Raw genomic sequence first — 137,238 nt, forward strand, 5'->3', positions numbered from 1 at the left:
AACCCTAGGTCCACAGAAAGACTGGCACATAGATGCATAACTACTTTGTTTGTAATAGTCAAAACTTACAAACAACCCAAATGTTCATCAATAAGTAATTGGATGTGGTACCTCCATATAAGGCAATACTACTCAGCAATAATCACTGTGGATGAATCTCAAAATAATTGGGCAGGGTAAAATAAGTCAGACAAAAATTTCTGTATGATTCCATTTATATAAATTTATTTAAAAAAACACAGATTAATCTTTAGTGGCAGAAAGTAAATAGATCCAGGACAGGGTAGGAGGGTCATGGGAAAGAGAAAAGGAGAACTTACAAAAGGGTACAAGTGTATACATGTGTCAATATTTATCAAATTGGTACCTTTTATGTGTATTTAATAATAAAAAAGAACAATTATTAAATTGTAAAATATAAATATGTACAGTTTATTTTATGCTGTTTTAAAACTTTATAAAGCTGTTTTACTTTATAAAGCTGTTTTAAAATGATGTTTTTAAATAAAATAATGCTATCCAAAATATCATTATGGCAGAAGTATTTTATCCCACAATTTTTTTCCCAAAGAATCCATTCACAGATTCTTTTTTTTTTTTTAACACTTATTCATTTTTTGATAGAGAGAGACAGAGCGTGATTGGGGGAGGGGCAGAAAGAGAGGGAGACACAGAATCCCAAGCAGGCTTCCGGCTCTGAACTGACAGCACAGAGCCCAACACGCGAGCCTCGAACTCACCTCCCACAATTATTTTTTTAAGAATAGATTCTTATAGGGACACCTGGGTGGCTCAGTTGGTTAAGTCCAACTTAGGCTCAGGTCATGATCTCACAGCTTGTGAGATCAAGCCCTGCGTTGGGTTCTGCACTGACAGCTCAGAGCCTGGAGCCTGCTTCGGATTATGTGTCTCCCTCTCTCTCTGTCCCTCCCTGCTCACATTCTCTCTCTCTCTCTCTCTCTCTCTCTCTCTCTCTCTCTCTCTCTCTCAAATATAAATAAACACTTAAAAATTTTCAAAAAAGAATAGATTTTTATAAGTAAATTTACTAGATCAAATAGTAATGATATTTTTAATGTTCTTGAGACACAAATTACTTTCAAGAAAGGTCGAACAAATTGTTACTGTTAAATATCACATCTCACCCTCCCCAAGCTGAGAACTATTTTTTTTTTAATGTTTATTTTTGAGAGAGAGAGAGACTGAATGCAAGGAGGGATGGGACAGAGAGAAGGAGACACAGAATCTGAAGCAGGCTCCAGGCTCTGAGCTGTCTGCACAAAGCCCGTCACGGGGCTCGAACCTGTCAACTGTGAGATCAGAACCTGAGCCCAAGTCTGATGCTTAACTGACTGAACCACCCAAGCACCCCTCTGAGAACTAATTTTTTAAAACATTTGCAAATTTGATGATTTTAAATGGCTTCTTATTTTTATTTACATTTTTATTACTATGGAAGCCATATTTTAAACAGAAAATTGACAAACTCGAGAGGCTCGAAGGAAGGCATTTAGGGTGAGGGAGCTGTAGAACTCAGGTTCTGTGAGAGATGATGAATAGCACAGGAATATTTTCCTGAGGAAGCCCCAAAGGACGCAGAGAAAGTCCTGAACTCTCCCTTCTAGGAACCGTAGGGCTATCTTTCAGGGAAGGAACTAGACCTATGGTATAGGGCACTAGAGGGAAAGAAAAAGATCAGATTCTGTGTGGCCAGAGCTCTTACCAAAGGGAGATTGTAGGTCAGGATGAGAAAGGATCTGGTTTTGTTTTGTTTTATTTTGTTTTGCTTTGTTTTGTTTTGGTGGTAAGAAGATGAGTGACCCATAACAGCAGTGTCAACACTGTGAGCCTTAACACAATGAAATAGGCTGCCTTCCCAGCCCTGGCAATCATTAAGAAAAGCCTGGAACATATGTGGCAGACCCATTGCAAAGGGAGTTCCTGAGTCAAGGAGGAACTTGGATGAGACAGTCTTGAATCAGATGATCTTTATCCCCTCCCCCCTTCTATTGATATGTAAGTAGCATACATCACTGGATAAGTTTCAGCATAAAGATCTGGCTTAACACATGTTGTGAAATGATTACCACAATAAGTTTAGCTAACATCCATCATCTCAGTAAATAGAATACAGATACAATAAAAAGAAATGGGAAAATTTTTTTTCCTAATACAAGATTAGGATTTACTCCCTTAACTGCTTTCATATATATCACATAGCAGTGGTAACTATAATCATCATGTTGTGCATTACATGCCTAGAACTTATTTATCACATGATGTTTAAAAGTCATCTGATTTTGTTTTTCTCATTCCTCCTCCTCTATTTTTTTTCTATTTGCTTCTACACTTCCCTGGGAATAGTGACTTGTCATTATCTTACTATGTTTGCAAATTGAAGGGTGAGAAATAAAGCCACTTGTTTATAAGAACATAGTGAGAAGCCTTTAAACACATATTAACTAATCACAGATGATGGATGTATTTCAGAGATGAGAAGAGAAATTCCTGAGAAAGTACTTGGCTGGCTCCATAATCATGTTAAAATGGCTCATGACCAGCACACCATTATTATTACCCCTTAATGAATGACTAACCAGTGCCCATCCCAGACAGAATATCCAAACAAAAAGACACAATAGTCATTACAAAGGTTTCATCAGTTGCACTTATCTCTCCACCAAAACATTTGAAGGCAATTTATATACTGGCAATGAAACCATGTACTGTGAAGAAGGATGTATAACTCACAGAACACTGAGGAGGGAGGAAGTGAGAGGGAAGGAGGTAAGAAGAGTTTGAGACAATGTCTTCTTCATTAAACCCTGAAAGCAGCTAGATGGGGTGTTTGATGCCATGCTAGAAGGTTTTGATTTAATAATGAGGGGCAGGTCTTCAAGCTAGAGACTGACACAATCATGTGTTATTAAGAGTTATCTCTGAGGAAGTGATGTGTTGATTTTTGTATACTATCTGTCTTCTTCATAGGGATATGAGTGCCTGAAAGACAGGTGTTTTATCTGTTTTGTTCATTGGTGTAGCCCAGCACAGCTCAGGCAGTCAAAATATTTTTGTTTAATGAACAAATAAATCCTAGCAATTAGTAGGCAAATGAGAGACTGAGCGATCAGGAGCCAAGGCAAGGTGTGAGTATGTTCTGGAGTCTAAGCCACTCAACAGCTGCTGGGCACACAAGGCTGCATAGGCTGGGGGAAAGAGAACAGGTAAGATAGAGGGGTTTCACAGTTACTGTTGTTTTTTGTTTGGTTGGTTGTTTACTGAGATAAGATTGACATATAACACTATGTTAGATTCAAGTGTGCAACATAATTATTCAATATGTGTATATATTGGTAAATGATCGCCATAGTAAGTCCTCTTAATTAACATCCATCATCACACATACTTACGATTTTTTTTCTTGTGATAAGAACTTTTAAGATCTACTCTTTAGCCGCTTTCAAATATGCAATACAATGTTGCTGACTATAGTAACCATGCTGTGCATATGTCTCCATGATTTACATATTCTGTAACTGGAAGTTTGTACCTTTTGACCACCTTCACCCATTTTGCCCACCCTCCCATCCCACACCTCTGGCAACCACCAGCCTGGTCTCTGTATGTACTAGTTTGGGGGCTTTACATTTTTTGTTTTCGTTTTTTTAAGATTCCATATACAAATGAGATCATATGGTTTTTGTCTTTCTCTCTCTGATTTATTTCATGTAGCATAACCCCCTCAAGATCCACTCATGTTGTCACAAAGGCAAGATATCCTTCTTGTTATGGCTAAATAATACTCCATTATATAATACACACACACACACACACACACACACACACACACACCCCACATCTTTTTTATCCATTCATCCATTAATGGACACAAGTTGCTTCTATATCTTGGCTATTATAAAGAATGTTTCAATAAACATAGGAGTGCAGGTACCTTTTCCAGTTAGTGTTTTTATTTCCTCTAGATAAATACCCAGAAGTGGAGCTGCTGGATCATATGGTAGTTTTATTTTTAATTTTTTGAGTAATCTCCATACTGTTTTCCATAGTGACCACACCAATTTACATTCCCACCAATAATGCACAAGCGTTCCCATTCACTATTGTTTTTTTCCTCATATGTGCAGATGGGGCAGAACTGTGCTCATCCAATTAATGTGATAACTGGGTGCAAAACTATAGCAGAAATTTGGCTAAAACATAAATATATAATCCAAGGTTAGAATAGGATGTTTAAAATTCCAAAGATGGAGAAAAATTGAATTTATAGTCCACCTCTTCCCTAGTTTAAAATTTACCATTGTTCCAAATGCAAATCATCTGTACAGTATTTTAAGCCCTCTTTTTCCTTTTGTGCCTCATGGATATAACCAGTTTGTCACCTTCCTTCAGGTACATTTACCTTTAAATGTATTATAAATCATGAAAATTACCCACTATTTATTTGAGAGTTTTGATAAGAAATGCTACATTTCTTTCTATTTGAAAGTAAGGGTAGTGGTTTTGTCATCCATCAAACACAGGCTTCTCAATGTCCAGCATTACTTGTCCAAATGTCAGCTCAAGTCTGCCCCCTAGAGCAGAGTAAACCAGTGTCCTGACAGTGTTGCTGAACTGTATTAAGTTCATAGTTCTGACCCTGGGCTTTTCCAGAGGACTGCCATTTTTCCATTTTATATGCTCCTGCATTATTTGAAAGTTCATCAGATACTACTTTTATAAGTATAAAAGTTTCCAGTTTAGGAGATACATATTAGCTATAAGAGGGTAGTACATGACAGTGTCTTGACTAAAACAGGCGTCCAACTTCGGTTCAGGTCATGATCTCGCAGTCTGTGGGTTCAAGCCCCATGTCAGGCTCCGTGCTGACAGCTCAGAGCCTGGAGCCTGCTTTGGATTCTCTCTCTCTCTCTCTCTCTCTCTCTCTCTCTCTGCTCCTCCCCTGCTTGTACTCTGTGTGTGTGTCTCTCTCTCAAAAATAAATAAACATTAAAAAAATTTTAAAGATGAGTTTGAAATGCTTGTGAAATCTGCAGCTAGTCGTACATCCAAGGGCCAGTTGTATGTGTGCATGCATTGCTCTGGACAGAGGTCTGCACCCCAGGATATATTTGGAGATCTTCCACATGTATGTAGCTGATGCCATGGGAATGTTTGAAATTCTCCAGAGAGAATGAGGAGTGAGACAAGTGCCTAGGCGGAGCCCAGAAGAAAAGCAGTATTCAAACGATAAGGATCCCTCACCAAAGACCAACCAGGAGTGATCAGAGGTACAAGGTAACCCAAAAGAATAGTAGGTCACAAGAACCAAAGAAAAAGTTTCAAAAGGGGCAGAGTGGACAGCAGTAGCATATGCTGACAGAAAGTAAGTAGAGTGTATTTTCATAGAATGTGACAGTAAGGAGATAATAGGGTGACTTTCATGGAAACATTTTCTATAGAGGGTAGACTGCCTCTACCTTGTGCCACAGATTGAAGATTGCCACAGACTGAAAACTGAGAAAGAAATGTAGATATCTCTTTAAGTTTTCTTTGAAAGGGAAGATAGTTAAAATTGGTAGCTATTAAACATCATGGATGATACCTAGTGGTATATTATGAGAGAAGGTTTTTAAGATAGAAGGATCTTGAGCATGTTTCAAAGCTATTGGAGGGGCCCCTGGGTGGCTCAGTTGGTTAACCGTCCCATTCTTGATTTCAGCTCAGGTCATGATCTCACAATTCGTGAGATAGAGCCCCGTGTCAGGCTCTGCGCTGACAGCAGGAAGCCTGCTTGGGATTCCCTCTCTCCTTCTCTCTCTGCCCCTCCCTCACTCATGCTCTCTCCTTCTCTCACAATCAATAAATAAACCTTAAACATTTTTTTAAATAAATAAAAGCTATTGGAAAGGAACCATTAAAATTATGCACTAGACTTACTGATTTGAAAAGGTGTTAATGTTATATTGCTAAATGAAATAAGTTCACGTCTCAAAAAAAAATTTTATGTATGTGTGTATGCATACACACAGACAGTATTCTAGAAGGACATATGGCAAAGTATTAACCATGTTTATCCTTGAGTAGGTAGAACAAAAGATTTTAATTGTTATTATTTTCCTTTATCTGTATTTTTATTATGAGAAGTATTGTTTTGTGATATTTTTAAAAAGGCAATAAGCTAGCAACTTCCTTTTCAGAGTACTCTCTCCTCCATGTGCTATGGTCCTGAAAGTATATTGAAGACAGACGTCATTCCAGTTTGATGAAATATATTGTAAAATTCTTAACCATGATTTTTACAAGGACGGCTACCCTTGAGTTTGGGGAGGCGAAGGTAACCCAGGTAACCTGGCTCAAGTAGGAGTCAGCTACTGTGTCAGCCAGCCCACCACTCTATCCAGGGGTCTTCTCATCCTGAGGGTGGGCTACCTCTCCCCACACCTTTCTGTATTCTATGAGCAGACCATCACCAAATCTGAAACTTGGTTGGCAAGACTGAAAAGTATGTGAAGCAAGGATAGGGAAACAAATGTTTCCTTCACAACTACAGCATAATGCGGACCTCGATGGTGGGCCAGGCTCCATCCTCCTCCTCAGTGGTGGCAAATAACAGTCAAAACTCACCATGTAATAGCTTGAAGTCATCTTTTCATGTGTGAAAAGCATCATACTGCAGTCTAAGACCATATGAAAGTGCCAATCCAAAATGGATGAAAGTATCTACAAAGAACTTTTCACACTAAACACCCCAAAAATAAATAATCCAGTTAAGAAATGGACAGAAGACATGAAGACATCTTTCCAGAGAAGACATCCAGATGGCTAACAGACATATAACAAGATTCTCTACATCACTCATCATCAGTAAAATGCAAATCAAAACCACAGTGACATACCACCTAATACCTGTCAGAATGAGTACAATTAACAACACAGGAAACAAACAGATGTTGGTCAGGATGCAGAGAAAGCAGAACCCTCTTACACTGTTGGCATGAATGCAAACTGGTGCAGCCACTCTGGAAAATAGTATAAAGGTTCCTCAAACAGTTAAAAATAGTACTACCCTACAACCCAGCAATTTTACTACTAGGTATTTACCTGAAGGATACAAAAATACAGATTCAAAGGGACACATGCACCCTGATATTTATAGCAGCATTATCAACAATAGCCAAAGTATGGAAAGAGCCAAAATGTCTATCAACTGATGAATGGATAAAGAAGATACGGTGTATATGCATATACAATGAAATATTACTCGACCATCAAAAAAGAATGAAATTTTGCCATTTGCACTGACATGGATGGAACTAGAGGGTATTATACTAAGCAAAATAAGTCAGAGAAAGACAAATACCATATGATTTTACTCATATGTGGAATTTAAGAAACAAAACAGATGAACATAGGTGAAGGGGAGAAAAAAAGAGAGAAGCAAACCATAAGAGACTCGTAACTATAGAGAACAAACTGAGGGCTGATGGGGGGAGGGGGGTGGGGTATGGGCTAAAATGTTGATGGGTATTAAGGAGGGCACTTGTTGTGATGCACTAGGTGTTATATGTAAGTGATGAAATCACTAAATTCTAAACCTGAAACCAATTTTACCATATATGTTAACTAGAATTTAAATAAAAACTTGAAATTAAAAAAAATGGATTAAGGTATAAGTTGTATGAAAATTGAAAAAATTCAACATCACTCACTTTCAGGGAAATACAAATCAAAACCACTGTGAAAGTGGTCCACTTTCATACACCATACACATAAAGAAATTCAAAATGGATGAAAGACCTAAATGTGAGACAGGAAACCATCAAAATCCTAGAGAATAACATAGGCAGCAACCTCTTTGACCTCGGCTGCAGTACCTTCTTATTTGACATGTCTCCAGAGGCAAGAGAAACTAAAGCAAAAATGAACTATTAGGACTCCATCAAGATAAAAAGCTTATGCGCAGTGAAGGAAACAACCAACAAAACTAAAAGGCAACCAACAGAATGGGAGAAGATATTTACAAATGACACATCTGATAAAGGGTTAGTATCCAAAATCTAAAAAGAACCTATCAAACTCAAAACCCCCAAAACAAATAAACCAGTTACTAAATGGGCATAAGACATGAATAGACATTGGAGAAGACATCCAGGTGGCCAACAGACACAAGAGGCTCCTCATCACTCATCATCAGGGAAACACAAATCAAAATCATAATGAGGTATCACCTTCCACATGTCAGAACGTCTCAAATTAACAACACAGGAAACAACAGGTATTGGCAAGGATGTGGAGAAAGGGGAACCCTCTTACACTGTTGGTAAGAATGCAAACTGCTGCAGCCACTCTGGAGAACAGTATGGAGATTCCTCAAAAAGTTAAAAATGGAGCTACCCTACAATCCAGCAATTGCACTAGGTATTTACCAAAGGGTATAAAAATATAGATTCAAAGGGAGACATGCACCCCAATGTTTATAGCACCATTACCAACAATAGCCAAATTATGAAAAGAACCCACATGTCCATCAACTGATGAATGGGTAAAGAAGATGTGAGATACACACACACACGTGCACACACACACACACACACACACACACTAGAATATTAGTCAACTGTAAACAAGAATGAAATCTTGTCATTTGCAACAACGTGGATGGAGCTAGAGTGTATTATGCTAAGCAAAGTAAGTCAGTCAGAGAAAGACAAATATCATATGATTTCACTTATATGTGGAATTTAAGAAACAAAAGAGATGAACATGGGTGGAGGGAAGGAGTGAGGGAAACCATAAAACAGACTCCTAACTATAGACAACAAACAGGTTTGATGGAAGGAAGTGAGTGGGGGTCAGGTTAAATGGGTTATGGATATTAAGGAGGGCACTTGTGATGAGCCCTGGGTATTATATGTAAGTGATAAATCACTAAATTGTACTCCTGAAACTAATATTACATTATATGTTAACTAACTGGAATTTAAATAAAAACTTGAAATTAAAAAAAAAACACAATGAGGTATCACCTTACACCTGTCAGAATGGCTAAAAGCAAACACAAGAAACAATTGTTAGTAAGGATGTGGAAAAAAAGGAACCCTCATGCCCTGTTGGTGAGAATACAAACTGGTGCAGCCATGTAGAAAACATAGAAAACAGTATGGATGTTCCTCAAAAAATTACAAAAAGAACTATCATATGATCCAGTAATCTCACTACTGGGTATTTACCAAAGAATACGAAAACACTAATTTGAAAGGATATATGCACCCCATGTTCATTTCAGCATTACTTACAATAGCCAAAGTATGGAAGCAGCCCAAATGTCCATCGATAGATGAATGAATGAAGAAGATGTAGTATATATATCCAATGGAATATTATTCAGCCATAAACAAACAAATAAACAAACAAACAAACAGAATCTTGCCATTTGCAATAACATGGATGGAGCTAGAGAGTATAATGCTAAGCAAAATAAGCCAGTCAGAGAAAGTCAAATGCCATATGATTTCACTTATATGCAGAATTTTTTTTAATTTATTTTAAGAGAGAGAGAGCACATGCACAGGTGAGGAAGTGGCAGAGAGAGAGGGAGAAAATCTCAAGCAGGTTCTGCACTGCCAGCACAGAGCCTGACCCAGGACTCGATCTCATGAACCTTGAGATCGTGACCTGAGCTAGAATCAAGAGTGAGATTCTTAACTGACTGAGCCACCCAGGCACTCTCATAGGTGGAATTTAAGAAACAAAACAAACAAAGGAAAAAAAGAAACAAACCAAAAAACAGACTCTTAACTAAAGAGAACAAACTAATGGTTACCAGAGGGAAGGTGGGTGGGGGGATGGGTAACATACTATAGAGAAGATTAAGAGTACATTTATCATGATGAGCACTGAGTAATGTACAGAATTATTGAATCACTATATTGTATACCTGAAAGTAATTTAACACTGAATATTAATGATACTGGAATTAAGATAAAATTTTTAAAAAGAAAACTAAAAAAAAATACAAACCATAGATTGCTATTTTACTTTTCTCTCAGTTTTCCTCCCCTTTTTTTTCTTTTTCTTTTTCCTTCTTTTTACTATCCATGACAAAGTTATGTGTATCTTACATAAGGAACCAACTATAGTATTGATTATAACTAGTAGTTTTGGAGATATTCTTTACAGAATGGAGACTCTGGCTGCCCTTGGACATTTGAAGAGCCAAGATAGAAACAAAGAACAAATAGGGGAAATGGGCAGAGGACCTGAAGAGACATTTTCCAAAGAAGACATACATACATACATACAGACAGACAACAGACATATGAAAATATATTTAACATCACGAATCACCAGGGAAATAGAAATCAAAATCACAATCAGATATCACCTCATACCTGTCAGAATAGCCATGATCAAAAGGACAAGAAATAACAAGTACTGGTGAGGATGTGGAAAAAAGAGAACCATTGTGCACTGTTGGTGGGAATGTAAATTATACAGCCACTACAGAAGATCATATACAGTTACCTCAAAAAATTAAAAATAGAACTACCACATGATCCAGAAATGCTGGCATTTATTTGAAGAAAAGAAAAACACAAATTCCAAGAGAAATACACTCCTGTGTTCACTGAAGCATTATTTACAATAGCCAAGATATAGAACAAACTAAGTGTCCATCAGTGGCTAAATGGATACTGAAGATGTGGTATATATATACAATGGAATGTTATTCAGCCATTAAAAGAAAAAAATGAAATCTTCTCATTTCCAACAATATGAACAGACCCTGAGGACATTATGCTAAGTGAATAATAAGTGACACAGAGAAAGACACTGTATGATTTCACTTATATGTGAAATCTAAAAAACAAAACAAAGAAACAAGTAAAACAAAACTCATAGATACAGGGAACAGACTGGTCATTGCCTGAGAGGAGGGGGATAAGGAAGTTGGATCAAGAGGTACAAACTCCTTGGGGCATCTGGGTGGCCCAGTCAGCTAAGCATCTGACTTCAGCTCAGGTCATGATCTCGAGGTTCGTGAGATCGAGCCCCATGTCGGGCTCTGTGCTGACAGCTCAGAGCCTGGAGCCTGCTTCGGATTCTGTCTCCCTCTCTCTCTGCCTCTCCCCCATTCATGCTTTGTCTCTCTCTCTCTGTCCAAAATAAATAAACATTAAAAAAAAAGAGGTACAAACTCCCAATGATAAAATAAATAAGTCATAGGGATGTAAGTGAAGAATAGTGACTATAGTCAATAATATTGTGTTTCATATTTGAAAGTTGCTAAAGGAGTAGATATTAAAAAGTTCTTGTAGGAAAAAAAAGATTTTGTAACTATGTGTGGTGATGAATGTTAATGAGCATTATTGTGGTGATCATCTCACAATGTACTCAAAAATAAAATCATGATGTCATTCACCTACAACTAATATAATATTAAATGTCAATTATACTTCAATATAAAAAAAACTAAATAGAGAGAATTCTAGTATCTTTTCTCCTAAAGAAGAAAAATTGTGATACCATATGGCCTCAATGTGTTAATTAACCCAATTGTTGTAATCACTTCACAAAGCATACACATGTCAAATCATCATGTTGTACTATTTAAAATACACAATTTTAGGGGCATCCGGGTGGCTCAGTCGGTTGAGTGTCTGACTCTTGGGTTTGGCTCAGGTCATAATCTCAGGGTTCGTGAGTTCAAGCCCCACGTCGGTCTCTGCACTGACAGCGCAGAGCCTGCTTGGGATTCTCTCTCTCCCTCTCTGTCTCTCTCTGCCCCTCTCCTGTTCATGCTCTTTCTGAAAATAAATAAACTTTAAAAAATTATAAATAAATAAAATATACAATTTTATTTGTCAATCATACGTCAATAAAGCTGAAAATTAAGAAAAAAAAAAAAAGAAGTTCTCACTCCAGCAACACATATACTAAAATTGGAATGCATGGCCCCTGAACAAGGCTGACATGTAAATTAATGGAGCGTTCAATATCTTTTCAGTAAGTCATGGGATATAATGTAAGTATGGTGACTACAGTTAATAATAATGTATTGTATGTTTGCAGGTTGCTAAGAAAGGAGATCTTAAAAGTTCTTATCACAAGAAAAAATATTTTGTAACTTTGTGTGATAATGGATGTTAATTAGACTTATTGTGGTGATAATTTCACAAAAGGTTAAAAATATCAAATCATATTGTAGACTTGAAACTAATGTTATATGTCAGTTATGTCTCAATATAAAATTAAAAAAATAAGTAAGAATATGGTCTCATAAAGTTAAAACCCAGAGCATAATGCTGACCTCAGTAAATCAATCTCCACCCATGTGATCAAAATCATAAGCTATTGCCAGGTCCTGCTTTTCTCACATCCACTCATTTCCATGCACATCACACACACACACACACACACACACACACACACACACACACACCAAGTCAGGAGCCAGTACTAAAAGGAAATTAAGGTGCAAGGGGCATCTGGGTGGCTCAGTTGGTTAAACGTCTAACTTCGGCTCAGGTTATGATTTCGCGGTCTGGGAGTTCAAGTCCCATGTCAGGCTCTGTGCTGACAGCTCGGAACCTGGAGCCTGCTTCGGATTCTGTCTCTCTCTCTCTCTCTCTCTCTCTCTCTCTGCTCCTCCCTTGCTTGCTCTCTCTCTCTCTCTCTCAAAAATAAACATTAAAAAACTTTTTAAATAAAAAGGAAATTAAGGTCCTGCCTCAGGTTAGAAGCATGAGTCAGAATGAACTGGTCTCTGGCCCTAACCCTGCCACCTACCTCATCAATGAGTTCCTGAACTTGTCTAAACTTCAGTTCCCTCAGCCAGCAAGTGAAAAGAATAGTTCCAATCCCACTGTAGTGAGGATTATTTTAGGTGAGCCATTGAAGAACCTGGCACAGTACTTGGCATGTTAATTACCAGTTCTCATTAAATGGTAGCCATTAGACGTACTTACATAATTACTTCTAATAAAGAAGTAAACCTAGAGTCACACCAATGTCTTTTATTTGAAATTATTTGCAAGGTTGATGTGGAAGAAGAAGAGTTTGTGAAGATGGGTGGGTGGTTCTTTAAATATCTCTCTTTACATTTTTTTAAAAATTTTTTTTTCAACGTTTTTAATTTATTTTTGGGACAGAGAGAGACAGAGCATGAACGGGGGAGGGGCAGAGAGAGAGGGAGACACAGAGTCGGAAACAGGCTCCAGGCTCCGAGCCATCAGCCCAGAGCCTGACGCGGGGCTCGAACTCACGGACCGCGAGATCGTGACCTGGCTGAAGTCAGACGCTTAACCGACTGCGCCACCCAGGCGCCCCTCTCTTTACATTTTTAAGAATTACTTATTCTATTAAGATACCTTTGATTCTCCTTGTGCCCATAAAAGGACAACAACTCTCAACTAAGAGGCCAGAAGCAGCTGGAGCAGGTGCCCAGTCACCTTGGGGGACTGCCACACCCACTGCCGGCTGCAGTCACTCAGCACCCGCAGACACTCTCTTACAGCTACCTCCACCTGGCCTGGCATTCGGGGACCCGAAAAACACAGTGGCATCTGTAGTCATGATGTGGAGACAAAATACTATTTGGGCTCTTTTTCAAACAAGGAGGGCATGTATTCTTCTCTGTGTTCTTCCTTCCTAGATTTCCTTCTTTCCTCCATTTTCTTTTGAGATTTTATCTCCATCCTCAGACATTCTCTTTCATTTCTCTCCTTTCTGCTCTCAGGTCCCTGAAAGAGAAAGGTCAGAAAAGGGTAGGAATGTACTAACAGCTAACGTGGAACATTTCTCCTATCAGAGATGAAGAAAGCCCTGCTCATGTAGTAGACTTGCCCATCTTAATTTCTCATAATAAGTTAGCATAAGCCTAAGTGTGTTGCTAAAGGTTTTAGTCATAAATAAAGGGAATGAGCCTTGGGTGTCAGCAGAGAGACTGTGGAGGAAACTCAGCCTGTACACAACCCTGCGTCTGCCTCTGACATGTAGAGAGATGTGTTCTCACAGTACGATATAATTAATAGCCTCCTGGTGCTTTTCTGAAGAGGAATATGGCAAGTGAATCATACATGGACTGATTCTAACTTCCCAGGGCCCACTTCTTTTAAATTACATTAATAGTAGGGTTTGCATTAGTTTTAATGTGTGAAGAATGGAGTGTTGAGGAATGACATCCAACCACATTGTCATTCCCCAACAGGTTGCCCAGGGGTCCACATTCACTGATTCATTGAACACACACTACTGCTCTAAGATCAGGAGATACAGCACTAACTAAAGAAACCCTACTTCTTCAATATTACACCTAGGTGGACAGTGACAGGCAATCAATAAGCCTAAAAGGCAACAAACCATATAACAGATAGTGATAAGTACAACGATGATGAGCAAACAGGGTGATATGATAGGGAAGTGTGGAGGGGGGAGGGGAATGTTTCTTCAGTTTCCATGGTCAAGAAGCATCTTTCAAAGGAATTACTGACTAAAGAATGGCACTGATAAATGTGCTGATGGTGTCTACTTACACTTCTGTTTTTAAGAAAAAAACCAAATAACATCATTACTGTCCCCCCGCCTCCATATGAACTGGAAACGAGGGGGAACGCCTGAATGTCAGTGTGATGAGAGGCAGTCAGATGAGCAAGATCGTGACTCAGTCCTGCAGGCTGAGTTATGAGGGTGTCCGGTTCCTGCAGTGGTGTCAGCTACTCTTCAGTGCTGAGTTGTTTTCATACCTACATTGCTTCATTTCTAACTACAGTGGTCCAGGGGTCAAAGTCACAAAGCCAAACAAACGATGAAGCTGAGATACAGCTTAAAAAATTGTACCAGGTCTGTAAATGTGCCTCCAGATTGTGTTCATCAGACCCAGCAGCTGTATTAGATCCATCAGGCTGATAAAAGTTCATATTAAGCAGTCATGAATGTCTCTAATACTTATAAAAACAGTACAAAAAAAGGAGGAAATACAGTGATGATTACTTTCAGTCTGGCTTTTCCCTTATTGAGAATAAAGATTATCTGAGCAACACTCATTAATAATGAACTGAAATCAGGGTGCCTGGGTGGCTCAGTCGGTTGAGCGTCCTAATTCTGTGCTGACCACTTGCTCAGAGCCTGGAGCTTGCTTCAGATTCTGTGTCTCCTTCTCTCCCTGCCCCTCCTCCCTCCACTCACGCTTTGTCTCACTCTGTTTCTCAAAAATAAATAAATGTAAAAAAAAAATGAACTGAAATCTGTTTTCTTATTTCATTTAAAAACAAAATGTAAAAATTTTCGAAATAAGCCAGTTGAGTTTTTCAATATCAAAATGAAAGAATTTAATTTTGTTACAAAATTAGTTTGTGGCTCTTTTTGATGCTGAAGGATAAAAAATTTTAATTTACATGTTACTATACATTTGGCTCCCAACCAAAATACATATCATTTTTAGATTTGCTAAAAAACCACACTTTTTAGTGTAGTTAGCTTTAGAAAAGTATGTCAATTGTTAAGTAGGAACAAGTTTTAAAGTATACGTATGTTCTAAATTTTTTATTTTACATTAGGATAAACTTTAAAGTATATACTCTTTAAAAATTGATATAACAGAGGGGCATCTGGGTGGCTCAGTTGGTTAAGCGTCCAACACTTGGTTTTGGCTCAGGTCATGATCTCACAGATCGTGGGTTCAAGCCCCGCATCAGACTCTGCACTGAAAGTGTACAGCCTGCTTGGGATTCTCTCTCTCTCTCTCTCTCTCTCTCTCTCTCTCTCTCTCCCCCTCTCTCTCTCTGCCCCTCCCCTGCTCACACACTCTCTCTCTTAAAATAAATAAAGAAACTTTTAAAAATTTATATAAAATAAAATATTCAATAAAATTATTTATCCTATATACATTTATATATATATATATTATATATATATATAAAATATGAAAAAATAACTGATTTTGTGAATCCCTAGGAGGTTTCTAGCTATCATACATAGCCGTGAAAAGAGTTCTTGAGTCAAAAAATTGAAAATGCTGTCTTGATTGCCTCAACACTCAAAAGGAAGAGCTTGGGAAATGAAATATTAGCAAATATTTTAGGGAGAATATGATGAGTATCTTTTTAAATAGGAGAACTGATTTCATGCTTGCACACTGTTAGGACTTATAATATTAGCAAATGATATCATATAAGCAGTTATATAAGATGTGGATCATGAGGACATCAGATCAACAAAGAACTGTTAAGATTAAGTTTTTTTTTTTTTTTTCAAAATATACCGTGACTTGCTCTGGAAAAAAAAAAAATTGAGGCTGATATGTCTCCTGAATTAATATAATGAATTACTTTAACATGTAATTTTAAAACAAGAATTCTTTCATTTCTGTTTTATTCCTGCCGAAAGCTCATAATCTAAATCTAACCATGAGGAAATATCAGATAAACCGAAATTAAGCATCATTCTAAAAAGGTGTCTAAAAAAGAAGCCTGTATTCTTCACATGTCAGGGTCATGAAAGACAAGGAAAGACTGAGGAACTGTTCCAGAATAAAATCAATTAGGGGGATGTGAAAATTGGTTGCAATACATGATCTGGAATTTCACTATAGAGAATATTAATGGGGCAACTGACGAAATATGAACAAGGTCAATTAATTAGATATAAAAGTATTGTGTTGGTGTTAATTTCCTGAGTTTAACTATTATACTGTGTCTTTCTAAGAGAATGTTCTGCCCTTGTTTGGGATTTAGGAAGGGGAGAAAGATACAAGTAAATATAACATAATAACATTTGGAGGGAATCTGAATGAAGAGTATATTTTTTATACTATTCTTGCAACACTGTTCTAAGTCTGAAACTGTAGTGTTTTGAAAAATGATATAAAGAGGGGCGCCTGGGTGGCTCAGTCGGTTAACTGTCCAACTTCGACTCAGGTCATGATCTCGCAGTTTGTGAGTTCGGGCCCCACGTCGGGCTCTGTGCTTTCATCTCAGAGCCTGGAGCCTGCTTCTGATTCTGTGTCTCCCCATCTCTCTGTCCCTCCCATGCTCATGCTCTGTCTGTCTCTGTCTCTCAATAATAAATAAACATTAAAAAAAATTTAAAAACGATATAAAGAAAAGACAAAACAGGAACTCTTAATAATATTTAGGTATGGTAAGTGACAGTTGCTCACTATTCTTCCTTCCTTACTCCTCTTATGATCAGGTGGAGAGAGCAGCCTACTGAAGGACAATCACACCCAGGGTCACTCTCTGGTAAAAGTGAGGTGCCAGCTGCAAGGCAAAGATGCATGGTGACAGTCCCAACAGCCATCACTGCTAACCAGAAGACATTGTGTTCACATGGACAATGAGGCAGGAAGCACCCGCAAGTCTTCCTCTGTACATTCATAGGACATAGCTCAAAAACTGGGTGGCAATATGCCTAGTTGCTTATTTTTCTGCCTGGTGCATGGCAGAGACATATTACTATTCCTGTTTTGCAAAATAAAACAAACAAAAAACAGAAAAAAGAAGTTACTTTTCTCAAGGCCACTCAGCAAACATGTTGCATAGTTCAAAAACTATCCCCAAATTAATAGGTCTCTAGTTTATTACTTTATATATCAAGCTTGGCATTTGGAGTTTCTACTCTTCGCCCATTTCATGCCTGTCTCTCCTTTGTGTTTTACGTAGACTCCCACAAGGCCCTCTGAATGCCTGGACAGCTCCTACTCCTGGACACTCACTAGACGGGGTTCAGAGATCTCCTTCTGTGTGCTTTTTACAAGTGCAGGGGAACACACTGCCGTCACACACTATCTGCTACAGAATTAAATACGAAAGGAACAGTTGGGGTAGTTTTTCCCTTCTTCAAATAGTGAAAGAAGAACAAGTCACGATTATTTATAAGAGTGACAAAAATAGTCTCAAAGAACCAGAGGACCTCAGTAACAAAAACATTCCACCTATAGTCCTCCAGGAAATCTTCTTACACTTATTGGAATCCCCAATAAAAATAATTTAAAAGATGAATATGCATCTGGGCTATCTAAAACTGAGTGTCATTTTTCATAGACCTCATCACTAAGCTGTCAATGAAGAAGTAAGAGTTGTTCTCAAACTTGGGGAGGATGAACCCCTTTGGGTTTCCTTTTCTAAAGTGGTTAAATATTCAATAACTCTGTTACATACCAAAGAGACAGAGCGTCTGGTTCTAAAGCACAGTTGTTGTTCAAAGGACTCTGAGAATGCTTGAATTTTGGAATGGGATCTTCCTTTTGATTCCAGTGGCTCCTTGAATGACTCATCTGCTGAACATTTTCTATAATCCCGCATGTGGGTATGGCATCGAAATCCCTGGTCCTCATGAGAATGCCTTCTGGGATGGCTATCAGATGATGTGATTCTGGGAAGCACAGGAAACTGGAAATACAGAATAAAAATTTTTATAATATAAAGAGACTGTACAATATTAGCACAGGGACAGATTATCCATAAATTACCAACTAAACAAATCTCATGTTGAACTGAAATTTTATCTTTTTGATTAGCAGGACATTCCTTCTACAATGAAGGAGAGTCAATTGATTAAAACATTAAGTAGAACACCCAAGACTAACTTTGTTCGTCCTCCACCATTAGGGCAATATAATGAAGCATTCCAAGCCCTAAATTGATACGTAAAAATAAATTCCAAAATTAAAAAAAAAACTTTAAAGAAGCTATAAATGTTTAAGAAATAATGCAAAGGTGAATAGTTATATGATTGCTATATTTAGAAAGAATTTCTAAGCAAAAGCAATGGAAAAAGCCAAAAGGAAAAAACTAATTTAACTGCATAAAAATAAAGCTAATGTGCAGCACAAGCAACATAACAAAATTCATGGTAGATTTAAAAACTTTAAAAATATTTGCTACATTTTAGTAATGTTTAATAATAATATCCTGAAAAGAACTATCTCACATACATATAAACATACAAGTCATATAATGTAATAGTATCAATGTTAAAGTCATAATCAGAAAACAATCAAAGGACAGACAGTTCAGGGAAGCCAATCTTGAAAGAACTATTCTCTTAGGTCGCCTGGGTGGTTCAGTCAGCTAAGGGTCTGACTTTAGCTCAGGTCATGATCTTGAGGTTTGTGAATTTGAGCCCCTCATTGGGCTCTCTGCTGTCAGCACAGGGCCCATTTTGGATCCTCTGTCTCCCTCTCTCTTTGCTCCTCCCCCACTCGCTCACTCTCTCTTAAAAATAAATAAATATTTAAAAAAAAAAAAAAAAAGAGGGGCGCCTGGGTGGCTCAGTTGTCCAGCTTCGGCTCAAGTCATGATCTCACAGTTTGTGGGTTTGGGCCCCGCATCAGGCTCTGTGCTGACAGCTCGGAGCCTGAAGCCTGCTTCAGATTCTGTGTCTCCCTCTCTCTCTGCCCCTCCCCGGCTCTCGTTCTCTCTCTCTCTCTCTCTCTCTCTCTCTCTCTCTCTCTCTCTCTCTCTTTCTCTCTCAAAAATAAATAAACATTAACAAATTAAAAAAAAAAAAAAAAAGAACTGTTCTCTCAATTTTTCTCACTTCCCAACCGACTCCAATTTAGCTTTTGCACGCAAGGCTGATTTTGGTCAGGATATTGGTCTCAATGTTGCCAAACTCTGTGCACTTTTGATCTTTAATCATTTTGTAGCATTCAATCCAGTAGCACACGAAACAATCTTTCTTTGTCTTCTACCACTGCAGCTCAAGGGTGATCTTTCTGCACTGTGTTTTAGACATTGCTACTCCCTTGTTCCTCTAGCAGCTTACAACTATTGGAGTTCCTCTGGGTTCTAAACTAGTCTTTCTTCCCTTCCTTTCCTTTCTCACTCTACACTGTCCCCGTAAATATCTCATCTTCAGGCTTCAGTTTCTAGCTATATTATGATTTCCTAATGTGTATTGTTAGAGCAGACATCTCCTTGGAGTTTCTGCACCCTCAAGTTTCCTCATGGTATCCCACTGGCACCCAATCTGACTTGTGCAAATCTGAACTCATGACCTCTCCTCCCCAAACCTGCTCCTCCTGTATCCCCTAACTTAGAAGATGGCACCACCATGCACTCACTCAGACCAGTAACTCAGGAGCCACTCTTCACATTCAATTGCCACGTCAGCAGATTCCACCTCTCAAATGTCTCTAAAAACTACCCATGCTTTTCTAGCACCACTGTTACTATTGTAATTCAAGGCACCCAGATCATCTTTCAGCCAGGTTACAGAAGCAGCCTCTTCATAGTGGATCTCCCATATCCACACTCTCATTTATTTTGTTGTTCCTGCAGCAGAAAGAGTGGGGAGGACAACCACCAAGTCACAACTGATCACTTTTCGTTTTGCACCTCATCTTGTATCCCCTGCCCTTTCGGTGACAGTCTCACTGGTTAGTCACTTCCTCCAACTCCCATGCTCCTACCCGGCACAGGCACCTTCACAGGTGGTCCTCTGTGCTCATGACCACTCACCACCCCACCACATTACCTCAAGTAATGGCGAATCATACTCAGTCATTCTGCATTTCCACAGAAACCCTTCCCTACTGCCCTGGTTGGTTCCGGTCCCAGTTAGATGCCTTCCTGGGATCTCGTACTTCTCCTGTATGATACTCATCACAACTATACTCAAAATTTGGGGTAATTTTGTTACACGTCTCTCTTCTCCATTAGACCATATGCTCCATCACATCAAGAGCCATGTTTCATCCTCTGCTAGAATCCCACTATGCAGCACTTTGCCTTATTCACAGCATGAGTTCATTAAATATATATTAGATGAGGGGCACCTGGCTGGCTCAGTTAGAAGAGCATGAGACTCTCAATCTTGGGGTTGTGAGTCTCAGCCCCACATTGGGTGTAGAGATTACCTTTTTAAAAATCTTAAACCTTTTAAAAATAAAACCTTAATATATATATGTATATGCATATACATATATATACACATATATATTCTTTCATTCTCTCTCTCTATATATATATGAATAAATATACAAAGAATGAAAGAAAAATAAATATCAAAATACCAACTGGTAAAAATTGTTTATGCTTATTAGTAGACAAAGATTATGGAAAATGAAATAATACACAATCTTACCTTTCAGTTTTAAAACAAAATGTTACTAATGGTACCAATACCAGCAAGAGTGCAGGGATCTAGGCTGGTAGGACCACAAATGTGGATAGCCTTCCCAGAAAGCTGTTGGCAATATGTGCCAGGGGGCTTACAATATCCCCCTCCTTGGATCCATCCATTGGACATTGTTGTTTGCTGTATTGTGTCCCCCTGCCCCAAATTCATATGTTGAAGCCTTATGTGAGTAGCTCAGAATATGACTACATTTGGAGACAGGGCCTTTAAAGATTAAGTCAAGGTAAGACCATTATGGTGGGTCTCATTCCAGTCTGACAAGTGCCATTATAAGAAAAAGAAATTTGGACACACATGGAGGGATGCCAGAGATAGGCTCACACAGAGGAAGGAATGTGAAGACACAGCAAGAAAGTGGCCATCTGCAAGCTGAGAAGAGAGACTTTGGAAGAAACCAAACCTGCTCACACCTTTATCTCAGACCACTAACCTCCAGAACTGTGAGAAAATAAATTCCTGCTGCTTCAGTCACCCAGTCTGTGGTATTTTGTTATGGCGGCCCGAAAAAACTAACACACATGTCTAGAAACTTTCTCTCAAAAAATAATCAAAAATGTGGTTAAAGATTCGTAAAGCTACTAAAAAGACATGAGGTAAATTTGTATATATTATTCCATTTATTATAGGTAATACAGAGTACTTGGTGCTTTGGATAAACTGGGGAGCTAAACAGGCACAGTGTCCTGCAGAGAGATGATGTCTGCATAGGAGAAGGACACTAAACAAAAAGGGCATATGCCTACAGCCTTGGCCAAATGCTGTAAAGGAAAAGTTCAAGGTGCCTTGAGAGGATATAATAGGGTAAAATAATGTATGTTTGTGTGGGTGCTGGAGTGGCTAAAAGGATCGGGGAGACTTTTGTGAAGGTGTGATGATTAAGATACAATCTGAAGGATGAGCAGGGTTAATTAGGGAACAGGGAACACTCTTCTGCCTGAGGATGAGCCCCATATGTGCCACAGAAGAGCTTCCAGGCTGGAAGGAAAAGAAGCTCGCTGAGCCGGAGCGCCTGGGAGGAGGGAGGTGGGAGGAGGGCTTGAAGCAGGATAACATTGTAAGATGGACAACCTTAAAACATACCTGAATGTTTTGAAAGGTTTTCTTTGTGCCATGGAACTTTTTTTTTTAGTATTTTCTAAATTTTCTGCAGTGATCATGTATTATATTATCGAGAAAAAAATGGTACTTTAAAAACTTGAGACTGAGACACAGAAGAACACATACTGAATGACTCCGCTTGCATGAGGTCTCTAAATTCCTCAAACCCATAGAAGCGAGGAATAGAGTGGTGGTCGCCAGGACTTGAGAGAAGGGGGAAACAGGAAGTGGCTAATCAATGGGTATAAAGTTCCAGTTATGCAAAGATGAATGAGTTCTAAAGGTCTACTGTACAGCCTTGGACCTATAGTTAACAATACTGTATTGCACACTTAAAAATCTGCTAAGATGGTAAATCTCGTGTTAAGTGTTCTTGCCACAATAAAATTTTATTTATTTATTTATTTATATTTTTTTTAACGTTTATTTATTCTTGAGACAGAAAGAGACAGAGCATGAACAGGGGAGGGTCAGAGAGAGGGAGACACAGAATCCGAAACAGGCTCCGGGCTCCGAGCTGTCAGCACAGAGCCCGATGCGGGGCTCGAACTCACGGACCGCGAACTCATGACGTGGGCCGAAGTCGGATGCTCAACCGACTGAGCCAGCCAGGCGCCCCCACAATAAAAATTTAAAAATAAAATTTTTAGGGGCGCCTGGGTGGCTCAGTCGGTTGAGCATCCGACTTCGGCTCAGGTCATGATCCCGCGGTCCGTGAGTTCGAGCCCCGCATCGGGCTCTGTGCTGACAGCTCGGAGCCCGGAGCCTGTTTCGGATTCTGTGTCTCCCTCTCTCTCTGCCTCCCCGCTCCCCACTAACGCTCTGTCTCCCTCTGCCTCAGAAATAAATAAACATTTAAAAAAATTAAAAATAAATAAATAAATATAATTTTTAAATTTGAGGTTGGATATGAAATGAGAATGTTTGCACAAAGGGCCTAAAAGAATGGCAAGAGTTATATACTTAATATTATATACTTAATATTTCCTATCAGATAGGTTTTTCCAGTTGTTTTTGTGTGTAACTTTGTAGGAAACAGGCTTAAAAGATGTCTCTAATCGATTACAGGGAGAAGTTCCCATTTTTAAATATGTTTGCTTACCATGCAAGCTCTACTTTTGGAATTTTATATGCCCTTCTAGTGTAATTTTCCTGGCAAAGACATGAAACAGTGCCCTAGCTTATTTTTATGTAGCTTATTTTTACCAAGTACGTACATATCACCTCCACAGCCATGGACTAGCCTTAGAGGTTTCTCTCCCACACTGTGAGTGTGGGCTCTTGCCCATGGGATGGGATCCTTCATTTTGAGCTCACCAGCTGGGGTCCCAGATGACAGAGTGACAAAGCATGTACAGACACTGCCTTCAGAGCAGTCACTGTCCAGTTCCCAGTTCTGACCCAAGGCATATGTTCTCACTTTAATTAATTAATAAGAAATCGGTGGGGTACCTGGCTGGCTCAGTCCATGGAGCGTGTAACTCTGGATCTCAGGATTGTGAGTTTGAGCCCCACGTTGGGTGGAGAGATTACTTAAAAATAAAATCTTTAAAAATTATAATAATAAATAAATAAAAAGACATTGGTTATGTAAAATTTTCCTCTGGAGAGCTTAACTACTTGATATTCTTTGTCTTGGCTTTAATTGCAATCACCCTTCACTTGTACCCCTCCTGCTCTCTGTGTAAATACAAGCCCCTGAGACACCCATTAACACCAAAATGAGAAACAATGAGGAGAAAGTTCCAGGCGCTGGGATAATAAGACCCATGTTAAGTCGTAGTGCACAGTACCAGAGTACCACACTCTCTGGGGACCATGTCCTTGACCTCTGACCTCAGAACAAATCCTGGGAGGGAATCATCCTTCCCTTTTACAGATGAGGAAAATGAATCTTAGGTCAGCTAAATGTCTCGCCTAAGACTTATGCATGCAGGTGGAGAGAAAGAGAAAGGGCAAGCTTTATGGTGTCTCTTCTTATAAGAGTACTAATCCCATCTCACCTCATGAGCTCATCTATACCTAATTACTTCCAAAGGCCTCATCTCCAAATACCATCACATTCGGGGTTAGGAGTTCAGCATATGAATTTTGGAGGGTTAGCAGGGGGAGGGGCGACATCGGTCCATGACAGAACATATGCCAAATGCCAACCACCAGTATAAAATTACCTACTGTCTTCCCATTGTGATATAAGAGAGAAAGAGAAACATTAGAGACAATGAGGGAAAGGCAAAATGAAAGACTCTAGAACTTTTTGCAGTACTTAACTAAAGCATCATCTGGAAAAAAATTCCCAATTTTCAACACTTCCAGCACATAATAATAAGAAGCATAGGTGCTCATTAGGTACCAGGCAATGTCCTAATTACATTATATAAATTACTTATTGAATCTTCCCTAGACCCTTATGAGGCATATGCTGTTCCCATCAGTCACCTTTACATATGGTCAGAGAGACGTAGGTAACTCAGTCAGTTACGCTGCTAGTGGCCGACCCTGGGTGGCTGCCTCTGGAGCCCTCCCTTCATCCTTCTCTACTCTGCTGCCCTTCCAGCGACTCCTCTACATCCAATAGAAAATAGAAAACAAATCCATAGAGCGTTATGCTAAAAGTGCTACCGTAGAGTTGTTACTGTTGCCTGAAACTCTATCACTAGTTTCATCTTTGGGATTAAGGCATTGTCTCCTGTTGAAATTAAATATAAATTTAACCTGAAAAACAAGAAACCACTGTTACTCACGTAACTTTAGGGCACTCCTTCTCCTCAGGTTTATGAAAAATCCTCTGAGGGGGCCATGCCCCGCCCGCTCCGTGTAGTGAACAAATGCGGGCAAACCACCCCTATGGTGAGATACTGTAATGGTGACAGTGTGTAGCCATACTCAGGTCAGTCAGGATAAAAATGAAAATTATAAGTGTCTTCTATTGCTTTAAATTGAGACCATGAAGAGAGAATATAAAAATGGTTAAAGGAGATTATTTATTTATTTATTTTGAGGGAGACAGTGTGCGTGGGGGAGGGACAGACAGAGAGAATCCCAAGCAGGCTCTGGGCTGTCAGCACAGAGCCCCACACAGGTTTTGAACTCAGAAACTGGGAGATCATGACCTGAGCTGAAACCAAGAGTCGGGTGCTTAACCAACTGAGCCACCCAGGTGCCCCAAAGGTGATTATTTTCAAAAAGAAAAAAATGGGTACACATAGGTGGCTCAGTCCGTTGAGCATCCAGCCTCTGCTCAGGTCATGATTTCTTGGTTCATGGGTTCAAGCCCTGCCTCGGATTCTGTACTGACAGCATGGAGCCGGCTTCAGAGTTTCTTTCTTTCTGCCCCTCCCCTGCTTGTGTTCTCTCGCTCTCTCTCTCTCTGTCTCTCTCTCTCTGTCTCTCTCTCTCTCAAAAATGAATAAACATGAAAAAAAAATTTTAATCCCTTGGGTGCAGACAGGTAGAGGCTTATTTTTATATACCCTCAAATGATATCATGTGGGCAAGCATATACTGTGCCTACCTTGGAGCATAGAGGAAGCACTGAGAAAGCATTTAGAATTAGCAAACCTTGGGGTGCCTGAGTGGCTCAGTTGGTTATGCACCCAACTTGAGCTCGGGTCATGATTTCAGAGCTCCTGGGTTCAAGCCCCCCACTGACCAGCTCTGTGCTGACAGCTCAGAGCCTGGGGCCTGATTGGGATTCTGTGTCTCCCTCTCTCTCTCTGCCTCTCCCCCACTCACACTCTGTCTCTTTCTCTCTCTCTCAAAAGTAAATAAACATTAAAAAATAAATAAATAAATAAATAGAATTAACAAAGCCCTCGGCCAGGGAATTTGGTTCTTCCTTGAAGACTCCTTTCATTTAGCATAATCTCCCCTTCCATAGGCCCAAACTGTGCCAAAGGATGGTAAGAGAACCATGGTAAGATACAGAAGATGCCTAGAAAGCTGAATAGACTAAAGTCTTTAAAATCCGCTTTCAAAGAGCAGAACAAATAAGGAATACAGAAACTTTTACTTGTGGCACTGGAGGTGCAAGGCACATCAGTTCAGTTAATGCAAGAGACTTCATATCACTTCATTTTTTTCCACCAAGAACATCAGGACAGTAAAGTTAGATTTTTAACTTCACTTTAAATCAGCAATCATAGATCATTAAACTGAGGCTTGTTAAAAAATAGTGTTCTCTAAAAAGGACCACGCTCTACCCCTTGTCTACCTTGTTCTTTCTGACAAATTGTATTTTCCACTAGACTGGAAGTTCCACAAGCTCAGAGATTTTGTTTGTCTTCTTGTGCCCTATAAGCCTATAGAGGCTTGCATAATGTCTGGCACATAATAGGTATTCAATAAATATGTCCAATGAATCAAGGCTCCATCGCTATGGTTTTGCGGGAATCATGAGGCTGAAAGCCATATTAGAAACCACATTCAAATGGGAAAGAAGGAGAAAACTCTTCTCTTCCAACACATGTAATATTTATGGATACAGGTTACTAATAGGTTGTGAGAGGGAAGAGCCTTAGGTTGGAGCAGTGGGGAGAGAAGAAAAGAGATAAGGCTAAGAGTAAGCTTTTCTTTTTAAGTTATTCGTTGAGCTCAAAGCAAAACACACACACAAAAAATGAAAACCTAATGGTTCTCATATCTCTAAGGTAAGAAAAACCTGAGTACATTTTAGAATTCGAACAGTTAAGTATCCAACTACAGGCTCTCTTCATAAATATGTGGCATAATGTGACCAGAGGTGGAGATTCAGACCCCTGACTATTTCCCAGGACTCTGCTCACCTCACTCTGGGTCCCCTGCTCTGTGTTCTGTGCTTATGCTCTTGCTGTTCTATTGAATAATGTGGTCATTTTTATTCCATGCTTTGCATCCTTAAATAAGCACATGCTTTCTGCATGTTAGTCTGATAATTATGGAAGTCACTGTTGACTAAGAGAATCTGAAGAGGTTAATTCGGGCAAATGCTCAAAGCTAGCATGGGCAGGAAAAGATATATGGACATCTTTTAGAAATGTCATACATAACAAATTCCACCCTGATAGTTTAAGGCAAACAGCACTGAAACCTAAAAATGGATTCTCTAAAAAGGGTGGATTATGTCAGTATTAAAAGTCTAATAAATGCTAAAATTTATTCAACAAAACTGTATTTTAAAAGCCATGTTTCTTCTTTTGTTTTCCTATTTTCAGTGGCTCCAAAGGGCTGTTGAGATAAATAGCAAATCAGAATTTTTCTCTTTGTTTCTCCCTGGTCCTCACTATCTGGAAACTGGAAACTAATTACACTTCTGGTTCACACATTGTGAATACCTCACTCGAAGTGGAACATAAGAGATTAAAATGAGAGTGTGATATGCAGGTGTTCATTTACAACAGAATCATGGACAGTTAGCACTAGAAGGGTTCCCAGGGATCATCCAGTCCAGCCTCTCTTCTTTTTTACTTAAGGTACCTGAAGCTCAAAGAGCTGTTGAAACTTGCCCTTAGTCCCTGAGTATGCATTTGGTAAGAAACCTATTTTCAAATATTTGTGTCTCAAAGACATTCCTCAAAACTTGCTGGTCAGTGGGAGTAAAAGAGATTTTGCCTTACACACTTTTATATCCCTTATAAGCATTAAGCATCTGAGAACTCTAGGGATAAAAATGAAATAAAATAACATTACCCCAAAACGTACTTGTTTCTGGGGTTGACAGAGGCAGAAGGTTGAGAATGTATTCTCTACAGCTGGAATTCTAAGTGACTCAATGAAAAAGAAAAGCTGTATTATTGTTGTGTAACTGGGAAGCAGAGGACATGTGTGTCTGCAGTGGAGTCTTCCAGCACCACAGCTGAACAAAGAGAACCACTGTCTGCACCTGCTGTGGAGTCCTCACCTGGTCAGGCCCACCCACTCCCCATCAGGGGCTTTCCTGCTTGCATCTTGTTCCCTAGACATTAGGTGTTTGCCTTGCTGAGGGCAGGACAATTGTGGCTCCTTCTACCCTCAGGAAACCAAAAGGGAACCAGAAGAAAAAGGATATCAAATTTATTCAAAGGTGGTGATTTATCATGAGGAATCACCAATTCTTCAGAGGTTATCAAATAGTGGAGCTTATTTTCAGTATTTTAAAAAGACTATAGGAAATCACACATTGACCCATGCTGATGCTGCACAAACTATAATATCAAGTGTCTTTCCTTTGGCTTGAATTACATTAACCCTCAGAAGGACTGTCTCAGGTTTATCAGTAGCTCCGAATCGTAGTTAAAGATATCTTAGACTACTAAAAATGAAGAAATTTTTACCTAATAGATGAACATCAGTTCCCCTGGAGAACAAGATAAAGTAATAAAAGGGATTTTTGTGGATATAAAAAGGTTTAGAAGTACTGCTTTTTAACCAAAGAAAATTTTATACCAAAGGCCTCTTCAAAAATTATCCAATAGAAACCCCCCTCCCCTAGTCCAACTCTCCCCTAGTTCTCTGATAATAACTCACTGGGCAGGGCAGGGAGGTTTTCCTGTAACTGGCAGCTTGTGATCCATGACGGTCTCGGAGTCCTCTCTCATTCTCTTCTATCCAGCTGTGACCCCAGAAGCTGCTCATCCATTTGGCAAAAGACACATCATCATCATCATCATCATCCTCTTTGTGCTCCATGTATAGGTGATTCAAGGTACTGAAGGCCTGTCCCTAGATCTGACAGAGAGCAATATCATCCAACAGGGCTGACTTGATGAAACCCAGGATCTCCCCCAAAAGACAAAATGAAACTGGTATTTTCAAATGCTCTCCGATAATGGGATTCTTAAGGGAGAAAGATTTACTAAACAACCACTTCACCATCAGGCAGCCTCAGGGAATGTCTATTTATAAATTGTGCAGCCCACATTCCCTCCCCTCCCCCTGTCTTTTTAAATTGAGGCTTTTTAATCCTTCCATTGCTGGGGCTTGTGCCTCCAAGCCTAAGGGTGGGAAGCACAGTCCACTGCCTGGTTTTCCCTGTGCTTTGCTGCCGATGGCATGTGATGGCATCTCCAGCTGTCAATGATGATGGAGCATGACCTTATAATATGCCTGTCAGCTCCAGGCTAGTTCTGAAATGGGGCCACTTACAAGGGACAGACTGACTACAGCCTGCTAGATGGCCAGCTTTTGGCATGTTATATTGTCTGCTAGATACACTCCTAGTAAATAAAACTGCTATTGATACAAAATCCTGGGATTAAGGGAGCATTTTTTTTACTGATGTATCATTTATATCTGCATAAATGTAAATAATATACATGTATGTATATAATGTACAAATATTAAGTGTTCAGTTTGATGAATTTTTTACATGCATATACCCATATATAATCACCACCATGCAGGTGAAGACAAAACATTTCCAGCATCTCAGCTGGCTCCCTTTGTCCTTCCTCCAATCCAACCTCCCTCCAAAAGGTTATGACTTCTGCCTGCTGACTCTATAATTTTGCCTGTTTTTGAACTTTGTTTCAATGGTATTATACAGAATGTATTATTTCATATCATTCAATGTTATATTGGTGAGATTTATCCATACTTTTGTAGTAATGGTAGTTCATGCTATATAGTACTGCATTGTATGAATATCCCACATTTAAAAAAATTCAATCTACTAACTGATGGTCATTTTGGGCTGTCATTTGGGTTGTGTTCAGGTAGGGCTATTATAAAAAGCTTCTATGAACACTATAACCTTGCCTTTTAGTGGGCATTTTTTTTTTGAGATAACAGGAATAATACATTTATTAAACCCCTGCTTTGTACCAGGTATGAAGTCAAATATCTTACATATTTGTAAATGTACATATTTTTAAATGTATCCTGGGAGATTTGTATCACATTTTATAGATAAGGACAGTGAGATTCAAACAGATCATCACTTGCTCAAGGTTAAATTACTACTAAGCAGCATAGCCAAGTTTGAAGCAAGGTGTAGAATAATGAAGTCCAGACTCCACCATTCCACCAGTATTCCAAGAAAACTTTGAGAAATCTTGCATTTGTAAACAGAGGTATTCTTGGCCATTTCCCATATGAAAACTCTTTGAGCTGCAAAAGGACATGCTTAATAATTGTGACCAGTGTTTCTAGAGCATGGTACCACAATTTCTAAGTTGCTAAGGGAAAAAAACCAAAGCATAAAATAGCTTGCAACATTTTTACTTCTTGTTTTAAATAGTGAGAGATACAGGCTTGTAACTTTGTATATTTTTATTACAGAATGCAGAAAGCCTGCTTCTCAATGGCCCAGATGAGAAAAGTTATAACTATAAATGTATGCAACCACTATTGGTTGTCTCTATTATTAAAGAAAGAAACATGGTAACTTCATTGGGGAAGCAGGATAGGTATGTCCACAAAACTTAACTATGGATAAACCTCGTCTTTTCTATTCCTCTTAAGACAGGAATGTCTTTTCTTCCAATTTTTGAAACAAAATAATAAATCTATGACCAGTGGATTGAAAACCCAGAACAGATCATACCTAATTATTGTTTAAAGGATTTTGAGGAAAAGAAATAGGACATTATTTTAAAAACCTCTTTGAGTGACATCTATCTCTTGGAGTTCTGAACCCTTCTTATATTGGGAAATGTGCAGATAAAGTTATAAATATGGAGATTTATTATGTGGAATTGGCTTATGCAATTATAGAGGTTGATAAGCCTCACAATTTACCATCTGCAAACTAGAGACCCAGAAAAGCCAGTGGTGTAATTCAGTCCAAGTCTAAAGACCTGATAACCAGGGGAGCCAATGGTGTAAATCCAAGCCCAAGGGCAGGAGAAGATGACATATCCCAATTTATGAAGTGAGGCGGGAAAAAAGGGCAAATTCCTCCTTCTGTCCTTTGTTCTAATCAGACCCTCAACTGATTGGATGAGGCCCACCACACTGGGGAGGACAATCAACTTTATTGAGCCCATCAATTTAAATGCTAATCTCATCTAAAAACACCCTTACAGACACATCCAGAAATAGTGTTTAATCTGGGCACCCCATAAAATTGACATAAAATTAACCATCACAGGCACTAATCCCATTCATGAGGGCTCCACCCTCTCATTTATCTCCCAAAGCCGTTATCTACAAACCATCATATTATATTTAGGCTTCAACATATGAATTTTGTAGGATTACAACATACAGCCCATAGCAGGGTCCCCACATAAACAGCACCCATTAAAAACCATGGGCACTAAGTCCCAAATGAGAATGTAGACACTTCACATGTGTTGCCAAAACTCATTACTGGAGAAATTAAATGCATCCAATAATAAGGCTTCAATGGAAAATATATATATATATATTTTGGAAGCTTGTGCTTGGCTTTCTTCAGACTTCACCCAACATGCCCTTTACCATTTTAGATTTTACTTTGTATCCTTTCAGTGTAACAAATCTTATCCATAAGTATAACTATATGCTGTGGATTTTTCTAGCAATCTTTAAACTGCGGTACCAGTTGGTGTCAGAAGTAGGATTTATTAAAAACAGCTCTGACTCACTGAAATATGGCTAAAACAGTGTTTGGAGAAAGGAGGTATGAAAGGGATACAATTGTGAACCTTCACCTCCCAATGGCTACCTAGTCACCTGTGGTATGAAACAGCAGCTGAGATGATGTCTCTTGTGAAAGGTGAAGGTTACCTATGGAATTAAAAATGATAGATCCAACCCTAGGAGAATTGGGTTTATTGGCTGCTTTCGGCCATGGTAGCTAAGGTGAAGGAATAAAAAAGTGCAGGCTGGGTGACACCTTTAGGTTTTGTTCTGTCCTTCAGGTGGGAGGAGAAAGGGTTCAAACATTCCTTTAAAACATTTTGTGTGAGCCAAAATGTTGTATGTTTGTATTGTTCACTCCTCCAAGTGGGAGGAAATAAGATTAAGTCAGTTCCAAGGCTGGAGAAAACTTTACACAAATTAGGAAAAAAAGACAGAGATGGGGGGGGGGGCGGGAGAAGAAGAGGGGAAAAATAACAATCTACCCACTGGTGCAGCAGCCTGTTGCATTCCAGCTGGGATTTCTCAGTAGTTGTAATGTTAATCCTAAAAGTGTTGAATTTACTGCTAAGGTTTGAGTAAACTTGCAACAACAAAAAAAAAAAAAAAAAAAGAAAGAAAGAAAGAAAAAAGAAAGAAAAGAAAAAGAAAAGAAAGAAAGAAAGAGCAAGAAAGAGACTTTCTAAAATGTGTTTATTTTTTGTTTTATGGGTATTGCATCTGGGTATATAATTTTTTTAATGATGTAAAAAATATATGCTTGTAATTTCATAAAGGCTAGAAGGATTATTCTAATCTGGTGAAGTCTCCCAATAAAAGTGTTAATATAACATAACTTTCTTGTTTGGATGGATTAAAAATTTAAACTCTTTGAACTTCTGAATATTGAAATCTTCATAACTAATTATTTTTGCTATGATTTTTGCCTGTTGGACCCTATGAGAAAAGGCAGACAACATAAAGAGAAATATTCTCCACAGGAAAATATAGTTTTTGAGGTTTAAAAAGTAGTTTTTTAGCTTGATAATAAGTTTCTGTAAAATCAGAGGTCTGACTCTTACAGGCTGGTGATTTTCTAGACTAAGTGTGTATATTTTTGAGTAGGTCAATTTGAGCTCTAAGTCCAACAAGATAAAGGGGGCTTAAAAAGCCTTGGAACACCACTGTCTAACCTGTAGTCTCTCACCTTTGCTGCTGTCAAAGAAAAGTCGTTGGCTTTTTGGAATCCTGAATTCAGAGATCCTAATTGCCTGGACTCGATGGTATGCTGAAACCTAACAACATCTGTAACAGACAGTTCCAATCTTGGAAAGTAGACATAGGCTAAATGAATCAAACAGACTCTAAGACGACTTTAGACTTAAGACACCCTTCTGTGGGGCCAGAAACATTGTGGATGCTGGCTGGAAAACATGGGTCACCTGTAGATACCCACTAGTAAGGGCTCATTCTTTGATGGGACCATCTGAAACCAAGCTGCTAGTGGCTGTATATTTCTAACACAGGGGCTAATTGCATTTGAGATGAATGATCACAAGGAACCTAATGTGTGATTCCCATTGAAAGCTGTTAAGTTGGAAGACAACACAGAATGTAGGGTAGACCTCTCCACTCCACTCCTGACAGAGGGGGGTCTCCTCTCACCCGCTGCTCAGGAATGTCTCACTGCTGTTGACTTATGTCTGACTTTCAAGATTATTTGAAATTTGCAACGACAGACTGATAGCCTGATTCTACTTTACTTACCTTTCTCCTTAGTTAGGCAATTTGATTATTAAATGCAGCAATTCCCAAACAAAGATTGTTCTTTTTCAGGCTGATTACTGAATAAATGATCAGGATGAAAAGGGTGAGGGTTATGTAAACATGTTCTGAAAACTTTTGAAAATTCAGGATTTTGTCCTAACCAGTTCCTGAAGATGATATGTCTTTCTGGTTAAGTTATATTAACAGTGTTTTTCTGTGTAAATTCTTCTATCCCTCTGTTATGAATTTGTTAAATTATCACTTATTAAGTGGAGCATGGGATGTCAGATGGTGAACTGTGGTTCAACAACAGACCACAAGCAGAATTAAAATAGAGAAGGTTTTTATTTACAGGTCCTGGAGGAAGTACCTGGCACACCTTGAGGGCTATTGTGGGGAGGTCATGGCAGAGTGCCGACAGAGTGAGGCAGAAGCTGGGACACAGGTTTTTATTAAAGTCTGCAGGTGGAGTGCTTTGGGATTCCCAGGTCTAAGGTTACATTGGTCAACTCAAGCTAAAAGGGCAGGGTCTGATAAGCCACACGGTAGTCTTATTTAAGGAGCTCCATAAGGGGAAGGCAGTGGGGGTCAGGGGAGATTGTTGATCACGAGGGCAGTTGGGGAAGTGATAGCAGGAACTTACATGTGCCTGTGACTCTGCAGACTGCTATCTAGGGCATGTGCTTGTATGAGGGGTCTAGTGTCAGTTTAAGGTCCCTGCTTGGTCAAACAAAATGATGTCAAGGTAGCAACACCATGGAGTAACAGCTAAATTCTCAATACCCTCTTTACACCCAACCCTTGTTGATGAAAAATGAGAATAAAAAATGACTGGGGAAGAAACATAAAGTAATGATTATTAAATGAGACACACTGATTTTGTAATAACAGAAAACACACACACACACACACACACACACACACACACACACACACCCAGCACCTGGGAAATGCCGGAAGGAGGACATTAATGATCCCTATTTCTCATAACTACTCTGTTTTTCAGAACTACTCCTGAATGCCAATGTTGCCTTCCCAGGATGCTGTGAGGTCCTGAATTCAAACCAACTACTGAACCTATGATCACACCTGACAGTGCTGACTGTGGGGCAGCTCCTATGTTCCCATGAAGAACACCTCTAGATGTCGTCCACACTCATGAGGCAAATGAACTGATGTCAAAAACAAGCAAAACTGGCTGAAACTGCCTTCTGGAAGTCCTTCTAAAACTAGGGACTCAACGGCATTGCTTGGACTGGACAGAGACCCTAGAGCAGAAGGACCCACAGTGGGAAGCCACACTGGGGGGCCCTGTTAACCTCTAATGCCTAACTAATGTATGCCTTCATTGGGTGACCTAACAATTGCAAACTTTTTGTTTCCAAGAGTACTCTCTGGGATTATACATCTTATACATGCACCTTGACTTTCATGAGTCACCTCAGTCCTGGAAGACATGCAGGACAGCTTCAGCTTTACTAGCCTTGTACTGCACTTGAACTGATGACTTAGGTCAAGTAAAAAAAGTTAATGCAAAAACTTTAGGAGAGGGCCACCTGACTTACTAAAATTGAAATTGTTAATTTTTTAAAAGGTTACTTATTTATTTTGAGAGAGAGAGTGCCTGTGGGCCCATGGGTGGGGGAGGGGCAGAGCTAGAAAGGGAGAGAATCCCAAGTAGGCTCCACAATGTCAGCACAAGATCATGTCATGAACCGCGAGATCATGACCTGAGCTGAAATCAAAAGTCAGACACTTAACTGCCTGAGCCACTTAGGAGCCCCTGACCTTTATTGTTAATGGGACTTGTTTAATTTTAATTTTTTAAATTTATTTTTAGAGAGAAAGCACGAGCAGAGGATAGGGGCAGAAGAGGAGACAGAGAGAGAGACAGAGAGAGAGAGAGAGGGAGAGAGAGAAAGAGAGAACCTTAAGCAGGCCCCATGCTCAGCACAGAACCCAACTCAGGTCTCAATCCCGTGACCCTGGGATCATGACCTGAGCCTAAATCTTAACCAACTGAGCTACCCAGGCGTCCTAGTGGGATTAGTTTTAATTGGCTAAATCCAGGACTGTGGAGGGCATAAGAGAGTCAGTACAGCAAGTTGCCTTCACCCTGCCGCATGGGGTTCTACTGATGATAATTTTGCTCTAAAAACGTCTTGGCCAAATGGGGTAGACTATGTGGAAAAGAGTTAGCATAGTAGCCTGAGACTACATATCCTTAGAAAAGCCTTCCTGCAAGGTTGGTCCTTGACTGGCATCTGGGAACCTGGCTGGTTAACTTTCCCTAGTATTATAAAATTTACCCTAATTAGGGTAAATTATGAGTAGTCTAAATAGCTTAACCAAACTTTGGTTTATGCTGAACAACTAGTTTTTTTTTTTTTTCTGAAAGTCTGGAATTTCTGTACATGCTAGACAGTGTGTGCCACATGACCATCATCCAATAAAAGGCCTGGGGTCTGAGTTCCCGGTGAGTTTCTCTGGTAAACAACACTTCTCATTAATGGAAGAATTAAGCATGTTCTATATTCCAAGGGCTCTTGGAAGCTTGAGACAGTTTTCCTCCAGACTTCACTTATGTGTCTTTTTACTTTGATGATTTTTCTTTGCATCATTTTATCAACTGCATGCTGAGCTCTGTGAGTCCTGTGAGTCACTGCACCTAAGGCTGGTCTCCAGGACTCCCCAATACAGGAAGGAAAAGGAACCCTTCACAACTTTGGCCAAAAATTCTCCCAAAGAAATAAGCTATGAAGTTACCCCCCAAATGAAAAAGAATTTGGTCTACATTATATAAAATCAGTCCACTTCCATTTTTTCTCCTACTTTAGCTCATTTACTTAAAGGTATGAGAAAGATGGCTCCCTGATTTGCCTGAACAAAGGTCCTTATAACAAACCCGGAGCAGCAAGGGGACAGCAGCAGCAGTTGTCAGGTCTTGGCAGCTGGCGGAGAACTGCTCTTCCAGTCTGTCTTAGAATCCCTCGCACAAGAGGAGGCCATATCCCAACCTGGGAGCCTGGCCACCAGCTTCCCCTGGCGGAGCCCTGGACACCTGCCTTGAGGAGACAGTGCCAGGGGCACTGGACCAAAGGGAGCTGCCCTTTGGCTCCTGCTCTAATGTTCTGCCTTGCCAGGCCCACGGTGTGTACTCAAAAGTGTCAAAGGGGCCAAGACAGCTGAAGTTTTCTAGAAAGCTTAAATGTGTGTTTTCTTATCATTCTTAATGTGAAACGAATTACCCTCCCTTCGAGGGTAGGAAGCTTGTGGTGTGTGTGTTCTCATAAAGCAGTCAGACATCATGGGTGCCCAGGAAATCAGTGAGAATAATCCTTGGGCTATGTGAAAATGAAGCAGCTTTTCGATGGATGCCCCCTCTCACATTCACTGCTTCAGGAGATTACTATCATGAAAAAATGATTTTCTCTTTATTTCATTCTCTCATTTATTTATTTCCCTTTATATACTGCAATGCCTTCCCTTTATTTATTTCATTCTCTATAGTCCCTATGGTTATAGTAATTTATTTTTTGGTTCATTTTCTTCCTTGGCAGTTAAAGGGAAGAATTATTCCTCATACTATTTTCAAGCTTTCCTGAGCCAGTCTCATTCGAGAAAGGAGGTGCTATGTATGGGAGAACTGAGCTGCTACATCCTTATATATTTATGTATAGTCAAAATACATCAGTGGTTTTTATACAGTTTCTACTTGCCAGAAAGCAGTGCTTGAATATTTGAAACTGTGTGCTGTTATATTTAGTGTCCTGGTTGTTAGAATGTTCTTTTGCAGGCAACATGTCATAATGTAGTCATCCATTTCCATGATTGTTATCAAGTTACACTGTGAAGTTTGCAGTGTATCAAGTTACACTGTTGAAGTGATCATCAAAGGCGCGACTGCTTGGTGTTTAACCAAGGGTCTGAAAGTATGTATTATTTGAGGGCAGATAATCATTGTTTATTATTCTAAAAAGTTATGTAGCTTATATCATGAAAACTATTTTTAAAATATACTATTGTTGATGTAAAAAATATATGAGGAGGATGGGCGCCTGGGTGGCTCAGTCCATTAAGCCTCCAATTCTCTCATTCTCTCAGGTCATGATCTAACAGTTGGTGAGTTTGAGCCCTACAATGGGCTCCGAGCTGGCAGCATGGAGACTGCTTGGAGAAGTCTCTCTCTTCCTCTCTTTCTGCCTCTCCATCACTCACAAACACACGTACTCTCTCTTTCTCAATATAAATAAATTTTAAAAATGTATGTATATGAGGGTGGAAAAGGTTTGCCTACAAAAATATTGGTTAGATAAATATCTAGTTACTTTGGCATTAAGCATCACTAAGTTCTGCAGGATTTGGGCTACTGGTGGGTTTCATAATAGTCAAAGTCATTAGATGCTGGAATAGGTTTTTATAAGACAATACATCATCTCTTCCACAGAGAACTTTAAGCATGGCATTCATTCTCATCTGCCAGAGATGGAACCTGTCTAGCTTTGCCTCCAGTAGTATTCTTAATTTTATGGCCTATCAAGGTCTTGTTGATCCCTGAGCAGCTATTATTCTAAAACAGATTGCACATCCTATTTGTTAAAATTTGCCATTATGTAAAAGAAAAAAAAAAACTTTATCAGTTTAGTTCATCAGTGTGTTATACTTCAGAAAAGGCTTCCTCCAAGTCATTAATTACAATTTCACCGAAACTAAGGGTGATGTCTCAGCACTTTCTTTTAATCTGAGTCTACAAGCCTCCCCATAAGAAATGCCTCAGAAAAGAACTGAAGGAATTAGATAATCTTTTGAGCTCACTTCTAAGAGGGGCAAAATTGTGCAATGTACAATAATGGTGTAGACCACCAAACATTTAAAGGAAACTGTGACAAAATATGACATTTAGGAAAAGAAATTTGAAAGTTTGAGTCTAAACAATGGGTGGTCTTCAGACTATTATAAATAAAAATTTTAATGAAGCTTCAGAACAATATTTTCTGAGGATCAAATGCCATATAATGTTAGTATGAATATAGTCTTTCTGGAAAGAAATATAGCAAGATGTATTAAGAAGATTTTTAAAAAATATTTATATTCGGGGCGCCTGGGTGGCGCAGTCGGTTAAGCGTCCGACTTCAGCCAGGTCACGATCTCGCGGTCCGTGAGTTCGAGCCCCGCGTCAGGCTCTGGGCTGATGGCTCGGAGCCTGGAGCCTGTTTCCGATTCTGTGTCTCCCTCTCTCTCTGCCCCTCCCCCGTTCATGCTCTGTCTCTCTCTGTCCCAAAAATAAATAAAAAACGTTGAAAAAAAAATTTTTTTAAAAATATTTATATTCTTTGATCCAGAAATTTCTCTTCTTAGTATTATGGGTATATAAACAGGTACAACAAAAGATATTTGCTCATCATAACATTATTTAAAATAGCAAAACTATGGAAACATCTTAAACGTATGACAATTGAAGACCATGCTAATAAATTATGATATATTCATATAACAGAATTCTGTGCAATCATAAAAAAGCAAGGGATTTAATGACACTGAAAACTTCTCAAAATATTTGTCAACTTGACTGGGCCATGTTACCCAGATGTTTGGTCAAACATTATCCTGGATATTTTTGTGAGGGTGTTTTTGGATGAGATTTACATTTTTTAAGTGTAAATTGTTATTTATTTGTTTATGGCAAATAAAATTTCAAAAAAATTTTGAGTATAGTTGACACACAATGGTACGTTAGTTTCAGGTGTACAACATAGTGATTCCACATCTCCATATGTTATATTATGCTCACCACAAGTGTAGCTATGTCTGCTACCATACAACATCATTATAATATCATCGACTATGTTCCCTATGCTGTGCCTTTTATTCCCATGCCTTCTTCACTCCATAACCAGAAGCCTGTATCTCCCATTTCTCTTCATCCATTTGCCCATCCCTCCGGCAACTATCACTCTGCTCTCTTTATTTATAGGTCTAATTCTTTTTTTTTTGTTTGTTTATTCATTTGTTTTATTTTGTAGATTCCACATATAATTGAAATCATATGTTAATTGTCTTTCTCAATCTGATTTATTTCACTTAACATAAGACCCCTAGATCCATCCATGTTTGTTGCAAATGGCAAGATCTCTGGATGAGATTTATATTTCAGCTGGTGGACTTTGAGTAAAGCAGATTGCCATCCATACTGCAGGTGAGCCTCATTTAATCAAAAAAGCCTAAATAGAAAATAAGGTTGACCTACCCCCAAAATAGGGAATTCTACCAACAGACTGCCTTTGTACTTCAACTGCAATATTGCTTACCCATGAGTCTCTAGCCTGCTGGCCCACTCTGCAAATTTTGGACTTGCCAGCCTCCATATCATGTGAGCCAATTCTTTAAATTAAATCTCTCCCTCAATCTCTCTCTCTCTCTCCATAACACACACACACACACACACACACACACACACACACACATCCTATTGGTTTTGTTTCTCTGGAGAACACTAATATATACAATTCATTAGTATGATCTCAAATATCAACTATGAATCATGGATTTCAGATAATTTTTATTTGTTCTTTATACTTATTTCTATTCTCTTCAAGTGATTATGCATCACTTTTGTAATCGTGATAAGATGTTATTTTAAAATTTGTTAATGTTTATTTTTGAGAGAGAGAGAGAGAGAGAGCACAAGCAGGGGAGGGGCACAGAGAGAGGGAGACACAGACTCTGAAGCAGGCTCCAGGCTCTGAGCTGTCAGCACAGAGCCTGATGCAGGGCTCTAACTCACGAACTGTGAAATCATGACCTGAGCCAAAGTCAGAGGCTTGACCAACTGAGCCACCCAGGTGCCCTGAAAGATGTTATTTTAAAACGACTCATGCATGTCATACTTCATGGGGAAAGACTGAAAGCTTCCCCCCTGAGATAAGGAAAAAGGCAAGAATGCCCACTCTCACCACTTTTTTCAACACAGTGCTAGAAGTTCTATCCAGTTCAATAAGGGAAGAAGAATGGAAGTGGGGTGAGGGAAGGCATACAGATTTTAAAGAAAGAAATTAAATTGTCTCTATTTGTGATAATGATTGTCGCTATATAAAATCCCAAGGGATATACAAAAAATACTCCTAGAACCTAGAAGTGAGTTTCAGCAATGTTACCAGATACAGACTCAATACAAAGAAAAATTAACTGCATTTTCTACATACTGAAAATGAACATACAGAAATAAAAATTAAAATTATAATACCATTTACAATTGCTCCAAAGAGAGTGAAATACCTAGATACAAATCTAACAAAACATGTACAGACACTGTATGCTGAAAAGGACAAAAAGCTGATAAAAAGAAATCAAAGAAGATGAAATAAATAGAAAGGCTTACTCATGAATTAGAAGAGTCAACAGAGTAAAGATGTCATTTCTCCCCATACTGACCTCTAGGTTTAATATAAATGCCTATCGAGGTGTTTGTAGACATAGAAAAGCTTACTCTAAAATTTATAGAAATTCAAAGGACATGAAATAGTTAAAAACAGTTCTGAAAATGAAGAATAAAGTAGAAAAATCATACTATACAATGTGAAGGCTTACTGTATGGCTACAATAATAAAGAATGTTCTATTGATAGAGAAAGACACACATGGACCAATGGAACAGAACAGAGAATCCAGGAACAGATATAAATATATATATTTAAACTAGATTTTGCAAAAGTGCAAAAGCACGTTTGGCAGGGTGGGGGTGGGGAATAAGGAACAATCTATTCAACAAATGGTGCTGGGACAATTGGACATTCACATTTTAAAAACTGAATCTTCCAGCAGCCATCTGGCAGTGCACACACATGTGTGTTTGCCCTGTTTAAAAAAAAAAAAAAAAAAAGTAAAAACAAAGTAAAAAATGAATCTCGACCTATGTTTCACACCTTATACAAAATTAACTCACAATGGATCACAGAATTAAAAATAAGTTGTGAAGTTATAAAGCTTCTAGGGAACAAAATGGAGACAATATCTGAGATCAAGAACTAGGTAAAGAGGGGTGCCTGGCTGGCTCAGTTGGTGGAACATGTAACTCCTGATCTCAGGGTTGTAGGTTTGGGTGTAGATATTACTTAAAAATAAAGTCTTGGGGCACCTGGGTGGATCAGTGGGTTGGGTGTCCAACTCTTGATTTTGGCTAGGGTTGTGATCTCACAGTTCATGGGATCAAGCCCTACATCAGGCTCTGCACTGACAGTACAGAGTCTACTTGGGATTCTCTCTTCTCTCTCTGCCTCTCTCCTATTCACACACACTCTCTCTCAAAATAAATAAATAAATTTTTAAAAAATCTTTAAAAATAAAATTTAAAAAAATAAAAAAATAACAAAGCAAAGAGTTCTTAGATTTGACACTAGACATATAATTCATAAAAGGAAAAACTGATTAGCTAGATCCCATCATATTAAGAATTTTGCTCTGTAAATCAATGAAAAGAAAAGCTAAAGACTGGGAGAAAATATTTGCAAACAATGTATCCAACAAGGCCTAGTTTCTAGAATATATGAATAACTGTCAAAATTCAACATTAAAAGAACAAAAGAGCAAAAGACATGAAAGACACTTCATTGAAAAATATATATAGATAGCAAATAAGCACAAGGAAAGGTGTCAACATCATTACCCATCAGGTAAATGCAAGTTAAAGACAAAATCAGTTATCACTCTAAACACCTATCAGAATGGATAAAATTTATTAAGACTAGTGTAAACACCAAATGCTGGAGATGCAGCAGAGAAGCTAACTCATTCTTGCCTTGCTGGTAGGACTTAAAAGTGGTACAGTCACTTTGGAAAACAGTTTGCTAGTTCATTTTAAAACTAAAAGTGTGGGGCTCCTGGGTGGCTCAGTTGTTTATGTGTCTGACTCTTGATTTCGGCTCAGGTCATGATCTTACAGTTTGTGAGATCGAGCCCCAAATTGGAATCTGTGCTGACAGTGAGGAGCCTGCTTGGGATTCTCTGTCTCCCTATCTCTGCCCGTCCCCGACTCATGGCATGCACATGCATGCTCTCTCTCTTTCTCTCTCTCAAAATAAATCAGTATTGGGTATAATGCACTATTGGGTATTTACCCTTGAGTAATTAAAACCTATGTTCATGCAAAAACCTACACGTGAATGAATGTACAGATTTGATATACACAATTTAGATTGCCCTCAAGAGAATTATGCTGAGTGAAAAGTCTTAAAAGAATTCATACTATATAATTTTATTTATACAACATTCTTGAAATAACACAATCATAGAGATGAAGAACAGATTAGTGATTGCCAAAGGTTAAGGATTGGGAGCAGGGGGTTGTGGCTATAAAAGTTTAGCATGAGAAAAACTTTGTGATGATGGAACAGTTCTGTATTTTGATTGCAATGGTAGTTACATGAAACATGTGTGAAAACTGCACAGAATTTTAATACACACATACGAGTGCATGTATGACTAATGAAATCTGAATAAATTTTGTAGATTGTATCAATGTCAGTTTCCTGGTTTGATATTGTCCTATAGTTATGCAAGTTGTCAATATTGGAAGAAGTGGCATGAAGGGTACATGGGACCTCCGTGTGCATTTATTTGCAACTTTCTGCGAATCCATAATTATTTCATAATAAAAGTAAAAAGAAAAATGACTACTAAGAAAAAGAAACTTCTCTAAATGGGTAGCTACAAGATCAAAATGCTGTTGAGCTAGAGGTATTCGGGGATGACAATAATGAAGACAGCATAGGTTTTCAATCTCTCTGAATCCCCACATAAAAAAGCCAGTAGAACAATTGTAGAGGAACATATCCATAGACAACTCTACAGCAAATATTGGTGACAAAATGGGCTCTGCCCCCAAGTGGACAGTGTGAGTCAAACCACCAAAAGCTAAGACCTGGGACAGTTGTCCAAGCAGGAGGAAAAAGAAGGAAGCAACAGGGCATCTGCCAGACCTGAGAACAGGAGAACCACAAAACAGCCAATAGTTTGGCAAACATAAGGGACCAGTTTAAGAACAGTGCTAATCTTTCATCCACCAGCATTGCTAAATTATTTTATTATTTCTAGTAAATTACACTTTTGGGGGGGTTCTATGGAGACAACCAGATTGTCTGTAGATAATGAAAAGTTACTTCTTCCTTTCCAATCTCCTTTTATTTCCTTTTTTGTCTTATTATTTTGTCTAACACCTTCAGTACTATGTAATAGAACCTGAAGTCCCTGACTGATTCTTGACTTAAAAAAGAGAAAAGTACTAACATTTCATTGTTAGGTATGATAATTTATTTAGACTTCCAGATGATCTTTATAAAGCTTCTATAATAAAAATGTTTTTATAATTGTGTCATGGGCAATTATGGCAAGATAGTAACATTGGTTAAATCTTAGTAGAAGATGGTGGTAGAGTAAAAACAATTGCAACTTTTTTGCTACTTCTCCTATGGAAAGTTGAAGTCTAATTCACCTCCCCATGAATCTGTGCTGGCCCTAGTAACATGTCTGACCCATAAAATGTGGCACAACAAGGCTTTACAAAGCCATGCAGCTTCTTCCTAGGGCTCTTGGGACATTCTCTCTAGGAACCCTGAGATGGCCCCGACTGCCATGCTGGAAAGGCCACAAGAAGGTGTCCCCCTGAGTAATCTGAAATGCATCCAGTCTTCAAGCCATTTTCACCAAGGTGTCAGGCACTGAGTGAAGCTTTCTGGAACCCTCCAGATCAGGCCGACTGCCAGGAGTATAAACCATTGACACCAACAGGAGAGTCAATCAAGCCTTGCCCAAACTCCTGAGCAATAAAACTTTAAGATATAATAAAATGGTTGTTCAAAGCCACTAAGTTGCTTTAAGCCACTGCTACTTGGGATAGGTTGTTAAGCGGCAATAGTTAACCAGAACATAGACACTATCTTTTATGGCTTTACATTTTTTCATAATTTAGCAAAATTGAGTCTCCTCCTCATTGCTGGATTTGAAGCTAGTTTCCACTGGCTTGGAAAAACAACAAAAGGTAAAGATAGGGGACGTATAGCCTAGAGGTCCTCAGGTTCAATGCTAGATCAAGGCTAAGATCAAGTTTGCATAACCAAGGTTCCTAGTCTAATAGGAATGAATTAGAAAATGGTACCCTTTTTTTGGTGGATATTCCACTCCAGGCTGATCACTTAGTGATGGACAGTATCTTCATGCAATTCAGAAAAAGGAGCACCTTTCTCCAGGCAGACACAGCCTGATACCAGACTATGAGGAACAGAATGCAGGCTGGACCTTAGCCCCCACTTGATCCAGCCTTCTTGTGTAGGGCACAATTCATGTAACCTGTATATAATATCTTTATAAGTATAAGCAAGGCAACATTTCCACATGCGCAAATGACACAAATTCTTGTGGGTGGTGATGAACTAAATTGATGAGGATAGAAAGATCTTAACAAATCTGTGAGTGGGCAGAAAGGTAGCAAATGCGTGCATCAAGTATATGCATGCACGATCAGTCACAGCTAAGGAGAGGGAGCTAGGGTTAAGGAAAAATGCAGAGGTTCCTTCTGACAGCAAAAAGAGCAGCTACTTGATTAAATCATAAAGTGACATTCCCCCTGAGAACAAAGAAGTACCACCCACTTAACTGATGCTTTGATGGAAGTTGAATAAGGCGGAATCCATCAGGAGAAAAATTAACAGCATGAGGGCTCAGAGGAAACATGGACTTCGATATATCATAAGTAGGGTATGAAGGACAAACCAGTCAGGTCCCAATGGAAGCAGCTTCAGTGGTGCCGATGGTAACAATGACTACAGCATGCTTGGACTGGAAACCAGTAGACAGGATGATGGTGGATGGTGGGGAAGCAGACTATTTCTGGTGATGGCAGCAGTGACAGCATGAGCTGGTCTCTTAGATGATACCTGTGGTTGGACAGCAATGGTGGCATTAGATTATTAATTTTGGCAACAGTAATGGAAATGAAGCAGCAGTCAGGGAATTGTTCAACAAACCCTTCATCAACTCTTTATTCAGCACTGACCACGTTTCAGGTATCATGTTGGGTGGATAAAATAAGTATGTTAACAAACAATTATTATGTGCTCAGCCACGTAATAGATGTAGGAGCACAAAATGACCAGAACATGATTTTCACCCCTCAAGGACTCAGAATTGAATATGGGTAGCACATGAGAACAAATAATTATGGCAATGTAGAAGTTGTGAGGGGGAAATATATATTGTTGTGCAGGTCCAATGCAGGAAGAGAAAGCATATCCCTTTGCTCTGACATATAGCATTACAGGAGACATTGTGTTATGCACTGTATAAGATAAAAGATGAATCAGATATACCTTCTGATCTAGGATGATTATAGTCTAATAGATGAGGCAGGACAAGTATAATTCTATAAAACAAGGTAAAAAGAGTTCTGTTTTAAGAAAGTTCCAGAGAAGTATTTTGGGAGGTTAAAGGAAGGCTCATATATAGTAGATATACTATATATACTATTAAAATAGACTATTTTAAGTAAATGAAAATTCTATTTATTCTATCCTAAATGTCATTTTTTTTCCTTTTTTGATACCCTTAAATATCATTTCCTTAAAACAGTATCTATTGAGTGCTGACTATATGCTTTGGCCTGAATGTTTGTGTCTCCCCTGCATACACCAAATTCTTAGGTTGAATTCTTAACCCTAATGTGATGGTATTTGGAGATGGAGCCTTTGGGAGGTAATTTGAATTAAATGGTATCATGAAGGTGGGTGGGGCCCTGGTCCTATGCAATTAGTGCCTTTCTAAGAAGAAGCACTAAAGAACTTGTGCACGTAAGTACTCACTCTCACACACACTCTCTCTCTCTCTCCCTTAGTTACCACACAAAAAAAGAGAGGTCATGTGAGGACATGCCAGGACTAGAGCTCTCACTAGAAACCAAATTGGCCAGAACCTTGATCTTGGACTTCCCCACTTCCACAACTGTGAAAAATAAATTTCTGCTGTCCAAGCCACCCAGTCTATGGTATTTGGTTATAGCAGCCCTAGGAGACTAATACAGATTTTGGCACAGTGAGTGAGGCACTATTCCCCCAAAACTCATGCCCTCACAGGTAAAATATATTCATTTCATCCCAATATCCCCCAACTACTCATTCCAGCATATACTCTAAAAGCTAAAGTCCAAAGTCTTGTTTCAACATCATCCGAATCAAACATGGATGACAAAAAAAACATTGAGTGAGACTTAAGATATGATTTATCCTGAGGCAAAATTCCCGTCCAGCTGTGAACCTGTGAAACCACACGTTATTTCCTTCTGAAATACAATGATGTGACAGAAAGATTATAGACATTTCCATTCCAAAAAGGAGAAATATGAAAGAAGGGTTGAGGGGTCCCAAAAAAGTTCAAAATTTAGTAAGGCAAATCCCATTAGATCTTAAGGCTCAAGAACAATTTTCTTTGTTTCCATACTCTGCCCTCCAGGCCCAATTGGGTGTCAGGGTCACCTCAGTGAGGGAGGGGAACAGCCCAGTCCATGCAGCTTTCTACAAGGGTGACTGCCTCTGAGGCACCTGGTGGGCCCACCCTTTGAAATAGAGGAGGAACCAGCCCTGCCCTCTGACTCTGTAGTGGGAATGGCAGTCCTCATTTTTTAACAGCCTCTGGGGTCATTGTTCCCTTTTGAAAGATAAGGCATGCTTATAGCAGAGTAGCTCTATGGTCCCATATGGTCTCATATATCAAAAAATTCCAATAGCCTTCCTTCATTCTGCTGTTCCCCCTTCATTTTGGTCCTCTTTAGTCCCACCTGGCAGTGTTTCTTCTGGTATTACTCCTGGCTCTGCTGAGATGGCTGATGAAGCTCATGAGTTGTACTCAAGATCTATCAAACAGTTGTTCAGCCATACCATTACTGTTTCTTTGAGAACAAGCTTTCTCATTTTGCAATATGGATAGGCTAAGAATTTTCCAACCTCCAGTTTTTAGTTCCTTTTTACTTAACAGTTTCTTCTTTGGTACATCTCTCTCCTCTTCCATTTTACTGAAAGCAATAGGAAGGACCCAGACCACAGCTTCCATATCCAATTTTATCACTCATAAGTCCTACCTTCTACAAAACACTAGGACACAATTCAGCCAAGTTCTTTGGCACTTTATAACAAAGATCATTTTCCTCCAGTATCTAGTAATCTGTTCCTCATTTACTCTGAGACCTCACTGAAAGAGCCTTTAACATCTATATTTCTACCAACATTCTGTTCATGATTATTTATGTATTTCGGTAAGAAAATGGATGCTTGGTCTCCATCTCTCACTTTTTTCTTTCTGAGCCCTCAACAGAATTGCCTTAAATGTCTTTGTCTACCAATAGTTCCTTCACAGAAATCTTGGCTTTTTCTAGCACATAACTGAAAACTCTCAGCCTCCACCCATCACAACTCCAAAGCCACATCCACATTTTTAGATATTTCTCACAGCAGCACTCCACTCCTAGTACCAAAATTTGTATCACTTAGCATGCTCCAGAGAAACAATCTATTGGATATATATGTTTATAAAGATATTTGTTATAAGGAAGGGACTCATGCAATTATGGAAGCTGAGAAGTCTCAAGATCTGTAGTTGAGAGACACCCAAGAAAGCTGATGGTACAAATTGCAGTCTGAAAGCTGGCAAATTCAAGACCCAAGAGCCAATGCTTCAGTTAATTCCAAAGGCAGGAAAAAAAGAAAAAGAAAAAGAAAAAAAACAAACAATGTCCCAGCTACAGGCAGTCAAGCAGTGGAACCTCCCTCTTACTGAGGGAAGATTAGCTTTTTTATTCCTTTCAAGCCTTCAACTGATTAGGGCCACTCACATTAGGAAGAGCAATCTGCTTTACCTAAATGTTAATCTCATCCAAAAACAGCCTCACAGACACACCCAGAATAATATATGGCCAAATATCTGGGCACCGTGTGGACTAGTTGACCAGATAAAATTAACCCTTACACTATCTTCTGGGCTCTGGAGTACAAGATGAACAAACTTTTTGTAGAGTTTATGTCCTTTGAGGGGTCACATAAATAATTTCAAATACTGCCAAGTGCTATGAGTGAGCTTCACTCATAGATGAGCTTCATCTATAAAATAGATGAAGTGTATGGAAGGAGGTGGGGGTGGGCAGGCATTTCCTTATAGGAAGTAGAGAAGGTCTAAAAGTTTCTGAGCTCAAGAATGAAATTGGAGTTATGCTTTGGGAAGAGTAATCTAGTCTCTAGGTGCAGAGTAACACATAGAAGAGAGGTTCTGGAAGCTGGGAACCTAATACAGCATTCAGAAAAGATAAAATAGAGAAAAGAGGGTCTGTGGACTCACTGGAAGGCTTGAACACCAATCAAGCAGCTATCTACCAATTCTACAAATAATAAAGTCTTTCAGGTAGCAATGACAATTAAGGGCATAGAATTATACAATTTTAAAGCTATGAGGAGCCTTAGAAATGATCTAATCTGGGGCACCTGCGTGGCTCAGTCAGTTAAGGGACCGACTCTTGATAATGGCTCAGGTTGTGCTCTCACTGTCTTGAGATCCAGCTGCTTAGAGCCCCAGATAGGGGTCCCCACGGGCTGAGTGTGGAACCGGCTTAGGATTCTCTCTCTTCCTCTCTCTCTGCCCCTCCCCCACTCATGCTTTCTCTCTCAAAAATAATAAACATTTAAAAAAAAGAAATCATCGAATCCACTGGTCACATTGGTGCTCACAGTCTCTCTCTCTCTCTCTCTCTCTCTCTCTCTCTCTCTCTCTCTCACACACACACACACAGCTCAGTAGTATTAAAATCTAGAATGAGAACTCGGGTCTTGCGACACCTGGCTGGCTCAGGCAGTAGAGGATGCAACTCTTGATGTCACAATCATAGGTTCAAGCCCCATGTTGGGTATAGACCCTACCTAAAACAAAACAAAACTCAGATCTTTTGCATTCCAGTCCATTAGATGTTCTACCTCATTCAGCTGACTCCTAAGATACAGACCAGAGAAGAGATAAAGAAATCTTCTATTGAGTTCCATGAATCTAGCAAGAGAAAGAAAATGTCTGTGTTCACATACACAAAACTTCAGTTTTCTTAGAAACAATTTTACTTCTCTCCTTTCAAATTTTAGAAATAGAAAATTAAGCAGTGAATGTCTGCTATTTTGCAACAAACAAGATGTGAAGAAGACCTTATATATTATCTAGTTAAATCTTTCATATAAAGGGGTGAGAGGTGTGTTTTCGCTATTTCACAGCTTAGAAATTTATGCATCAGGTCAATAAGGTCATAGAACTAGTGACATGCAGTTCTATATTATAATCAATTAGGAAATGATAGAGAAAATGGGAAAAAAGATGAATAGGCTAGGGAATGAAAATGTTATGTTTACCAAATCACAAAAGAAACAAGAACAAATTCATTTACTGATGACAACCTTAAAAATCAAACCAACAAAAGCAGCCCTTTAGATAAATATTAAAGTGTTTCAAGAAACTCTAACACTGATGTCTTTGGAAAGGGGACCTGGGTGGCTGGGGACAGGGAGATTTTTCACAGTAAAACTTTTATAACTTGTATTGCAACCATAACAATGTTACCTATTCTGATAAATAAGTAACAGCTAAAAATAAAAACCTTCAAATGACTTAGTTCCTGCCAATAGTAATTACTAGCATTCTACAATCCCCCGAGGCTGCTGAAAAATGGAAATTTCAAGAAAGAAAAATCCTAATTCTATTCTGAAGAGGCAAGGGTGAAATTACATTAAGGGTCAGAAGACTTTCCTTTGAGGTTTGGGAATCAAGAAGGAAGAGGACTACCTACCCCAACCACTATTTGATCAACTCAATTCTATTGCTATTATTTTTAAATTTTTTTTTAACGTTTATTTATTTTTGTGACAGAGACAGAGCATGAATGGGGAGGGTCAGAGAGAGAGGGAGACACAGAATTCAAAGCAGGCTCCAGGCTCTGAGCTGTCAGCACAGAGCCCCACGCCGGGCTCCAACTCAGGGACTGTGAGATCATGACCTAAGCTGAAGTCGGATACCCAACTGACTGAGCCACCCAGGCGCCCCAATTGCTATTATTTTTAGCTCATCTTTTAGTCTGTTACTAAGGAATCCCTTTACCTGAAAGCAATTTACTAACTGGAATCTACATGAAGCGGGAGAAAAGCAATGATCCTGAAACATTCAAATCAGCCCATTCTAATTTAATCCGTCTATTTTGGATATTTTGGATTGAAATACATTGTATTTCAATCTTTATGTAGCTCTACTGTGATATTGAAAATTCTGTTGTGCTCCAAAGCAAAATGATCATTTGTAAATTTTTAATATAAGGGTTTGCAGACCAGTGTATTTGAAATAGGGAGTCATAGCTCTGAATTGGTTCTCTAGTAATACCTGCCTTTTCCAATTGAAAATATTATGAATTCCGAAAAATTCCTTGCAAGGGAAATTCTTGTATTTTAAGATGTCTGGTCCAGAGCACGGGGAAAGGACTTGACAAAGCTATTCGATATATGAAAGCTATGGATTGACATTTCGGTTTAGGAATGAAGCAAGAAATCTGAGACAGCTAGTGCAAAACACCCAAGGCAGCGGGCGGATCAAAGCACTGCAGAGGGCGCGGGTGCTCCAGGGATCGCGATGTGGGCTGGTGTGTCAGGAGAAATCCAGCAAAAGGCACAAATATGTACTGGAAAGCCGCTAGTAGGTGGGAACTCTGGGTCTTCGCATTTCTACCCACTCAGTTCCCGTACATCATCATCGCTTTCGTAACTGGTGCAGACGGTGAACCATAGGGACTCAAGCCGTTTTGGCCGAAGCAAATTTAGATTTACCCGTTTCCCCCAAGTCTGATTTCTGCTATCTGCCCCCAATCTAAATGCCTCCAAACTAAAATCTGGCCATAGTAGACATAAAAGAATCAGTGACACAACAGGCTACCTATGGCTTTGAGCTCTTCTTTAACACACCTTTACAAGTCCTTCTAATCCACTGGCTTCACAGACATGAAGACAGAAAACCAAGCTACAGGACCTGAGAATCTAAGAAGCGCCTACGTGGCTGAAACGGGAAAACGAGGCCCAAATTCTACCAATAAATTGGGCTATTTGGGCTACGCCCCGCCCACCGCTCCTGCCAGCCAATAACATTCACAACTCTTCAGCCACTCCCGCCCATTCGTAGGGCTGCTGCAAATCCTCCACTGACTGCCTGCGCACTGTAGATCCGACTTATATGCGCCCCTCCTCCGCTTCTCAAGATAAGAGGACCCTCTGAAGACGGAGAGGACGACACTGGCTACCACTGGAGGCCGAAGACTCCAGAAGCTAGTGTCACAAACAGTGAGGGGGCTTAAAGAAAGAGAAGGAGCCACTTACGACGACTCTCTCCCGCCCTGTTCCCCCTAACCCGGAAGTAATTCTCCCCTATTTCCGTTCCCGCCTACGGTTAAGACGGGAGGAGAAGGACGGTAGGGTCTGGCCCGGCATGCCCTGGGCTTCCGGTGACCTCTGGCCCTTTTCTGTCGTCCGCTCTTGCTTCCCAGCGTGCTCTCTCGCTCATTGCCTCCCTTCCCTCCTTCTGGTCTTCCTTCGCACGCTACCTGGTGACTGAGGCGCCCGCGACGAGCAGTGAGGCGGTGGCGGAGGACACTCAGTCATGGCCGCCTCTAAGCCTGTGGAGGCGGCGGTGGTCGCAGCGGCTGCGCCCAGCTCCGGGAGTGGGGTGGGCGGCGGCGGTGCGACTGCAGGCCCCGGCACTGGGGGCCTGCCGCGATGGCAGCTGGCGCTGGCAGTCGGGGCTCCCCTGCTGCTAGGTGCAGGTGCCATGTACCTGTGGAGCAGGCAGCGGCGGCGCCGGGAGGCTGGGGGCCGAGGAGACGCTGGCGGTTTAAAGCGCAACAGCGAGCGGAAGACCCCGGAGGGTAGGGCCAGTCCGGCCCCGGGCAGCGGACATCCCGACGGCTCCGGTGCTCACCTGGAAATGGTGAGAAGTAGCCCTGGGCCGTGGAGGTGGAACCCAGCGGGTGCAGCCTTTTCTTGACGAATTGTGCAGGTCAGGGGGCTTCCCGTCAGACGAAAGCTGCCTGGAAGCACATGAGTTTAGGGACGCACATTTCTGGATGCTTTTGTAGGGATTGGAATAGCCCGAGGGCACAGGTTAGCGGCCTTCTTTGACAGTTTCCTTTTAGTTTCAGAAAAATACATATGTGGGGTTTTTTTGTTTTTTGTGTTTTTCTGAGTGACACAGCATTTATCTCTGGTGGTTTGGGTACGGGGGATATTTGCAAATGTGATGATTGTGTTTAACTAGTGAGGGAAGCCAAATTCCATGAACGATTAGTACATTGTGGTTGATAGGAATTGTGATTTCCAAGGCCTAGAATTTGATAGATAATAACCTTTAATAAAGAGCCACCCCGTTATTTGAAGTCTCAGGGTATGGGATGGGTAAATACAGTGACTGTTGGTTGGCAAAGCGAAATGGTGTTGAGTAGCATTTGCTTTTTTATCTATGGGAATGAGTTTTTAAACTTTCTGGGTAGAAGCATCTTAAATTCGTTTTTAAATTTTACCTGAAAAATTACCAGACCAAGCCTGGCCTGCGTGATAAAGGTTCTTTGATGTCAGGCCATGCATCAGAGTATCTGCTGAACTACTTTGTATGGTTTTGTTGAACAGACTGTTAAATCCTTTTGGTATCTGACAGCTGTGGGCAATTGACCTGGCTACATTTAACAATACTGGGATAGGGTGGGGTGGAGGATTTTATCTGCCTCTCGGATTGTACAGTGGTAATTCCAGAGTAACTCAGAGTTCATTGAAACCTTTGATCAAAAAACTCCCAGTTAAATACATTTGCAAGTCATTTCCACCTTACATTATTCAGGTTAAAGACATGGTTTTGCTAAGTAGTCAAATAAGCTTTAAAGGAAGTTTTATGTGGGACTGAACTACCATAACTTCATGCCTAATATATGTCAGACATTGTGCTAGGCCATGAAGAGAGCCAGAGACAGTCTTTGCAATGGCAGAGTAAAACATTGCCCCCTCACCCCAGCTTTTTTTTTTTTTTTTTTTTTTTTTTTTATGTAGAAAAAGGCAGTGTAGTAAGCTGGAAGAACCTATGGACTGTGAGAACTAGGAAATGTGCACTTTATGGTGGGCTCTCCAGCATAGTTACCTTGGGAAAGTCATTTGATCACTCTGATCTTAGTGTTATCCCATACAATAAGAGAATTAAAATGCTCTCTTTCAGTCTCATTTTTTCCAGCCCTGAAAATTGGTGATTCTGAATGCTAATGACAAATCTGAAATTCTCTGGTCATTTTTATTTCATTTGTTAGTTTAACTTTAATCACGGAAGAATAATGAATGAATGAGAAATATATAAAAGCTTTTAGTTCTATAATCACTAAAAAAAAATAATTCTTACACATGAAACTTTTTGACATTTTTTTGTAGTTTCAAAAACTTCCCTGTCTCACTCATTTGGTGTTTGAATTTAGTACACCATTGGTATAGAATTTAGCAAATTGTCTTAACAGATTTAGATTTTCTTGAGTCCATTTTTAGTTTTTCAGCATTGCCTGGGATAACAGGGTGATGATTTTTAAATTTTTGGAGTGTTTTGTCATTTTATCAGAATAATTTTTTATTAATTCACTGCTGCTAAAAATTAGATTTTAAGATTGACTTCTTTGTGTAACTTGAACTGCTCTAAAATGATTTATTATTTTTGACCTTAAATAAAACTGAGCAAAACACACATATGGTTGTTCACCTTGTGGAATTTGTGGGCTTATATTCTTGCTTTGAATTACTAAATGATTCTTCACTAAAGCAACAGTAGGAATGTCTTTTCCATTTTTGTAAAGGAAATTTGTGTTTTTACTGATGGACCAATAAATACTGGAAGACTATTTTTTGTCTTTTTTATAGTGTGGTCCTTAGAATTATTATTAGATTTATGTAAAATATAACTGACCACTAGTTACAATTTATTTATTATCTGTGGTTGGAGAAATTGCTTTATATTTGAATAGCACCTTTCAGTTGGCAACCTTAGTGGGTTTTGTAAATAAGGAAGTCATTTGTTTCAACTGAGGAAAAACTGGCAGAATCCTGATGCTCTGTTCTTTCTCCACCTGAGCAATAGCTATAATTTTTAAGGGAATGAAGGAATGGACAAATACTGTCTGTTCAAGGTTCAGTGAATAAAATAGAAAATCATTGCTTTTTGTCTGTTGGCCTATGTTTGCCTTAATGTAAAATGAACTAATAAAACTGGCTGGCTTGAGATTTTTGTGTACAATGTAAACTGTATCCAGTTATCTTTTTTTCTGGAATAAACACCGGAAAGTAAAAGCAGAAATTCATATTTCTGTTTAATTAATGGGGATTTTAGGATTTCACTAAAGAAAGGCATCTAATTACAGTTGATAGCATCTGACATTGAAATACTTCAAGTATTAAATCATGTTCCATTTGGGGGCACTGGAAAACCTACCACACGGTGCTATTTTGCTTCAGTAATGTTTTTAAAAAGACTTGAAGAATTACAGATTTCCAAAGTTGGAAAGATTCTTTGAAGATCATCTTATCCATATGGCTTCTCAATCTCTGAGTGTCTGAGGTATCACAAGGGACTACCACACCCACATATATACCAAGTATGGTATTCTGGCTGCACAGATGTCTTAGGTATTTCTTTTTTTCAAACAGGATTTTTTGAAAGGTGCATTTATTTAAAACTTTGATTGGCTATAGTAGCATTCTATCCTGTTGTTTTTTAATCTGATAAAAAAATACAGTTATTCTGGTGTTCAAGCTTTTTTAATGTTACACAGTAGTTATCCCACATGAAATGGTTAGAAACCACTAATCTAAGTCAGCCCTCTAGAATGGGAAAGGAGAAATGTACTTAAGCATTTTAATTAGGAGAGCAAAGACTGAGTGACCTGGTGTTTTCAGTCATCTTTGAAATGAAGTAATTCTCTCCCCTCAAATGATCTGTTTCTAGTCATTTTTTTTAAAAATCAGGGTCACTGGGGCACCTGGGTGGCTCAGTTAAGCATCTGACTCTTAGTATTGGCTCAGGTCGTCATCTCATGGTTTATAGGATCAAGCCCCACATCAGGCTCTGTGCTGACAGCACGGAGTCTGCTTGGGATTCTCTCTCTCCCTCTCTCTGCTCCTCCCCCACTTGTTCACTCTCAAAATAAATAAACTTTAAAGAAAAATCAGGGTCACCAGTGACATTTCTATGTAACTAAGTACAGTGAACACCTTTCAGTCTTTATCTTAACTTGATCCTTGGCAGTATTTTACATTGTCTTCTCTTAATTTCATAACTTTTCCTGTGGCTTCTGACACCTTGTATTCTGATTTCCTAAAATTCCTGATACCTCCCTTGCTGATTGTTCTTGGTCTCCTTTCCAGGCTCTTTTCTCTACCTCTTCCTTTTGGTGACCTTCATGGTTCTATCATAAGCATTCTCTTACTTTCCACACCTTCACTGGATACTTGCTTGCTGTGCAGGAACTTATCACGTATACTGATAGCTTCCTAATTTCTTGTGTATAGCCTACACCTCTCAAGAGGCCCAAATTTAAGGGGGAATTCTCACTTCATTACCTTACAGGTATTTCACATCCAGACTCCTTCCTGTTTTTCTTGAGAATACCAACTAATGTGCCTCATCAGACTACTTTCCTAAGCCAGAGACTTGGATATCATCCTTAACTTTTAACTATTGGCATATTCTCCACATCTAATCCAGAAAAACATCCAGAAGAGTTTTAAGCCTGACTGCTACATTCACACGGCCATTATTTCTCAACTGAATAACTGCTACTCTCATTGTCTTCCTTGAATCCATTTGTCACTACCAGAATAAAATCCTGACAGTTATGTGCTTAAAATCATTAAGTGGTGTTCTGTTCATTGCCCAACAGATAAAGTTCAAACTCATCGTCATTTAAGATCCTCCATGATCTTGATCCTGTTTACCTCTTCAACTTTATCTCTTGACATTTCCTCTTATTTCTTGGCTTTGGATATTCTGTGAACACTGCCCAATACTCTACCTTCTCATCCTTCAAGTCACAACATGTAGATCATTTAACCTTTTCTGAACCCTTTACCTGGGCATAGGTTATGTGATTACATAACACTGAACTTTTCCCTTCCATAGCACTTACCACATGGTACTAGAGTTGCTTATTTATATCTTTCCTACTATACTCTTGACTGTGTGAAGGCTGGGACTGGCTCTATCTCACTATTCTCAGAACCTAATAAATGCCTTGTACAAAGCAGGTGTTGAGTCAGTGTACCAATGAAGCTTCATTCTTTGACGTGTGTGTGTGTGTCCACATCTCCACAAGTTGAATATTTTTTCAGAATTCAGCTTTTCATTTTTATTCCACCAGTCAACCTAGAACTTGGTATAACAGTCTTAAACCTTACTTAGACATTCTTTTTATAAATCACTTGATTTTGTATGAACTACGACCATAATCCTGCAGAAGCTGCATTCTTACAAATGAATTCTTAGGTAAAGAGTGTTCTGTATTATGATTCAGTGGGTGGGGTTGGTTGTAGATTTTTGAAATATTGGGATACAATACGGGAAAGGACTTATCTCAGGTATTATTCATATAATAGGTTTTATTCATATAAAAGTAATATTTGGTTGATAAAAGTATTTTTAAAAGACTTTCTCATGCTATAAGTTTTCCACAGTTGATTGCTACTTCTGTTAAGCTGGGATTCGAATTTTTAAATATGCTTTTGGAATTTGGTAAATTTAAGAGAATGAAGCCATTGAAAAGAAACAGTGTTAAACCACTTTGTCTATATTTTGATATATGTAAATGTGTATTAGGGTGATACCCATTTTATTTTCTTACACATAGATTACCTGATTCCAGTTCATTTCCTTTCACAGTAACTATACGTGATTATCAGAATAATATTTTGTAAATATTTGCTGAGCATTTACAGTGACTCCTTATTGCCAAATGTCTATCATTGAAAGCTTTCTATAATGTAGTCAATGTTACCATTGCAGGACTTGTTTTAAAGGACCCTTTCTGGTCTGAATTGTGTGTGTGTGTGTGTGTGGTTTTTCCTCCTTGGAGTATTTGCCTGGCTGTTCTTTATTAGTCATTTTTGTTCCAGAGCACATTCCTGTAAGTAACCTTCACTGACTATCAAATCTCCGTTACTTTTTTTTCAACTTTGTATTCTACTAAATTTACTGGCATTATACCTTAATATCTGTTCCTTTGGTCTTTAAATGTTACTTGTTTTTTCCAGAGTAGATTAGCCTCTGCAAAAGGTACAGGGTAGATTTGTAGGTTTTGCCTCTTGTTTGACAAGTTCTAGCACAGTGCTTATGGAGAGGAGACCTACATATTTACTGTGTTTTTCATTGTTTCCTTTTAGATTTATTACCTGAGTTACTTGTTTTTAATTCTTGTGTCTTACCCAAATACTTTTGGATATATGTGTGTATATTTATATGTAGTTGCTACTTTGGTTCTAATAATTTTCTAGTTATTAGTTACACAGTTTACTAATTACCTAATCACATTTTCCCGATATGAATTGGGGTTTCCGGTTTTTTAATCAGTGGTGATTCTTTAGAGAAGCTGCCAGTCTACTTGTTTCTTGACCTGCCTCTAGTGTTCCTTCAGGGTAAAGACTATCCTGTTGATTGTGGAGTCACATCAAATGTGCTTTTTATTAAAATGAATTCAGTTATATTTCCTTGGCATAAAGAAAGAAAAAGATCTGATTGTGCTGATGACTCTCTTTGTCTTTTCATTTAAAGACCTTTTGCCCTAAAGTTAGTAGTTAGCAAGATAGGATATCTGAATCTGTTTTGTTTCAGTTCCAGAGTGTGAATCTGGATGTGATTGTAATAATAATCTTCATAAAATGTGGATGACAATCCATGCAGTACAGAAGTAAAGTTTAGGCAACCTGGAGTGGAGTTGCTAGTTTGAATCCTGCCTTGAGCAAGTTACTCTGACTGTCTGGCCTTCAGTTGCTCTTTATGTAAAATGAGGATAGTAATAGCACCTACCATGCATCTCCAGTGTGGTGCTCTGCTAAAGATTTGTCAAAAGTAATTTTGACAGTTGATTTTTTTAAATGTTTATTTATTTTTCAGAGAGACACAGTGAGCAGGGGAGGGGCAGAGAGAGGGAGACAGAGGATCTGAAGCAGGCTCTGTGCTGACAGCAGAGAGCCCAATGTGGGGCTCGAAGAACCACAAGATGGTGACCTGAGCCAAGTCCAGTGCTTAAGGGACTGAGCCACCCAGGTGCCCTTTTTGCTTAATGCATTAACTTCAGGATTCCTTGTGAGATTTAGCTTCAAATATTTATTGAATTCATTTAGCAGAATCACATGGAATCATGGAGTTAACTCTGCTGAACAGTTATTCATTATGAAAGAGATGGAACTTACCCAAATCATGCATGGGGGAAAAAACCTAAGTTTTCTAGTAGACCATTTTAAATCATACTTTATGTGACATACTAGGCAGATGTCAACATCTTTTTCATAGTTCTTCTGTATTCTAACCAGTATTGATGAAGTTTGAATTCACACTCATGTATGAAAATTGAGTATGTGGCTGAAGTGGAGTAACGAAAGTTTGGAGTCTTGTGTGTAGGTCTTGGTGGTGGGAAGTTACTGGAAGGTTTTGAGCAAGGAATGATACAATTTACTTGTTAAAAAGAATTTTCAGAGCAATTAGAAAATAATTTGTTGTAATAAATGCAGAGAGAGCTGCATTTTCACATAACTTCAGTGTAAAATATTATGGAATGTTCAGAACCTGAAAACGACTACCCAAACCAAAAGTGATTTCCAGTAACATAAATGGCTTTTAAATGTCTTTTAAACATAAATGGTTTTTAAATGACTTTTAATCCACTTGAGTACTTATAGATATGCAAACAAACCGTATGAAATAAACTGGCATTTCAGGATGTTCCCATTATGTTTTAGATCAGTATGTCTGCATCTCATTTATCAAATATGCTTTCAAAATTGTCTTTGAGCTTGTTTTCTAACTCCAATCTTTAATTATGAAAGTTCTTATTATAACTCAAGAATGTAGACTGGTGGCGGCAGGTGGGGATTACTGAAAAGCAGTGTGAAGGATTCTTGTAGGATGGAATTAAAATCCCTCATAAGGAATTATTAGTCATGTGTTCTCTAATACAAACTTTTTTGTCCAGTGCATTTATTTTAATTTCTGCCTGCTTTTGGCCTCAAAGCTTGTGAAAATAAGGTCTAGTTCCTGATGTAGGGGAAGGCTGGCATTGTGTTAACCAGCTTTTTGTCCTACATTTCATCAGTGGGCCAAAATGATTAGTTTTTCTGTACTGTCCTTGCTGTAATGCCATTCTTTCTCTGCATTTTTATTTTTTTTATTAAAAAAATATTTTAATGTTTATTTTTGAGAGAGAAAGAGAGCACAAGCGGGGGAGGAGCAGAGAGAGAGAGGGAGACTAAGAATCTGAAGCAGGTTCCAGGCCCTGAGCTGTCAGTACAGAGCCCCTGTGCAGGGCTTGAACTCAAGCTGCGAGATCATGACCTGAGCTGAAGTCAGACGTATAACCCACCCACGCCCTCCGTCTGTATTTTTATTAAGGAAGGGAAATAGTTGGACAGAAAGTAATGAGGCAGACAGTGGGCGTGGGGTGATAGGGATGTTAACCAAGGTTGTGCTCTCCAGAAATGTGGTTTGGTTTGCTTTCTGGAGTGGAAATGGAAGCAACTGAAGAAAATTTGCACTTGGTGATTTGCCTATGTAATTTGATCCTTTTCCACACAGTGTCATTCAAACCATTGTTTTTTTTTACAGTATAATAAGAAAAAGAAGTTAATCAGATTCTAATTTTGGCCTTAGGAGTTAAAAGACTTTTTTTTTTTTTTTTTTTTTTTTTTTTAAGACTTTTCAGGCCCAACATGAGGCTTGAACTCAACAACGCCAAGATCAAGAGTCTCATGCTCTACTAACTGAGCCAGCCAGGTGCCCTGGAGTTAAAGAATTTTTAATAACTTTTAAAAGGAGCTATTATATAAAACGACTAATGGAGGAAAATAGCTAATTGAAAGATTCACTTGGTTGGTTTTAAGTTGATTTAGACTTTGCTGGATAAAAATAAGTATCCATCCTCTAAGTAGAGAAAGGAAAGCCTTGTGTACTCATCTCTCCAGATATGTCTGTTCTTTTAACTTGTCAGCCCTTGCTATAACTGCCTCTTCTTGTATTCTGTATGATATTATTTGGCCTTAAATTTCTAGTAGACAGGAAGGAGTTCATTACCTGTTTCTGCGGAGACAAGGTCATTACTCTGTCCAGAAGATGTTTTTATCTAATCTGTAAATCTTTATTAAAAATACTGAATAAGGGCACCTGGGTGGCTTAGTCAGTTGAGTGTCCGACTTCTGATTTCAGCTCAGGTCATGATCCCAGGGTCGAACCAGGCTCCATGCATGGAGCCTGCGTAAGATTCTCCCTCTCTCTCTCTGCCCCTCTCCCCAGCTCATGCTCTCGCTTGCTCTCTCTCTCTCTAAAAAAATAAAAGAGTTAAAAAAAAAAAATACTGGGGCACCTGGGTGGCTCAGTCGGTTGAGCATCTGACTCTTGATTTCAGCTCAGGTCATGATCTCACAGTTGGTGGGATCATGGGATCTAGTCCCTCATTGGGCTTTGCACTGATAGTGCAGGGTCTGCTTGGAATTCTCTCTCTCCCTCTCTCTCTGCCCCTCCCCCCTTTCTCTCTCTCAAAATAAATAAATAAACTTTTAAAAACAGTCTTCAGTAGGTCTGTAGTCAAATATACTTCTCACATGCTTTTAATATGCCACATTATTTTCTACATAAACAGTCCCTAGTGTTTAAGGATGTGTATTTGCCATATCCTAAATGAGTTAGAAACATTGTAAACGTTTTGCCAAAAATTGGAAGAATGTTTATCTTGATATTTAGTATCAAAAGTAACTTTCCTTATTTTGAAGTTTTATTGGCCCATAAAGATTCCTGATTATGATGTGTTCTTGGCAAATTGAACCTTTTATCAGTAAAACTGTCCTTTTGTGTTCCATCTGAGGCTTTTTAATGCTTTTTTGGTCTGATACTGCCTTATTTTTCTTAGTGTTTGCCTTCTCTAACTTTTATAGTCTTTTTGACCTGTCACTTTGTTTTAGGTTATGCCTGATAGCATAGTTTGAAAATTTTTTAATATGGAGATTTAACCTATTGACATTTAACCTATGTTGTTATTAACCTGTTTAATGATTCGTGCCATATGTAACCTGTTTTGTTTTTTCCTTTATCCTCCCCTTTCTACTTGTATTGATAATTTGCCCTACTTTTGGGTCTATTTTTAGTGATAAGGAAGTTATACTACCTCTATTTCTGTTCTTGCAGTCAACCTTAAAAACTAGTTTGGCTAGGTATAAGATTCTAAATTGGAGATAATCTTTCTTCAGAACTTTAAAGTTGTTACTTCATTGTTTTTTAGTACCCCACGTTGGTGATATTCTAATACCACTTTGGTTCTTTTTCCTTTGTGGATAGTCTGTTTTTTCTACCTAAAAACTTTTAGGATTTTTGTTGGCAAATTTCACCATGATGTGTCTAAAAATGTGTGTTATTTCAGCTCCAGGAATTTTTCTTTTTTCTTTTCTTTTCTTTTCTTTTTTTCTTTTTTTTTAATTAGGGCTCACACTCAATGTGGGGCTTGAACTCAACAACCCTGATCAAGAGTTGCATGCTCTGCTGACTGGGCCAGCCGGGGGCCCTTCCAGGAATTTTTCTAATATTTCCTTCAACACACCATTCTGTGCCTTTCCTTCTAAATTCCAGATAGGTAGATGTTGGAACATCTGAATTTATATTCCATGTCATTTAGGTTTTCCTCCAAATGTCTCATCTTCCTGTCCTCTATTTTCATTGCATTCTGACAGATTTCCTTGGCTCTATCTTCTACTTGTTAATTTGCTCCTCAGTTATGCCCATTCTAATATATAGTCCCAGACTGTCTATTAAGATGATCTCAGCAGAAACTGAGTTTTTCTTTTAATGTTTATTTTTGAGAGAGAGACAGGGAGGGAGAGAGAGGGAGAGGGAGAGATATCTCAAGCAGGGGTGGGGCACAGAGAAGGGAAGGCACAGAATCTGAAGCAGGCTCCAGGGTCCAAGCGGTCAGCACAGAGCCCGATGTGGGGCTCAAACCTATGAAATGTGAGATCATGACCTGAGCCAACGTCATATGCTTAACTGACTGAGCCACCCAGGCGCCCCAATCCCAGACCGTCTGTTGAGTTGATTATAATAATCCTTTTTAATTTTCAAGATGTCTAATTAGTATTCTTTCAAAGCAGACTCCTTTTAAAATGACTGTGATAGCCTCTTATTCCTCTGATGTTAAAGTTTCAGTTTGCCTGGTTTATCCTGTTTTCTCAAATACTAGTTTTTCTATTTGAGTTGGGTGCCTCTCTCTTAGGGTATTAAATTTTTTTCTATGGTAGCAGTTCTCAGCAGTTTGGTCTCTTGTAAGACAGCCAAGGTATGCCTATCACTTACCTCTTGGGTGTAGGGGATCCTCGCTCCTTCTGGATGACAGCCCTAGTCCAGGCTCACTTCTCCTCTCAATGGAGTGGGAGGACTGTAGGGGCTGCTTCTAATGCACTTTTCCAGCAATAACTTGATAGTTACCCTCCTATAGTCTATAGCTATATACGAGATTCCTGATTGTCTATTATGGATATTTTGTGCTAAAGATTTTCACTGTCAAAGCGTTTGGAAGATGATTGAGGCTTTTGACAAATGGAAGATTTTATATTCATCTTTTAATTTATTTGTGGTTTATTTGGGTCTCCTACATCCTAGTTTTAAAATACGTTCCTTATTGACACTAGCTGGCTTAAACTAGCTGTTTAATATTCTGAACTTAGATAAATGGAGTTTCCGACAAATCTTTGCACACTATACTTTTAAAAAATAATTAGAGTAGTACTTGGATTAAAGGAGAAGGGAAACAAAAGGTAAATAGTGGGGGGAAAGCAGCAAAGAAAAATGAAGCAAGAGTAAGGGGGGAAAAAGAGCACGTTCAAAAAAAGGTTGGTGTTTCACTTTTCTGTTTAGGAGTGAGATGCCCTGGTCCATAAGCAACTTGGCTTTCACGACTCCTGTAAGTTATTTGTGAGGGCAACTACTTCTGGTTTTGTTTTGTCAGTGCTTACCTGTTGCAGACATTATGTATTCTTTCATAATCACATATTTGTTAAAGTTGGATGATGCTGGGGTGCCTGGTGGCTCAGTTGGTTGAGTGTCGACTTCAGTTCAAGTCATGATCTTACGGTTTGTGGGTTCGAACCCCATGTCGGGCTCTGTGCTGGCAGCTCAGAACCTGGAGCCTGCTTCGGATTCTGTGTCTCCCTCCCTCCCTCCCTCCCTCTCTCTGTCTCTCTGTCTCTCTCTCTCTCTCTCTGCCCCTCCCCCACTTGCGCTCTGTCTCTCTCTCTTAAAAATAAACATAAAAAAATTAAAAAATAAAGTTGGATGATGCTGACAAACAATAAGTTTTGGGTAAAGACATGCCACAAAGCTCTTGGACTTAGCAGCTAGAACCCGGATAACTGGAATTGTCTCCAGAATGCTTCCCAAATGTTGACTGAAGTATTCACAACTGTCCTCAGTGGGTACTACCTACGAACTCTTCTTATTGTACACAGTATGTAAGTTGGGTCCTCTAGGAAGACTCTGAGACTAAGACAAGAGTACAGAAAATTTATTGATGAGCAAACAACAGATTTGGGATAACAATTATAATGAAGATGACAAAGTGTGTCTAGTATCTATTCTATACTATTGACAAACAGCCCAATAGAAAAATAGCAACACACATGAATAAGTGGTTTTCAGAATAAAAAAGCCTCATGGCCAATAAACATGAGAAGATTTTCAGATTCATTAATAGAGGAAAATGTAAATCAAAATAATATTGGAGTATTACTTTATACCATGGTTTTTCAATGAACTTGGCACTATTGACATTTTGGATTTGATAATTCTTTGTGTTGGGGGGCTGTCCTGTGCATTGCAGAATGTCAACAGCATCCCTGATGTCTACCCACTAGGTAACAGTAGCAGCTACCCAAACCTACCCCCTGCAGTTGTGACAATCAGAAATTTCTCCAGACATTGTCAAATGCATCCTAACTGGTAGTCACTTCTGACTGATAACCCATTAGATTGGCAAAAATTAGCTATCACAACTCTTGCTGGCAGGAATGGCAGGAAAGTGGATTTTAAATATAAAGTACTACAGCAGTTTTTTTGAAATTAAAAATACATAAACCTTTGGCTTAGCAATCCTACTACTAAGACTTTATCCCATGAAGATATTTATATGAAGTGACTTACATTGTAAACAGCTATTCTACATACCCATTTTTCTTCTGTCAGTTTATCACTGTTTAGTCTCTGATCTTAATCTATTCCTGAGTATTGATAAGTGTTCTTTCTTCTCATTTCAGAACTCTCTTGATAGAGCGCAAGCAGCCAAGAACAAAGGCAACAAATATTTTAAAGCAGGAAAATATGAACAAGCTATTCAGTGCTATACTGAGGCGATCAGTTTGTGCCCTATAGAGAAGAATGCTGACCTTTCCACATTTTATCAAAACAGAGCTGCTGCCTTTGAACAGTTGGTATGTATCTTAGGGTTTTTGTTTTTTTTTTTTTTTCCTGTTCTTTTTGTTTTCTTTATTTGCATAATGTTTCAGTTAGTACCACTCAAACCTAATAAGTTTTTTGAAGTTTTGAAATTACAGGCTTTTTGTTTTCATATCTTTTAATTACATAACTTTTTTAAGAACAGATTTGAGTTTTGCTGGTTAAAAATATAATCTAAAGTTATATATATCAGGTTCTATAAAATTAGACAATACAGGAAACTACAGTTTCTGGTAACCCCATCCTTCTCAACAGTTTGAGGCTATTTTTTTCAATTTTTTGTTTCCATAAATATTAATAGTAGCGTGCGGGGAGACCAAACTTATTACACAGTATTGTTTGTGACATTCTTTAATTGCCACTATATCTTGTGCAGCTTTTCTTAGCACATGCAGATTTGTTTTATTCTTTCTGAAATGGTATATGTAGTAGCTGTTACATGTTTGTATACTGGAGAACATCTAGTGATGAACATTTGGGTTGTTTCCTGTTTTACCTATTGCATTCAGTATTTGAGTAAATATTTTCGTTAAGTATTTTTTTGCATACTTTCGGGAGGATAAAATTCTAGAAATGGAAATCTAAAGAGATAGCATCAGCACCTACTCCCAACAATATGAGCATGCTTGTTTTCCATTACTCTCGCTGACTATATTATCAATCTTAATATTATTTGCCATTTTTTCTCTCATTGTTTTAATTTGCACTTTTAGAAATGTTGCTGAAGTTCACTATTCTTTTCTGTGGTTATTGGGCATTTGTAGTCTCCGCATTTTTTTGTTCAACCAAATATTATTGACTATCTTCCTATACGGAAGGTTGCTATGGTACAAGCTGGGTCTATAAAAGCAAACCGTTATGCATAGAACTCAAGAATAGCTAAACAATGAACTATTTAAATGACATTTTCACAAATGCTTTAAATAATTAACATGATTCAGTAATAAAAAAATGACTGGCGATGGGATTGGTGCATAAAACAGTAGAGGAGACAGTGTTACAAATAGAGGAAACGGTGTGTATAATTGCTCTGAGGCAGGAAAGAGTTTGGTGTGATTAAAGAATTATAAAGGATCCTGGAGTATAGAGAGATGCAATTGGAGAGGTAGCAGAGGGCAGATGAGACAAAGTCTACAGCGGTAAGGAGTTTGGATTTGATTCTGAGTGTAATGGCAAATATTTAAGGGTTTTAAGTAAGGCAGGGACATCCTCTAAAATTGCTTTAAATGTTCTGTCAAGAATATATTGTAGGGAGGCAAGAGTGGAGACGGGGACACCAAGTAACGATGTTGCTGAGGTAGCCTATGTGAAACATGAAGTAAGCTGAGACCAACAAGTTGCTGTTATATTGGATATGAAGGGTGAAGAAAAGCAGGAATGTAAATAATAGTGGAATGGGGAAGGAGTGAGACAGCTACGTAGAAGTTGAATTGAGAAATGTCTCTTTTGGGAGTCATCTAATTTTCTATTTTATATAATGCCAGGATGTTAGATGTGGTCACCTAGGGTGAGAGAAGAGATGAGACCTTGAGGACTCAGGTGGAGGGGAAGAATTTAGCAAAGGAATTGAGAAGGAGCAGCCAGTGAAGTAGGTAGAAATCAATTAGAGCGGCAGTTCTTTGGAGGTTTGGCAATAAAGAGGAACCAAGAAATGGGGTAGTAGCTGCAGGGAATTATGGACTCAAAGGAGGGTTTTTAAAGGATGGAAAATAACTAGAGTAAGTGGTTTTTTTTCGTTTTCTTTTTTTTTTATATGCTCATGGGAATGATTCAGTAGAGATGTAGATTGATGTAGAGGTGAAATAGCTAACAAAGTAAAGTCTTTGAAGTGGAGAGAGTATGGATCCAGCTCACAAGTGGAGGATTGGCCTTTGATGAAGAGGGGTGCTTCCTCAGTTTTAACAGGAGGGAAGGAGATGATAGGAGCACAGAGATGCAGGTAGGTTTGTAGATTTGGTGGTAGAAAGATGGCCTAAGTATGTCCTTTGCCTGTTTTTGAAAATCAGGTTGCTTTTCTTTATTTACAGGTATTTATAGAGCTGTTGTAATATATTGTGGATCTTAACTCTTTTTATGTACTGGGAATATTTTTGTGTGTTGTGAGACTTAACACTCAGCCTGTTAAGTTTCGAAAAGTAATTTCTGTTGAACAGCGATTCCTTTAGTGTGACTTTTTTTAATACTTTCAATTACAGCAAAAATGGAAAGAGGTGGCACAAGATTGTACAAAGGCTGTTGAACTTAATCCCAAATATGTGAAAGCTCTCTTTAGACGTGCAAAAGCCCACGAGAAGCTAGACAATAAGAAGGAATGTTTAGAAGGTGAGGGTATTTTTGTGTTTACATACGAAAATTATATAAGGCTTTGTAGTCATTGGTAAGTTTATATGAAGTAGAGAAATCACTTGTATTTAAAAGTTAGATTCTTCCCCAACTGAGAATTGGTTTTCTAATTTAAATTGAGATTTCTGATACTTGAGTATTGTTTCTGTTCTCAATTATGGGACTAAATTAGTATTAAGATTTGAAGTTTATGTACCATACATTTTTAACTTGGCAATTAATGAGCATCAGTGTAATTCCATGATAAAGAAATCAGAAAAGAGGTTTTAGTAAGTGATAGTGTTGCTAAGATTCTACATATTTTCAGTTAATGTCCTATATAAACATGAAATAATTTTTTTTTTTTAAACATGAAATAATTTTAAGATGAGTCATTAAAGAAAACATTTGTATTTTTGTGCTTGGTATTTTCAAACATTATTTTATACCCAATTGGAAATTATGTATTTGGTACAAAGCATCAGGTGAATTTGCCATTCTGAGTAAATTCTGTAAGTAAATATTCTGCAGCCTCTAATTGGCCATATCTGCTTCTAAAACTCCAATTAGAATATAGGCTACTGGCTTATTTTAAAGTACATTTTTGTGGGTGACGTGGAGCTAAACCAAAGTGATTTCTACAAGCTAAATCTGCTTTAAAAGCATCAATAATCAGATTTAGCCTTAATTACTTTTTAAAATAACATTATTTAAAAGGAAAAATCCACTTTATTTTTAAAAGTCTGGATTACCAAGTGAAGTGGTTTAGAGAACATTTTAGAAAAATTTGAGGTTTTGTGGTGGTGTGTATTTTGGTGATGGGTAGAAGGACTGTTGCTTTGGAAAAAGAATTCTGAGTTTTGAGCCAGCCCTTGAAGTTATTACCAGTTAATAATTGGCAGAAAGCTGATTAAGTGGATTTTAGATAGGTAGACTGAGATGGGAAAAAGACATTGACTTTGGCATTAGCCAGGTTATCTGGGGAACATATGAACAGATTGACTTGTTTGGAGGAGCAAAGATTTGGAATTCTGAGAAATTGAATTCAGAAAGAGTGGGAACAGCCAATGCTTGAATACTCTAAAAGGTTGAGAGGTTCAGGAACCACTGATCTTTTAAATTTCAAACCACTTTATCTTGAGCTGTGGCATAACCAGATGAAAATGGTATTTTGAAGCAGATTTAATTGAGAGCTCCCTGGCAAGATGGCTTTGGACACAAGGAATAACTTGTGAGGTCTATAAAAAGAATCAGACATGAGAAAGCCACATTACATTGATAAGGCCTTTAGGTGCTGGGCACAAGGGAATCTTCCTGGATTCTTCATTTATTTACTATGTAGAATGTGAGGGTGGTAAGAAACATCACAAACCATTCAGGATAGTTCCTTGGATTTCACAGGTGAGAAAAGTGAATAACCAGAGAAGTGGAATGAATTTCTGAGTTTCGAGTTTGAGTTATAGAGTATATAAAACTAAAGTGTTGAGAAGCAAATTATTGGAAATGAAATTGATAGCTACATCAGGCCATCAATTTGGTTTGGCTTTCGGTGGTACATGGTGCCCATTTGATGCTGCTAATCATCTTTGCAATAATTTTATACTTTTGTTTTTTCCATCATCTCTAGATGTCACTGCTGTGTGTATACTAGAAGGGTTCCAAAATCAACAAAGCATGCTGTTAGCTGATAAAGTTCTTAAACTTCTTGGAAAAGAGAAAGCCAAAGAAAAATATAAGGTAAATCTAAGTTGGTTAATAGAGGGGATATACATTGTGAAGAGTCATTTTAATTTACACTGCTTGAACTTGGGCATGATGGCAGTGGTAACAACTGAAATTAGATCTGTGTTACACTTCTTTTCCTGTAATATTGGGCTTTTGTGGCTTATCTTTTTAAAAGAAGAATGTAAGCTATATGCAATATTGTATGTGGAGAATACTGAAAGAATTCATCTGTATTAGACGTTGCCAAACAAAGCCTATGGACCGCATCCAGTCTGCCACCTGTTTCTATAAAATTTTATTGGAACACAGCACTCAGCCATCGTTTTTGGCTGCTTTTAAGGTAAAACAGCAGAGTGAGGTGGTTGTGACAGGGACTGTATGGCCTGTAAAGCCTAAAATACTTACTACCTGGTCTTTTATAGAAACAATTTGCCAGGCCCTGTCTATATCATTAAAGGTATATTTTTAAGCATATACTGTATAAATTGGCATTGGTTTTAAGCAGTCTGTAACAGATAATTTAATTCAGGAAGCCTTATTGAACAAAACTCCATGGTGGCCATTTTAGAAATAAATGGTCCTTGCCCTTACAGAATTACAGTTTAGTGAGAGAGACCATTAATAAGTATAAAAGGCATGATATGGGGAAGTGTCATGAGGGATAGAAGTAGTGTCATGGGATTACCACAGGCATCACGAAATATCTATCACTGGAAAATTTCTGCTAAACTTCAGTAATATCAAGGCAATTGTTCCTTTTTTCTTTAAGAATAATGTTTCCCTTAAGTTGATTTTAATAAGCTGTGTGTTTTTTAAATTTTACACCCCTAAATATTAGCTGAGTTAAACAGTTAAAATGGGTTTCTTCACTGCAGGACTTTGATGTGCTAGGATATGTTGTGAATCTTGGAGAGGAGTATAGCTGTAGTTGTTCTTGGTCTCTTTTAAACTGTGCTTTTTTTCTCCTTGAGCATTTCCTAGAACTGGGATTCCTCACAGCACTGTAAAATATCATTTAATAGTCTCGCAACCTTGAGGGAGCCTAATTTCCTTGTGTATATTTATAATGTTATTGTGGAGTGATTATATTGGTTGGTCTTCAGGGTGCTCAGAAAATACGAGATAACCCACATTTACGTAGGTTCCAAATTAGTTTCCACTTATATTTTCTTTGAAGTTTTTATTTAAGTAATCTTTACACCCATTATGGAGCTTGAACTCACAACCCCGAGATCAAGAGTCGTATGCTCTTGTGACTGAGACAGCCAGGAGCCTCTCCACTGTTCATATGCTACCTCTGTAAATCACAAAATACTTTTCATGTTATTGTTTTTATTTCTACAACAGCCCTATGAGAAAAATAAGGCAAGTATATTTGTTGCCATTTTACAGATAAGAAAACTGAAAGTGACATGTGCAGGGTCACATGGCTAATTAGTGGCACAGCTGGAACTTGTATCTTATTCCTTTGTTACTTAAGTCCATCACTTGCATTGTATTTATTTTAAATGTGTAATTCTGTGTGGAAGGCAGGAAGATACCTTTTCCAAGCTGAAATAGTAAACTAAAAGACAGTAATGATTTAGTCTGTCTTCAGCAACTGCTATTTAAAGTGGCAAATGATTGCCACTATATATTCCTATACAGTCGTTAGTGAAATACTGAAATTAAGCATACTTGCCATTTGATGGGTGACCAATTGATTTACAGTATTAACCTGTATAATCCTAAATGAAGACATTGAATTTCTCCCATAAAAATAGGGCTTTCCCTAAGATTTCCTTTGTCTTCTTTCCCAATCTTATCTATTCTAGATTAGATAATTTACTTACAAAGCCAAATTCCCTTGGGGTGCTGGGGTGGCTCCGTAGGTTAAGCCTCCAACTCCTGCTTTCAGTTCAGGTCATGATCTCATAGTTAGTGGGATTGAGCCTGCTTAGGATTCTCTCTCCCTCTCTCTGCCCTCCCCTGCTTGTGCTTGCTCTGTCTTCTCCTCTCTCTCTCTCTCACTCGCTCTCTCAGAATAAATAAACTTAATAAAGAAAAAAGCCAAATTCCTTTTTGTCCTTCTTCAAATACAAAGGCATTGAATCTACCAAAAAAACAGGAATGGTATTTATTATGCATACAATTTAAAATACCGTATTTCAACTTAAAAATCTTTGGGTTAGATTTTTAAGATAAAGGATCCAAAATATAAGGGCCCTACGGTTATGTTATTCCCTGTACCCTCTTGAAGATTTTATCCTAATTGGACTAAAAGGAAATAATTCTATAATGATGAATCACGTTGCCATGCCAAAAAGTAATTAAAACAAGAAATGTGATTTCATTCAGACTTTCAGTGGCATTTACTGTAATGGAGATCTTCAGATGCAGTACAGCTGGAGGTCAGATGAGAGCCCATGGTAAATGGACTTAAACATTATAGCACCTGTGTAAGATGTGGTCTTGAGTGATTAATTAAGATGCTGATCTAGAACAGAGACCAGAAGGAGATAATTTTTATTTTTTATTACATTTTTAAAAAATTTATTTTTAAGTAATGTCTATACCCAAGATGGGGCTCAAACTTACCACCCCCAAGAGTTGCATGCTCTGCCAGCTGAGCCAGCCAGGTGCCCCAGGAAATAATTTTTAACTCGGCAGTTATTTGCCTCCTGTGTTTGAGATTTCACTTTCTTGGACTTTAACATGTAGTCCTAGGAGGTCTGGATATTTTACATCTTTGGAGAGGAGAGGTGTCATTTAAAACCTGCTTTGAACAACTGGGATGAGTAGCTTTACCAGTTCCACTGCCTCTTGTCCTGTGGTTTGCAGTCTGATATTCTTCAGTTATTTGAGAATGAGATCCTAGTTTTTACAGCAGTCATTCTCAGTATTGTACAAATGTACCTGCTTCTTTGGTCGGTGTTTTCTCATTTTATATGAGAAATATTTAAATGTGATTGAATTTCAGAATCGTGAACCTCTGATGCCATCTCCACAGTTTATCAAATCTTACTTCAGTTCTTTCACGGATGATATAATTTCTCAGCCCATGCTTAAAGGAGAGAAGTCTGATGAAGATAAAGACAAGGAAGGAGAGGCCTCAGAAGTTAAAGAAAAGTAAGTTTATTAACTGTAGTATCTACGTAGTACCACATGATACTCTCAAGAGGATTCCCAGTGAGTCGAACAGTTGACTGTATTTGAATAGGGGTACTAACTTGAAAATTATCATGTAGCTCAACATACAGATGTTTTAGTGCAGGGAAGTTTATAATTTATAACTGCGAGATGCTTAGGAGTGCCCCATAGAGTGACTTTCTTCCAAGTTTTTCCTGCTTGCCTAGCCATTCTTTGGGCTTCTTGTGTCTGTTTCTGTAGAAAACTGAAACCAAAGTACAAGATGCTGTGTTTACAACTGAGGATCAAGTCATGTATGTATAGAAGTCACCTAGTCTGCTCATCCATTTATATTTATCAGTATTGTGTTTTGCTGTTAAGGTTAGCTCTCCTTTCTAAGAGAAGGTATAATATTATTACCAACATGACATTTTTTAATGAGTTGGGAAGAAAAGGGAATATTTGTTCTAGTAGCAGAGCATAATTTTGTGTCCATGGCATATTGGAAAGTTTGAGGAAACATTGCTTTTGATTTGTATGTCCCTAATTTTTCAACCAATGTTGGCCACCTTTTAAGGGAGGATACCATGTATAATTGTAGTTGATACACAGTCTTTTCAGAAAATTGTAGTACAGAAGTAAATGTTGAAGACCATGCCAATAATTTCCTCTTTGGGTTAGGGAACATTCCTTGCTAGAAAAATTGCAGTGAAGTTAGAGTGCAGGGAATATTACCATGTAATTATAGGATAAGTTAGCAGAGTTGTAAGATTTTGACTGATAAGTTACTTGCCAGTTTTCTCTACCCAGGATATATAATGAAGGAAATGAGAAATGTATTTTAACTTACAGAGACTTATATTTGTAAGACCCCTTAAAGGTCAGCTAGTCATCTTAGAAGAATACTGATGTCGCTGTATTTTAAAAATTTAGGGAACGGTGATTTTTTTTTAAAGTCCTACTTAATAGAAGAATCTTCCCTTAAATTTGCTTCTTTGGTATTTCCACCTATTCATTCTAGGTCTGTTTTGTAAACAACACAACTTCTGGGTGAGAGTCCTTCAGATAATTCTCTGCCTCCAGTATTGCTCCTTGACAGTGCATTTTCTACAACATAGCCAGAGTGTTCTCTACCAAGCAGAGATCAGGTCACGTCTCTTCCCTTGGCTTATGTGACCTAAACTTAATTATCTCCTAATTCTCTGTTCTTTCTGTTAGGCATAAAATAACTGTTGAGTGACATCAGTATGCCACAGGTGTGAAGGTGAATAAGACTGGATCCTTATCCATGATGCAGATCAGTCAGTCATTAGCTCATCCTTTAACATATATAAATGTCGAAGCCTGCGCAGTAACCCTCGGTTTCTGCTGTTGACTCTGCTGTTTACCTTTTTTTCCTAGTCTCCAAGACATCGAGAAAAATCCCAGTCCGCATCAGAAATCCTAATCAGTTATTCCTCCACCACCACACCACCCTATTCCAGTCCCATACTGGAATGTTAAGGGGAAGTAGATAGTTGATTAACTCTAGCATACGAGATGTTGCAAGTTTCAGCATTTGATCCTTTCTTAGTAAATAATTTCCTATGTTCATTTTTATTTTCAGTTCTGGATATCTAAGGGCCAAACAGTATATGGAAGAAGAAAATTACGATAAAATCATAAGTGAATGCTCAAAAGAAATAGATGCTCAAGGCAAATACATGGCGGAAGCATTATTACTACGAGCCACCTTCTACCTGCTTATTGGCAATGCCAATGCGGCCAAACCAGATTTAGATAAGGTCATCAGTTTGAAAGAAGCTAATGTGAAGGTACATTTAAAAATGTGTGTGTGTGTAAAACTTGATTAAAAAAAGAGACTGACAGGTTTTCCCAAATTTTCAAATTTTAGTTTCTGTTCTCCAAAAGGCTGTTTTTATTTTGGAAGGAACTACCCCTAATGATGATTGGGTCAGTATGGTGAAACTGAAACATAAATATGAGTGATGTTTATCTTTAGCTAGGAAAGGATTTTTTTTTTCTTTTTTCTATGGCATCTGGTAACTTGAGCTTCCCGTGATAGCCACTACTTACTGTATTAGACTATATTTGGATAGGGGTAAGGGTGATATAGCAGTGCTATAGGTAATACTGTAAATAAAAATACAATAGGGAATACAAGATTATAAAATCCATTCAATAAAATAAACACATTTAATCTGAAAGATTTTTGTTACATGAATTAAAAAATAGGTTCTAAAAATATGATATAGAGATATATTGAAATATACCAAAAGTTTTTGTAGTTGCGTAGTTGGAACAGCTTTTTATCTTCCAGGTATTCTTATGTGTGCATAATTATTTTCATAATTAAGATTTAGGGGGACCTGTTGAATTATATGAGTCTTCTACTCAGTGTTAACAAGACAAAGCTTAGCTACCAATTAACTAAAATTTCTTACTAGTTTGTTACATTTGTTCGGCCTGTTTGCTCAGTGAATTAAGTGAATTCTGTCTTTTTTCACCTCCAGATAATTCATTCATGTATTTTGTGGAATATAAAAGTTATTTTCAAGGCCTGAATTTTTAACAAACTATCTTCTTATAAACAAAAATAATTACAACTAAGTATTATTAAAAGTTCCTTTTAGAACTACCCTACGACCCAGCAATAGCACTACTAGGAATTTACCCAGGGAATACAGGAGTGCTGATTCATAGGGGCACATGTACCCCAATGTTTATAGCAGTGCTTTGAACAATAGCCAAATTACGGAAAGGGCCTAAATGTCCATCAACTGATGAATGGATAAAGAAGATGTGGTTTGTATATACAATGGAATACTACTTGGCAATGAGCAAGAATGAAATCATGCCATTTGCAGCAACATGGATGGAACTGGAAGGTATTATGCTGAGTGAAATAAGTCAATCAGAAAAAGATACTATGTTTTCACTCATATGTGGATCTTGAGAAACTTAACAGAAGACCATGGGGGAAGGGAAGGGGAAAAAAATAGTTACAGAGAGGGAAGGAGGCAAACCATAAGAGACTCTTAAATACAGAGAACAAACTGAGGGTGGATGGGAGGGTGGGGGAGAGGGGAAAATGGGTGATGGGCATTGAGGAGGACACTTGTTGGGATGAGCACTGGGTGTTGTGTATAAGCGATGAACCACGGGAATCTACCCCAAAAACCAAGAGCACTCTTTACACACTGTATGTTAGCCAATTTGACAATAAATTATATTTAAAAAAAAAAAAAAAAGTTCCTTTTAAAATGAGGTTTTCAAATTGAAGATACACTAATAATATGATCTTTATTTTTATTTCCTAGTGATCACAAATATGTTGTTTTTGTTAAAATTGTGGGGGTGTTCTTACTTCATCGAAAGAAAATTTACATGTACTTTTACCTCAAAAAAAATTTTTTTGGAGAAGAAACCTATTTCTTCCTTCATGACCATAACTTTTTGTTGTAATGGCAAGTGGTAGCGATGCTTATCATACACCCTGTACAAAAATTCACTCAAAATGTCAAAATGTGGTGTTCTCTCGCTCTCAAAAGAAAAAAAAAAAAGACTTATATACTTTTAAAGGATGAGCTTTATGGTGTATGAGTTATACTTGAATAAAGCTGTTACTTTAGAAAAACTAAATTGGAATACACAGTAACAATGAACCTTTTCTTTTCTCATTTTGGTTATGTAGCTTCGCGCAAATGCTCTCATCAAAAGAGGCAGCATGTACATGCAACAACAGCAGCCTTTGCTGTCTACTCAGGATTTTAACATGGCTGCTGACATTGATCCTCAGAATGCAGACGTTTATCACCACCGAGGACAGGTACTTTTCTTATCAAGAGTTCTGACCTTTGTATTAAGGAATAGGATACTAGTTTTGAGAAGGTTGTCAAAAGTTTTCTTGTGTCACTTCTGATAGCGTGAACAAAGTATCAAAGTATTTCACAGTCTGGGTGGGCGTTTATGTAGTCCTGTCTTGAATATTTGTCCTTTATAAAAAAAGAAACAGAAGGTTACAATTACTGGCTTGCTGGTTCGAGTTTGTTTTTCACGTATTTCTGGCTTTTAGGTTTTCAGTGAGTAAAACATTAAAAGCATTTATTGAATATTTTAGGTTAATGCTAGAATCAACAGGATGATTTCTGTGGGCTTGCTGTATGGAAATAGCGTCCTAAACTATACAAAAAACTGTACAAAAAAAATCTCTTCTGAATGGAGTTTTATAGTATTTGGTTTTTTAGTAAAAATTTGTTTTTTAGCAAAAATACATAGTGAAGGAAATCATTTCCAATTCCAGCCTTATCTGGGGAAAACAGGTCTTTATAACCCATTTAACATGGATGGCTTCTTGGACTACATTAGGGTGGAATGTATAGGCTACATTTCCATACAACAGAAAAGCTGAAGTTCTTTCTAGTGTAGGAAAATTTTACCTAATACTTCTATCTGAAGGCTGTTAAGAGATGTTAAGATAATCTCTTAAAATTCTTGACATTTTGATCCTTACTGGTAGTGTCTTAAGATTAATTTGAAAGATAATTACTCTTGTCTGATATGTTTGAAATTTGAAAGTAGGGATGTTTTAGTCTTCTAGGAGAACAGGTTTCTTGCTTAAGAGTGACCAAAACTGCAGTACAAAAATGGTGGGTTTAATAGTATTTAGTGTTTTTGAAAAAACTGGACACTAGTTTTTAGAATCTTTCCTTTAAATGATAGGATTTTCTAGTTCATGATTTCTAGAAAGTAATTTTGTATTGAATACTACATGCTTAGCATTATGCTAAATTGTGGTAAGAGACACTGTATAGATAATTGTTTTTTTTTCTTCCTTAGCTGAAAATATTGCTTGATCAAGTTGAGGAAGCAGTGGCAGATTTCGATGAATGTATTAGATTAAGACCTGAGTCAGCCCTGGCACAAGCTCAGAAATGTTTTGCATTGGTGGGTTCTACTTTCTTTTGTATTTTCCTAAACATCATTTTTATTTCCCATTGTTAACAAAAATAAGTGTTTCATTGTCTACAAAACCATCACCTATTTTTCTGCCAAAGGAAGACTACAAGAGAAAAACTGTTGGTTTAGGGAAATGGAAGTATAGTTGCTAATTGAGGTTTTGCTCCTATATTTCTCTGGATGTTTTGAGTTTATCTTGATAGGTGTTTGTCCCTGATTTCATCCTCCCCTAAACAGCACCGTTCTTCTTACTATTCTACCATAAACTAGCACAAAAAACAAAAGCATTTTGAGGAAGTACTCTTCAGTCATACCACATAACTGCTTTCTCATCTCGCCTTTGTAAAGCTGTTAATACTCAGAAACATGAAGCTAAAAATCAGGTAAAATAAGTCCATTTCTAGTGAAATGAGGTACTTCCAGTTAGCCCTTATAGTCTGAGTCCTAAAAGAGTTTTTCTTAAAGAAATTGGGTCACAAGCACATTTATATTATGGATGAAAAATGTTACTAGATGAAGCTTTATAACCCCTGTAGTAAGGTGGTAATAAATTATATTTAGAAGCCACCATTTACAAAATGGAGAGCCTACTGGACTTCTAAAAGCCCTCATTTATATGCAATGGTAACTTACACGTTAGTATGCCTTCTTCTAGATTATTAAACATCTTGAGATTGTATAATGGCAGTAAAGTCATAGTTGTACATAGCAAATGGAGATATATCCAGAGATAGTTTCTTGCAACCCTTTTAGATGCAGCAAATTAGGTTAGCAAATCACCTGCTTTTCTGGAAATAATTATGTGATTTTTGTGTGACTTTTGTAATATGTTAAATTCCATGAGATTTTGAGTTCTTGATTTGACAGGCCTCTTTTGATTTATTTCCACAGTATCGCCAGGCATATACAGGAAACAATTCTTCACAAATCCAAGCAGCTATGAAAGGTTTTGAAGAGGTTATAAAGAAATTCCCAAGGTGTGCTGAAGGCTATGCACTGTATGCTCAGGTAAATGTGATTTTTCATATTTTTTTAGTGGGCAGTCCTTTTTTTTTTTTTTTCTTTTTTCTTTTAAGATTTTATGTAGGTATGTTTATTTTTTGAGAGAGAGAGAGAGAGAGAGAGAGAGAGAAAGGGAGACACATAATCCAAAGCAGGCTGTAGACTCTGAGCTCACAGCAGTCAGCCCAGAGCCCGACACAGCTTAAACTCACGAACTGTGGGATAATGACCTGAGCTGAAGTCGGACACTTAGCCTACTGAGCCACCCAGGTGCCCAGAACCCCTAGATGGAGAGTTACATGCTCCACTGACTGAGCCAGCCAACCAGGTACCCCCAATTACCAGTCCTTTTAAAGAACTGTATTCATATGCTGAATTCCATATGGAAATCAGAAAACTGTGCTTCCCTGGTTGCAGCTTCTATGAATACAAATAGCTTTGTTCCTGTTTTGATTTTCCTGGCACCAAAATGGTCTTGAATCACCTCAGGAGTGGCTCTTATGTTAATACAGTTTGAAAACCCTGGCCCTAAACTCCTAACATGGGGAGTCTGAAGTAGAGCATTTCCCTCAAGTGTTCATTTGGATTGGGTTCGCAAAATTAATTCCTTTAGGAAAATTTACCCTGTGCAATTGGTGAGAAGAATGTCCAAGGAAAGGTTTTTCTTTCTCTTTGATCATTGTTCTTTTAAATGGTTAGATAGGCTGTAACAGCTTATTTTAATTTCTCTATGGTTTGCCAAGTCCTGAGCTTTCCTTGCTTTAGGATTGAAGGTGTGGAAAGTGGGATGTATATTTGAATTTTTTTCACTTTTTAATTGTAGTCTGAAGTCTCTGAGAACTTACCAATTTTCAGTCATCCATTTAAATGAAAATGGTTAGCTTCTTATAGCCACAGTTAGACTTTTTCCTGCAACTAAATGATCTTGGAATGGCTGTTTTCTTTCTTAGTCTTTAAGTTGAAATTTGCTTTTGGTATATTCATAAACCAGACATCTCAATACGCTGTATAATATCTTCTCTTACTCTTTTTTATTCCAAATAAATGTTTTCCCCCCGACCCAAACATCACAGAAATAGGAAACATTTAAAAATGACCATCTGTGGGGGTGCCTGGGTGGCTCATTCAGTTGTGTGTCTGACTCTTGATTTCAGCTCATGTCATGATCTCACTGTTGTGAGATCGAGCCCCATGTCAGGGTATGCCCGGAGCGTGGAATCTGCTTGGGATTCTCTCTCCCTCCCTCTCTCTCTGTCCCTCCTCTGCTCGCTCGTGCAATCTTTGTCTCAAAAATAAATTTTTTTTTTTTTTTAAATGACCATCTATGGTAGATTCCTACCTCCAAACCTTTCTGAAGGTTGTTTTTGTTTTTATTGTCTTTCATGCTACCTTTAGTCAAGTTGTAAGTGCCACAGGCCATAACTTTTTTTTTTTTTTTTTTTTGTGAGTGGGATTATGACAAGATGGACTCGTGTTAGCTCTGTTCTTTAAAAGTCCTAATATCACTGCATTGTTAGGAATTGAGATTCAGGATATGAAGTACAACCCAGAAATTCTTTAAATTGAGTGTGAGGAATGCCTGGGTGGCTCAGTCAGTTAAGCGTCAAACTCTTGATCTCAGCCCAGGTCATGATCTCATAGGTTTATGAGTTTGAGCCCCACATTGGGTTCTGTGCTGACAGAGCAGAGCCTGCTGGAGATTCTCTGTCTCCCCCTCTCTTTGCTCCTTCCCTGCTTGCTTGTGCTCTCTCTCTCTGAAAAGTAAACATTAAAAAAAAAAAAAAAATAGAGTAGGAGCACCTGGTGGCTCAGTTGGTTGAGTGACCGACTTATGGTTTCAGCTCACTTTATGATCTCATGGGGTCTGAGCCCTGCATCCTGCTCTGCACTGATAGCATGGAGCCTGCTTGGGATTCTCTCCCTCCTTGTCTCTCTACCCCTCCCCCACTAGCACTCGCTCATTGTCTCTCTCTCAAAAATAAAAACATTTAAAAACCTTTTTTTTTAAATAAAATGAACTGAGTTTGAAATGATCTTATCTCTCCTTAGAATTTCTAGACAGGATGATGAAACATTGCTGATTACGCACAGTATTGTGAAAGCATGTACAAGATAAAATTTTATAAAATGTATTATATAAGTTAAAATAGGACAAACACACATTTATATGACATTTTTATTGAAAGGTACACTTGGGTTTGATTAGGAACAAACCAGAAGACGACAGTACCACCCTGTCCTCATCATGGAAATGAAATTCAAAAGGATTTTTTTAGCACAGATTTCTATAGGCAGCTAAAAGAGCAAAGGCCACTGCATAGCTTTAAAGGAAACTCATACTAGGTACAGGTCTTCAGAGTTTTCCTAATTGCACATTGCCCTGTCTCCTCTATGCCATCTTCAGAACAGCTGTGGCTTACTCGGGCTATCTTATCAGCCCTAACATTACTAGTCTGTTTGCACTAAAATAAGTATCCTTTGACCCCTCCTCTGCTTTTTACTTCACATATAATATATATATGTTACTTTATACACAAATAGATGTGGTTACATAGTGTAACTTTTTTAACTCTCAAGCTTGAGCTTAGATGCTAGCCAGCTCTCCATAGTTTCAGTGTGAACTGGTATCCATGTAACCAAGCCTTCCATTTCTGCCATGGGATTTGCCCTAAAATAGTTGACTATAGCCTGCTTTTTTTTTTTTCTTTTATCAGTCATTTTTAAGGAATCACTTTGGTAACAGTTAACACCTAATTGAATTTTTTCTTCCAAACGAGTGGCTCGGTTAGTTGAGTACCCAGCTGTTGATCTCGGCTCAGGTCATGATCTCAGAGTCCATGAGATCAAGCCCAGTGTCGGGGTCTGTGCTGACAGTATGGAGCCTGCTTGGGATTCTCTGTTTCCCTCTCTCTGCTCCTCCCCTGTTCTCTGTTTTAAAAATACATAAATGAACATTAAAAAAAAAAAAAAAAAAAAAAAAAAAAAAGAACTGGCACCAAGAGTGGGATTTTCTCTACGGTGTACCAGATCATCTGTTATTGTAATATCACTAACCACTTGCCAAAAAGAAAGAAAAGTTAATATTTCATATTTATAACAATGCTTTGTAAAAAAAAAAAAAAAAATACTAAGATGTAACATTTTTAAATAAGTTTATATCCCCAAAACAGAATTTAGTAATGAATGGATAAATTAAGTAAATTTTAATAATCAGTAAACAATATACTTTTAATTGTTTAGGTTGAGTTACCTTAATATAACTGAAGTATCTCCTCATATAGGCATTAACAGATCAACAACAGTTTGGTAAAGCTGATGATATGTATGATAAATGTATTGATTTGGAACCAGATAATGCCACAACATATGTTCATAAAGGGTATGTATATTTGTGGTTCTCTTTGTTTCTGTAAGAAACTGTATTTCCTGCATAGTAATAAGATGGATTTCTTCTAGTCCTTAAGAAAGGAAGTGGGGGACTGTGATAGAGAGTGTCAGTGAGTTAACTGACAAATTTCCTAATGCTGTGGATGCTTTATTAATTTTTGAAATTGTACTTACATTTCATTCTTACACAGCAATTAATAAATGTACTAGCATAAAGATTTCAGTTCTGAACATCCTGTCAGATATTACCTGTATCAAAATAAGTTTTTTCAGTCCTTATGTACTTGAATTATCATTAAGAAAAAACCTTAAATTATACAAAATAAAAAATTAGGCCATGCAAGGTAAGTCCGTAATAGAGCCTAGACCTTTGGACACTTTTTTCATAATAAGGAATTTGGACTATAAAACCAATATAAAATTGAGGGGGGGGGGGAATTAATGCTGATTATGTACTATTTTAGTTGGGTTTTCCTTGTAAATTCATTGAGGTCGGAAATTGAGTCACATACTTATCCTAATGATACTGTGCCATCGTCCCATCTGACTGCCTTGTTGCATTTGCAGTTTACTTCAGCTTCAGTGGAAGCAAGATCTGGATAGAGGTTTGGAGCTCATCAGCAAGGCTATTGAAATTGACAATAAATGTGATTTTGCATATGAAACCATGGGAACTATTGAAGTGCAAAGGTAACTCCTACAGTATGTTAGAAAATTTAAGGCAGCTCCATAGATATTTATCTTCATTCTTCTCATTACAGATATGTTATTGTCAATATCCACTAAGTCTTAATATGTCATGCCTTTTGAAGCAAGCTTCCCTTAAAAGTACACAACTTTGATTTGCCTTGTTTCATTACTTTTTCAATTTAAAAGTCACACTTTAAGAAATTGTTTAAGTCAAGCATATGCGTTAGAAAGGAAAATTTGAGCATTATGTGTAGGTAGGAGCACAGCCAAGGGACTTGGGGGAACCTGTGATTGGAGGGGAGGGACATGGGGTGGGAGTGTGGTGGTAGGAGATTAGGGGAAAGGTGAGTTCACACACATGTGAAGGTAAGGCCCCTGGATACTATTAATGTTCTCTGAGGTTACATCACTGTTTTTTTTTTTGTTTTTTTTTTTTTAATCTATCTTTGGGGGGTGGGGGGAGAATGCAAACAGGGGAAGGGCAGGGTGAGGGGGACAGGATCTGAAGCAGGTTTAGCACTGACAGGCTGACAGCAGCGAGCCCTACGTGGGGCTCGAACTCAACGAACTGCGAGATCATGATGTGAGCTGAAGCTGGACACTCAACCGCCCCATGTCACTGCTTTCTAAAGGAGCCTTATGATTTAGTACAGAAACACAATGAATTTAGGGGCCAGACGGGATTATAATTTTGAGTAAGTCATTTAATTTCTCTAGTCTCACTGTTCTTATCTGTAAACAGAGACTACAGAGGTATAATGTAAGCACATAGTATTTATAATAGTAGCTAACATTGAGTGCTTTCTTTGTGCTAGGCACTATTTTGTTTCTTATAAAGGAGCAAAGAATTTATTAGGATCATAGTTGAACCTTAGGGGTCAGAAACTTCACTTTATTCTTTAAAATTCCCATAGGATGTGAAACATTTAAAATTTTGTTCTTTTAGAGGAAACATGGAGAAAGCCATTGACATGTTCAACAAAGCTATTAACCTGGCCAAATCGGAGATGGAGATGGCTCATCTGTACTCACTGTGTGATGCTGCTCATGCCCAGACAGAAGTTGCAAAGAAATACGGATTAAAACCACCAACATTATAAAATAGGGGGAAAGAGAATGACCCTCTTTTTAGAAGTTTACTCCCTTTTCAACTGAACCCTAAAGACACTGTCATGAACTGTGTTGAATGGTGGAACTTAGTATTTCTGTTTGTGCTGTTGTCATTCATTACAGGTTTCATGTCTAGGTGTTGTGGGAGTGGCTGTTGAAGGAAGTTTGCAGTGTTGCAGCTTTTATTCCCTGTGCAACAAAAGCTTAGAACCTGTTAAAGGGATATGAAAGCTGCAGAGAGTACAGATGATAATTAGCCATGCAAATAAAAACTTTGATTTGTTGATTTGGCTTTTTTTTTTTTTTTTTGAGGCGGGGGATGGGGGCGATGGTTATGTTCTGGATGATTTGTGTGTGTGTGTGTGTGTGTGTGTGCGCGCGCGTGTGTGCATGCGCATAATATATTTTACAGCATGTTGGTTTTTAAATTCATATAGTAAGTGCTGTAAAACAAGTTTCTTTGATTCAGTTAATCCCTTTTAGTTTATTTAAGGAAACAAAGCTTAAATGGGGATTTTGTTTTGAAGGCAGCAAAACTGAGACCCTTTAAACCACTGTCAGCATGCACAATGCCTCTGATTCTGCAGAATTGTTAGATTCAGTGGCAACTTAAGCCTTTTGACCCCATTCAACTCCAATGGATAATGTACATTGTTCCTAAAGTCTATAGCAACTGGCTTTCATACAGTAAATCACACAGAACCAAATATTCTGGTATATATGCTGGAAGACTGAAAATTAATGGGTGAGTGAACCAGGCAAGAGGTAAGATGAAATAGAAATGGGTTTTAATTGCCTGTGGCTATTTTTTATATTAGGCACACTATTTAATAGTGTACTTTTGTAAGAAAATTCAGGTTGGTTGTGTGTATAAAGATGAAGTGTTATATACATGGGAGTGTTTAATTAGCTTAAAATGTGTAGTGCAGAAATGTGGCTAAAGGTTCCAAAAGGATATGTTTTGGAGTCAGAAGCATAGTATTTCCTAAGGTTGTAAGTTTAGTGTTTTAACTATGGCTATGTGTGCTTAAAGAATTTTAAGCCAGTATTTTCAGAAGTGCTGAAGAAATGTGGAATGCTTTTTAGTTTGGAGCTAACCTTGCTCTCTAGTGCCTGACTGCCCATGCCTAGATCTTTACTAGGGACACTGACAGTTTTATCTTTACTTCACCTTCTTACTGGGGGGAAAAAAAAAAAAATTGTTTTTGTTTTACAATTGTCACTTTTCTAGACCATCCTTTTGTTTATATGCTGGATTTTTCTGGTGGGAGAGAGGTGGTGTTCTTAAAGTGTCTCGTTTTGAGATATTCGGAGTTGGGAGAGGTTTAAGTCTGAGTATAATAAAAAAGCAAGCAAGCCTTTGGTTACACTCTGGAAATGAATTCTAATTAGTTTACATTTTTGGGAGTAAAGGAGCACTGTATCCCTCTGTAAGAGGGTGCTTTATCCTAATGAAGTCAAAAAGATTCTGTCTACAAGTGCTACTTTTTTAGAAACTATGAGAAATGACCCCTTCCAAAGTCAGTCTGGAAGACACTGAGGAGGCCTCTAGTGGGGACAGTTTAACATAATTGAAGATGGCCTGGATAATGGAAAGTTTGAGAGCTGTGCATTTTAGTTCTTAAACTATGTACCAATTATCATGATCCCTGAATACAGAAATGTTCTATATATCTGAATAACCTCGGACTTAAAGTTTTTATTTGCATGGCTATATTTATATTAACACTGGTATTTTCTTCTACTCTTCTCCCTTCCTACCCTTTGGGGTTGGGTAGAAAAAGACACGAAGGAAACTGAAGCATGTGCCATTCAATACTATCATTCCAAATCCTCATGGACTATTGCTTGTTCTGAAAAATTTGAAACTGCACTGAAAGCTGCATTTGTCTGTATCTTTTCTTTTGTAAATGACCTCACATGTAAATTCACCAAATAAATATTACATTCAAGCTTTTCTATCTGTCCTTTAAATAAAAAGATAGGTACTTTATTCGTTTATCATAGTATTGAGTAAAACCATAATCATTCTCTTATGGGCTTAAACTAACTGAAAATAGGTCTCATTAGTATATGAAGCAAATTAATTTTTGGTGTGAATTGTGGAGGTTCCTGAGAACATCTGTCCTTCCTATTGGAGAAACAAAGCTCTAAGAAGGGCTACCAGAGCCAGCTTCCTTTATTCCTACCTATACCTGCCCTTACCTATGCTTGCATGGCAGCCTAGAAGTCTGCCAACCAGACCTGAGCCTTGTGTCTAACGATCTTCGAACTGGTTTCACCAAGTTTTGGTCACAGTTTGCAACCACTCTAGTCTTTCAGAAAGGATGCCTGACATTATCTGTCTAGTAACTGAGGTATAAATAGGAATACATCCCAAAACAACAGTAAAAACTTTGTTTTTAAAACAATTCTGGTAGAACTTTCAGATCTCTGGGAACTCAAGGCTGTTTATAAATAGGAGGACCATATGATTTAAGCAAACCAGGAAACTTCTGAGTATAAAAGTAATAATTACTTAAGCCTGTTCTGGGTACACTGGGCTCTTTGCTATTTGTATATATAAGAAAATAACATACAAGGAGGGGGGGAGTAATTAATCCTAACCTCAGTCCTCTTTAAAACTGATTTGTGAATAAAGTGATAGAACTTTAACTTGATCTATTTTCAAGCCTTAACACACTGTGACTGAATAATGGTCCCCCAAAATATACCCACATCTTGATCCATGGAATCTGTGAATGTTAATTTATATAGCAAAAATGAACTTGGTAGATATGATTGTTAATGATCTTGACATGGGAGGATTATGCTGGATTATCTGAGTAAACCCCAAATGTAATCCCAAGTGTGTTTGTAAGAGGGAAATTGCAGACTGAAGATTATGTGACTACAGGGAGAGAGTAGAGTGACGTGGCCACAAACCAGGGAATGCTGGCAGCCACCAGAAGCTGGAAAAGCAAGAAATAGATTCTGCCTTAAAGCTGATGTTGGCCCTGCCACTAAATTTGTGGCAGCTTGGTTACAGGACTGATAGGAAACTAACATACACTCCTCCCATCTATTGTGTACACATGGCTTACAATTTAAAGGAATTATTTTGGTATCTCAAAGTCCAGCACGTCTTCATGTACACTTAAATTTTGGCAAAAAGTGGTTTAGGCAATAAATGTATACTCAGGCCACAGTGTGGAGGTTTAATCAAGAGCTGGAACATTTGTGATGTAAAATACATGTGATCATGGTACACTCAACCAGACCAAAAGGCTGCTCCTTCAGTTACGAGGCAAAAGTTGACACACCAATCTCTCTGATGAATATAGATGCAAAATTCAACAAAATATTACCACACTAAATCATGCATTAAAAAAAATCATTTACCCCAGTCAAGTAGGATTTAATCCATGGAGATTCAAAATTTGCAAATCAATGTACTATATCACATTAATGAAAGATAAAAAGATATGATCGTCTCAATGGATGCAGAAAAAGCACACGACAAAGTACAACATGCATTCTCTCAAAGTAGGTTTAGAGGAAACACATCTCAACGTATTAAAAACTACATACGAAAAAACCTATAGTATACTAACATACTCAATGGTGAAAGCTTTACTTCTAAGATCAGAAACACACACATGTCCACTCAACACTTACCTGGAAGCCGAGCCACAGCAATCAGACAAGCAAAAAAACAAAAGATATCCAAACTGGAAAGACGTAAAACTTTTACTTTTGTGAATAGCACAATGCTATATACAGAAAATCCTAAAGACTCCACCAAAAAACTACTAGTACTAATAAATGAATTCAGTAAAGTTGCAGGATACAAAATCGACATTATGTAACAGATTATGTAACATATATCTGTTACATTTCTACAGACTAATAATTAGCAGAAAGAAAAATTAAGAAAGTCTCATTTACAATTGCATCAAAAAGAATAAACTTTAGGATGAACCTTAACCACGGACGTGAAAGACATGTACTCTGAAAACTATAAAACCATAATGAAACAAACTCAAAATGGAATAAAAAGATACCATGGTCATGGAATGGAGGAACCAATAATGCATACTACCCAGAGCAATCTACAGATTTAATTCAGTACCTGTCAAAATACGAACATTTTCCACAGAACTAGAAAAATTCTAAAATTTGTGTGGAACCCAAAAAGACTCCGAATAGCCAACGCAATCTTGAGAAGAACAAATTAGAGATGTATCACTATCCCAGATTACAAATTACACAACTGTAGTAATCCAAACAGTATGGTAGTAGCATGTTAAAGGACCCATAGATCAATGGAACAGAATAGACATCCCCAGAAATAAAACCATGCTTATATGCTCAATTAACCTATGACAAAGGAGGCTAGAACATAACAGGGAAATGACAGCCCCTTCAATAAATGGTGCTGGGAAAACTAGACCACTTTCTAATGCCATACACAATAATAAACTCAAAATGGATTAAAGGTGAGACCTGAAACTATAAAACCTGCAAAAGAAAACAGTAATTTCTTAGACATCAGCTGTCACAACATTTTTCTAGATCTGTCTCCTCAGCCAAGGGAAGCCAAAGCAAAATTAAATTACTAGGACCACATCAAAATAAAACGCTTTTGCACAATGAAGGCAAACCATCAACAAAACAAAAAGGCAACCTACTGAATGGGAGGAGAAATTCACAAAAGATATATCCAATAAAGGGTTAATGTAAAAAACATATAAAGAACTTCTACAACTCAATCCCCCCCCCAAAACAAATAATTCACTTAAAAAATGGGCAAAGCACCTGAATAGACATTTTTTCAAAAAAGACATACAGATGGCCAACATACACATGAAAAGATACTCAACATCACTTATCAGGGAAATGCAAATCAAAATCACAATGAATGGCTCAAATCAAATCAGAATGGCTCAAATAAAAAAGACGAAATAACAAGTGCTGACAAGGATATGGAGAAAAAGGAACTGTCCTGCCCATTGGTGGGAAGGCAAATTGGTGTAGCCACTGTGGAAAACAATATGGAGGTTCCTCAAAAAATTAGAATTACCAGATGACCTAGTAATTTCACTATGGGCTATTTGCCAAAGAATAGGAAATACACTAATTTGAAAAGATATATGCACCCCTATGTTTACTACAGCATTATTTAGCTAAGTTATGGAAGCAGACTAAGTGTTCACTGATAGATGAATGGATAAAGAAAATGTGGTGTAGAGGCACATGGGTGGCTCGGTTGGGCATCCAACTCTTGATCTGGACTCAGGTCATGATCTCATGGTTTGTGGGATTGAGCCTTGTGTCTGGCTCTGCACTGATAGAATGGATCCTGCTTGGGATTCTCTCTCTGCTTCCTTCCCAGCTCACACACGTGCTTGCTCAAAATAAACAAACTTAAAAAAAAAAAAAAAAAGGTGGGGGCACCTGGGTGACTCAATTGGTTAAGCATCTGACTTCAGCTCAGGTCATGATCTCACAGTTTGTGAGTTCGAGCCCCACATAGGGCTCTGTGTTGACAGTTAAGAGCCTGGAACCTGCTTTGGATTCTGTGGCTCTCTCTCTCTCTGCCTCTCCCCTGCTTGCATGCACACGCTTGCTCTCTCAAAAATAAACATTAAAAAAAATTTTTTAAGAAAAAATGTGATATACATATATATATCATATATATTATGTATATAATATATATGATGTACATACATATATATATATATATATATATATGTATAGATAGGTAGATATAACACACACATATAGTGGTATATTAGCCATAAAATAGAATGAAATCATGCCATTTGTAACAACATGGATGGATCTAGAGGGTATAATGCTAAGTGAGATACATTAGAAAAATACCATATGATTGCACTCATGTAGAATTTAAGAAACAACAAAGAAAAAAGAGACAAACCACATTTCTATGCACCAAATGGTCACCAGAGGAAGGGAGGGATAATTGAAATAGGTGAAGGTGATTAAGAGTACACATACCATAATGAGGACTAACATATAGAGTTGTTAAGTCATTATACTCATGCCTGAAACTAACATAACACTATGTTAATAAAGAAAAAGTGGAGATGCCTCTGCCAATATATGAAAGAAACATAAGAAACATGAAAGGAATGACACTATTTCCAAGTATTTTTTAAGTGTTGAAATTAGACAATATGAAAAATAACTACACTCTGGTGTACTTTAAGGTGACAGAGCACAAATTCTATTGGGGATTGACAGCTAGTATTCTTTCTAGATGGTCTTCATGCTAGAGGGTATTTAAGGTCCTGCTGATCACTGGGACAGAAATGGCAGTGGTGCCTGTCACGAACCAAAGGAGGGGAGGAAACTAAAGGTGGGAACACACTAAGGACCAACATGACTACTGCCTTTCAGAGTGCAGAGCACTTAATCTTGCCAGTTCTTTTGTTGGCACTGGAAGAAAACAGAACTCTGTGCAAGCATTGTCCTAGAAGCCATGGGAGGGCTCAACAGACACAAAAGGCTTCCAGAGCAAGTGCAGGGGAGAAAGACCATGACTAAAACTAACATCTGGGCATCATGAAAAGTTTAAAGTACGGGGGACTGGACAAAGTACATAAGATTCTCTGCAGAGATGTCCCATTGTCTAAATTATCAATGAACTGCTGTATTAAACAACTTGTACCCAATTTTATCTCCGAGTGTCTGCCTTATGTCAAGAATTGTGAAGGATCTAAGATTTTACCTAGGACTTGAGATCCTAGGTCAGAGACATGGACTTAATTAAGAACAGAAAGCTTCATGTTCGCTTTGCTTCCCTTGTACCCCAGATACTATGGAGATGATCTGAAATAATCTAAGTGGATGCTGCATGGGCAGTGGGACTGTGTCACAGATGAGAGACTCTGAACATAGGAAACTCAAATCTTAATAGGCTGATTGCAAGCAAAGCTGCCTGACTTTGGCAGCAGAGGAAAACATTTTTATTATACTGGTTTGTAAATAAACCTGTCCTAAGCTCCAGAAAGAGACAGTCTCTATATTCCAAAACTTTCAAACTTCTTTGAAAGGACAGTCTGGAAGAAATGCCTCTGTTCACAAGACAGGCAGAAACTTAAGAGACTCAATGAGAAATGATTACCCATCTCTACATGTTTTTACCTTCTATTCACCTCAAGCTTAATCTTTCACCAGTTCAGAGGATGATGCTGTCTATCTGGGACGATAGCATGGTGCAGGGAAAAGTATTAATGGCCTCAGCATGAAGTGACTTAAGTTCTAACTAACATTGCTTTCCACCGGTTGCATTATCTTAAGTAAATGAAGGTCCCACCCAGCTCTAAGTTACATGAAGTTATACCATGTCCCAGATCTTACCCAATTAGAATCCTTTAGGGTAAAGAAATGATTCCAGCAAACGTAGAAAACTTATTTAGCCAGAAAACTTGTACATGTATTAGTGCAATCTGTAGGAAAAAAAGTCACTCCAATTCAACTTGTTTTTACTGAGCACCCATCACGGTGAGGACTAGCCACGAAAAGAGCATAAAGGCTTGAGGAACTCCAAAACTAAGACGACAAAATTGGTGCCATAAAGTTCTATACAATGTGGTATGGAAACACAACAGTAATGAATTCTGCTAAGACTTGAGGGATAAGTAGTATTTGAGTAAAGAGCTTTCTAAAAGATGGGGAAACCACCAGAATTTAAAAATAAAACCTAAGTGAAGAGACATTATGAGTATGAGTTGAAATAAGCCTCTGAGTCCAGCAAGATGAAGCTTTTGTGTTTCAAAACTGGTGAGAAGATGCCAATAGTGTAGCTACATGTTTGCGAATTATCAGCATATATTTAAGACAACATGTAGATGACCTTACTTCAGGAGAAAATTAAAATTAAAATGGGCTAAAAATAAAACTTTGGGAAACATCAACATCTAAGGGAAAAAAGGTGGCAATGAAAAAGTGGTCAGACCACTTACCACAGTGAGACCAAGGTCACATTGATGGTGTTAGGTTTCAGAGAGGTCAAACGAACAAGTCTACAAATAGATCATCAGTAATCTTCGTCAGGTAAGTGTCATTGGAATGGTGAGGGCAGACGCTGGCTGCCAGGCTCTGAAAAGTAACTGAAAGATCAGAATGGACTAGTAAGCCGAAATGACTCCTTTAAGAAATGTGTTTAAAAAAAAACAAAAAAAACAACAGGGCAGTTCTAAACTAAATGAACCTCAGGAGGTCTATGCCAAAACACATAATAATTAAAATGGCAAAGTTTAAAGATAAAAAGAATTTCAGAAGTTGTAAAAGAGAAGCAAAAGCTATATATAAGGGGAACTCCATAAGGCTATCAGATGATTTTTCAGCAGAAACTTAATAGACCAGAAGGAGGTGGCATGATATATTCAAAGAACTACAATCAGGAATACTCCACTAGTCAAGGTTATCATTTAGAATTGAAGGAGAGATAAAGAGTTTCCCAAACAAAAGTAAAAGGAGTTCTGGTCTTACACGAAATGTTAAAGGTACTTAATTGGGGGAGATGGGGGAGGTGGGGTAAGGCCATAAGTAGAAGTAAAAAAATTATGAATTAAAAAGATGTAAAATATGACAACATACACCTAAAACACGCAGGAGTAAAAAAGAAGAATGTGTTCAGACTTAAATGACCACCAACTTGATATAGTCTGTCAGATACTTAGAATCCTATATATGAACTTCATAGTAACCATAAACCCAAAACCTCTAACAGATACACAAAAATAAAGAGAAAGAAAGCCAAGCCTAACACTATAGAAAGTCATCAATCACAAGGAAAGAGCAAGAGAAGAAACAAAAAAATACAAAAACATCCAGGAAACAACTAACAAAATGGCAATAAGTACATATCAATAATTACTTTAAATGTAAATGGTCTAAATGTCCAATCAAAAGACAGAGTGGCAGAATGGATGGGGAAAAAAAGCCATCTATATGGTGTCTACAAGAGACTCATTTCAGTCCTAAAGACACATACAGACTGAAAATGAAAGGCTAGAAAAAGATATACCATGCAAATAGAAGTGGGGGGAACGGGGGAAAGCCAGGTAGCAATAGTTAGACAAAATAGACCTTAAAACAAAGACTATAACAAGACAAAAAGAAGACCACTACATAATAAAGGGATCACTCCAACAATCCAAATCTCAGTAAGTTTAAGAAGGTTAAAGGCATATCATGCATTATTTCCAACAATGATATGAAACCAGAAATCAATCACAAGAACAAAACCAGTAAAAATATAAACATAGAAACTAAATCATATGCAACTACACAACCCATGAGTTACAAAGAAATCAAAGAGAAAATTAAAAAAAAACTACACATAGAAAAATGAAAATGAAAACACAGAAGTCCAAAATCTTTGAGAAAAATCTCAAATTAACAATGTAAACTTACACCTAAAAGAACTAGAAAAAGAAGAAAATAAAATCTCAAGGTTAGGAGAAGGAAGGAAATAATATAGGTCAGGGCAGAAATACATGAAATAGAGACTAAAAAAGAAAAGATCAATGAAACCAAGAGTCAGTTCTCTGAATAAATAAATATTGATAAATCTTCAGTCAGATTTTAAAAAAGGACAAAAATAAAATCAGAAGTGAAAGAGGAAAAGTGACAACACCCACAGAAATGCAAAGGATTACAATAAAAAAAATTAGCAGCAAACTGGACAACCCTAGTTGGAGAAATGGATAATGGATATGGAGAAATGGATAAATTCCTAGAAACATATGTTCTTTAAAAAATGAATTACAGGGGCGCCTGGGTGGCTCAGTCGGTTGAGCGCCGACTTTGGCTCAGGTCACGATCTCGCGGTCCGTGAGTTCGAGCCCCGCATCGGGCCCCTGTGCTGACAGCTCAGAGCCCGGAGCCTGTTTCAGATTCTGTGTCTCCCTCTCTCTGACCCTCCCCCATTCATGCTCTGTCTCTCTCTGTCTCAAAAATAAATAAACGTTAAAAAAAAAATTAAAAAAAAAATGAATTACATACATACATACAATGGAGTATTACTCAGCAATCAAAAAGAATGAAATCGGTTCCGGAAGATGGTGGCGTAGGAGGACGCTGGGCCCACCGCGCGTCCTACTGATCACTTAGATTCCACCTACACCTGCCTAAAGAACCCAGAAAACCGCCAGAGGATTAGCAGAACAGAGTCTCCAGAGCCAAGCGCAGACGAGAGGCCCACGGAAGAGGGTAGGAAGGGCGGCGAGGCGGTGCGCGCTCCACGGACTGGCGGGAGGGAGCCGGGGCGGAGGGGCGGCTCGCCGGCCAAGCGGAGCCCCCGAGTCGGGCTGGCAAAAGCGGAGGGGCCGGACGGACTGTGTTCCGACAGCAAGCGCGACTTAGCGTCTGGGAGGTCATAAGTTAACAGCTCTGCTCAGAAAGCGGGAAGGCTGGAGGACAAAGGGAGGGAGAGCTGCTGAGCCCCCGGACGGCAGAGCTCAGCTTGGCGGGGAACAAAGGCGCTCGCCAGTGCCATCTCCCCCGCCCATCCCCCAGCCAAAATCCCAAAGAGAACCAGTTCCTGCCAGGGAACTTGCTCGCTTCGCGCAAACACCCAACTCTGTGCTTCTGCGGAGCCAAACCTCCGGCAGTGGATCTGACTCCCTCCCGCTGCCACAGGGCCCCTCCTGAAGTGGATCACCTAAGGAGAAGCGAGCTAAGCCTGCCCCTCCCGCCCCCGTGCACCTTGCCTACCCACCCCAGCTAATACACCAGCTCCCCAGCACCACAAGCCTGGCAGTGTGCAAGTAGACCAGACGGGCCACACCACCCCACAGTGAATCCCGCCCCTAGGAGAGGGGAAGAGAAGGCACACACCAGTCTGTGGCCCCAGCGGTGGGCTGGGGGCAGACATCAGGTCGGACTGCGGCCCCGCCCACCAACTCCAGTTATACACCACAGCACGGGGGAAGTGCCCTGCAGGTCCTCACCGCTCCAGGGACTATCCAAAATGACCAAACGGAAGAATTCCCCTCAGAAGAATCTCCAGGAAATAACAACAGCTAATGAACTGATCAAAAAGGATTTAAATAATATAACAGAAAGTGAATTTAGAATAATAGTCATAAAATTAATCGCTGGGCTTGAAAACAGTATACAGGACAGCAGAGAATCTCTTGCTACAGAGATCAAGGGACTAAGGAACAGTCACGAGGAGCTGAAAAGCGCTTTAAACGAAATGCAAAACAAAATGGAAACCACGACGGCTCGGATTGAAGAGGCAGAGGAGAGAATAGGTGAACTAGAAGATAAAGTTATGGAGAAAGAGGAAGCTGAAAGAAAGAGAGATAAAAAAATCCAGGAGTATGAGGGGAAAATTAGAGAACTAAGTGATACACTAAAAAGAAATAATATACGCATAATTGGTATCCCAGAGGAGGAAGAGAGAGGGAAAGGTGCTGAAGGGGTACTTGAAGAAATTATAGCTGAGAACTTCCCTGAACTGGGGAAGGAAAAAGGCATTGAAATCCAAGAGGCACAGAGAACTCCCTTCAGACGTACCTTGAATCGATCTTCTGCACAACATATCATAGTGAAACTGGCAAAATACAAGGATAAAGAGAAGATTCTGAAAGCAGCAAGGGATAAACGTGCCCTCACATATAAAGGGAGACCTATAAGACTCGTGACTGATCTCTCCTTTGAAACTTGGCAGGCCAGAAAGGCTTGGCACGATATCTTCAGTGTGCTAAACAGAAAAAATATGCAGCCGAGAATCCTTTATCCAGCAAGTCTGTCATTTAGAATAGAAGGAGAGATAAAGGTCTTCCCAAACAAACAAAAACTGAAGGAATTTGTCACCACGAAACCAGCCCTACAAGAGATCCTAAGGGGGATCCTGTGAGACAAAGTACCAGAGACATCACTATAAGCATAAAACATACAGACATCACAATGACTCTAAACCCGTATCTTTCTATAATAACACTGAATGTAAATGGATTAAATGCGCCAACCAAAAGACATAGGGTATCAGAATGGATAAAAAAACAAGACCCATCTATTTGCTGTCTACAAGAGACTCATTTGAGATCTGAGGACACCTTTAGATTGAGAGTGAGGGGATGGAGAACTATTTATCATGCTACTGGAAGCCAAAAGAAAGCTGGAGTAGCCATACTTATATCAGACAAACTAGAATTTAAATTAAAGGCTGTAACAAGAGATGAAGAAGGGCATTATATAATAATTACAGGGTCTATCCATCAGGAAGAGCTAACAATTATAAATGTCTATGCGCCAAATACCGGAGCCCCCAGATATATAAAACAGTTACTCATAAACATAAGCAACCTTATTGATGAGAATGTGGTCATTGCAGGGGACTTTAACACCCCACTTACAGAAATGGATAGATCATCTAGACACACAGTCAATAAAGAAACAAGGGCCCTGAATGATACATTGGATCAGATGGACTTGACAGATATATTTAGAACTCTGCATCCCAAAGCAACAGAATATACTTTCTTCTCGAGTGCACATGGAACATTCTCCAAGATAGATCATATACTGGGTCACAAAACAGCCCTTCATAAGTTTACAAGAATTGAAATTATACCATGCATACTTTCAGACCACAATGCTATGAAGCTTGAAATCAACCACAGGAAAAAGTCTGGAAAACCTCCAAAAGCATGGAGGTTAAAGAACACCCTACTAACGAATGAGTGGGTCAACCAGGCAATTAGAGAAGAAATTAAAAAATATATGGAAACAAACGAAAATGAAAATACAACAATCCAAACGCTTTGGGACGCAGCGAAGGCAGTCCTGAGAGGAAAATACATTGCAATCCAGGCCTATCTCAAGAAACAAGAAAAATCCCAAATACAAAATCTAACAGCACACCTAAAGGAAATAGAAGCAGAACAGCAAAGGCAGCCTAAACCCAGCAGAAGAAGAGAAATCATAAAGATCAGAGCAGAAATAAACAATATAGAATCTAAAAAAACTGTAGAGCAGATCAACGAAACCAAGAGTTGGTTTTTTGAAAAAATAAACAAAATTGACAAACCTCTAGCCAGGCTTCTCAAAAAGAAAAGGGAGATGACCCGAATAGATAAAATCATGAATGAAAATGGAATTATTACAACCAATCCCTCAGAGATACAAACAATTATCAGGGAATACTATGAAAAATTATATGCCAACAAACTGGACAACCTGGAAGAAATGGACAAATTCCTAAACACCCACACTCTTCCAAAACTCAATCAGGAGGAAATAGAAAGCTTGAACAGACCCATAACCAGCGAAGAAATTGAATCGGTTATCAAAAATCTCCCAACAAATAAGAGTCCAGGACCAGATGGCTTCCCAGGGGAGTTCTACCAGACGTTTAAAGCAGAGATAATACCTATCCTTCTCAAGCTATTCCAAGAAATAGAAAGGGAAGGAAAACTTCCAGACTCATTCTATGAAGCCAGCATTACTTTGATTCCTAAACCAGACAGAGACCCAGTAAAAAAAGAGAACTACAGGCCAATATCCCTGATGAATATGGATGCAAAAATTCTCAATAAGATACTAGCAAATCGAATTCAACAGCATATAAAAAGAATTATTCACCATGATCAAGTGGGATTCATTCCTGGGATGCAGGGCTGGTTCAACATTCGCAAATCGATCAACGTGATACATCACATTAACAAAAAAAAAGAGAAGAACCATATGATCCTGTCAATCGATGCAGAAAAGGCCTTTGACAAAATCCAGCACCCTTTCTTAATAAAAACCCTTGAGAAAGTCGGGATAGAAGGAACATACTTAAAGATCATAAAAGCCATTTATGAAAAGCCCACAGCTAACATCATCCTCAATGGGGAAAAACTGAGAGCTTTTTCCCTGAGATCAGGAACACGACAGGGATGCCCACTCTCACCGCTGTTGTTTAATATAGTGCTGGAAGTTCTAGCATCAGCAATCAGACAACAAAAGGAAATCAAAGGCATCAAAATTGGCAAAGATGAAGTCAAGCTTTCGCTTTTTGCAGATGACATGATATTATACATGGAAAATCCAATAGACTCCACCAAAAGTCTGCTAGAACTGATACATGAATTCAGCAAAGTTGCAGGATACAAAATCAATGTACAGAAATCAGTTGCATTCTTATACACTAACAATGAAGCAACAGAAAGACAAATAAAGAAACTGATCCCATTCACAATTGCACCAAGAAGCATAAAATACCTAGGAATAAATCTAACCAAAGATGTAAAAGATCTGTATGCTGAAAACTATAGAAAGCTTATGCAGGTAATTGAAGAAGATATAAAGAAATGGAAAGACATTCCCTGCTCATGGATTGGAAGAATAAATATTGTCAAAATGTCAATACTACCCAAAGCTATCTACACATTCAATGCAATCCCAATCAAAATTGCACCAGCATTCTTCTCGAAACTAGAACAAGCAATCCTAAAATTCATATGGAACCACAAAAGGCCCTGAATAGCCAAAGTAATTTTGAAGAAGAAGACCAAAGCAGGAGGCATCACAATCCCAGACTTTAGCCTCTACTACAAAGCTGTCATCATCAAGACAGCATGGTATTGGCATAAAAACAGACACATAGACCAATGGAATCGAATAGAAACCCCAGAACTAGACCCACAAACGTATGGCCAACTCATTTTTGACAAAGCAGGAAAGAACATCCAATGGACAAAAGACAGTCTCTTTAACAAGTGGTGCTGGGAGAACTGGACAGCAACATGCAGAAGGTTGAAACTAGACCACTTTCTCACACCATTCACAAAAATAAACTCAAAATGGATAAAGGACCTGAATGTGAGACAGGAAACCATCAAAACCTTAGAGGAGAAAGCAGGAAAAGACCTCTCTGACCTCAGCCGTAGCAATCTCTTACTCGGCACATCCCCAAAGGCAAGGGAATTAAAAGCAAAAGTGAATTACTGGGACCTTATGAAGATAAAAAGCTTCTGCACAGCAAAGGAAACAACCAACAAAACTAAAAGGCAACCAACCAAATGGGAAAAGATATTTGCAAATGACACATCGGACAAAGGGCTAGTATCCAAAATCTATAAAGAGCTCATCAAACTCCACACCCGAAAAACAAATAACCCAGTGAAGAAATGGGCAGAAAACATGAATAGACACTTCTCTAAAGAAGACATCCGGATGGCCAACAGGCACATGAAAAGATGTTCAACGTCGCTCCTCATCAGGGAAATACAAATCAAAACCACACTCAGATACCACCTCACGCCAGTCAGAGTGGCCAAAATGAAGAAATCAGGAGACTATAGATGCTGGAGAGGATGTGGAGAGACGGGAACCCTCTTGCACTGTTGGTGGGAATGCAAATTGGTGCAGCCGCTCTGGAAAGCAGTGTGGAGGTTCCTCAGAAAATTAAAAATAGACCTGCCCTATGACCCAGCAATAGCACTGCTAGGAATTTATCCAAGGGATACAGGAGTACTGATGCATAGGGGCACTTGTACCCCAATGTTTATAGCAGCACTCTCAACAATAGCCAAATTATGGAAAGAGCCTAAATGTCCATCAACTGATGAATGGATAAAGAAATTGTGGTTTATATACACAATGGAATACTACGTGGCAATGAGAAAAAATGAAATATGGCCTTTTGTAGCAACGTGGATGGAACTGGAGAGTGTGATGCTAAGTGAAATAAGCCATACAGAGAAAGACAGATACCATATGGTTTCACTCTTATGTGGATCCTGAGAAACGTAACAGAAACCCATGGGGGAGGGGAAGGGAAAAAGAAAAAAAAAAGAGGTTAGAGTGGGAGAGAGCCAAAGCATAAGAGACTGTTAAAAACTGAGAACAAACTGAGGGTTGATGGGGGGTGGGAGGGAGGGCAGGGTGGGTGATGGGTATTGAGGAGGGCACCTTTTGGGATGAGCACTGGGTGTTGTATGGAAACCAATTTGACAGTAAATTTCATATATTAAAAAATAAAAAAAAAGAAAAAAAAGAAAAAAAAAAAAGAATGAAATCTTGGGGCGCCTGGGTGGCGCAGTCGGTTAAGCGTCCGACTTCAGCCAGGTCACGATCTCGCGGTCCGTGAGTTCGAGCCCCGCGTCAGGCTCTGGGCTGATGGCTCGGAGCCTGGAGCCTGTTTCCGATTCTGTGTCTCCCTCTCTCTCTGCCCCTCCCCCGTTCATGCTCTGTCTCTCTCTGTCCCAAAAATAAATTAAAAAACGTTGAAAAAAAAAATTTATAAAAAAAAAAAAAAGAATGAAATCTTGCCATTTGCAACTATGTGGATGGAACTAGAGTATATTATGCCAAGCAAAATTAGTCAGAGAAAGGCAAATATCCTATGACTTCACTCACATGAGGACTTTTAAGATACAAAACAGATGAACATAATGGAGGGGAAGCAAAAAAAGATATAAAAACAGCAAGGAGGACAAAACATAATAGACTCTTAAATATGGAAAACAGAGGGTTACTGGAGGGGTTGTGGGAGGCGGGATGGGCTAAATGGGTAAGGGGCATTAAGGAATCTACTCCTGAAATCACTGTTGCACTATATGCTAACTTGGATATAAATTTAAGTAAATAAATAAATAAATAAATAGGAAAAAAAACTGAATCACAAAGAAATAGAAAATCTGAACAGACCAATTACTAGTAAAAAAATTGAATTAGTAATCAAAATACTGACAAAGGAAAGTCCAGGACCAGATGAATTCACAGGTGAATTCAACCAAACATTTAAACAAGAGATAATACCTACTCCCCTCAATTATTCCAAAATAGAAGAGGAAGGAAAGCTTCCAAGTACATTTTCAAGGCTAGCATTACCTTGGTATCAAAACTAGACAAAGGCACTACTAAGGAAGAAAACTACAGTCCAGTATCTCTGAACACAGATGCAAAACTCCTCAACAAAATATTAGCAAACTACATTCAACAATACATTAAAAGGATAATTCACTGCAATCAGGTGGTATTTATTCCAGGGATGCAAGGATGGCTATTTGCAAATCAATCAACATAACACCACATGAACAAAACGAAGGATATGAATCATATCATCTCAGATGCAGAAAAAGCATCTGACAAAATTAAACACCCATTCATGATACAAACTCTCAATAAAGTGGATTTTGAGGAATCATATCAACATAATAAAGGCCGTATGTGAAAAAAACCACAGCTGACATCATATTCAAAGGTAAAAACCTAGAAGTTTTCCTCTAAGACCAGACACAAGACAAAGATATCTGATAGCCTCACCACTTTTATTCAACATTACTACTGGAAGTCCTAGTCCTAGTCACAGGAATCAGACAAGAAAAAAGGAATAAAAGACATCCAAATTGGTAAAGAAGTAGTTAAAATGGGACTATTTGCAGAGACATACTAGACAGAGGAAACCCTAAAGACTCCACCAAAAAAACTATTAGGAATAATGAATACAAAATTAACACAAATCAAAAAAAAAAACAAAAACAAAAACAAAAAAAAAATTAACACAAATCAGCTGAGCTTCTATACACTAATAATGAAGTAGCAGAAAGAGAAATTAAGAAATTAAGAAATTAGAGAAATTAAGAAAAAAATTTAATTTACAATTGCATCAAAAAGAATACAATACCTTGGGGCGCCTGGGTGGCTCAGTCGGTTAAGTGTCTGACTTCGGCTCAGGCCATGATCTCACAGTTCATGAGCTCAAGCCCCGCACTGGGTTCTGTGCTGATGGCTCAGAGCCTGGAACCTGCTTTGGACTCTGTGTCTCCCTCCCTCTCTGTTCCTCTCCCACTCCCACTCTGTCTCTCTCAAAAATAAAGAAAGATTAAAAAAAAATTTTTTTTAAGAATACCTAGAAATAAACTTAACCAACATGGTGAAAGATGTGTACTCTGAAGACTATAAAACAATGATGAAAGACATTGAAAATGACACAAATGTAAAGATTTCCTATGCTCACGATTGGAAGAACCAATCTTGTTAAAATGTCCATTCTACCCAAAGTAAACTACGGATTCAATGCAATCCCTATGAATATACCAAAGCATTTGTCACTGTAGTAGGATAATACTAAAATTTGTATGGAATCACAAAAGATCTCAAAAAGCCAAAGCAACCTCAAAGAACAAAAACAAAGCTGGAAGTATCACAATCCCAGATCTTAAGATACAGTAATCAAAACAGTATGGTACTGGCACACACACACACACACACACACACACACAAAAGAAGATACATAGATCAATGGAACAGAATAGACATCCCAGAAATAAAACCACGCTTATATGGTCAATTAATCTATGACAAAGGAGACAAGAACATACAACAGAGAAAAACAGTCTTATCAATAAATGGAGCTGGGAAAACTGGACAGCTACATGCAAAAGAATGAAACTGGACCACTTTCTTATACCATACATAAAAATAAACTCAAAATGGATTAGAGACCTAAATATGAGACCTGAAACCACAAAAGTCCTAGATGAAAACATAGGCAGTAATTTCTCTGACATCAGCCACAGCACTATTTTTCTAGCTCTATCTCCTCAGGCAAGGGAAACAAAAGCAAAATTAAACTTGTGACTACATCAAAATAAAAAGTTTTTACACAGTGAAGCATACTGTCAACAAAACAAAAAGGCAAACTACTAAATGGGAGAAGATATTCACAAATGATATATCCAATAAGAGGTTAATATCCAAAATATACAAAGAACTTATACACCTTAACTCCCAAAATACAAATAGCCCAATTAAAAAATGGGCAAGGGACCTAAATAGACACTTTTCCAAAGACATACAGATACAGATGTCCAATAGATACATGAAAAGATGGTCAACATCACTAATCATCAGGAAAATGCAAACCAAAACTATAATGAGGTATCTTATACCTGTCAGAATTGGTAGAATCAAAAAGACAAGAAATAACAAGTGTTGGTGAGAATGTGGAGAAAAAATAAGCTTGTGAATACTGATACTGGTGGAATGCAAATTAGTGCAGGCACTGTGAAAAATGGTATGGAGGTTCCTCTAAAAAATTAAAAATAGAAATTCCATATAACCGAGTAATTCCACTATTGGGTATTTACACACACACACACACACACACACACACAACCACATAAGCACTAATTCAAAAAGTTATATACACCTCTATGTTTACTACAGCATTTAAAATAACCAAAAAAATGCAAGCAACCCAAATGTCCATAGAGGAATGCATAAAGATATGATCTATATGTACAATGGAATATTAGCCATAAAATGGATGAGAACTTGCCTTTGAGACAACATGGGTGGACCTAAAGAGTATTATGCTAAATAAATCAGAGAAAGACAAATACCATATGATTTCACTTATATGCTGAATCTAAAAACCAAATGAATAAACAAAAAGCAGAAAGAGGTTCATAAATACAGAGAACTGATGGTTGCAGGGGTGTGGAGGGAGGTGGGGTGTGCAAAATGGGTGAAAGAAAGTAGGAGACACAGACTTCCAGTTACAGAATGAGTAAGTCATAGGGATGAAAGGTACAGTAGAAGGAATATAGTCAACAATATTGTAGTAGTGCTATGTGGTGACAGAGGTAGTCACCCTTGAGGTGAGCACAGCATAATGTACGACTTACTGACTCATTATGTTGTACACCTGAAAATACTGTAACATTTTGATAAATTAGTAATAATAAAAAGAAATGTAAAAAAAAATGGGAGTTTTTTTTATAGGATGGTATAGTTTTAAGGGAGAATGACTCTACAGATACAATAGTAATGATAGTTGAGCACAAAGGAACACATTTGTAGGTTTAAAATATTTCAAGAAGAGCTAGGCATCACAACACTTAGAATATTACTACACCTTGCCCACCATGCTCCATTTTTCCAGATTCATGTTCACTTGGTGAATTATGAGCCAGCTGTGAAGTAATCAGTGAACAAGAAGTAATGTCCTCACACGTTTGAGTTTTGGTATTTGATGGTAGATCTAGAACTTAAGTTTCTTTCTTTCTTTCTTTTTTTTTTTTTTTTTTTAAGTAATCTCTACACCCAACATGGGGCCTAAACTCACAACCCCAAGATCAAGAGTTGCACATTCCACCAACTGAGCCAGCCAGGTGCCCGTGTGGCTAACTTTTTAATTTCTGATTTTAACAAGACCATGTTATCCGAAAGCACATTCTTTCTTCCAACAACTAACTAGCTTTTACTTATCCTTCAATCTTTGATCAAAAAGATACAGAGCTGAATCAAGATAATAACTTGACAAGAAATATGAAACTGCAACACAAAAGTGGTTATAAGGCATAAAGGAAAAAAGCCCATACGAAACCTGCTGCCCTGGCAATTATGTTTGGCCAGTGGAGACATCACAGAACACAGCTTTTCCCTTGCCATCCCCTGGCTTCATCAGACCCATTTACTACCAAAACACACCCCACAGTGCTTAGGAGGCAACATAAAAGACATAAAAACTACTGTCAGTAGAGCAGATCATTGATCCTGAAACCTCAACTCTTTGTCTAAACCTTTTTTCACTTGGTAGACTTTGCACAGACCTAATTCTTGGTGGCAGCAAGAAGTCTTTCCCTAAACACCCACTTGATGTCACAATCTGACTAGTAGTCAGTTTAAACCCTGTAATGTTAGTAATTTACTCATTTGCGACCAATGCAAAACCCATTCTCTGTTAGCTCTCAACTTTAAAAAGCTAGGCCAATGTTTAGGGCCACTTTCATGACTACCAGTATATCCTAGCTTATTTCAAAAAAGGACATAATTTTTGTAAGGGAGTCACTTCGATTAGTTAAGTGTGTTGCCTTATCTAAACTGCAGAAGAGACAGCCTAGGAAAATTGCCAGGAAATGGAGAATGACTACTAATGTGTATGCAATTTCTCTTTGGTGTGATTAAAATGTTCGAAAATTGACTGTGGTGATTGTCACACAATTCTATGAATATACTAAAACCACTGAATTGCAAACTTTAAAAAAATAAACTGCAGGAGAAAGACTGCAACATATGATAGCAGACTTCAAAGTATCATGCAAAAAAAGTATCATTGCCTAACTCAACAAAAAGTGAGGGATTACGGGGAATGACCTTTGAACAAAACATTTTCATGGCCTTGAACTGCAGTGTTCTACTGTTTCAAGCAGACCAAATCCTGGGTTCATTTTGATCAGTATCACTTTATTAAAGGTAGAATCTGGGGCCATGTCACCACATACTGTATGAGAATAAAATGTAACACACTAATGTAGATGTCTACTTTATTCATTTACTTCACAGTCTTCGAATGCACCAGAAGGCAGGATCACCCAATATAACACCAAAAGGACAAGATGACTTGCATTTAATGAAATACAAAAACAAGTTCTAGTATCCACATGCTTTATCTGATATAGGAATGCTACATAAAGATAAAGTGCCCTTCCTTCTAGAGCTTCAACTAGATAGTTAAGTTGGCTTGTCCATTGGTTTCCAAACTATTCTGAGCTCTTTGGAGGAAATACCATAAAGTGTTTTTTGGGGACTAAGGGAATCCAAGGCAGAGGGCTCCTAGGCTCTCCACACCCACATCAGCCAGATCATTCTTTCATCATTGTTACAGACATAAGGTTTACTGCAAGATTTTCTATTAAAAAACTGTTGCAGGGCCACCTGGGTGGTTCAGTTAAGCATCCGACTCTGGATTTCAACTCACTGATTCATGAGCTTGAGGCCTGAGTCGGGCTCTGTGGAGGCTGCGTAACATTCTCTCTCCCTCTCTGCCCCTCCCTTGCTCACGCACTCATGCTCTCTCAAACTTTAAAAAATTTTTTAAATAAAATAAAAAATTGATCACACTAAAATTATAATGTTTACATTTTTTTAATGTTTATTTATTTTTGAGAGAGAAAGTGGGAGGGGGCAGAGAGGAGGATAGAGGATTTGAAGCTGGCTCCGTGCTGAGAGCAGACAGCCCAATGTTGGGCTCAAACTCACGAACTGTGAGATATGACTTGAGCTGAAGTCAGACACTTAACCAACTGAGCCACCCAGGCGCCCCTAAAACTACAAAGTTTAAATATTTGCCTGTGGGCCTACCAGGATACACAGCAGTGATTCTCAAAGTGTAGCTCACACTTACCTGAAAGTTTTGACATCCTTTAAAAGAATCTTTTAAAGTATTTAAAAATACTTTAAGCCTTTTAAAGTATTTTTTTATTTTTTTTTTTATTTTAAAAAAAAAAATTTTTTTTTCAACGTTTTTTATTTATTTTTGGGACAGAGAGAGACATAGCATGAATGGGGGAGGGGCAGAGAGAGAGGGAGACACAGAATCGGAAACAGGCTCCAGGCTCCGAGCCATCAGCCCAGAGCCCGACGCGGGGCTCGAACTCACGGACTGCGAGATCGTGACCTGGCTGAAGTCGGACGCTTAAGCGACTGCACCACCCAGGCGCCCCTAAAGTATTTTTTATAATATTATGAAGTTATTTGGGAACTTCTACTTCAGGCCAAGATGGAGTTACAGGGATCAGATTTACCCTCCCCTCCAAAATAGCTGAACAAAAGACTACGTATGAAACAGTAGTTTTCAGACATCAGACCTCAGGACAGTGATCCTAAGAGAAGGTAAACAAAAGAAGTGAACCCTCTAATTGCTCTAGCTTATTAAGTTTCCAGGTTGTAGCACAGGGAACATGGCTGGAGGTTTAACAGTTTCCCTGAGTTGAGGAGGGAAAGTTGGCAGCCTTAGGAAGCAAAGATGGTAACAGTTCACAGGGCAGAGGTACTGGAGAGGAGAGAGTTGCATAAAGAGGAGGTTCAAGAGATCTGCAGAGAGCTGTGTTCACATCTTCAGCTAAGTACTGATCAGCACATGGATATGAGGAAACTACCTGAAGCACAGGCAGGAACCACTTGACAGTAACAAAGAAAAGACAGATACTGATATATCAGACACCAATAAAGAAAAAAAATACACTGAACACCCAGAAACTAGCCAAAAGGAAGTATCAGAAAAAAGACTGGGTGGTGGGGGGCAGAGAGGAATGGAACAATAGCATCATTGTTGATGGGACAGTTCCAAGAACCCTGATGTATGCATAATTAAGAAGGGTTCCTAATATTTTAAGAAATCATAGCTGATGTTCTAAATTGGATGAAAATTATAAAACCAAGGATGTAAGAATAGTAAAGAACTTCTAAGTACAAGATAACAACAACAAAAACTGCACTAAAGCACATCACAACAAGTTGTATAGAATTAATGATGAAGAGAAAAATCTTAAAAGCAGAGGAAAAAAAGGCATTATAGAGAGGGAGAAAGGATAATAATGACAGTACACTTTGCCTCTAGAATGCAAGCCAGAAAACAGTGTAGAAGCAAATTTAAAGCATTCAAAGGGGGGAAAATGGTGAATTCTATTATCAGCAAAACTATATTTTAAAAAATTAAAGCAGGGGCACCTGGGTGGCTCAGTAACTGAAGCATCCACTTCAGCTCAGGTCATGATCTTGTAGTTTCTGAGTTCAAGCCCTGTGTCGGGCTCTGTGCTGACAGTTCAGAGCCTGGAGCCTGGTTTGGATCCTGTGTCTCCCTTTCTCTCTGTCTCTCCCCCTCTTGTGCTCTCTCTCAAAAATAAACTTTAAAAAAATCTTTAAAAAATGAAAGAAAAATAAGAACTTTTCAGACACACAAAAGCTAAAAGAATAAATCACCAGCAGAGCTACACTACCGAAAATGTTAAAGTGGTTCAAGCAGAAAGAAAATGGATCTACGCTAAGGAAGAATATCAGAAATGGTAAATATGTTGGTAAACAAAAGATGTTTACGTGCTTTTTAAGTATCTTCAATAATTACTGGGTATTTAAAACAAAAATAGCAATGCATTGTGGGATTCATACATGTTGAAGTACAACGTATGACAATACAAAGGGAGGGGTAAAATGAAGTACAGTACTTTAAGATTCTTATATATCAAGTGGCATATTACTGTATAAATGTTGATTGTAATGTTAAAAATGTACACTATAAACCACAGAGCAACAAAATAACACAACAAAGAATTATAACTTGTAATCCAACAAAGGAGATAAAGTGAATCACAGAACAATATTTACTTAATCCAAGAGGAAGAAGAATAGGAGGAAAAAGTAAACAAAGAACAAATGGGATACAAAATAAAAAAGATGGTAGATTTAAATACAACCATATCAATAATCATAACAAATATAAATGGCCTAAATACCCCAATTAAAAGGCAGGGATTGTCAAACTGGATAAAAATGCATGACCCAGCTATATGCTGCTTAACAGAAACTCACTTTAAACATGAAGACACAAATAGGTTAAAATTAAAAGGTAAAATGGGCAAAAAACAGATACTTCAAATGGAAAAAGGGTCAATTCAGCAAGATGATATAACAGCCCTAAATATTTATGCACCTAATAAGAGACCTTCAAAAAACATGAAGCAAAAACTGATAGAAGTATAAAAATAGACAAATCCATAATTATACTGAAATATCAACACCTCTGTTGATACAAAAATTAGAAAATCAGTATAGACAGAGAAGACTATGTCACATTATCACCCAATGTGATTTAATTGACATCTATAGAATACTCTAAACCTAAAATTAAAATACACAATCTTTTTTAATTTTTTATTTATTTATTTTTGAGAGAGACAGAGCATGAGCAGGGGAGAGGTAGGGGTAGACAGAGAGAGAGACACACACAGAATCTGAAGCAGGCTCCAGGCTCTGAGCTGTCAGCACAGAGCCCAATGCAGGGATCAAACTCGTAAACTGTGAGATCATGACCTGAGCTGAAGTCGCTTAACTGACTGAGCTACCCAGCTGCCCCAACATACACTCTTTTCAACTTCACATGGAACATTTACTAAGATAAAGCATACTCTGGCCCATAAAACAGTCTCAATAAATTTAAAAGGATTCAAATTATACAAAGTATGTTATCTGGCCACCGTGGGATCAAATTAGAAATCAGTAACAGAAAGATTTGGAAAAATCCCCAAATCTTTAAAAACTAAATAACACACTGGGGTGCCTGGGTGGCTCAGTTGGTTAAGCGTCTGACTTTGACTCAGGTCATGATCTCACCGTTCCTGAGTTCAAGCCCCACATTGGGCTCTGTGCTGACAGTTCAGAGCTTAGAGCCTGCTTGGAATTCTGTATCTCCCTCTCTCTCTTCTTCTCCCCTGCTCATGTGCTCTTTCTCTCTCTCTCTCACTCAAAAATGAATAAACATTAAAAAAAATATATAAAAACTAAATAACACAAACAACCCTTGGATCACAGAAGATGACTAAGAAAAGTCAGTATTTTTTTATAATTGTTTTCATGTTTATTTTTGAGAGAGAGAGAGAGAAAGAGAGGACACGAGAGAATGAGCAGGGGAGGGGCGGAGAGAGAGAAGAAGACACAGTATCTGAACTAGGCTCCAGGCTCTGAGCTGTCAGCACAGAGCCTGACATGGGTCCTGAACTCCTCAGCTGTGAGATCATAACCTGAGCTGAAGTCCACTGCCTAACCAACTGAGCCACCCAGGCACCCCTAGAGGTTATTGAATGACAATGAAAACACAACATATCAAAGGTTGGGCATGCAATTAAAGCAATCCTGGGCCATTTATAGCACTAAACTAACCTATATTGGAAAGAAGGAAAGGTCTCCAATCAAAGACACTCAGCACACACTTTAAGAAAGTAGAAAAATAAGAGCAAATGAAACCAAAAGTAAGCAGAAGAAAATAAATGAGCAGAAATTGATGATATATCAAATCTGAAAAAAAAAAAAGGTTAAAAAAAATCAAAGGAATAGGGGCAGCTGGGTGGCTCAGTCAGTTAAACATCCAACTTCGGCTCAGGTCATGATCTCGCAGTTCATGAGATCGAGCCCCACAATGGGCTCTCTGCTGACAGCTTGGAGCCTGGAGGCTGCCTCAGATTCTGTGTCTGCCTCTCTCTCTCTCTGCCCTCCCCTGCTCGTGCTCTGTCTCTCTCTCTCTTAAAAATAAACATTAAAAAAATTTAAAAAAACAAATCAATGGAATAAAAAAATGGTTCTATGAAAAAATCAATAAAATTGATAAACCTCCAATCAGAATAATCAAAATTAAGAGACAAGGTGCATATTATCACACAATTCTTAGACCACTAAAGAGAAGGAAATACTTCTCAAGTCATTTTATGAGGACAGCAGACTCTGGTACATAAACCAGAAAGAGGTATTACAAGAAAACAACAGACCAAACTCCCTTATGAACAGAGATGCAAAACTTCTTAAAACATTAGCAAATTAAATTTAACAATATATAACAAAGGACTTTAATTCATTATGGTCAAGTGAAGTTTATCCAAAGAATGGAAGGTTTTACACCTTCAAAATCAATCAATGTAATTCACAATATAAACAGTCTAAAGAAGAAAAAAAAGACATGTTTGTCTCAATGAAGACTGGAAAGGCATTTAAAAAATTCCAGCATCCTATCCTGATAAAAACTCTCCGCACATAGCAATAAAAGGGAATTTCCCCAACCTGATAGATGGCATCTATGAAAGGTTACATGTTTTAACATCAGGACCAATACAACTTATGTCCACTCACTACTTCTACTCAACATTGTTCTGGAACTTCTAGCCAATGCCATAGGCCATAATTAAATGAAAGAAAGAATGAATAAATGAATAAATTATTTAATGAATAAATAAATATATAAATGAATGAATGAATGAATAGGAACCAGATTGGAAAGGAACAAGCCTATTTATTTTACAAACTGTCTTCATTTGCAGACATGATCATCTATGTAAAAAAAAAAAAAAAAAAAAAAAAAACATGCAAAATCTACCCCCAAAATGTTGCTAGAGTGAGTTTAGTGAGGTTGCAATATGTAAGATCAAATACAGGAATAAATTATATTTTTACTAGCTATGAAAAATTGGAAATTGAAGTTTCTAAAACAATACTATAGCATCAAAAATATGTAGTCCCTGTCGATAAATCTGACAAAAGATATATATTACCTTTACACTGAAACAAACAATCATTGCTAAGACAAATTAAAGGCCTAAATAAGGGAGAACATAGCTCACGTTCATGGGTTGATATTAAGATGTCAATTTTCCACAAAACTGTTCTATGGATTCAACATAATCCCAATCAAGATGCCAACAAGCTTTTCTTCTGTAGAAATTTACACTCTCATTCTGAAACTTATATGGGAATGTAAAAGACTTAAAATAGTCAAAACAAAAAAAGAGCTGGAAGACCAATACTTCCAGACTTTAATATTTATTATAAAGCTACAATAATCAACAGTTATTTGTGTAAAAATAGATGAATAGATTGATGAAACAGGAGAACACAGAAGTAGATCAAGATAAATACAGCCAATTCTTTTTCCATAAAGCTGCCAAGGCAATTCAACGAGACTAAAATAATCTTTTCAACAAATGGTGCTGGACCAGCTGGATAGTTGGGGGCAGGGGGTGGGGAGGGACGGGAAAGAAAGAAAAGAATCTTGACTCTTCACTCACACCATATATAGAAAACTAACTATTCAAAATGGATCATAGGACGCCTGGGTGGCTCAGTTGGTTAAGTGACCAACTCTTGATTTCAGCTCAGATCAGGGTCTCTGGTTAATGGGATCGAGCCCCAAGTCGGGCTCTGTGCTGGCAGTACAGAAACCTGCTTGATATTCTCTCTCCCCTCTCTCTGCCCTTCCCCCATTTGTGCTGTCTCACAAAATAAACTTAAAAAAAATGGATCATAGGCCCAAATGTAAGAGCTAAAAGTATAAAACTTTCAAAAGAAAACATAGGAAGTTAGTGACATCTAGTTTGGCAATTTCTTAAATACAACATTTTTAAAAAATAATTTATTGTCAAGTTAGCTAACATACAGTGTAAACAGTGTGCTCGTGGTTTCAGGGGTAGATTCCTGTGATTCATCGCTTACATACAACACCCAGTGCTCATCCCAACAAGTGCCCTCCTCAATGCCCATCCGTCAATTTACGCCTCTCCCCCCCCCCTCCCCCCGCCATCAATCTTCAGTTTGGTCTCTGTATTTAAGCATCTCTTATGGTTTGCTTCCCTCCCTCTCTGTTTGTAACTATTTTTTCCTCTTCCCTTCCCCCATGGCCTTCTGTTTTCTCAACATAAAAAAGACAAACTGCAAAAGAAGAAAAAGCAATTAACTAGCCTTCACTGGTAATTAAAAACTTTTGCTCTGTAAACAATACTTTTTAAAAAAATGAACTTTTTTTTTTCTCAGACTTGGAGAATATATTTGTAAAACATGATATGCGACAGATGGTTTTTAACTAGAGTATATAAAGAACTGTTACTGATCAATACAAGGATAAATAACTGAGCCAAAACAAGGGGAAAAGATATGAAGGGGCACCTCACTGAAAAGGATACAGGAAAAGCAAAGGAAAAGATGATCAGCACTATTAATCATCAGGAGAATACAAAGTAAAACCACAATGAAATCACATCACATGCACATTAAAAGAGCTAAAATCAAATTATCACACCAAATATTGGTGAGGACGCGGAGCAACCGGGACACTGACAGACGGATGGCAAGAAATAAAATGGCACGGTCACTTTGGAAAATTGGAGAAATACACATAGGCCCCTGCCATTCCACTCCTAGATATTTACTCAAGAAAAATGAACAATTTGTGCAAAATGTTTTCTAGCAGCTTTATTTCTAATAGCCAAAAACTAAAAAGTCGAATGTCTATCAACGGGTGAACAGATAAATACAGTGGACTACCATTCAGCAATAAAAAAGAAACAAGTGATACACACAGGAATGAGTCCCCCAGTAATTACGATGAGTGAAAGAAGATGTAAAAAAGTATACATATGGCATGATTCCACTTTTGGGTTATTATAGAAAATTCAAACTAATCTACAGTGACAAAGCTGATCAGTGATCGCCTGGGGAGGAGAAGAGTGGCTGAAGGGATTATATAACAGCTTAAGAAAACACCAGGGGAGGGTTCATTATCTTGATGAGAGCGCTTTCATGGATGTATACATGTGTCAAATTTTACCAAATTGTAGACTGAATTTTAAAACGTCATTTGCCGGGGCGCCTGGGTGGCTCAGTCGGTTAAGTGGGCGACTTCGGCTCAGGTCATGATCTCATGGTTTGTGGGTTCGAGCCCCGCGTCGGGCTCTGTGCTGACAGCTCGGAGCCTGGAGCCTGCTTCGGAGGCTATGTCTCTCTCTCTCTCTCTCTCTCTCTCTCTCTCTCTCTCTCTCTCTGCCCTCCCCCGCTCGTGCTCAGTCTCTCTCTCTCAAAAATAAATGAACATTACAACGTCATTTGCCTTTTTCACTCCTGTACTCCTCTGGGTATACAATGCCGGTTTCCAAGGGTTAAATGACACATGATGATATCATCACTCTTATAGCTAACAGAATGTGTGCTTGTGTATTATTTTAAGGTTTTGTTTTATTTTCCAGGATGATAAATATCTCTACATATGTAAACAGTGGTGTGCTAGAGCAGGATTACACCAGCTCACAAGTGCCCACTGTGCATCTATTTCCAACTCTGTGTTTAGAGGGGTCATGTTGATAGTCTGTACTTGGCCACAGTGAAAGTATTTATACCAAGGAAATTGGCAAACACTACTGCAAAATCAGGGCCTTTTTTTTTTTTTTGGACAGCTGGTCGTTAAATGTTTATTAGCCCACCACCAACTGTAACATACATAAAAACAAAGTTCATTGGAATCGTTAATTTTTAATTGTGCAAAAGGATTCTGAAAACCACTAGGCTAAAACCACTAGCTTGCCTTCATCAAGCTAGAAAGTGTTACTAGGGAGAAAAGCAAAAAGACAAAGATATTTTCAGACACTCACCCCATCAGGAAAATCTTTTACAGAGACTCATACTTTAGTTGCCTTGACCAAATGCCACTGCTGCCATTCTTCCACAGGACTCCCTGTTGATACTGCCTTTTCTCTAAGACCAGGAGGGTCTGGGGTTGATTCATTGGCTCCTTCTTGAATTTGAAGAGCCCCAAGGCTGCCGGGAAGGGATGGGGCTGCCATCTCCTCTAGCAAACACCAAGGGTCCATAACCTTGCTTTCCATTGCTACTCACAGACTAAAAATATAAACTTCAACGTCCTACTCAAAAGAGAGTGGCACCAGACCAAATTTTCTACGTAATGGATTCCAACCCCAGCAGTGAGATAAGCGGTATGTGACATAAATCTATCAGTACCAGGTGAAGCAACCACCAGGATACCAAGATCTGATACTTTCACCAACTGCTATGAAGCAACTTAGTATGGGAGTTATAGCCATCTCCTTTTCCTTCTGCTCGCAAGGCTAGCCTGAGCCCTTTTTAACTATCTAATATGGTGTGAAAAATATCATGTGCTGATGCTCCATCATCTCAATAGAGAGTTCCCAAGAAAGGAAAAGTCTGAAATTAGAAAAAAAAAAAAAATCTCCTTAAAGAATTCAACAGGGAGTTGATTACATTGCAGAAACATCATCCTGTTTTTCATGACATGTTAGAAGCATAAACCTTAGGGCTTTTTCGCCTCCACTGCATAAAGGTCTGATCGCTTCTGGCTAAAAATGGGGATTTGCTGGCGTATTTCAGCCAACCTCTTCAGGTCTGCAAAAACAGGAAAGTGTACTATTAATAGGATGTAACTCCTCACTAACCAATGAGAATTTCTTCCCCAAACAGTATAAAAACCACCAGAGTCTCGGCAAGTAACTCAGGAATATAGAGGCCTTGTCCAAAGGCACCCGGTGACCTGGCGGTCCCGCTGGAGTTATTTCAAACCAAACCAAGAAAACTCAACCGGAGTTATAGCCCCCAGGGTTTGGCCGGAGAACCAAGGATAAACGAGAAGGTGGCACAAGGGAGCCCCTCCAAGCGACAGGAGCTTCACAGCTAGGAATCACCTCAGACCAATGGGGACGCCAGAGACCTCAACCGTGCCGCAGCAGATCTTACCTATGTCTGAATACACGATGGTCTCTTCAGTGCCAGCCTTGGCAAGGACATCTCCCCTGAAAGAGATTTGTTAGGGAGTAGGTCACTAATGTTTGTGGGTATCAGGATCCCTATTCTTGTCCCACCTCAAAGGCCTCAGGGGAAGGAATCTGAGATTAAAGACAAGAAAGGAGGGGCATAAATTCCTGTTCCACCATTTAAGTAGCCATTTGGCCTTGTGCCAAGTCACCTGCACTCTCCATTTCCTAGTCTATAAAGTGGAAATCAGAGCTCTGTGAGGACTTAGATTACGGAGTATGTTCTGTAAACTGCCAACTGCTAGGAAGTGGTAGTTCCTCCATGATTACAAACCTCTGAAAACAGAGATACCTGTAAGCAGCGGGAAGCTCTGTCCTGTCCCTTCATGAGTGCAGATCAGAAAGACCCCTTTCGGGAGGGTGGTCTGGCTCTGCTCCTTCATGCTTTCCAAGGCTGGGGATGGTAAGGTTGGGTCTGAGCACAGCCCTGCACTGCCTGGATCTCCGGCCTTGTGCCTGTGGTCCCTGGGTCCCTATGTTATTGGGTTTCAGTTTTTGAAGGAAAGGTTTCAGCCTGGGATCTGGATAGAAGTGGTGTGTAAAGCACACCCCAATAGGAGAGGAGCCTCACACTTAGAAACAGGAACACTCCTTCCCAAATCTGGGGAAAGGCTGATGTGGAAAAGATTCCAGTGCTGAGTCTCTTGGCCCAAAGCAGGGCTTCAAAAACATCTAGTGAAATGAAATTTCTCCAAAGCACAAAATAAAGTAATCTGACCTAACAAACAATCTGATACAGTAATTGGTTCCATTTCCCAGATGGCCACAAACAAATTTTTGGCACAAATGAGCTACAAACATCATCATTAATGCCACTTAACTGAATTCATTTTTATTCTTTTCTATTTCTTCCCCATTTGATCTGGCATTCAAAGATCTTCCTCTCTGGGTTAACCCCAGGCAGCCATTCCTGATGTCAATATAAGACCGAGGGCCCCCAAGTCCTACAGATAGAATTCTGAAAAGAATAAAGTACAACTACTTTGTGTCAGAAGCAGCCAGCCTGATCAGCAATGAAGTTCATCAGGAGAACCCTAGCAGGGAAGCAGAGCTGCCCAGAAGGCCAGGAAGCCTGTCACTAACAAATGAACAGAGGAACTTGAACCAAGTTTAAGAAAATGTTCAAGACAACTTAATCCTTCCAGTCTGCCAGTGCCTTCCAAACCTAATATGCAGGAGGCTCCCTGGAATCTCTCACTGGTCTTATCTTCCAAGGCCTTCCCCTATCACATTCTTTCATCTTTGGGGCCTAGAAGGTCAGAAGAGAGAATTTCAGACACACCCTAGTGATATATAACCCTTCTCGGCCTTGTTACTGGCATATTTATCCTGAAATTATGTAAATACACAGTAGTATGTGTGTAATCATACAGATGTGTGAGTGGTATGGAATAAATCCGAGTTCTAAAGTCAGAAGTCCTGAATCTAAACACCAGTTCTGGCTATTTTATCCCACGAACTTTAATTCTACCATCTATAAACTGAGCTTAACATAGGAAAAGTCTCGTTCACATGGAGGCCATGTGTGTGAAAGTGCTGTGGAAACCATTCAAGTACAGACCATGAGTTACGTACAGTAACATACAACTGGGTGTGCAGGTGGGAGAATTCCCATGCTGGCTTCTCTAAGACAATGCTTTACACTCTCACAGAGGACAAGGTCACAGTTTTGCTTAAATGAACCCATCCTCCCCCATCCTCTAATCATTATGCAGGGAGCAAAATCCTCACCCTATAACCCATTTCTGCTCTATAACTAATCACCTAGCTTAAATTTTAACCAAAAGCCAACAATCTGAGAGCCTCTTTTACTAAAATCACCCACCCATGACTGCTGCCGTGCTTCCCCCATGTGATCAAAGTCTGACTGATAACAAAAGCTACTGAGAAGCTCAGAAGAGGGCTAAGGTCAAATGCTCAATCAAGAAAGACAGCAGGCCCCGATTCTTTCTCACGTGGTTTCCAAGTGCAAGTGTCTCTCACAAACGAAGTGGAGACCGAGGAGGCATGTGAGGATGGGGGGCTGGGAAGGGGCAGGGCTGGTGGGGAATCAGACAACCCACCCCCCCAGTGCAATCTCTCCCAAGCTCCTGGAGAGCCTTTCCCTGCTTAGCCAACTCACCAAGGACCCACAACAGTGCTGTGTCCCCAGGCAACATAGGAGGCCTGATCATCCCGGGCAGGAGATGCCGTGGCCACATATACCTGATTATCAACAGCCCTGTTGTCAACAGACAGAAAGGAGGTAATTCATATATTATAGTTTGGCAACATTTTTCTATCCCAAGGGTACAGATCCTTCTTTTAAAAACTGGGACAGGGGCGCCTGGGTGGCGCAGTCGGTTAAGCGACCGACTTCAGCCAGGTCACGATCTCGCGGTCCGTGAGTTCGAGCCCCGCGTCGGGCTCTGGGGTGGGCTGATGGCCCAGAGCCTGGAGCCCGTTTCCGATTCTGTGTCTCCCTCTCTCTCTGACCCTTCCCCGTTCATGCTATGTCTCTCTCTGTCCCAAAAATAAATAAAAAACGTTGAAAAAAAAATTTTTTTTAAATAAATAAATAAAAACTGGGACGGAGTGGGGGGTGCCTGGGTGGCTCAGTTCGTTAAGCATCGGACTTCGGCTCAGGTCATGCTCTCACAGTTTCTGAGTTTGAGCCCCGTGTTGGACTCTGTGCTGACAGCTCACAGCCTGGAGGCTGCTTCAGATTCTGTGTCTCCCTATCTGCCCCTCCCATGCTCACGCACGCATGCTCTCTCTCTCTCTGAAAAATAAATAAACATTAAAAAAAAGTCTTTTAAATAAAATAAAATAAAATAAAATAAAATAAAATAAAATAAAATAAAATAAAAACAGGGACAGGATAGGCTGGCTCAGACATGGAAGGGAACAAATGAAGCCATGAAACCCTCTCTTCTAAAAGTATATTTAATGCATAAGCCACTTCTCAACTGGGAGTGATTTTGCCCAGTAGGGCCATTTGCCAATGTCTGAAGACACTGACTCTGACTTTTTGACTTTCATGATGGGGGTTGCTATTGGCACCCAGAGGGTAGAGGTCGGGGATGCTACTAAACATCCTACAGTGCACAGAACAGCCCCTATAACAAAGAATGAGCTAGTCTAAAATGTTAATACTGCCACAGTTGAGATCCTGGCCTGAGCCAACCTTTTACCATATAAACGAGCAGATCCTCTCTGGTTAATCAAGTCAAGGTGGCCAGAGAGACTGGACTGGACTTGCTGGGGCCAAACACTTTGCAGGGCTGTGTGGCATCTCCATGTCTCCAGTGGCCACAGCCCCATCATCTCAAATTAGGTAAGAATTTCAGGTGGCAGGCTGGGTACATCAAGCCACCTCACCTGGGAGCATCCTGGGCTCAACCAACAGGTCCATGCCAGGCCATTCCGACATCTCCCAAGCTTTTCCTGCTCCCTACAAGACTGCATTAATTAATATTCATGGTATCAGACACCCCTACCCCATCTTCCACCAAGCAACCAACCAAACACCTCTGCTTCCTCCTCCAATAAAAATTGCCATCCTCTTTAGAAGTGAGAATAGTGGCCACATCTGGGCAAAGGAGAGGGTAGACGGAAGGAGCAAAGGGGAGCATTCTAGAGATCCGGAAGTGTTCTATATTGACCGTGGCCAGAGGTGCATACACATGTAAAAACTCCCCAACCTACAGACTTAAAATCAGTGTACTTTCCTCTAAGTATAGGATACCTCAACTAACAGAACTGTAACGGAGAGAGCCAGCGTCTCTGACCAATATTTCATGGTTTTCAGCACACTTTACACAGACACACAAGTCACACTCCTTTCCCCTTCCATATTACATCCACCTCAGCCATCTACCCTTCACCACTCACTCCTCAGCCTCAGGGACCCAGGTAACAGCTACTGGGACATGCCAAAGACACTATGCAATGCCTGGGATTCGCAGAATAGAAAAACAGTGTCTCGGCAGGGTATTCTAGGACTAGCAGAATGAGGTAAGGGCTGGGGTAGGAGAAGCATCGCGATCCAAGCAACATAGTCAACGGGGTGATTCATCCTTTCTCACTGCATCTGGATGTCAGGGCACCTGAGTCAGGGGCAGCATCCTGTATCAGGAAGGTTGGTTCTTCCCCCAGACTGGAAATCTCTGCAACAAGGCAACACTGACACTTGAAGGTGTGCCTGAGATGCTTTCTTACCGGCCTCGTTGAAGCAACTCCCAGTGGGCTGGTCCAGTGGTCAAATTAAAAGCTCCAGGATATACCAACAGCTGGCAGCCTTGAGACAGAACGGCCAGAGAAGAATGGGTGCAGGTTGACACCACCCCACACTCAGTCCCCATTTTGGTCCTTACCCAGTGGGGAACAAACTCAAACTCTCCCAAACCTAAAAAAAAAGATGTCCGCCAAGGTAGGATTCCTTTGGGGACACATACACGCTGCACATAGACATAGAAGAACAGTGCTATTGATGACCGAAACCACTGTATGTGACTTCACAGATTTCTGTCAGCACCATATGGCCAGCTCTGCGTGGCCAAGGACCACATTTTGTAATGCTTTTCAAATGAAATGAGGGGCAGAGTAGGTGCTCTAACACTTACTGACAGAAGTCAACAGAAACCGCCAACGCAGAGCCTGTGCAGCCCCCACCTGTTTTGCTGACCAGGCAGTCACAACGCCTGCACCCATTCCACTTGAAGTGACAGTCAAGTCCAAATCAGAGTAGCTTGGACAGTCTAGTGGGATTCTCCTATTTGTTGACTACCACACAAAGAGCTTTCTAAGCTCTCCTTCCTTAATCTCCACCCCATGCCTATGAAAAAATGGAGATCCATGCTGCTGTAAAGATTAAATAATTTCCTTAAAGCATCATGTCCATTAAGGGAAAGAGCTGGAACCAGAACCCAGATCTTGTGACTTGGCTCCGTGCTCTTCCAGGACAGCAAGGACACTTGTTCTCTGGACCAGAATGTCACTGACTACATTTCTACTGTGCCCAACCTGCAGGACCACTGAGTGTGAAATCATGACAGGCACCATAGACCACATCCTCACTTCTAGCGGGCTCCAAGCTACTCTTTCCAAATACAGTAGCAAGAAGGGTTCGAGGGGCAGAGAAGATTTAGGAGCATGGCTCCTGCTTAGCTCCACGGTGTGCTGAAATGCAACCTCCAAACAGCTGTGCTGTCCACATGCAGCAACGTCTGAGCAGCCGGATGAGGGTGGACAGAGTAAGGCTTCTCCTCCGGTTTTTCTGACCAAGGGCTCCCTCCCTCTACCCACGAAGACCAGGCCGGAACCAAAGCTGGAAGCACCTCCACAGCACAACCTCGGTGATCTCACCTCTCTGCGCATAGATTTGTGCGAGCTCTGCGAAGCGGATGTCGTAGCAAATGCCCAGGCCCACTCTGCAGTAAGCTGTTTTTCAAACAGAAAATGCACAAATGAAAAGTTAACCTCTTTTGCAACATGGCGTGGCAGGGTAAAGCCTCTATTTGAGATCACCAAACAATGAAGGTAATACATTACCCAGGGCCCATGGATGGAGAAAAATGTACAAGCTTATGCCTGCTTGGATTTTCCCTCACGAAGACATCATTTATGTCAGCAGATTAGAAATAAGAAGTTCATTCTAATTGAATGCTTATTTCTATGTGGGAAGTATTCAATCACAGCCTGATAGATAAACTCTGGAAATGATCATATGAACAGTCTGTGACCAAATGGCAGAGCAAAATCATGACAAACCCGTAGTTCTCCATTCAGCCCACTATTTCTAGATCTCTGGCCATTCTATACCCTTCTCATTTCTGGTCTTATAGTCAGGGTATGTAAAGAAGTCAGGGAGGAACATAAGAGAAAAAAAAAAAAAAGAACGCCTGACCCTCGTCTACTGAGACTGCTGAAACAGGTGAACTTAGTACTTACGAGTATCAAATGTGGAGAAACCATCACCGGAACTCAACGTTTCAGATTCGTGAAATGTAATTTTCCCCGGAATGTCAATATCAAACAGATGGAGCTGCATCACAAGTAATGGATTTGGTTACCTCTTTTCCAGCAGGGTTCATGGCAGCAATTTACAAACATCCTTCCATGCCCAGAAATAGGGATGCTCTAAGATCAACTATACAAATAGTAACCCCAACCTGCCCACAACCCAACCCACAAGCTGACATCTTATCAAAATGAGCTCTAATATACAAAACTGGAAAAAATCCACAAAGCAGTAGTTTTATGACACTTCTTTCCTATGTAGTACGCAAGGTGATATCTAGGTTTCTTACGGAAGGCAGCTAATGTGTTACTTTCTTATTCAGTATAAATGCTAACTGAAGTCTTCATCACAGAATCATAATCAAACTGACACATTGGCAGGAGAGGTGGTTGGTGGGTAATTAAAAATCGGTACAATTTTCCCAACCAAATGCAGCAATATATAAAAAGTGCAACACATCATCTGAAATTGGATTTATTCAAGGAAAGCACGTGTTAACATGAGGAAATCAATGTAATTTACTACAAATAGCTAAGAAAATAAAGGAGAAAAGTCATATGAACATCTTAAGAGGTACATAATGAGCATTTGGCAAACTTCTAAATCCATTCATATTTTCAAAACAAAAGAAAAAAACTCTTCTGGGAAGGGTATTCCCTTACTCTGACATAGCATCTGCAAAAGTAAAAAAGGAAGGAACATCATACTTAACAGTGAAACATTAAAAGCCTTTTCATACTGAGATCAGGAACAAGACAAGGACTCCTCCTATTCAGAGGATCTCAGAGATCCTAACCCAAGCAACAAGGCAACAGAAAGGAATAAAAACCATGAGGATGAGAAAGATAAAATTAACTCTGTAATTATTCTCAGATGATATAACAATGTACCTACAAACTCCAAAAGAAATCTACAGCTGAATTACTGAAATTAAGGAGTTTAGCAAGGTTACAACATACAAGGTCAGTACTTTTAAAATTAGTTGTACTTCTATATACTAGCAAGAAACAGAAAATGAAAGGGCATCAAAAACCACCAGTTAGGAATAAATCTAGCAAATGATATACAAGACTGTACCCAAAGCACTATAAAAACAATTCAAGAGAGGGGTGCTTGGGTGGCTCAGTCGGTTAAGCCTCCGACTTCAGCTCAGGTCACGATCTCACAGTCTGTGAGTTCGAGCCCCACATTGGGTTCTGTGCTGACAGCTCAGAGCCTGGAGCCTGCTTCAGATTCTGTGTCTCCCTCTCTCTCTGCCTCTCCCCTGCTCATGCTCTGTCCCTCTCTGTCTCAAAAGTAAATAAAAACATTTTAAAAAAATTAAAAAAATTAAAAAAATTTTTAAAAAAATTCAAGAGAAATTTTTAAAAACTTGAATAAACGGTGGGATATACACATTCATGGACTGGAAAACTCAATACTAAAAATATGCACTTCAAACATATTTTGAAATGTGTTTGAAATGTGTTTTGAAAAAGCTAGTTGTTTAGCCCCAAAGCTAACAACTTTAGATAGAACAGAGCAGCTGAGGGGTGCCTGGGTGGCTCAGTCGGTTAAGCACCGGACTTCAGCTCAGATCATGATCTTGTGGTGAGCCCCACGTTGGGCTCTGTGCTGACAGCTCAGAGCCTGGAACCTGTTTGGATTTGGATTTTGTGTCTCCTTCTCTCTCTGCCCCTCCCTCACTCATGCATGCACACGTGCTCTCTCTCAAAAGTAAATAAACATTAAAAAAAAAAAAAAAAAAAAAGAATGGAGAACCTGAAGTTACTGCCTACCTCACAAAGGAAAAAGAGTATGGTGTTTGAGTACAATGAAGTTAACTACTTACTAAAACAAAAAAATTCAACCCTTTTCAGAGTAATATAATAGAAGCTGGAATCTCAACAACATAGAATCCAATATGCAATCCAAAATTACTAGACACACAAATAAGAAAATGTTACCTAACTTTAAAGAAAACATAATAATCAATGAAGCAGACCCCAGCCTGAGTCAGATGTGATAATTACCAAAAAGGAGCTATTAAACTAGGCTCAAGGGTATAAGGAGAAATATGCTCTTAATAAATATACAAATAGGATATAATTAGTAGAGAAATAAAAAGTTTATCTGAAACTTTAAAAGATTTCACTGGGATGGCACACAGGAGACCAGGGATTACAGAAGAAAGACTCTGAGAACTTGAAGACAGATGAATGGAAACTGTCCAAGCTGAAGAAGATAGAGGAAAAAAGTTGGAAAAACAAAAAACTGGAATCTTGGAAACCTGGTTTGGTAGAACAGTATCAAAATTGAAGTCCAATAAGAAGAGAATGGAACAGAAAGACATTTAACAAAATAATGCCCCAATAGGACGAAAGAGTTAAATTTACAGATTAAAGAAGCACAAAGCAGGGCTCTGGGTGGCTCAGTCAGTTAGGCGTCTGACTTCAGGCTCAGGTCATGATCTCACAGTTTATGAGTTCGAGCCCTACATTGGGCTCTGTGCTGACAGCTCAGAGCCCGGAGCCTGCTTCAGATTCTGTGTCTCCCTCTCTCTCTGCCCCTCACCTGCTCACACTATCTCTCTCTCAAAAATAAGTTTAAAAAAATTTTTAAAAAATAATAAATAAGCACAAAGCAAGAGGAATAAAAAGAAAACTATATCTACATAGGCACATCAGAGTCAAAACACTGAGAACTAAAGATTATGGAAAACATTTTGAAGGCAGACAGAAAAAAACCACGAATTACATACAGAACAACAATACAAATCACCACCGAATTCTTATCAGAAAAATGCTTAAAAAGAGGCTAGGAAATACATGAAAAACATTGCTCAAATTGCTAGGAGAGAAAAGAAAACTGTTAACCCAGAATTCTATTCCACCAAAAATATCTTTCAAGAATGAAGACAAAATAAAGATATATTCATAAACCAAAACTAAGAGCATTCCTACCTACCAGATCCTCACTACAAAAATTCTAAAGGAGGTCTTTCTGTTTGAAGGCAGATACCAGACAGAACTAGGATCTTTAGAAAGAAAAATACAAAGAAGCTAAATATTTCAGCAAACAAAATAATTTTATCTGAACTTCTTTACATACAAATGATTACTTAAAAACTTAGTGTTTTGTGGGATTTATTATGCAATACGTATGACACCTATAACAGAAAGAAGGGAGAAGGAAGGAAATTGATCTATATAATTGTGAAGTTCTTAAAATTTCATATGAAATAGGATATTAATTCTAAGTAGACTATGAAAAGATAGGGTGCGTATGGTAATCCTTAGGACAACAACTTAAAAAAAAAAGCAAAGAGGTATAACTAAAAGCCAATAGTTAAATTAAAATGGAATTCTAAAAAATACTCAACTAAACCAAAAGAATGCTGGAAAGAGGAACAAAGAAAAAAAACAATAAAATGTCTAATGCCTAAATCAAACCATATCAATAATTACATTAAATATAAGTGAAGTCAGTGCTCCAGCTAAGAGGCAGAAATTGTCAAAATGAATAAAACAACAAGACCCAACTGTATGCTAGCTACAAGAGAATCATTTTAATTATAAAGATACACTGGACTTCAAGCTGTATTACAAAGCTGTAATCATCAAGACAGTATGGTACTGGCACAAAATCAGACACTCAGATCAATGGAACAGAATAGAGAACCAAGAAATGGACCCACAAACGTATGGCCAACTAATCTTTGACAAAAGCAGGAAAGAATATCCAATGGAATCAAGACAGCTCTTCAGCAAGTGGTGCTGGGAAAACTGGACAGCGACATGCAGAAAAATGAACCTGCACCACTTTCTTACACCATACACAAAAATAAACTCAAAACGGATGAAAGACCTAAATGTAAGACAGGAAGCCATCAAAATCCTCAAGGAGAAAGCACACAAAAACTTCTTTGACCTTGGCCACAGCAACTTCTTTTTTTTTTTTTTTTTTTTTTAATTTTTTTTTTTTCAACGTTTTTTATTTATTTTTGGGACAGACAGAGACAGAGCATGAACGGGGGAGGGGCAGAGAGAGAGGGAGACACAGAATCGGAAACAGGCTCCAGGCTCTGAGCCATCAGCCCAGAGCCTGACGCGGGGCTCGAACTCACGGACCGCGAGATCGTGACCTGGCTGAAGTCGGACGCTTAACCGACTGCGCCACCCAGGCGCCCCAGCAACTTCTTACTCAACATGTCTCCGGAGGCAAGGGAAACAAAAGCAAAAATGAACTATTGGGACTTCATCAAAATACAAAGGAAACACACAGCAAAGGAAACAATCAGCAAAACTAAAAGGCAACTGACAGAATGGGAGAAGATATTTGCAGATGACATATCAGATAAAGGGTTAGTATCCAAAATCTATAAAGAACTTATCAAAATTAACACCCAAAAAAACAAAGAATCCAGTGAAGAAATGGGCAAAAGACACGAATAGACACTTCTCAAAAGACAACATCCAGATGGCCAACCGACACATGAAAAAATGCTCAACATCACTCATCATCAGGGAAATACAAATCAAAACCACAATGAGATACCACCTCACACCTGTCAAAATGGCTAACATTAACAAATCAGGCAACAACAGATGTTGGCAAGGATGCGGAGAAAAAGGACCTCTTTGGCACTGCTGGTGGGAATGCAAACTGGTGCAGCCACTCTGGAAAACAGTATGGAGGTTCCTCAAAACATTAAAAATAGAACTACCCTATGACCCAGCAATTGCACTACTAGGTATTTATCCAAGGGATACGGGTGTGCTGTTTCGAAGGGACACATGCACCCCAATGTTTATAGCAGAACTATCAACAATAGCCAAAGTATGGAAAGAGCCAAATGTCCATCGACTGATGAATGGATAAAGTAGAAGTGGTGTGTGTATATATATACAATGGAGTATTATTCGGCAATCAAAAAGAATGAAATCTTGTCATTTGCAACTACGTGGATGGAACTAGAGGGTATTATGCTAAGCGAAATTAGTCAGAGAAAGACAAGTATCATATGACTTTACTCATATGATGACTTTTAAGATACAAAACAAATGAACATAAGGGAAGGGAAGCAAAAATGATATAAAAACAGGGAGGGGGACAAAACATAAGAGACTCAAATATGGAGAACAGAGGGTTACTGAAAGGGTTGCAGGAGGGGGGATGGGCTAAATGGGCAAGAGGCATTAAGGAATCTACCCCTGAAATCACTGTTGCACTATATGCTAACTAATTTGGATGTAAATTAAAAAAATAAATTAAATACACCTGCTAAAATAAATAAATAAATAAATAAATAAATAAATAAATAAAATACAAAGATACATTCAGGTTGAAAGTAAGGAATTAGAAAAAAAATGTACCATACAACAGTAAGTATAAGATTAGAATGGCCATGGCAATATCAGAGATAAACTTCAAGACAAAGATTACTGTGAGAAAGAAAGGGATTTCACAACAATAAAAGGATCAATACCCAAAGTATTTAACAATCGTCAATGTATTTGCATTTACCAAATGTCAACTGTTCCCAAAGTGATCTCTATTTTCAATGCAATTCTTTTTTTTTTTTTTATCATTCTAAGTATTCGTTTTATTTATTTATTTTTAATTTAAATCCAAGTTAGTTAACATTTAGTGTAATTACGATTTCAGGAAAAGAATTTAGTGATTCATCACTTACATATAATACCCAGTGCTCACCCCAACAAGTGCCCTCCTTAATGACCATCACCCATTTAGCCATCTTCCACCAACCTGCCCTCCAGCAACCCTTAGTTTGTTCTCTGTATTTAAGAGTCTCTTATGGTTTGTCTTCCTCTCTGTTTTTATCTTATTTTCGCTTCCCTTCTCTTATGTTCATCTGTTTTGTATCTTAAATTCCACATACAAGTGAAGTCATATGTTTGTTTTTCTCTGACTTATTTTGCTTAGCATCATACACCCTAGTTCCATCCACATTGATGCAAATGGCAAGATTTCATTCTTTTTGATCACTGAGTAATATTACATTGTATGTATGTGTGTATACATATGTATATATATATATATATATATATACGTGTATATATATATATACATGTATATATATATATACACGTGTATATATGTGTGTGTGTGTATATATATACACATATATATAGATACAGATATAGATATAAATATATTGATATATACACATATACCACATCTTCTTTACCCATTCATTAGTCGATAGACATTCGGGCTCTTTCCACACTTTGGCTATTGTCAATAGTGCACTATAAACACTGGGCAATTCTAATCAAAATTCCTACAGATTTTTCCTTTGCTGAAACTGACAGGCTAAGTCTAAAATTTATATCAAAATGCCAACAGCCAAGATTCAACAAGTTGACTATACCAACTAGTCAAACGCCCCACATGTGTAAAATTTGATGAGAGGAACTAGGGGATTTCACAGCAAATTCTCAAGAGGTAATGAGGCTTGCCACATTCCCTACTTACCTTTCTGTACTTTATCAGTAAAGTTCCATCAGGCCCAAACACAGCACAGGTGTTATAGAATTTCCCAGCATCCTCTTCAGGAACAGAACCTTTCATTGAGAAGAGAAACACAGGAGCAAAGAAAATATTCTGAATAAAGCACTCTTGTATGATAACAAGACAAACACTTGACAAACTGTCACTTGGGTCCAACAATAAAGCATACTATCTTCTAAGGGTTATTTAATTATGTTCTTTTTTGTCTTCTTTAATATGATGTTTCAGAGACAAACTCCAGAGTAGAGACGAAATGTAGTTAAGTCAGATGCCAAAGACAGGTTCAAAAATAACCAAACTGGTTCTGAATTCTGCTTTGATCTTGAGCTACAAGATCTGTTAATCTATAACACTAGAGAAACACAGAGGATTCACTGTTGCTCAACTTCAAATCACCAGGTCCTGCAAAGTAACTGTATCCCCATTAGGCCTCATGATGGGAATGGAAGCCAATCCTGCCATCACTGAATGTAGTTCCCGCATTTCTTTTTTCTTGCTTGTCTTTTCTTCACCTCTCATCTGTTTTTTTTTTTTCAACGTTTTTAATTTATTTTTGGGACAGAGAGAGACAGAGCATGAATGGGGGAGGGGCAGAGAGAGAGGGAGACACAGAATCGGAAACAGGCTCCAGGCTCCGAGCCATCAGCCCAGAGCCTGACGCGGGGCTCGAACTCACGGACCGCGAGATTGTGACCTGGCTGAAGTCGGACGCTTAACCGACTGCGCCACCCAGGCGCCCCTCATCTGTTTCTAATTCCAACATGTCATAACAGGGAATAATTTTGTTTGCTAGATCTATTGAACAGCTTTACTGTACTGATTTTTATTAAGCAAATACATTTTTAAAATTTATTTTGAAACCACATTTATTTCAAAACCATACTTATAAAGCTACCTTGATATATGTGGCCTCTTTATGAGAAAACAAAATTTCCTAACGTTGTATTAGTATAATGAAAGACACTCCAATACAGTGTTTTCTTTCCACATTTCCACCTGCCCTGTATTCCTATTCCTTCTCCAGGGAAAAGTCATCATTATCAGTTTGGTGCATCTTTATACAATACTTACTATGTGCTACATATACAAACACATACAAAAATATATAACCTTTTTGTGGCAGGGATTAATCTGAGAGTGCCTGTTCATATCATACGGAACGTGCTTCTTCCACATAACTGTGTCTTGAACATTTTTCCACATTATTACGTAAATCCACCTCATTCTTTCAATGTCTGACTTACATGCTTTGTATTTCATTGTTTAAATGAAACAAAAATTATTTCGATGTTTCTCATGTTTAGGTCATTATACCTTGAGGGTAGGAAGTTACCTCCAATGAGATATATGCTGCACTCCTTTGCTACTTCAGAAAGCTTCTGTGTAGATTCACCAGGAATTTTCTCAGCATATTGGGGAAAATATTTCGTGCCATATGGACAATTAAAGCATTCCTAGAATAATGTTGGCAGAGAAAAGGGGGGGGGGGGAACTGTGAAAATAGCCCACCCATTTTAAACTTAAACACAGAAGACACAGCTGCCTCCCTTAGCCCTGCTCTCAAAAGGGTAAAACACAGCCGATAAGAAAAACACTGGCATCCTAGGGCTAAAGAGCCTGTGGCCCCGAGCCGAACTTGACAGCTGGCTCAGGTTGGGCCAGAGGACACAAGTCATGTGTGCTCTCTCAGATCCCTGTCACCCCAGCAAATCCGCCTCTCCCTCGGTGTCCACAGAACTCTGAGTTCCCACCCTGGGCACCTGAGCCCCATGACAACTGGGTTTAATCATAGGACTTCGGGTGTTAGAATGAATCCATTGGCTCAAAACTATATTATTAACTACGTAAAGCAATAAAGCCTGTGTTTGAAAAAATACAGAAATCTCTCATTTTCCAGGATATGCTATCTGCCGCAGCTCTGTGAGAAAAGAAAAGCAAAAACTAGACTTTGATTCTAATTCATCATTCACTGAGACTGTGCACCAGGCACTGTGCTAGCAAACTCAAACCTGAGGATCATCAGCTTATACAACACACGTTAGAGAGGGCACATGCAGAATTAGGTGCTTTCATTCTCGCTCCTGGCAACTTAAAGCAACAACTGACCGTGATCAGGCTACAGGCGAGTCCCATAACTGTGGCCATAAGGAAGACTGGATTCACATTAAGATCTCAAGCTCCCTTGTTAAAGATTCTGACTCACTGGCCACATCTGTGATGGACTGGAGCCTAAAACATAAGGTGGCCCTGAAAATTCTCTAGTCAATCTAAGCAGGGTTTACAAAGGGCCACCTCCTCCCCACAGCGCAAAAGGGAAAGTGGAAGAGGGGGCTGCCTAGAATAGTTCAACCACTGATCCCAGTAGTCCTTTGCCCCAAAATGCAGTATAGGCATGTCTTAGCATGAGCAGAACCCAGCTCTGGGCCAACAGTACACCTGCTGACAAGCAAATGTGGTGTAACCTTTACCTGGTTCTGTTCTAAAAGCAATCACCTAGGAAATACATGCAGAGCCCTACTGGCTTACTACAGGCTACCATATTTAGGAAGATACTGCAGGCTTCCTAAATGTCTCTAGTAATTTCCAGTTTTCAACCATTTGCTAAAAATGTTGGAGCCTTAGCACTACAATCAGTTATGTGTGCCATAGTCCTGGAAAGACTTACTTATACAAGGAAAGAAAGTAAGTATCCAAGGCACTGAGTATTCTATCTTTAAGTAAGCCACACAACTTACCAGGATTCTGAACACGATAGATGATCCCAAAGAGCTGTAAACACGCTGGCACATCCTATCACAAAGACCCTTAAACATGGAACAATCCTGGGGACCCACAAGACCCTGCTGGACCCCAGGACACAAGAAGACAACGAGAGGTAGCAGCCAGTATTCTACTGGATCAGAAGTTCCCAGAGGGCAGCGGCCACCTCCGCCTCCATACTTACTGGCAGAGAAACTATTTTGGCTCCTTGTGTTGCTGCCTCCCGCACGAGGCCACAAGCTCGAGTGAGGTTATCTGATTTGACGGAAGAAACCTGAAGTTGGATGAGGGCCAAGCGGAAAGCTGAGGACGAAGATACAAGAAAACAGCTGTCAGAAGACCTGACTCCTGGATCAAAGCAACTCTCAACCAGAGACAGATTCTGCACCCCCTCCCCAAGACATCTGACAACGTCACCACTGTTGGGGTGCCAGTAGCTTCTGGTGCGTAGGCGTCAGGGACATTGCTAAACACGCCACAGTACACAACAGTCCTTCACAACAAAGAATTATCCAACCCACAAGGTGAATGATGTGGAGGCTGAGAAACCTGGGGATAGAGCAACACCTCTGGGCGAGGCCCCACGCCAGCACAAGAGCCTCAAGCAAAGCAGGCAGGGCCAGCTTCTTACATACTACTGAGAACACGGCTTGAAGGAAGAATGAACTTGAAGATGGAACTGTCCCTCACAATTTGTTCTTGGAACTCAAGCTACCCCTGTTCCAGATACGGAGTGCATCTCAGTGCAGGTGAAATCCCTTGGAAACTACCCAGTGACCTGGGGCGGTCAGCCCAATGGAAGGGGAGTTGCCCGCCTCCACCTCCCCACCACCAGCTGGGGCAGGGTGCAAAGGTCCAGCGGCTGGAGGGAGGGAAGCCTGGCGGCTAAGGAGCTGCACATGTGCTTAGTCATTGGGCAGGGCCCCCGGCCACCTGTGAGGTTTTGCACTGGCGCCATGAATATTCCTGTGCCCCCAAAGAGCACAATATTAAGTGGCAAATAACACCACGAGAGGTTGCAAGGGAGACTGTTAGAAAAAGCTAACAGTGCTTTTTCCTGTTACTCGAGTAAGAGGCTCCATATTTTTATCAGGGACTGAGTCCCACAGAGCCAACAAGATTTGCCGTCAGCCAAGAAGGTCAGGGGTTCTTCCAGGCTTATTCCTTCTTTGAGCTAATAACCACACCCTATATGTGCTTTTCCTATATTCTCTAGAGTTCTCTTGTAACTCTTATAGTCATCACCCACTGGTTAATAATTTTTTATATACAATTTCCCGTGTTCAAGTGACTGGTGTGGTTTCTACGTCCTGCCTGGACCCTGATTGATGCATAGTTTTTGCTCCTGGTCTGACGGGAGGCTACATTAAAGGATCAAAAGCACGTGGCAACCTATGAAGCTCTGCAAAACTTCAGGAATCTTCAGTAAAGGCCTTCCCTAGCTTCCCTCCCCCACCGCTGCTCTAGAAAAAACTAAGCTCTAGAACCTGAAAACCATTAGAGTTCTCCCTCTGGGTATCTGCTGTACTGGTGCAAATGTCCCCAGAAGAGGCAACACCGACAGACCCCGACCTCTGATGGCCTGTTTGGCCCACTGTGAACCCTAAAAGTAGGAAAACTCAGATGCTCCATTCCTTGGTGTATCTTAAAAACAGTGAGAAGAGCTAAATGTAACCCTGAATGTAGCTTGTTGAATAGTTTCAGAATCTGAATGAATACAAAGGAATCTAAAACAAGAAACGAAAGCTGGGATAACTTTGGAGCAAATTTTAGCTGTCACCAGAACATCACACAGACCTACTAAAAGTCTCCACGGTAACTCAGGACCTGGGCTTTGTCTCTGCTCTGGAGGGATTAAAAGATGAATCCACCATGGCTATGCTGAGAGTTTCCTCTCTCCCTCATCCTATCCAGAAAGTCCTGATCCAAGCTTGGGACTGTCTGACATTCTGCAGATTACCCACTCCACACAGGGGCTGAGACACGGAAAGGCTACCATCGGGAAGTTTCTTGATGTGGAAAACAATACTAGTCAATTCATCTCCTCAGCTGTAAAGTGAAAATTACAATGACTTTTAAGGTTCCTGGCTGCCCTAATATTCATCATCATCTAACAATGAAAGACTTACCAAAGGGAGTTAAAAAAAAAAAAAAAAAAAAAAAAAAGGATAAAACATAGTAAAGTGAAGGGACCAATGTGGGAAAAGCATACGGAATGTGCCAAGCCCTCTATACATGGAAACATCTGTGAAGCGTCATTAACACTATTTGGTAGATGAGGAAATTGCAGGCGGGAGGGAAGCTGCACAAAATCAGTGAACAAAGTCAGTGAGACAATCCAAGCCAAAATCTGGAACTGTAAAGCAGGCCAGGAACCGCATTTGTTTGTTTCTGGGTGGGCCGGGGAGAGGTCATGTAACTTGAAAACACTCCTCAAGGAAATCAGACACCATCCTCAACACCATCACGAGCCACATCTCTCAAGCCCACCAGCCTCAGTCTCGTCCTGGCTCTTCAGAGACAGCAGGCACATCCAGAGGCAGGTGTGTAAAAGGACTTCCATACCCCGATCCTAACATTCAGTCAGCCACTGACTTGCTCCGAGCACTGGCAGGTTAAAATGAAAACCAGAGCACTTGCACAAGCCTTAGCATCTAGTGGGGGTCTCGCAAGACCTCAGGAGGGGCAGTTGATGTCCAGGAAACTGAGGTTCAGAAAGATTAAATGACCTGTTGCCACGGACTGAGGCAAAACTGTATTAATCCAGGTCTCCAGACTAGGGGTCCAGGACACTCCAAAGCCTCATGTAAAAGGATTGGGCAAAGACCTGGGGACAAAGAAAGATGGCTGGAAACGCCCCCTGGGGCTGATCCAGGATAGACTTGTGTAACATGTAATACCTAACCCGAAAGCTCAATGTCCAGGTGCAGAAACAGCTCGTCCAGTTTTTTCTGTTTGGGAAGAGAGCATTCTCCACTGGGTGTGACGGGCGGTGCAACATGGGGCAAGTTAATCACGCCTCTTACCATACAGCCCAAATCAGAGAAAAACGATGCTTCATTTTCACATGACGGGGTTCAAAACACAAATAATTAGGATACATGCTTTTGCAAAACTCAAGTTAAAAAATCAATCTAAGGTGAATACAGTGAACGCGACACCCCTGGATAGTCTCGCTTTCTCATGCAAAACCTAACAGCCTCCAAGAATCCCACAAGGCAGAGGTTCCCACACTCGAGTAAGTCTCCTAATTACTGAAGGTGCAGTCTTCCGGTCGGGACGGGGAGAAGGGGGCGCGGAACTTGTGTGCACCCGTCTCCCTCCTCTTCCGGCGCAGGTGAATTTGCAGCCGGCGGTGCCGAAACGCAGCTAGAGGCACGGGACTCAGGAGGAGCCCTGCAGGGAGCAAGACGCGGGCCCTTCCGGTCGCGAGGCCTGGCGCTCCCGAAAGCCTGGACTCCCCGGGAGTGCGCCGGGCCGCGCTCCGCCGCCCGAGACCTCAACCCCGCGGGCGCCGGGTCAGGAAAGGCCCGGGACGCGGCGGGGACACAAGCGGAGGCGAGAGGCTGAGCCGGCGATCCCTCCCCCGGGCCGCCGCGCTACTTACTGGCCATGGCTCTCTCGAGCAGCACCATGGGCGGCGCGGCCTGACCCGGTTCCCTGCGCGGAGAGCGGCGGCCCGGCGAGAGGCGGCGCAGAGCCGCACGCAGGACTTGGTGCGGCCGAGGCTCCGCCTCCGGACCGCCTCCCGGTCCCGCGGCTCTAGGGAGAGCGTGTGGTCTTTCCCGCGCTCCAACACCTGTTTAGGTGTCCGCTGTTGGCGCTACCAAGGAGCAAACCATGGACCAAGGAGAACCGACGAATAACACCACGCTCCAGTGAAAGGAATGCCTCGCAAGGCAAAGGGGTACATTGGAGTGGTGTTTAACAATTGGCCAGCGAAAGGATTGAACCTCTTGCTGGTTAGAGCACCTCTAGCCGGCAATAATACCGTATATGCTGATTGCCTTGGGCTCCTTGAACAAGTCGCTCTGACTACTGGGGATGGAATGGGATGGAATGACCTACGATGGTTTAGTCACGCAAGACATCAGTGGGATCTGACCAGAAAGCTGCTAGGTCATGGGGAAGAGGAAAAGAGCGACAAACATTGTATCCTCAAAAATTCAGACCTCTTACATACTGAAATATGCTAATATTGTGTGAGGAGTTTTGCATTTGTATTTTTTAGGATTGTGTGTGTGTGTGTGTCTCCTGTCTTTGTGCTTTTTGTTGTCAGGTTTGGGGATCAAAAATCACAAAACTAATAAAATCTTGCCTTTTTTTTTTTTTTTTTAATGCTCTGTCCTGGTTTTTAAAAGGATACTCTAGAGGTGCCTGAGTAGCTCAGTCGGTTGAATTTCCCACTCTTGATTTAGGCTTGGGTCATGATCTCACCGTTTATGAGATCGGCCTGCGGGCAGCCTGCTTGGGATTCTCTCTCCCTCTGCCCTTCTTCCCTGTTTTCTCTGTCTCTCAAAAATAAATAAAAGGATACCCTTAAAACATTTTTGGAATAATTAGGGATATTTGTGAACTGGATATTTGATGCTTTAATGAATTGTGTGATGATGACATTGTCATTATGCCAGACAATATCTTTACTCTGAGAAGTATTTGCTGAAGTATTTAAGGGTGAAATGTCAGAAAATCTGACTTGAAAATGGTACGTAAAAAGAAAATATGTGCTTATACAGAGACAAAGCAAAGGTGGCAAATTTAACAGGAGAAAATATAGCTGTTCATGTACTACTTTAAGACGTTTTTAAAAGTTTTTAAAACTTTAAGCTGGGAGGAAATACATAGCAATTACACGTTCTGTTTTTTTGAAGATTCAACAATCTGGACCTGGCTTTGTAGCAGGAAGATAATAATCTGTTAATTTCTGCTATGTTTAATTAGCCCGCTGAGATTCCTGTGTCAATACTGTCAAAAAAAAGGTCACCCATTTCATTTAGATTTGCAAGTTCACTGGCATAAAGTTGTATGTAACAGTGGTACCAAACATGGCTGGGCATGTTATTGGAACATCGAAGCGGAGACACCCAGTAGGCAGTTGGTCCTAAGCCTCAAACTCCCATATGCAGGCTGGAGGCTGATTTAGGAGTCATCAGCAATTTAAACTAAGACAAAATTCTGAATATGGGTGACAAGTTGCAAGTGGACTATGAAAGGCACAGGTATAAGAGGGGCCTGTGAAACCTGATAAGGGGCCACCTGAGAGGTAGGAAAACCAGGAGAGAAAGGGCCTTCAAGACCAAGAGTCCGTGGGCACTGTCTTCCCTACGTCGCATGCAGGGAAGCCAGTGACTTGGATTCTAGGGAGGGAATGGTAAGAAATAATACAAACTGTTCTTGAACTTTCCTTTAGAATTTTATGGGCATAATGGAACCGTTAGTCACGGTTCCAGTTCTGGCTCTGACACTGATGTGATGTTAATACCTAAGGCAAATCATCTCATTCCCAGGACCTTTTTATCATCTGTAACACAAGAGGATTCAGAGGCAGAAGGTGAGAGGCTGGATGACCGAGTTTGCACAGTCCTCCTGTCACTTCACTCCGACTCTTCAACCACACAGCTCTGTCTTCATGTTTCCATATTCTCTTTTATCTGCCACTTGAAAAGTAGCCAAAGAATTAAACGACTACACTAAATGAATCTCCAGAGCCCAGATCAAAAGCTGGAAGTGCCAACCAAGTCTCACAGTTTTAATAACCATTGCCAGGCTGGTACTGATCAGATTTCTACTTTTACTCCAGAAGATCTATTCCAGCATCTCCAGCTGCCCGAAAGCCATCTGTTTACACGTCTTGACATCAATTTAAACTCAACCATCTGAAACTAATTTTATCATCTCTAAAAGAGCTTCTCCCAGGGACACCTGGGTGGATCAGTTAGGCCTCTGACTTCGGCTCAGGTCATGATCTCAGAATCTGTGACTTCGAGCCCCACATCGGGCTCTGTGCTGACAGCTCGGAGCCTGGAGCCTGCCTCGGATTCTGTGTCTCCCTCTCTCTCTGCTCCTCCCCCACTCATGCTGTCTCTCACAAATAAAATTAGAAAAAAATAAATAAATAAAAGAGCTTCTCCCAGCTTTCCTCCTACATATAGGCACCACCATTTATGCTGTTTTCCAATTCTCCTAACTCCTCATGCCCTCCCCTGGAAAATCTAAATCACTTCTGTATCATTCTTTTTTCCTCCACCTCTGGTTAAGAACAGGGCCCTTCTTACTTTCCTGAAGTACCCCTTGATTGCTGCCTCCTTTTCTGTCCTTGTGACCACCATTCATGGCTAGGCCTTTCTCATTTTGGGGAGACTGCTTTTAGGCAACTTAACTGGCCTCCTTTCCCTCAGCATCTTATCCTCCAATTACTCTTCATATACAAGTCAGTCTGGGGGGGCCTAAGTTCAATTTTTCAGGGTGAGGTAGTTATACAAATGACTAATATAGATGAAGGGCTGAAAATTAGAATTGGAATCATCTCCACAATAAGAACAGAAACTATCAAAGTGGATGAGATCTTAGGGGAATGTATGGTACTCCAAACAAAAGATCAAACTTGGGAATTACCAAATTGGGCTTAGAGCTTTGCACAAATGTCCATCGAGTGATGAATGGATAAATAAAATGTGATATATCCATACAATGGAATATTCTTCAGCCTTAAAAAGGAACGAAATTCTGACACATGCTACAACATGGATGATGCTTGAAAACATCATGCTAAGTGAAATAAGCCAGACACAAAAGCTACTTATTGTAATGATTCCTTTTATCATGAAATGTCCAGAAGAGGCAAATCCACAAAGACAGACAGGAAATTAGCAGCTGCCAAGGACTGGAGGAAAAGGGGAGTAACTGCTAATGGGTATGAGTTTCTTTTTTGAGCAACCAAATGTTCTGCAATAATTGTGATGATTGCACAACTCTGAATTTGCTAAAAAGCACTTTGTAGACCCTTCAAAAAGGTGAACTTTATGGTATGTAGGTTATATTTCAACAATTTTTTAATGTTTATTTATTTTTGAAAGAGAGCACACTAGCAAGTGGGGGAGGGACAGAGAGAGAGAGAGAGAGAAGGAGATACAGAATCTGAAGCAGGCCCTGAGCTGTCAGCAGAAAGTCCGATGCAGGACTGGGAACTTGTGAACCGTGAGATCATGACCTGAGCCAAAGTCAGGCACTTAAC

At 39.1% G+C, this 137,238-nt stretch overlaps 3 protein-coding genes and 2 long non-coding RNA genes across 8 annotated transcripts; 2 read left to right on the forward strand and 3 right to left on the reverse strand.

The window, feature by feature from the left end:
- Window positions 1–13,577: 13,577 nt before the first annotated feature.
- Window positions 13,578–51,985, reverse strand: LNP1 (leukemia NUP98 fusion partner 1). 4 transcript variants are annotated; one of them, XM_058731618.1, is made up of 5 exons: window positions 51,923–51,985; window positions 45,267–45,430; window positions 28,723–28,923; window positions 18,159–18,389; window positions 13,578–13,742 (listed from the first exon to the last, which is right to left on the reverse strand). In XM_058731618.1, exons 3-5 carry the CDS (start codon window positions 28,882–28,884, stop codon window positions 13,593–13,595), a joined length of 543 nt encoding a protein of 180 aa, XP_058587601.1. In that variant the 5' UTR covers window positions 28,885–28,923; window positions 45,267–45,430; window positions 51,923–51,985; the 3' UTR covers window positions 13,578–13,592. The 4 variants fall into 4 exon arrangements, with proteins under 4 accessions (XP_058587601.1, XP_058587603.1, XP_058587600.1 ...); XM_058731620.1 differs by lacking the exon at window positions 51,923–51,985 and adding an exon at window positions 51,753–51,902; XM_058731617.1 differs by lacking the exon at window positions 51,923–51,985 and adding an exon at window positions 51,515–51,644.
- On the forward strand, window positions 37,343–44,397 carry LOC131512634 (uncharacterized). Its single transcript, XR_009262214.1, has 3 exons — window positions 37,343–37,436; window positions 39,596–39,700; window positions 44,105–44,397. It is a non-coding gene; the product is annotated as an uncharacterized LOC131512634 (long non-coding RNA).
- A 70-nt stretch (window positions 51,986–52,055) lies between the features above and the next one.
- TOMM70 (translocase of outer mitochondrial membrane 70) lies at window positions 52,056–84,799 on the forward strand. The gene is made up of 12 exons (XM_058731615.1): window positions 52,056–52,529; window positions 65,117–65,290; window positions 67,511–67,637; window positions 69,265–69,374; window positions 72,322–72,470; window positions 74,077–74,284; window positions 76,165–76,299; window positions 77,310–77,417; window positions 78,321–78,437; window positions 81,713–81,810; window positions 82,386–82,508; window positions 83,455–84,799. Exons 1-12 carry the CDS (start codon window positions 52,203–52,205, stop codon window positions 83,606–83,608), a joined length of 1,830 nt encoding a protein of 609 aa, XP_058587598.1. The 5' UTR covers window positions 52,056–52,202; the 3' UTR covers window positions 83,609–84,799.
- On the reverse strand, window positions 78,548–93,317 carry LOC131512635 (uncharacterized). Its single transcript, XR_009262215.1, has 2 exons — window positions 91,589–93,317; window positions 78,548–81,359 (listed from the first exon to the last, which is right to left on the reverse strand). It is a non-coding gene; the product is annotated as an uncharacterized LOC131512635 (long non-coding RNA).
- A 20,080-nt stretch (window positions 93,318–113,397) lies between these two features.
- Window positions 113,398–134,277, reverse strand: NIT2 (nitrilase family member 2). Its single transcript, XM_058731616.1, has 10 exons — window positions 133,612–134,277; window positions 130,189–130,307; window positions 128,578–128,698; window positions 127,209–127,297; window positions 120,662–120,755; window positions 120,077–120,151; window positions 118,931–119,009; window positions 116,853–116,951; window positions 114,654–114,709; window positions 113,398–114,305 (listed from the first exon to the last, which is right to left on the reverse strand). Exons 1-10 carry the CDS (start codon window positions 133,637–133,639, stop codon window positions 114,214–114,216), a joined length of 852 nt encoding a protein of 283 aa, XP_058587599.1. The 5' UTR covers window positions 133,640–134,277; the 3' UTR covers window positions 113,398–114,213.
- Window positions 134,278–137,238: the final 2,961 nt, after the last annotated feature.

The sequence above is a fragment of the Neofelis nebulosa genome, chromosome 5 (genome assembly GCF_028018385.1).
Source record: "Neofelis nebulosa isolate mNeoNeb1 chromosome 5, mNeoNeb1.pri, whole genome shotgun sequence".
Taxonomy (NCBI): Eukaryota; Metazoa; Chordata; class Mammalia; order Carnivora; family Felidae; genus Neofelis; species Neofelis nebulosa.

What these genes read in the sequence shown, in the direction of transcription:
- LNP1 (XM_058731618.1), bottom strand. Translation starts at nt 28,884, where the DNA reads ATGGAGCACAAAGAGGATGATGATGATGATGATGATGTGTCTTTTGCC. An exon ending in AAACCTCCCTGCCCTGCCCA is followed by an intron (nt 18,390 to 28,722) that starts GTGAGTTATTAT and finishes CTGTATTTCCAG; the next exon opens with TTTCCTGTGCTTCCCAGAAT. An exon ending in CCAGACGCTCTGTCTCTTTG is followed by an intron (nt 13,743 to 18,158) that starts GTATGTAACAGA and finishes TTTCTCTTTCAG; the next exon opens with GGACCTGAGAGCAGAAAGGA.
- TOMM70 (XM_058731615.1), top strand. Translation starts at nt 52,203, where the DNA reads ATGGCCGCCTCTAAGCCTGTGGAGGCGGCGGTGGTCGCAGCGGCTGCG. An exon ending in CTGCTGCCTTTGAACAGTTG is followed by an intron (nt 65,291 to 67,510) that starts GTATGTATCTTA and finishes TTTCAATTACAG; the next exon opens with CAAAAATGGAAAGAGGTGGC. An exon ending in CTCAGAAATGTTTTGCATTG is followed by an intron (nt 77,418 to 78,320) that starts GTGGGTTCTACT and finishes TTATTTCCACAG; the next exon opens with TATCGCCAGGCATATACAGG.
- NIT2 (XM_058731616.1), bottom strand. Translation starts at nt 133,639, where the DNA reads ATGGTGCTGCTCGAGAGAGCCATGGCCA. An exon ending in GCTCGAGAGAGCCATGGCCA is followed by an intron (nt 130,308 to 133,611) that starts GTAAGTAGCGCG and finishes CTTCGTCCTCAG; the next exon opens with CTTTCCGCTTGGCCCTCATC. An exon ending in CCAAAATAGTTTCTCTGCCA is followed by an intron (nt 128,699 to 130,188) that starts GTAAGTATGGAG and finishes ACATTATTCTAG; the next exon opens with GAATGCTTTAATTGTCCATA.